The sequence below is a fragment of the Hemiscyllium ocellatum genome, chromosome 15 (assembly GCF_020745735.1).
Source record: "Hemiscyllium ocellatum isolate sHemOce1 chromosome 15, sHemOce1.pat.X.cur, whole genome shotgun sequence".
Lineage (NCBI taxonomy): Eukaryota > Metazoa > Chordata > Chondrichthyes > Orectolobiformes > Hemiscylliidae > Hemiscyllium > Hemiscyllium ocellatum.
Window position 1 is genome coordinate 1802914 of NC_083415.1, and position 141004 is coordinate 1943917.

General features: G+C 43.7%; 1 protein-coding gene across 2 annotated transcripts; it reads right to left on the minus strand.

Moving 5' to 3' along the window:
- Positions 1-59618: 59618 nt before the first annotated feature.
- On the minus strand, positions 59619-121280 carry tfap2c (transcription factor AP-2 gamma (activating enhancer binding protein 2 gamma)). 2 transcript variants are annotated; one of them, XM_060836233.1, is made up of 7 exons: positions 121216-121280; positions 110104-110550; positions 107471-107522; positions 80042-80267; positions 69932-70050; positions 68781-68922; positions 59619-63053 (listed from the first exon to the last, which is right to left on the minus strand). In XM_060836233.1, the coding sequence occupies exons 1-7, from the start codon at positions 121246-121248 to the stop codon at positions 62762-62764; spliced, it is 1311 nt and encodes a 436-aa protein (XP_060692216.1). In that variant the 5' UTR covers positions 121249-121280; the 3' UTR covers positions 59619-62761. The 2 variants fall into 2 exon arrangements, with proteins under 2 accessions (XP_060692216.1, XP_060692215.1); XM_060836232.1 differs by lacking the exon at positions 121216-121280 and adding an exon at positions 113665-113821.
- Between the last annotated feature and the right edge of the window lie 19724 nt (positions 121281-141004).

A 141004-nucleotide genomic window follows, 5' to 3' on the forward strand; every position in this document is an offset into this window, starting at 1 on the left:
TACACATACTTGACCAAGCTTACACACACACATGAACACACTCTTTCACATGCACTCCCACCCACAAGCACACACTCACAGACACACGCCCACTCTGTCTCTCCTACACACACACACACACACACACACACGTTTATGGAGTGAATTCGTATTTGCAGAATTGCATTTTATTTTGCTCAAAACTGCATAAAATCCATGTGAGATTCTGTAAGCCCCATTTTAGAAATAGAATTGACTCAACATTGGTACAGACTTTACCTTCACACATTTGATGCATTGTCTGAGCTGAGATGACACCTATTATTAGATAAGGTGACACCACCTTGAGAATGTAATTCTGGGATTTGCATATTAAAGAACCTAAACCACCACATCCCATTCTAAAAGATGAAAGACCTAATCTAAATTTGCTTAAGAGCTATAACCAGGTGTTGTGTCATTTTTAACTAAAATTGTTTAATACACCATTACAACTCCATGACACTGTAACTTTTTTGCTATAAATTCTGCGTCGTATGGTCATGTTCCACAATCACCTGATGAAGAGGCAGCGCCTCGAAAACTAGTGCTTCAAAATTAACCTGTTGTACTATAACCTGGTGTTATGTGATTTTTAATGCTGTCCAGTGAAGCACTTTCGAAGCCAAGCAGAACTCTTCCAACTGGACCGGAAGGCTGCAACTTTAAGTTAAGCTGAGAGGTGCTTCAATAAGTGGACAACTTTCAACAACCTTGAAACAATGTAATTTAAACATAGGGGAAGCAGGTAGAAGAGGCGTAGAGAGGGTGTGCAGAATTCTTCCATTGACTAGCCTTGATCCAGGTAGACAAAGAGGGTTTCTGCAATATACTGAAACCTCAGCGTACTGTGCTGCAGCTAACTACACTTTTAATCTGCAACACATCCAATCTCTGCTGTAAAACTTTAAGAGGATTCATTACACTGGCAATTGTTACACCTCTTGCATGCTATGCACTTTTCCGCTTCTCTTTCCAATGATGCAGTGGAGGGATGTGGACTGTGTGCTGCTGGCAGGAGTTCTGGGATTTCTGTTAATGTAAGTCACTTTTCATTAATATTCATTTGGAAATGACTTGGCTGCTGGTAACAGAAACATTTTCCGCACAGAAGTCGTGCAATTGCAAACTGTTATTTCACAACTGTTGAGCTATAAAGATAATGTTGACTGATTTGTTAATGTGTTAAAACACATAAAAATGTTGGGAAACAAGAGGCAAAAATTTTTTTGCCAAGCTACATAGTCACTGAAGAAACTGAAGAGGACTGAGACCTGAGAACTGAAGAAGGGTCACTGGACCCAGGTTGGAAACTTGAAGGCAATTATGGTGCAATTAAATAAGATTTAGGATGCATAGGATGGGGAAGGAAACTGCAGAGGATGGACACAATTGAGCTCATTCATGGAACAGCTGCCACGTGCTCTTGATAAGTATGTACCTATCAGGCAGGGAAAAAGTGGTCAAGCGAGTTGAATCTTTTGTCATGAGAAAGAAGGAGGCTTATGTAAAGCTGAGACATGAAGGCTCAGCTATGGTGCTTGAGAGTTACAGGTTAGCCAGGAAGGACCTAAAGAGAGAGCTAAGAAGAGTCAGGAGGGGACATTAGATTACTTACAGTGTGGAAACAGGCCCTTCAGCCCATCAAGTCCACACCGACCCACCGAAGCGCAACCCTCCCATACCCCTTACCTAACACTACGGGCAATTTAGCATAGCCAATTCACCTGACCCGCACATCTTTGGACTGTGGGAGGAAACCGGAGCACCCGGAGGAAACCCACGCAGAGAACATGCAAACTCCACACAGTCAGTCGCCTGAGTCGGGAATTGAACCCGGGTCTCAGGCGCTGTGAGACAGCAGTGCTAACCACTGTGCCACCGTGCCACCCACATGAGAAGTCTTTGGCAGTTAGGATTAAAGCAAACCCTAAAGCTTTCTATCGGTGTGTCAGGATTAAAAGGTGTTAAATGAATATATTTCATCAGTATTCACACAGGAAAAATACATTGTTGTTGAGGAGAACACTGAGATACAGGCTAATAGACTGGACAAGATTGAGGTATGGAAGAATGAGATATTAGCAATTGTGGAAAGTGTGAAAATAGACCAGTGCTCTGGGCTGGATGGGATTTATCCTTGGATTCTCTGGGAAGCTAGGAAGCAAATTGCAGAACCTTTGGCTTTGATATTGTCATTGTCTGCAGGAATAGTGCCAGAGGACTGGAGGATAGCAAATGTTGTCCACTTGTTCAGGAAGGGGAGAAGAAACGACCCTGGTAATTATAGACCAGTGAGCCTTACTTCAGTTGTGGGTAAAGTGTTGGAAAGGATTATAAGACTTAGGATTTATAATAATCTACAAAGGAACAATTTGATTAAGGATAATCAACATGGTTTTGTGAAGGGTAGGTTTTGCCTCACAAACCTTATTGAGTTCTTTGGGAAGGTGACCAAACAGATGAGTGAGGGTAAAGCGGTTGATGTGGTGTATATGGATTTCAGTAAAGCGCTTGATTAGGTTCCCCATGGTAGGCTATTGCATAAAGTACGGAGGCATGGGATTGAGGATGATGTAGCAGTTTGGATTAGAAATTGGCTAGCTGAAAGAAGACAGCAGGTGGTGGTTCATGGGGAATGTTCATCCTGGAGTTCAGTTACTAACGGTGGACCACAAGGATCTGTTTTGGGTCTACTGCCGTTTGTCATTTTTATAAACGACCTGAATGAGAGCGTAGAAGGATGGGTTAATAAATTTGTGGATGACACGAAGGTCGGTGGAGTTGTGGACAGTGCGGAAGGATGTTGAAGGTTACAGAGGAACATAGATTAGCTGCAGAGCTGGGCTGAGGGGTGGCAAATGATGTTTAATGTGAATAAGTGTGAGGTGATTCACTTTAGAAGGATTAACAGGAATACAGATTACTGGGTTAATGATAAGATTCTTGGTAGTGTAGATGAGCAGAGAGATCTCCGTGTCCATGTACATGGATCTACCCAGGTTGATAGGGTTGTTAAGAAGATGTATGATGTCTTTTCTTTTATTAGTAGAGGGATTGAGTTTCGGAGTTATGAAGCCATGTTGCAGCTGTACAAAAGTTTGGTGCGGCCACACTGAGAATATTGCATACAGTTCTGGCTGTATGTAGAGTGTGTGTGTGTTTATGTGTGTGTGTGTATATGTGTGTATATGTGTGTATATGTATGTGTGTGTGTGTGTGTGTGTGCATGTGTGCGTGTGTGTGTGTGTGTGTATGTGTGTGTGAGACACCTGTAGTGTGACATGAACCCAAGGTCCTGGTTGAGGCCATTCCCATGGGTATCCAACTTGGCTATCAGCCTCTGATTGGCCACTTTGCGTTGTTGCCTGTCCCGAGGTCCACCTTGGAGGACAGTCACCTGAAGGTCCGAGGTCAAATGTCCCACACCACTGAAGTGCTCCCTGACTGGGAGGGAACACTCCTCTCTGTTGATTGTTGTGCCATGTCCGTTCATCCGTTGTCATAGTGTCTATTCCGTCTTGCCAATGTACCAAGCCTGAGGGTATTCCTGCCTGCAGCATATGTTGACAACTCATTCGCTTCATCCTCAACCACAACGTTTTCACCTTTGACAACCACTTCTTCATCCAGACACACAGAATATCCATGGGGACCAAATTTGCACCCCAATATGCCAACATTTTTATGCACAGGTTTGAACAAGACTTCTTTTCTGCACGGGTTCTCCAACTAACAGTATACACCAGATATATTGATGACATTTTCTTCCTCTGGACCCATGGTGAGGAGTTACTGAAACAACTACACAGTGATATCAACCAGTTCCATCCCACCACTAAACTCACCATGTACTACTCTTTAGTATCTATCTCATTCTTGGACACATGCATTCCATCAAGAATGGGCACCTCAGCACCTCACTCCACCACAAACCCACGGATAACCTCATGATGTGCACTTCTCCAGCTTCCACCCGAAACGTATTAAAATAGCCATTCCCTACAGACAAGCACTACGCTGATCTGTTCAGATGAGGAGGAATGTGACGAACACCTGAAAGTACTGAAGGATGCCCTCATAAAAACAGGGTACAATGTTCAACTCATCGACTGCCAGTCCCGATGTGCTACAGCGAGAAACCGCAATGGCCTCCTCCAGAGACAGACATGACCTGCAACCGACAGGCACCCTCCGTTGTTCAGTACTTCCCAGGAGCTGAAAGACTACGCCATGTTCTTGGCAACCTGCAACACATCATTGATGAGGATGAGCATCACGTCAGCTCTTCCCCACGCCTCCACTTCTCACTTTTAAACAACCACAAAATCTCAAACAGATCATTGTTCGCAGCAAACTGCCCAACTTTCAGGACAGCGTTGACCACAACACTGTACAACCCGTCACGGGAACCACTGCAAGACATGTCAGTGCGATGACACAGACACCACCATTATACGTGGGGACACCACGTGCCAGGTACTCATGTGATTCAGCCAATGTTGTCTATCTCAAACGCTGCAGGCAGGGATGCCCTGAGGCATGGCACATTGGTGAGACTGAACAGACATTACAACAAAGGATGAATGGACACTGTGCAACAATCACCAGACAACAGTGTTCCCTCCCAATCGGTGAAGACTTCAACGGTCAGGGATATTCAGCCTCGGACCTCCAGGTGACCATCCTCCAAGGCGGCCTTTGGGTTGGCAACAAAGCTGAGCAGAAACTGATAGTCAAGTTCGGTAACAATGGGGATAGTCTCAACCAGGACGTTGTTTTCATGTCACACACACACACACACACACACACACACACACACACACACACACACACACACACACACACACACACACACACACACACACACACACACACACGTAGACCCTGTCTCATACACAAGCTGTCTCTCATACGCACGCACATACACTCCCCCACACTCGCCCCCATACACGCACCCTCTCACTGGCTAATACACCATCACACTCATACACATACTTGACCAAGCTTACACACACACATAAACACACTCTTTCACATGCACTCCCACCCACAAGTACACACTCACAGACACACACCCACTCTATCTCTCCTGCACACACACACACATATAGGTTTATGGAGTGAATTCGTATTTGCAGAATTGCATTTTATTTTGCTCAAAACTGCATAAAATCCATGTGAGATTCTGTAAGCCCCATTTTAGAAATAGAATTGACTCAACATTGGTACAGACTTTACCTTCACACACTTAGTGCATTGTCTGAGCTGAGATGACACCTATTATTAGATAAGGTGACACCACCTTGAGAATGTAATTCTGGGATTTGCATATTAAAGAACCTAAACCACCACATCCCATTCTAAAAGATGAAAGGCTTAATCTAAATTTGTTTAAGAATTGTAACCTGGTGTTGTGTGATTTTTAACTAAAGTTGTTTAATACACCATTTCAACTCCATGACACTGTAACTCTTTTGCTATAAATTCTGTGTCGTATGGTCATGTTCCAAAACCACCTGATGAAGAGGCAGCGCCTCGAAAGCTAGTGCTTCCAAATTAACCTGTTGTACTTAGATTAGATTAGACTTACTAACAGTGTGGAAACAGGCCCTTCGGCCCAACAAGTCCACACCGACCCGCCGAAGCGAAACCCACCCATACCCCTACATTACCCCTTACCTAACACTACGGGCAATTTAGCATGGCCAATTCACCTGACCCGCACATCTTTGGACTGTGGGAGGAAACCGGAGCACCCGGAGGAAACCCACACAGACACGGGGAGAACGTGCAAACTCCACACAGTCAGTCACCTGAGTCGGGAATTGAACCCAGGTCTCTGGCGCTGTGAGGCAGCAGTGCTAACTACTGTGCCACCGTGCCGTCCATACTATAACCTGGTATTGTGCAATTTTTAATGTTGTCCATCCCAGGCCAACACCGGCACCTCCAATCATCACTGGACAGCGATCTGTCGACATGACAATTTAGGAAGCTCCAGTCAAAACTTCCTGATTGGCTCCCATCCTCAAAGAAGGAAATATAGCTCCTTTTTTGGATACTTCTAGGAGAAAGTGAGGACTGCGGATGCTGGAGATCAGAGCTGAAAATATGTTGCCGGAAAGCGCAGCAGGTCAGGCAGCATCCAATGAGCAGGAGATTCGACGTTTCGGGCATGAGCCCTTCTTGAAGAAGGGCTCATGCCCGAAACGTCGATTCTCCTGTTCCTTGGATGCTGCCTGACCTGCTGCGCTTTTCCAGCAACACATTTTCAGCCCTTATTTGGATGCAGCAAGCTCCCACAAACAGTAATGTGGTGGATGAAAATGTGGCAGGATTTGAGATAGAAATGCAGAAGAATCAGAAGAAGGAGTTGAACATAGCTCCCAACCCTTCTTAAATGTATTGGAACAGAGTTAAAGTTCACACTGATCCCTGTATGCACTGGCTCCTTCATCAGGAAACCAATACAGGTCATTTTCTTCTTCCAGTTCATGATAGTGGTGGGAAGGTGGGCTGTGAAAGATTTAAGCAACTTAGCCCTGTTCTGTGCTATCTTTTCTGCAACATATTTTCAGATATGTGACACTGACTATCAGGTTAGTATTGGATGCACTTGTCCTCAGGATTAAGCATGCTGTAGGTTTAATTGCCATCCTGAAAGATGAGCACATGATCAATCTTGCTATGACAGGGCAGTATGTGGGGAGTTTGGACCTGTCTGTAGGTAATGTTGGAATTAAGGTGGGGTTAGGTGGAAATAACTAATAGACAGGTTATTTATCATATCACTATTTGCTTTGTACGACTGTGCTGTTTTTACCTATGTCTTGGTTTGAATTAATTAATTGACTTAGGAACCCATTGGGATAATTGCCTGAGAGTGTGGGGGAGGCTGGTTTATTCAATTGGTTAGGGTCTGGAATGTACTATCTGAGAGTGTGGGGGAGGCAGGTTCACTCGCGTGGTTGGGGCCTGAAATGAAATCTCTGAGAGTGTGGAGGAGGCTGGTTGGCCTCATTCTGCATGGTTCCCACTCTGGTCTGCATTCCACATGGAAGCTAAAAAGTTTGTATCAAAGGGAAACATAGATTCCAAATGGCATACGATGGAAGTGGCAAACAAAGTCAGAGAGAAGGATGTTATATAAAGATTTGTCTTTTTGTCATCAGCACTTGGGCTTGCAAATATAAAGGCTTTTAATGATGGAGAGCTCTGGAGAAATCGAGAATTTAGTGTCAAACATGCAAGGTACCAACAACTAATGTCCAATTTTTAAAATTTCATAATTTTAGCAAGCTAGTGTATTGTTGGCTGTATTATTTCAACTGCCTGGGATACAAAGGGGTGAACCTTTTACTGCAGTTGTATAGAACCCATCTGACATCTAGCATTCAGTGTTGGACATTACAATGAGTGATGCATATGTTGGTCTTGAGAGAGATCCAGCACAGATTCACCACACTGATACCAGGAGTGAAAGCATTACATTTTGAGAACAGGTTGCATAAACTTGTGTTTCTATCTCCTTGAGGTGAGCTGATTCAGTAGTGAGGTAAACCAAGGTGTGGAGAATAACTAAGGGATTAGATAGTGTTGATACAGATAAACTGTATCTGGCAAGTCAAGAGGAAGACATCATCCTACAATTGGAACTGGAACATTCCAGAATGCAATTAAGAAGCACTTTATTAGACAAACAGTAGTGAAATCTGGAATTCCCTCTCACAAAACATTGTGGGTGTTGGGAGTTAATTGAAGTTTATAAAGACTGAGTTTAATTTATTTTTTTCTTTGGTCAGGAAATGGAACAATAACAGGGAAATTAGATTACTGAAAAGATCAGCCATCACCTCATGTCATTGCGTAGCATGCTTCAGGAGCTGAAAAGCCTCTTCCTGTTCTTGTGCTTGTCTCTGTATATTTGTCTATCCCTATTATTACATTTCAGACTTGTTTATAATTTTTGTCACACAGCTCAGTGTAACCCCAACTCTGGATCTTCGTCATGTATCATATTGGAGAATGAAGTCTTTCACAAGCCTTTGTCACAGGCTAACCCTAACTGTACTCATCAACAATGGATTATCTGAGCCTCACCTCTCAGAACAGAAAACTGGAGTTGGGGAGAATCACAACCAGACGATAATGAACCATTGAAACCCCTACATGTGTCAGTCTCATCCCACTGTCCTTGGCTAAGAATCTCAAAATCCACAGTGCCTAAACTGTCCAAACAATTTAATGCAGCAGCAATTGGCTTGAAGGCTATTGGGTGAGCTGGTAAAACTGACAGAGAATATTGTCAGACAACATCTGAATCTAATGGCAGATACTCTGCTACAAAATGTTCTTGTATGCAAATTCAGCAGATGGTGCATGTTTGATCTGTCATTCCCTCAGTGATGAACATAGTTTCTTGATGTCATCCAAGTTCCATTGGTTCAATCTGTCTCCCATCCAAATAAGAACAAAATTATGTAAGAAACATGTTCAGTTTCTTACTGCATGTTATTGCTGTACATTACAGAGCTTTCCCAAAATGGGCAGTCACTGCTTTCTTTTGTGATTTGTGTGTGTGTGTGTGTGTGTGTTAGTGTGTGCATTTGCGTGAGTGTGCGTTTGTGTTTGTGTGCGCATTGAATTGGACATTGAGTTCATATTTTCCTGGCTGAAGGTAGTTACCCTTTAGGGTGGCACGGTGGCACAGTGGTTAGCACTGTTGCCTCACTGTGCTAGAGACCCCGCCTCAGGTGATTGTGTGGAGTTTGCACATTCTCTGTATGGGTTTGCTCCCACAGTCCAAAAATGTGCAGGTTAGGTGAATTGGCCATGTTAAGTTGCCCATAGTGTTAGGTGAAGGAGTTAAAATGTAGGGGAATGGGTCTGGGTGGGTTGCGCTTCAGCGGGTCGGTGTGGACATGTTGGGCCGAACGGCCTGTTTCCACACTGTAAGTAATCTAATCTATCCTGCCCAGTGACTATTAAAAGTCAGTCACAATCCCCCATTGGGGTTGTATGGTCTTAGGCAATCTGCTACTTTTTGCCAGGAATGTCCTGTAACTTTAAAGGTGGGGCCCACCCTCCACACCCCTAGAGCTGCTGGCCTATCACATTGCCTGGCAGCTTTTCTCCGTGAGCAGTGCCACTGGAAGTGGCAGTGGTCACTGCTGGGACTGCAGTTTACCCAGGACCAGGCACAATCAGTGTGGAGAATGCAATCAAACTAAAGGGGATGGGTTTGTGAGCACTCGTCCAGGCAGGTCATAGTGAGGGAAGGCAGGCTGAGTTGCTGGTGTAGAAGGAAGGGTCCATCTCTCCATGGAAGCAGGAGCACACGTCCTCCTTGGGTGGAAAACTCATAGCAGTGAGGTGCTGCCCTTACGTGAACTTTAACTGACTTAATTGTCGCAGATGAGGGAAAGCTTATTGTTCAAATCCCTGACTTAATGAGGGGTTGTTGGGAAATCAATGGTGTCTCCACTTCTTGTCTGACCACCCAAATAGACAGTATCCTGAGTCGTTCTGGGTGAAGGGGTGAAATTGAATTCTGCCCCCTAAATGTCATCCTTAGCACCTTCTCTGGTTCTCTCTAAAGGTTTGACCTCACTGTTTAAGGCGATGCTGAGAACATACCAGCAAGGAACAAAAGGTCATTCAGCCCTTCGAGCCTGATCCACCATGCAATAACATCATGGCTGATCTGATTTTAACTTCAACTCTACAGTCCAACACATTCCCCCAATAATCTTTCATCCCCTTGGTAGTTAAGAACCTCTTTAATTCTGCCTTAAAACTTTTTAAAGAGTCTACATCCGCTGTCTTTTCAGAAAAGGAATGCTAAAGACTCACAACTCTCTGAGAGAAAAAAAAGTTTCCTAAGCTCTGTTTTAAATGGATGACCCCTTCTTTATAAACTCTGACCCATCATTCTAGATTCTGCCCCAAAAGAGCATGCTTTGCTGTTTCCATTCTTTACTGAAGTCCCATGCTGCCAGATCATGATATTTTCTTTCTTCCGTGCACACTCTTGAAAAATACCACAATCCTGGCCACACTCTGTGTTTTACATCTTAGTTTTCAGTGTATTAAGACAGTATTCCTCATGCTCTCAGATTCCAGTTGTCCAAACTCTGCTCTTTTAAACTTAATCTTTTTTCCTAGTGACCACTTTCTCTATACTAGACAATGGAATCCATGCTATCTCTGGTGCTCAAAGTATAATTAGTCACTTCTTCCAGTACTTTGAGTAGTAGGACAAGGTCTGCACTGTTGTAAGTGAAATTTAACCGTATTTATTAAACATAATTATAAACACCGGATTGTAAGAGAGGACATTTTCTGAAATCCCACAGACCCATTCTCCAGTTCCATGTGATTTTATGTCACAATGACATGGCACCTTCACACATAATTCAGTAGCTATACAAGAAGGTATAGTGAATCCTTTATGGTAGACTTCCTCTTATTGTTTAGAAACCTCATTGAACCAAATAGAACGTATCATAGATTGCTAACAGATGTAAATCCAGAAATTGTGAAGGCTCTGGCCAGAAATTTCCAAGCTTTCTTGAAGAAGCAAGTGGAAATGTTTCAGACTTGTTCAAAGAATGGTGCAAGAATAAACTTGGCAACCACCACCAGCTCACCTAATTTTTGGCAGTGTGGAGTGGTAGAGATGGGTACAATTATAATATTTAAAAGACGTTTGAATGGGAACACAGATAGGAAAGGTTGAGATGGGTCGAATGCAGGCAACTGGGACTAATTCAGTTTTGGAAATCTGGTCAGCATGAACCAATTGGCCTGAAGGGCCTGTTTCTGTGCTGTATGCTTGATAACTCTAAGTACTTAAAGAAATTCATCAAGAAGAAAATGAATTGGCATTTGGAAAAAAATACTAAAGTTAAAGCTGGAGGTGTTCTGAAGAAGGGACACTGAACCCAAAATGTTAACTCTCTGTTTTCTTTGCAGAGCTGCCAGACCTGCTAAGTTTCTCCAGCAATTTCTGTCAATTCTAGTAGAAACACTGCTGAAATCGGCAGCCATGTAGCTAATGAAATTTAATTGTAGTGACATCCACAGTCCTGTTAGGATGGGATTTGCAGGATTTGAACCCAGTGACAGTGAAGGAATATATTAGCTTCAGGAAGATGTTGGACAAACTTGGATTGTTTTCTCTAGAGTGTCAGAGACTGAGAGGCAACCTGATAGAAGTATATAAAATTTAAGGGCGGCACGGTGGCACAGTGGTTAGCACTGCTGCCTCACAGCGCCAGGGACCTGGGTTCAATTCCCGCCTCAGGTGACTGACTGTGTGGAGTTTGCATGTTCTCCCCGTGTCTGCGTGGGTTTCCTCCGGGTGCTCCGGTTTCCTCCCACAGTCCAAAGATGTGCGGGTCAGGTGAATTGCCCGTAGTGTTAGGTAAGGGGTTTATGTAGGGGTATGGGTGGGTTGCGCTTCGGCGCTTCGGTGTGGACTTGTTGGGCCGAAGGGCCTGTTTCCACACTGTAAGTAATCTAAAAAAAAATTATGAGGGGCATGAATAGGGGGATAATCTGGGTGTCTTTCTAAAGGTGGAAAGGTCAAATGCTGGGGAGCATAGGTTTAAGGTGAGAAGGGGAAAGTTTAAAGGAGATGTGGGAGGAAAATTCTTTACACAAAGGGTAGTAGGTGCCTGGACCATGCTGCCAGAAGAGGTGGTCGAAGCAGATACAATAGCAATGTTTAAGAAACATTTAGACAGACACATAAACTGGCAGAAAACAGAAGGAAGAGGACCATGTGCAGACAGATGGGATTGATTTAGATTGGCATCATGGTCAGTACAGACAGGGTGGGTCGAATGGCCTGTTCCTGTGCTGTGTTCAATGTTCTATGTTCTAAGGTCCCAGAAAACCTTGTATGTCCTCACAATATTGGACTTCCCAGGAAACTGAAGCAATCTGGACGGGTGTTGTCTTTGTAGCCGTGAGTATAGGCTTCTTTATCATGTGTTCACACCTGCTCACTAGCACCTGACTCTCATCACCGCCTTGGAGATTGAGCAGCATGTGGGGGCCTTTGTATTCCACTCTCCCCCCTTGCAATGAATATCCAGACAAAACAAACAAAATATCCCATTTGGAGAAAGTGAGACCCCAACCAGATCCTTTTCCCTCTGACTAATGCACCTAGCACTATGGGCAATTTAGCATGGCCAATTCACCTGACCTGCACATCTTTGGACTGTGGGAGGAAACCAGAGCACCCAGAAGAAACCCACACAGACACGGGGAGAATGTGCAAACTCCACACAGACAGTTGCCCAAGGCTGGAAACGAACATGGGACCCTGGTGCTATGAGGCAGCAGTGCTAACCACTGAGCCATTTTGCCATGCACTCTCTCTCTTTAGAATTCACCTTTATTAAAATTCCCTTTTCTTTCTTCATTTTATCCTTTCTTTCTAGTTCTCTTCATGCTTTTTCCTCCTCATCTTTTGATTTGTTTCTTTGTTTAAATTTTCAGTTCTCTACTCTTTTCTTTTTCTTCCCTTTCAGTTGGAATGTAAGATAAGAGTAGGCCATTCAGCCCACCAAACCTGCCCCACCACTCAGTATGATCATGGTTGATTAAACACTTCAATGTTTTTTGCTCATGCCATCCCTATAACCCTGTTCGTCATTGGTGATCGAAATCTATACATCTCCACCTTAAGCATACTCAGAAACTGACCATCCACGGCCCTCTGAGCTAGAGAATTTCTCTGAATAAAATTTAGTCTCATCATCTTGGACATAAGTGGCATCCCTCGTATTTTTAAATAGTGCATTCTGGCTCCAGACCCCCCAACCAAAGGAAATGACTGCCTGCAGTAACCCTGTCTATCCCTTTAAATATTAAGTACGTTAGAATGAGATCATTCGGAGAGGTCGGTGTGGATTGGTTGGGCCAAAGGGCCTGTTTCCACACCGTGGGGAATCTAGTCTAGGAATCTAGTCTAGAAATCAGACCTGGCTGGAGAACAGAGTCAAAAATTGAGGCGCTGGAGAGAGCAGGACTGGCAGCATCCAAGGAGCAGGAGAGTTGATGTTTTGGATATTGTAAATTGGATAGTTGGCCTGATATCATCGGTTTCCCAGCAGAAGAATCAAATTACAATTGCCCCGTATAGGCTCAGCGTCATTAACCTCTGCTTACAATACCATTGTATAAGCTCTTACGGCAGTGACCCTGCCATAAGGTTCAAGTCCAACCTGCACTGGAGGTGTGTCGAGTGGTTAACAATATCTATAATATCATGATAGATTTAAGGATATTTTTGTACTAATTTGGTGTATTTGGTGAAATTTCTGTTGCTAGTTTTGTCAGTGAGATTATGCCTTGATTGGATTTTGTCAACTGCTGCTGTGACTTCAGAAAAACTTGAATTAAATAAACTGGAAATTCGCACTGTGGTTTCTCAAAAGGGAAATCCTCAAGATTTAAGCATTGCTAAACATTTCTCTTCTGCCTTGCAGCCAGACCAGCAATGTGAATCAAAACATTTCTTTGCAACTTCACAGTTCTCTGTTCTAACCTGGAACGTGGCCCAAACAATAAAACTTTTTTAATTCAGGCCAGTATCTGCATCTCAGCGACATCTGTTGCCTGTTGTATGAATGAATTGGGAACTGCAGGAAATGAGTGTGTCATATACAAACTACTATTCCTGAAACTCAGCATCATGTTTTCAGAATGTCTGACCAAAATGTTCACACAGGGATAAGTTAGCTGCTTTCAGCCCTGACTGAATCTGAGATGTAGCAACTCACCTTGAAAAGACAGTGTAGGCAATAGTTTTAAGGCCGAGGAGGATCAATAAGAAAAGGGGTTGAAAGGTTATCGGGAGAGGAGTAGAGGCAGGAATGTGGATTTGAGAATACAATCAGACAACCATGATGTTGTTAAATGACAGAGCTACAGATGCTGACTGGCCTGCTATACATCACCAACATTTTTTTCACTTACAGGTAAAACATAGAAAATATGAATAGGAATAATCCATTTGGCCCTTCAAGCGTGCTCTGTCATTAACAATATTAACAACAGTGTTACAAGGGGACATAAATTTAAGGTGAAGGGTGGAAGGTATGGGGGGATGTCAGGGGTAGGTTCTTTACCCAGAGAGTGGTGGGGGCATGGAATGCGCTGCCTGTGGGAGTGGCAGAGTCAGAATCATTGGTGACCTTTAAGCGGAAATTGGATAGGTACATGGATAGGTGCTTAATCTAGGATAAATGTTCGGCACAACTTCGTGGACCGAAGGGCCTGTTCTGTGCTGTATTGTCCTATGTTCTATGTTCTAATATCATGCTGTTCCTGCTTTTGCCCCATAGTCTTTGTTCCCTTTAGCCCTAACCCTTTTCAATGTTTGCCCTCAACCACTTGCTGTGTCAGAGAATTCCACAGGCCAACTACTCTCTGGGTGAAGATATTTCTCCTCTTCTCAATCCAAAGTGGTCTACTAAACATCTGTAAACCGTGAGCCCTGGCTCTGTACTCCCAGTCATCAATAACATCCTTCCTGCATCTACCCTGTCTGGTCCTGTTAGAATGTTAAAGTTTCAGTAAGATCCTTTTCATTCTTCCAAACTGCAGTGAATGTAGCCCTAACAGATCCAATATCCATTCACATGTCAGTCCGGTGGATCTAAACATGTTTTCAATGATGACTCAACCAAGGCCCCATTGACCTGTTCAAGTTAAAGATCACCTGCAGCTTGAGTTGTTTATCATTGTACACATTTCAGGCTGGGATAGTCAGGGGAACGAGGGTAATGGTGAGTGGGCTGAAGACTGGAGTTAAACCCTCAGCTCAGCCATGATGGTACTGAATGGCAGAGCTGGTCAACAATTTGTGTGGTCCGTACCCCTGCAGCTATTCCTTATGGCCTTATAATCCTGTTCCCAAATTAGATTACTTACAGCATAGAAACAGGCCTTTCGGCCCAACAATTCCATACTGTCCCGCCGAAGCGCACCCACCCAGAACCATTCCCCCACATTTACCCCTGCATCTAACACATGGCCAATTCACCTAACCTGCACATTTTTGGACTATGGGAGTCGCCTGAGGCGGGAATTGAACCCAGGTCTCTGGCACAGTGGTTAGCATTGCTGCCTCACAGTGCCACCACGCCACCCACTACTCAATTCTTACTCAATCCACATGAGGAAGACCACATTTGCTGGTCACTAACCCAGCTCAATCCTGCTGGAATCTTTCTGTGTGCAAATCCCCTCCAACAATAATATGGTACGTCAAAGTTATATACTTAGGATTAAATCAGATTAAAGTGAAATGGTGATATGTAATCATTGAATCATCAAATAGTGCAGCACAAAAGGAGGCAATTTGGCCCATTATGTCTGTGTTAGCTTTGTCCAAGTGCAATTCAGCTCTTGCCACTGCCCCCAGTCTTTCCAATGTCCATGCAATTCCTTTCTTTTCAGATCATTATCCAATTCCCTTCCAGAATCTACAATTGAATCTGCCCCCACCACACTCTCTGGCAGTGTGTTTTTTACAACTCACTGGGGCAATATGCTGGAAATCAAAAGCCACTATTCCATAGCCATCACCAATGTGAAACTTTCATTAAACTACTGATTGTACATTAACTTTTTTATTCAAATCCAATGAACATGCACCCCAGATTTTTAATTAACAAGAAAATAACTATTTATTGGAATAAAATAAACCATTTTTTTTACTTATTCACTCATGGGATGTGGGTGTCACCAGCTGGGTCAGCATTTATTGCCTGTCCCTACGTGCCCTTGATGTGGTGGTGGTGGTGAGCTGCCGTCTTGAGTCTCCACAGTCCATGTGCTGTTGGTAAACTCAATGTCATTAGGAAGGCAGTTCCAGGATATTGACCCAGCACCAGTGAAGGAACAGTGATATATTTCCAAGTCAGGATGGTGAGTGGCTTGAAAGAGAAATTGTAGGTGGTGGTGTTTCCTTGTATCTGCTGTCCTTGTCCTTCTAGATGGAAGTGTTTATGTATTTGGAAGGTGCACTCTAAAAAGAGAAAGAAATGTGAATTGCTAATTGATAACTCTATAACTTAAACTCTACTCTTTTATAAAATTCCTTTATATTTACAAACAGACACACAAATAGACAAAACAAGAAACAAATGTTATGGATGGAGAAAGGAATTTTTTTAAAAAAGGAGTCAGAAGCACAAATTTGGTACCAGTTCGGATTACAGATGTTAATTAACTGTTTTTTTTACCATTTCTGATTCTTTGCTAATGATATGAAGTTGCTGATACACTGGTTCTCATCTTTCAGTCATTGATTATGAGCTCACCATTTCAGTACCTCTGAAAGTGGTTTCCCTTCAACAGTGGATTGGCAGAGAGAACAGCTCATGGGGGAAAGATGAGGGAGATTTGCAATTTACTAGGGGCTTTCTTTTACCTTACCACATAAGAGAGAAAAAAAGAGATGGATGTTTTCCCTTTGCAGGCTGAATATTTCTACTGTATTGTTCAGACCCACAACTGTAGTCACCTGTCTGGGAACCAAATCAGGAAATTGTTATTATGCTGAGCCCTCATGAACCCGCAACAACTAACACAGATTGAAAAGAAAATTAAAAGACTTTCTCTGGGCAGCATTACCATGAATGAACACAGGCGATGTCAAGTTGTCTGGAATTCTCTTTCCCTGCATGAATAAGCCATAATTGTGTACACAATTCACAATGTGCTCCAGGAACTTGATTTTAAACCTGCAAGAATTGAACAGAATCCCTACAGTGTGAATATAAGCCATTTGGCCCAACAAGGAGAAAGTGAGGACTGCAGATGCAGGACTACCAGAGTAGAAAAATGTGGTGCTGGAAAAACACAACAGGCCAGGCAGCATCCAAGGAGCAGGAGAATTGACGTTTCGGGCATAAGCCCTTCTTCAGGAGCACCGCCCTCTTGACCTGAAATCTTCTTCAAGTCCACACCGACCCTCCGAAGAGTATCCCACCCAGACCTATTTCCCTACCTTATTACTTCACATTACCCTGACTAACGCACCTAACCTACACATCCCTGAACACTATCGGCAATTTAGTTTGGCCAATTCACTTAACCTACACATCTTTGGAAACGGGTGCACTCAGAGGAAACCCACTCAGTCATGGCGAGAATGTGCAAACTCCACACAGACAGTCACCCAAGTCTGGAATCAGCCATGATCTTATTGAACGGTGGAGCAGGCTCGAAGGGCTAGATGGCCTACTCCTGCTCATAGTTCTTATGTTCACCCTGTCACCTTTCCAGAAGCTGGGGACTCCTGGTTATCAGCAAGGTGGTGGGAGCTCCTGTTGTGGCAGGCCCAGAGCCAGGAACTCCTGGTTACTGGCAAAGTGACGGTGAGAGCCCCTGGTTGTGCTAGGCCCAGAGCTGGGGCTCCTGGTTATCAATAGGGTGGTGGTGGGGACTCTTGATTGTGGTAGGCCCGGAGCTGGGGCCTCCTGGTTTCAGGGCCAGTATAGGTACAGCATGGCAACTGGCATTAGTGGCCCATTGATGAGGTGGGCCCAGCAAGGAAGAGATGGTGCCTGAAAAGCGGGGACTCCGATGTTAGTAGGTCTGGCGCAGGCAACTGTGGGGTGGCGATGCAGGTGTCATTGGTCAGGTGGGTCAGTGTTTAAAGTGGAGGCGGAGAACGAAGATTGACTTTCTTTCAGCTTTATCTTTTTATTCTTAAAATGTTCAAAATGGCGCCAGATTGCGGCAGCAATTAAAGCTTTTCACTGTATTTTACTGTGTTGTTCATTGTAGAGTACATATGATAACAAATCATCACCCATTCATTTCATAATACACACATATACACACGCATGACTATACTTCTCTTAACCAGAATCTGACAGAAGTAAAACTTCCTCCCAGCCTTTGTTGGTATTTTGCCATAAACACAGTCAGAAGCAAATTTTTTTTTGTTCTTGTGAATCTTCAACTTAAGCTGTTTGGGGCCTTCTAATTGTGCAGCGGTTTAAATAACCTCACAGATGTGTCTCACTGAAGACTGAATTTCATTAGTGAGTCTCTTTGATCATCTTTTAAAGCAGTAAATTATGGGATTGGTCCCCGCCCTCTAATGGTGAACAATTTTGAACACCTGTTAATGAATAATGAAATAATTATCAATAATCCAACCTCTTTCTCCCATTATTCTTATTTTTTCAGGCTCGGGCTTGTCGTGAGTGTTACAAAAATAATATGCAAGAACAGTAAGGAACTTCTGGCTTTTCTAAGTGCTGCACTTTAATTGGACATGATAGGGAGGGTTTCTGGCATTCTGTCCTACTTCCTGTCCTCTGTCCTTCCAAATTCCATAATTGAGTGCAGAGTTCCCTACACTACCTCCCTCCCAGCTGTATCTGGATGATGAAACTAGGCATCCTGTATGACCAGGGGAACATCACAACTGAACCTGATTCTAATTGGGTCCTCCCCCTTTCAACTTGAGGAAAGGCCATTCAATAATGTTTGAGAACAGGGAGATACTTACACCTTCTCCAAGCTGAACTTCTCACCAAGCATCACTGGATAGTGATCAGAAAGAGGCTCCCATATACCTTATACCTTTCCTCAATCTGGAAGGTCTAACCCCAATTGAAACATTCTCGCATTACTTGAGGTCAGGATTCAATCCCAATCTCCACAACAGAGCACTCATTCAATAGCAGGACATCAGGAAGCTCAGAGGAACAAGGGGATCTTGAGGGGTGGGGGTTTGTCCACAAATCCCTGAAGGTGACAGGGCAAGATTAATAAGATAGTTAACAAGGCAGACAGGACAACCTGTCGTATCATGCCATAGTTTGTAATGATGCTATAATAATATGTAGTTTATATGTTGGAACTGTACAGGACATTGGTTAGGCCACAATTGGAGTACTGTGTGCAGCTCTAGTCCCCACATGATAGGAAGAATGTGACTGCACTGGAGAAAGTGCAGAGAATAGTCTGGGATGGAGCATTTCAGCTATAAAGAGAGGCTGAATAAGCTCAGGTTGATTTCATTAAAGCAGAAAAGGCTGAGGGAGACCTGATTGAGGTGTATAAGATTATGAGGGGCATGGACAGGGTGAGTAGAAAGTAGCTGTTCCCCTTAGTTTAAGGGCCAATAACAAGGGGCATCATTTTAACGTGAAAGGTGGGTGGTTTAGAGAGGGTTTGAAGAAAGTTGTTTCCACCCAGAGGTTGGATGTGTGGGTGGGGGACTCTGGAGTGCTCTGTGAGGGGAGTAGAGACAGGAAACCTCACAACCTATAAAACATGCTTGGAGGGGCACTTGAAATGTCAGAACTTTCAAAACAATGGACAAAGTGCTATTATTGTAGCACTGATGAGTTAGGGTTAGAGTTAGGGTTAGGATCAATGCAGACTCAATGGGCCGAAGGACCTCTTCTGTACTGTGGGAGTCTGTGATTGTGACAGCTGACCACCAGCAGAATTGAAGCAATCTGTTGACAAATGGAAATATTACCCTCAGATCAATATGGTAAAGCTACAGTGATAAGATCCCTAGAACTCTAAATGTTAAAAATATCATTCTTAAAATATGTTCCAGGCTCAATCTGCAATCATTGCTGATTTAGTTGATACCTTTGATTTGATTTGATTTAATTTATTGTTGTCATATGTACCTAAGTACAGTGAAAGTTTTGTTTTGTGCGCAGTACAGGCATATCATAATATACAAGGATATATATGTTATAGGCTGATTGAACACAGCGAGGAATACAAAGTCACGGCTACACAGGAGAAGTACAAAAGCAAGATCACCACTAGAATTGAAATTTGAGAGGTCAATTCAGAAGTCCAATAACAGCGGATAAGAAGCTGTTCTTGAACCTGTTGGTATTTGTACTTAAGCTTTTGTATCTTCAGCTCAATGCCAGAGGTTGGAAGATATTATAACTGGGGTGGGAGGGATCTTTGATGATGTTGGCTGCCTTCCTGAGGCAGCAAGAAGTGTAGGAGGAGTCACTGGATGGAAGGTTGGCTTGTGTTTACAACTCTGCAGTTTCTTACGGTCCTGGATAGAGCAGTTACTGTACCAAGCCATGATACATCCAGATAGAATGATTTCTGTGGTGCATCTGCAAAAGTTGCTGAGGATCCTTATGGACATATCAAATTTCCTTAACCTCCTTAGGAAGAAGAGGTTTTGTTAAGCCTTCTTCACCATTGCATCTATGTGGGTGGTCCAGAACAGTTTGTTGGTTATCATCACTCCAAGAAACTTGACATTCTCAATCCTCTCCACCTCAGCTATATTGAAATAGATAAGAACAAAGAACAATGAAAATTACAGCACAAGAATAGGCCCTTTGGCCCTCCAAGCCTGCACCAATCCAGATCCTCTACCTAAACCTGTCATCTATTCTCTAAGAGTTTGTATCCCCTGCTCCCTACACATTCATGTATCTGTCTAGATACATCTTAAATGACGCTATCATATCTGCCTCTAACACCTCCGATGGCAATGTGTTTCAGGCCCCCACCACACTCTGCATAAAGAACTTTCCACGCTTATCTCCCTATAACTTTGCCCCTCTCACCTTGAACTCGGGACCCCTAGTAAATGAGTCCCCTACTCTGGGAAAAAGCTTCTTGCTATCCACCCTGCCTTTACCTCTCATGATTTGTAGACTCAATCAGGTCACCCCTCAACCTCTGTCTTTTTAATAAAAATAATCCTAATCAACTCAACCTCTCTTCATGGCTAGCACCCTCCATACCAGGCAACACCCTGGTAAACCTCCTCTGCACCCCCTTCAAAGCATCCACAGCCTTTTGGTAATGTGGCAACCAGAACTGTCAGCAGTGTTCCAAATGTGGCCAAATCAAAGTTTCATACAAAAGGTCGTGTCCTCCTCCTTTCTTCCTGAAATCGATGATCAACTCTTTAGTTTTGCTGAGGGAGAGGTTGTTACCTTTGCACCATGATACCAAGCATTCTATCTCCTGCTTGTATTCTGTCTCACCATGGTTTGTTAACTTGTCTACAACAGTGGTGTCAACAACAAATTTGTAGATAGCGTTCAGACAAAATTTGGCTACACAATCAGGAGTGTACAGGGAGTTCAATAAGGGTCTGTGTATGCATCCTTTACCACTCAGATCAGTAGCATGGGTGCTGCAATAAAGTTAGAGTTGGGGTTAGCGTTAGGGGTAGGGTTAAGGTCAGGGTTAGGGTGACGTGTAGTACATCTAAGGGAAAGGCTAGTTGCTTGCCTCAGATCCTGCTCCTGATTACTAACCAGGAACCTGTTCTGGAAAGCTTGTGTGTTAGGTGAGTTCAGGAACAGCTGTACCAACCTATCACACAACCAGGTAGGGATCTACATGCCAGCTTTCAATCAATGGACACCACGCCAATGTGGAAAAGGCACTCTTGAACTTCATACCAGGATGTGTGTAGATATTAGAGGAGAAAGTGAGGTCTGCAGATGCTGGAGATCAGAGCTGAAAATGTGTTGCTGAAAAAGCGCAGCAGGTCAGGCAGCATCCAGGGAACAGGAGATTCGACGTTTCGGGCATAAGCTCTTCTTATGCAAATCACTGCAGCTGAAACTGACACCCGGAAGCGGCAAGAACAAACCAATATAAATACCGGAAGAAACATCAAAGCAGCGCTTCACACGAGGCTCCAACAGCACTGATGATGTTCCCTAGCCAGGGAACGAAACGTTTGCAGCAAAAACTTCCAGCTCGGCGAGCAGAACCACAACAACGGATACCCGAGCTACAAATCTTCAATCAGATTTTAAATAAGCCCTTCTTCAGGAATGGAGAAGGGCTTATGCCCGAAACGTCAAATCTCCTGTTCCCTGGATGCTGCCTGACTTGCTGCGCTTTTTCAACAACACATTTTCAGCTGTGTGTAGATATTAGTAAATGTATGCTCTCTATGAATGTTATGTAAAATTGTTTGACTATGTGTGTAGTTATATGTGAGGGTAGATGTTTGAGGGGGATGTGGGGGTGTATATTGTGTACATGGACTTCAATTGAGGTGATAATCTGATCAAAACACAATGGCCCCAGTAGTTGTAAACCAAAAAGAAACTGAGAGTGAGGGCAAGATTTAAGCTCATTTCATACCAATGCTGATTAATGGATGTGTGGCATTGTTTATGATTGCTCTGCCTGCACCCTGCCTGTACTCTGCCTGTGGGCGGCATGGTGGCACAGTGGTTAGCACTGCTGCCTCACAGCACCACAGACCCAGGTTCAATTCTCGCCTCAGCCGACTGACTGTGTGGAGTTTGCGCGTTCTCCCTGTGTCTGCATGGGTTTCCTCTGAGTGCTCTGGTTTCCCCCCACAGTCCAAAGATGTGTGGGTCAGGTGAATTGGCCATGCTAAATTGCCCATAGTGTTAGGTAAGGGGTATGGGTTGGTGTGGACTTGTTGGGCCGAAGGGCCTGTTTCCACACTGTAAGTAATCTATCCCACAATTTTTCTAAATTATTACAGTGCACTACTTTATAGGATTTCCAATACAATGCACTGTTCCCAAGGATTAAGCCCATGTATTTCAGGATTATATTTGACCCTTCTGATCTCATTTTCACCCCATTTTTTGATTTCTAATTCACTGGTATTGGCCATCTTGCCCCCTGTGTTAGCTGCTGCTGAAACCCTCAGCTATGCCGTTGTTGTGGCAACTTCAACTCTTCTGCGAGTTCCTGGCTGCTCTACATGTTCTATTCTTCATAAACTTCAGGCCATCAATAACTGTCAGCAAACATCACTCTGTTGTCAACCCCATGCTCACTGACCTTCATTGATTTCCCCCAGTCAAGCAACATCTTGATTTTAATATTCTCATCCTTGTTTTCAATTTTCTCCAGGGCCTCAACCTTTCTGTAATCTCAGTCCAATCCCATGGTTCTCCTTTAATTAAGGTCTCTTGCACATTCCTGATTTCAACCTCTGTTCTGTTGGTGGCTACACCATATATTTCCTATACGCTCGGCTCTACATCTCCCTCATTGGACCTATCCACCTTTTTTTCTGTCTTTCTCATCCTTTAAGGACATCATGTTATAGCTGTACAGGATATTGTTTTGGGCCACTTTTGGCGTACTGTGCTCAATTCTGGTCTCCCTCCTATAGGAAGGATGTTGTCAAACCTGAAAGGGTCCAGAGAAGATTTACAAGGATGTTGCCGGAGTTAGAGAGTTTGAGCCAAAACAAGAGGCCTAAATAGGCTGAGACTGTTTTATCTGGAGGCTTATAGAGGTTTATAAAATCATGAGAGGCATGGATAGGGTCTTTTTTTCCAGGGTAGGGGAATTTAAAAGTAAAGGACATTAGTTTAAGGTGAGAAAAGAAAGATTTAAAAGAGATCTAAGGAGCAGCATTTTCATGCAGAAGGTGATGCACATCTGAAATGAGCTGCCAGAGGAAGTGGCGGAGGCTGGTACAATTACAACATTTAAAAGGCATCTGGATGGGTACATGAATAGGAAGGGTTTCAAGGGATAAGGGCCAGGTGCTGACAAATGGGACTAGATTAAATTTAGGATATCTGGTCAGCATGGATCAAAGGGTCTGTTTACATGTTGTATGACTCTATGATTTTAAGACAGTACAAGGAGATTAATACTTACCTCTTTAGCTAAGGTTTTTGACCCTAAAATATTTTGCGTCTCAGAGACAGCCTTTGTTTCATAATGCTCCTGTGGAAAACCTTGAGATGTTTCATTGTGTTCAAGACACTATTCAAGATAATTTATTGCTTTTAGTTCTGGTACTACACAAGACGGTTTCTAATCCTGTTGAAGCTCCCCAATCCCAAATGTCCTGCACATTGTGACAGACAGTGGTGGAGCTGTGGGGTTGACATGGAACATGACTCCATTGAGGAGGTCAGCTTAGTTCACAGGCCAGCTACTTTGAATCATGTTTATGGTGCACTTGATGAATGGTATTGTAAGTGTACAGCTGCATGTTTACCGTACAGTAGAGTACTGTATTCCTCCCCAATTAGTTCTCCTCCCCCCGACTTTTAAACACAAAGGCATATAAGCAAAGTTTATACAACCAGGTCTTATAATTTAACCCTCTCAGTCCTGGAATCCACCATCTTAAGTTGTAAACACAAAGTTAGCTTATGTTAAACTGCAGGAATCTCAAGAAGAGGATTTGTGAAATGGGTTGAGGGGTTGGGGAGAATCTCCTGCCTGACTGTCCTGAGTTTGATTGTAATTTACTGGGTCCAAGGAGTGTATCAGAAAACACTTGCACAGATTGATCTGTCACTTGTCTCAATTGAGGATCATAATGATCACATTTTGCTTTGTGAATTCTGTCCAGCAACCAAGAGGAAACAATTCTGAGAACTCAGAGTTGGTCTGTCTGACCATATGGGCTGCTTTGTTTAGTCTCTCTGTTCTGTAAATGACAACAGAGTCAGAAATCAGCTTACATATGTTAATAAGATTTCATTTGAAGTTTCAGTCTTAGTTCAAAGGGCTGCACTAGTGCTTCTAAATTAGAAAATTGTAAAATTAAAACCCACTTCTGAAAAAAAGCACATAATTCAGGATGAAATTCAATGCAATAGTGAAGGACTATGCTGCACTTCTCTGTGTACTGTCTTATCAATAAAACATTAAATCAACTCCTGATTAATAATTTCTATCAATCAACATTATTGTATTATTTTGACATTTATCTCACTGCAATGTTTATGGTAATTAATTGTGGATGAATTGTCTACTGTATTTCTCCTAAATTACAACAATGTTTCCTTATCAAAAATATAACTAATTGGCTATGAAACACTGAAATAAATTTGTGATATCCACCTGTTTCTCAATCAAACCATGGGAAAAGCTCGATTATACAACCCTAAACCCTTCCTCTGTGGGATAGCTTTGTGTAAAGCATGTCTCAGTTGTCCCTCCTTCACTCCTGGTCTTCAGAATAAAATAAAGTCTAGATTCGATTGGTGCTGGAAAAGCACAGCAGTTCAGGCAGCATCCGAGCAGAAGGAAAATTGACGTTTCGGGTAAAAGCCCTTGATCAGGAATAGAGGAAGGGCTTTTGCCCGAAATGTCGATTTTCCTGCTCCTTGGATGCTGCTTGGCCTGCTGTGCTTTTCCAGCACCACGCTAATCTAGACTCTGGGGTCCAGCATCTGCAGTCCTCAGTTTTACCTTCAGAATAAAGCAGGCAGAATGAGAACTGTAAAACAAGTCTCATCTCGCCTGTCAATGTCTTTGCTCTTTGTCAATATCATTGCTCTTTGAGCCACTGCCAAATTACTTCACTACTTCCTGCAATCTGACTAGTGTCAACTAGGATGGTGTTGGTGAGATTTCCACCTTGAGCATTGAATATCTGAGTAATTCCCTATTTTAATTGTTTCATGACTCATTTTCCAATATTTCGTGTGACTGTACACAATACATTAGTGAACAGCAGAATGTGAGAGATTAGGGTGTGAGTAAATATGCATGTATGCTGGGGACAGACTCCTGGTCAACAGTTTCAAATTTTCTTTGCTATGCTTTCTGAAATCTTTTGGTCAAATCTAATTTTGGTGCCTTGGTTAGAGATTGTCTATGTGATATAGGTCTATCTTTTCATGCCATTCAAAAGATAAAGTGCTTTCCCTTCAACCTCCCCAAAACCAACACCACATGGAATCATAGAGTCATGGAGTTATACATCATGTAAACAGACCCGTCCATCCAACCAGTCCATGCCGAACAAAATCCCAAACTAAACTAGTCCCACTTGCCAGCTTCTGGCCTATATCCCACCCAACCTTTCCTATTCATGTATTTGTCTAAATGACTTTTAAATATTGTAATTGTAAACATATCCACCAGTTCCTCAGAAAGTTCATTCCATATGCAAACCACCCTCTGTGTAAAAAAATTGCCTTCATGTCTTTTAAAGATCTCTGTCATCTCACCTTGAAAATGTGCCGCATATTCTTGAAACCCCCCATCCTAGGGAAAAGACACCATTAACCCTATCTATACCCCTCATGAGGGTCTCTGGTGTATATCAAATGTTATGGATCACTTTACAACCTTGGACTGCCGAGGTTGCCCTCAGACTAAGTCTTAATTTGTGGCATGGTGTTATGTTGGATGGTTCTGGATTGTGCAGTGTCTCCACACCCCTCAGACTGGCCAGGCCCCCATCTCCAACGTGCCAACAGAATAGACATTGCAAGTTCTGAGAATCTAGACTCAGAAGTAATTGCACTCCAACATCTCAAGGTTATGTTGAGCCATCCAACAGATTGTTGAGGGATGCACATCAATGGAGCAAACATTTTGACTGTTGGAGAATTTGAATTCAGCTTAAAGGTTAATGCAAGCAAACACGGGTATAAATAAAAGTGACAACAACGCTGTTAAATTCTTGGAGAAACCCAGCTGGTGCATTACCATCCCATCAAAATGACATTCTTTATCCTTACCTGAGCTGACCCATACGTGATACTAGACCCACAGGAATGTAGTTGCCTTTTCATTGCCCTCTGAAGTTGCCTGGCAAACCACTCAGTTGTACCAAAGCTGCTGCACAGATGAATGAGCAGGCACTGTGTGTGCACCACATGGACTGCAACAGTTCAAGAAGGCAACCCATCATCATTTTCTTAAAATCCCTCGGAGAGAGTTGCTGAAGTCCACCCTCCCAGAGACACCCACAACCAGAGACTTATCTTTTATAGACATGGGCATCACAGTTCAGCATTTGTGACTGTTTTCCAGAATTTTCCATTTGGTAAGCAATGCCTCACAGGGCATTTATGCAACGTGCTCCCTCAAGATTTTCTGATTTGATTTTTTTTAATAGGGTGGAGCTAATAAATGAGAAAACCATACTCCCATCATGAAACGCGGGAGTATGCTATTATATTTAATAACATACTGTAAGCTTCACAGTTAATATGATGTCACAGGCACAATGATGTGGAAAGGATATTAAAACATCAGCACAGGTTGTCTAACTCACAGCTAAGGAAGGGAGTGGCAATTATTTCTGTAATCCCTTTCTTGACATTTTGGTCATCCCAAAGACAATGGTTCACATTTTCTGTGTAATCCTGGGACTTTGAATCACTGTCACGAGAACTCCCTCCCTGATAGTACAGTAGGTCTACTTACCCCCAAAAGCAGTTCAGTACCACCTTCTCCAGAGGCAATTAAGGATGAGTAATAAATACTGCTCGAGCCAACAGCGATGGCATTCCATAATAAAAAAAATCTACAAACAGTCAAAAGTAGGGAATGCAGCAACTTCTTTTTGTGGCACAGCAAGATCCCACACCCCTCAATGTATTGAACAACCAAATCTTGTATACGTAGAATTGTAGAATCCCTGTACTGTGGAAGCAGTCCACACCACCTCTCTGAAGACAATAGCATTCAGACCTACCTCCTCGACCCTAGCCCTGTAGCTCCTCTACCCATTTGCATGGCCATGTAGCCTGCACATCCCTGGATACCAGGTAATTTAGCATGGTCAAGTCACCTGACCTGCATAGCTTTGGATTGTAGGAGGAAACCGGAGCATCCGGAGGAAACCCACACAGACACAGGGAGAACATGCAAACTTCACACAAACAGTCATCTGAGGCTGGAATCCAAATCACTCCTGATGCTCTGAGGCTGCAGTGCTAACCACTGAGCCACTGTGATGCCCTCAAAGATATAAGGCTTCTGCCTAATGTCTTAAACAATATTAATACCTCACCAAATGTGAAACAGCCTCTCAGGTCATTATCATAATTACTATTTGCAGGAGTTTACCGTGTGTAAATTGGCTGCTGTGTTTCCTGCCAACTATAAGACATGGGAGTGGAAGTAGGCCATTCAGCCATTGAGTCTGCTCTGCTATTCAGTGAGATAATGGCTGATCTGATCATCCTTGACTCCATTTTCCTAGTTAAAAAAACCGTCCATCTCAGCCTTAAATATATTTAATGATGCAGCCTTGACAGCCCTTTGTGAGAGTGGATTGAACAGATTCACTACCCTCCAAGATAAGAATCTGCTTTAAAAAAATTAACATTAAAGGACATTGGATGTACTGGTGTCAACAATGACATACCCCTGACAAAGGAGCCGCGCGCCGAAAGCTAATGCTTCCAAATAAATCTGCTGGGCTGTAACTTGGTGTTGTGTAATTTTTAACTGCAGTTACCAATGTATAGCACTATATAAATGCTATTGTTTGTCCAGGAGAGGAGAGTGGAATAGAACATTTAGAAATGACACGGTAGTTCAGTGGTTAGCACTGCTGCCTTACCGTCCCAGGTTCGATTCCAGCCTTATGTGACTGTCTGTGTGGAGTTTACACATGCTCCCCGTGACTACGTGAGTTTTTTTCCAGGTGCTCCGGTTACCTCCCACATTCCAAAGATGTGCAGGTCAGCTGAATTGGCCATGCTAAATTACTCATAGTGTTAAGGGCATTAGTCAGAGGGAAAATGGGCCTGGGTGAGTTACTCTTAGGGTCGGTGTGAACTGGTTGGGCCAAAGGACCAGTTTCCACACTGTAAGAAATCTAATCTAATCTAAACCTTGGAGCTAAACACAATGGGAAGCAACAGTGCAAACCATTCCTGGGAATGTACGTCTTCTGAATTTGAAGTTGAAGCTTCATGTGGGCTGTTCACTGATGCTTAATGATTAGATTAGATTACTTACAGTGTGGTAACAGGCCCTTCGGCCCAACAAGTCCACATCGACCCGCCGAAGCGCAACCCACCCATACCCCTATATTTACCCCTTACCTAACACTATGAGCAATTTAGCATGGCCAATTCACCTGACCCGCACATCTTTGGACTGTGGGAGGAAACCGGAGCACCCGGAGGAAACCCACGCAGACACGGGGAGAACGTGCAAACTCCACACAGTCAGTCACCTGAGGCGGGAATTGAACGCGGGTCTCTGGTGCTGTGAGGCAGCAGTGCTAACCACTGTGCCACCATGCTGCCCAAATGCTGAGGGGAGGCAATGGTCTAGTGATATTACCACTGCACTGTTATTCCAGAAACCAAGGTTTGAATATTGCCAAGGTGGTTTGTGGAATTTGAATTCAAATTTTTTTAAAATCTGGAATTAAGACTCTACTGATGACCACAAATCCATTGTTGGGATAAACGTTCACTAATGCCCTTTTGGAAAGGAAACCGCCTTCCTTACCTGGTCATGTGACCCCACTTCCACAGCAATGCGGTTGGTTCTTAACTGTTCAATTAGGGATGGGCAATAAATGCTTACCTGGGGAGTATCATCAACATCCCATGAATGAATTTAAAAAAACATCCTGAGGTTGCAGATTCAGTTAACTGAAGCAGAACTACAGAAGGAGTGAGTAAGCCCCAAATAGAGCATTGCCAACATGTAATTTCACCTCTGTGCCGAGTGCTTTGTCAACAAAACAAATGTTTTCTTGGCTCAGGTTGTATTTGAAGTGCAAATTACATATAATTGTGGGTTATCCCAGCGTGGGTAATTACAGTTTCAAGTAGATTTATCAAATTGGATTCCATACTTGCGTTAACAGGTTTATGTCTCTGTTTCCACTTGCAAAACCATTCCATCCACAAACTTTAACCACAGCACAGGCTCAAAACTTTCCCTGTTTAAGTTGGAGAACACCATCCATGCAACTGTGGTACAGCATTGGAATGCTTATGATGGGTCACATCACCATTCAGGGAGACCATTCAAGGAGCCAAAGTTGGTTTCACAAGTTCTTGGAGACATGAGGATGCCACATTTGATCAGATTTCACTCATGTGGCATTATCAGCAAATGCTAACTCACATAGTGTGAGTTAGTCTGGGGAAAATATAGGGTAGGGGAATGGGTCTGGGTGGGTTACTCTTCGGAGGGTCGGTGTGGACTTGTTGGGCCGATTAACCTGTTTCCACACTGTAGGGAATCTAAATCTTTATGGTGGCTCAGTGGTTAGCATTGCTGCCTCATAGCAGCAGGGTCCCAGGTTCGATTCCATTCTTAGGTGACTGTCTGTGTGGAGTTTTCACATTCTCCCCCTGTCTGCGTGGGTTTCCTCCCACATTCCAAAGAAGTGTAGGTTAGATGAATTGGCCATGCTAAATTGCCCATTGTGTTAAGAGCATTAGTCAGAGGGAAGTGGGTCTGGGTGGATTACTTGTCAGAGGGTCAGTGTGGACTGGTTGGGTCAAAGGGCCAGTTTCCACACTGTAGGGAATCTAATCTAATCATAATGTTCCACTACATGATTGTGTCTCAGCATCAAGAATTCACAAGTAAAGTATTTGAGGGTTTACTTGACAATAAGATGGATAACAAAGCAAATTTCTATATCAATGAAAGGACACAGAGAATAGAAAGATTTTAAATATATTTCAACAGAAACTATCATTTGTTTTGTTTTGACAGATTCAGCTATGATGAGAAATACCAAATAAATATGTTTTTTTTCAAGAGAGACATTGATCATGCAAGTAAGTTCTAATGAAAATGTTTATACAGTTCTGTAAGTTGTACAGTACGCACTAGCTTACCGAAACAGTAAATATCCTCAAACTCTATCCTCAGGATTCAAGCCTCAAGGTTTCAGTCCTCAGAGACATTCAAACCTTAGGGATTCAATCTTCAAACAGACTCAATCCTCAAGGACTCAATCCTCAAAGACTCAATCTTCAGGGATTCAATCCTCAGGGACTCAATCCTGAAGGACCATATCCTGAGGCATTCAGAGAGACTCTATTCTGAGATAGACCAAGTCCTCAGAGGCACTTGAGCTATAAATCTGGATCAGAGTCTTTGAGAGATAATGAAGGTGATTCACGATTAGCCCTCATCTATACATTGGAGTATGATTAACACATGCTGCCAGTGCAGAGTGTATTGCTTTCTGCGTATTTAGCAGTTGATGCAGCCATGTATACAGTTCCCATATCTCATAGCTTTCTTATCCTTCTTAACGACACCTTTCATTCTCTCTCTGCCACTACAGCTATTATCAAATCAAAGATTTATAGAGATATACAGCAGGAATCAGACCCTTCAGTCCAACTTTCTCATGCAACCAGATATCCTAAATAAATCTAGTCACATTTGCCAGTTTTGGCCCATATCAGTCTAAATCCTTCCCATTCATGTAACCATCCAGATGCCTTTTAAATTGTACCAGTGTCCATCACTTCTGCTAGCAGCTCATTCCATACACACACCACCCTCTGCATGAAAAAGTTGCCCCTTAGGTCCCTTTTAAATCTTTCTCCTCTCACCTTCAACCTATGTTCTCTATTTTTGGATTCCCCCACTCTGGCGAAAAAAAGTCCTGTCTATTCACCCTATTCAGGCCACTCATGATTTTATAAACCTCTATAACGTCTCCCCTCAGCCTCAGACACTCCACGGAAACAGCCCTAGCGTATTCAACCTCTCCCTATAGCTCAAATCTTCCAATGCTGGCAACATGCTTGTAAGTCTTTTCCAAATCCTTTCAAGTTTCACAACATCATTCCTATAGGAGGGAGACCAAAATTGCACGCAATATTCCAAAAGTAACCTAACCAATGCTGCAGCATGACCTCCTAATTCCTATACCCAATGCATTGACCAATAAAGGCAAGCATACCAAAAGCCTTCTTCATTATCCTATCTAACTGCAACTCCACTTTCTAGGAACTATGAACCTGTAATCCAATGCTTCTTTGTTCCGAAATACTACCCAGGACCTTACTATTAACTGTATAAGTTCTGCCCTGATTTGTCTTCCCAAAATGCAGCACCTGTGCAACATTCTCAGAAAGGCTTTGCTGAAGAATGGACCTTAAATCGGGCCGGTAGATCATGTTCTCAGATCAGTCCGGGGGTAATGTTTCTGTAACAGACAGGACACTTTGCAATATCCAGGGTCTGAGTAGCTGGTCATGGACAGCTCATCCAGACTGAAAAGGTCATGATTAATCCCCACCAGTTCCTCCCATTCTTCTTTCTAAGGTTCCCTCCAAAGTCTTGGTGGCATCGGCTACACCATCATGGGATTGAAGCTATGAAGGGCAGGTTGAAAAATATCAAACTCAGGACTCACTCCAACTAATAATGAAGCTCTCTGCCTGACCAATCTTATTTCAGGACATCAGCAGTTTGTTCTATGATATCCCTGAATCATGGCTTCATTGTCCAAGTTAGGACACGGTGCAAAGGAGCCAAGTATAGAGCTGGCAGTTCTCATCACCAAACAGTCATCCACATGGAGGCTCCAAAATGGATGATTTGGCTGAGTGACACAGGATCGGATCTTCATGGCTATTCATAGGACATCAGCTATTCACTGTGTGAATGATCACACACCAACTGTACATTTATTGCATTTGAGCTGTGAAGTTGTGGTAAATCTGCTCAGGAGCAAATATAGCAGTCCTTGCTGAATTGTGAATCATTCTCAAAAGCTGCATCCTTGTTCCTCCTGCTTCCCTCTTCTTAAATAGAAGTGAATGAAGTCTTGTCTCCTGAAGTACAAGGAGTCTGGAAATTCCCTGATGGAGTGTTATATGGTGAAATGATAGCAAGGTCACCTGTTGCTGACTGGAAGGAGCTGCTAGCATCAAAACGAAGGGTCACAATCAGCTTCAGAACCATTAGCACACTGGCTGTAGGCCCAGTTATAAGAGGTAGCAAGGAGATCTTCCTTGTAAATTGTAACTTGTGCTTCTGACATGACATTGCAGACAATACAAAGATCAGTGGAGTTGTAGTTAGTGTAGAAGGTTGTCAAAATATAAAGTGGAAAATAGATCAGTTGTAGACACAGGCAGAGAAATGGCAAATGGAGTATAATCTGGGTAAGTGTGAAATGCTGCACTTCGGGAGATCGAATGTTAAGGAAAAATAAACAGTTAATGGCAGGACACTCAACAAAGTTAAAGATCACACAACACCAAGTTATAGTCCAATAGGTTTATTTGGAAGTACAAGCTTTCAGAGCACTGACCCTTCATCAGGTAGCTGTTGTTGTGTGATTTTTAACTTTGTCCATCCCAGTCCAACACCTCCATATCAGGACCTTGAACGGCATAGATGTAAAGAGGGATCTTGGGGTTCAAGTCCATAGCTCCCTGATGAAGAAGCAGCGCTTCGAAAGCTAGTGCCTCCAAATAAACCTGTTGGACTACAACCTGGTGTTGTGTGATTTTTAACTTTGTCCATTCCAGTCCAATACCGGCTCCTCCAAATCATCCCTGAAATTGGGTACTGAAGTAGATAGGATGGTAAAGAAGGCATTTGGCATGCTTGCCTTTATTGGTTAGGAGTTGAGTACAAGAGTCAGGATATCATGTTGCAGCTTTATAAGACTTTGGTTAGGCAATGCTGTGAATATTGCATTAAATTCTGGTCACCACATTACAGGAAGGATGTGGAGGTTTACAGAATAGGCTTGCCAAGATACTCCCTGGATTAGAGGGTATGGAGAGGGTAGAAAAACTCTACAGCAGCGGAAGCTGAGGGGAGACTTGATAGAAGTCTGTAAAAGTATGAGATGCATGGATAGGATTGATGGTCAGAATCATTTTCCCAGAGTTGAAATGTCTAATACTTGGAGAAAGCATTTAAGGAAAGAGAGGGGAAAGTTCAAAGAAGATGTAAAAGGGACAAGGCTTTTACACAGAGAGTAGTAGGAGACTAAAACTGGGGGCAGCACGGTGGCACAGTGGTTAGCACTGCTGCCTCACGGCACCAGGGACCTGGGTTCAATTCCCGCCTCAGGCAACTGACTGTGTGGAGTTTGCATGTTCTCCCCGTGCCTGATTGGTTTCCTCCAGGTGCTCCAGTTTCCTCCCACAGTCCAAAGATGTGCGGGTCGGGTGAATTGGCCATGCTAAATTGCCCGTAGTGTTAGGTAAGGGGTATATGTTGGGGTACGGGTGGGTTGCGCTTCGGCGGGTCGGTGTGGACTTGTTGGGCCGAAGGGCCTGTTTCCACACTGTAAGTAATCTAATCTAAAATACACTGCCAGGGATGGAGGTGGAAGCAGATATGTGAAGGGTATTTAAAAGGCTTTTAGGTAAGCGCATGAATATGCAAGGGATGGAGAAATATGGACCAAGGGCAGGCAGAAGGGATTAGTTTAATGTTTGGCACAACACTGTGGACCATAGGGCCCACTCCTGTGCTTACTGATCTATGTACTATGACTCCTGGTTGAGGTAATGCCAGGATGGTTTTCATGATAACCCTTTCTGACCCATTCTCATGAAATGACATTGGCTCCTGCCTCTGTCTAAAATTCTCATTCATGTGCTAAAATCTCTCCATGGCCTCCTCCTCCCACCTCAACAATGTTAACTTCCTCCATCCCTGCAATTGCCCATGATCTCTGTGTTCCTTCAACTCCATATTCAGATACACCTCGGCAAACATCAATTACAAGCTTTACTCAGCATTTGGAGAGGGAGAAGGACGTAAACTTCTCACAAGAGGTCATTATCACAACCCTGATGGGAAGAGTGTACTGGAAATCAAGTTCCATTATTTCATGAATAATCAGAAATGTAAAATATGACCTATTCAATCACTGGGATGTTCAATGTTTGATTGTCATCAGCATCTAAGATAAAAGAAACTCACATGAGGTTCCATCAATAAACAAGAAAACAAAAACATATTTATGAAAAGGAAAATATCCTTTAAAAAGGAAAAATGCATTATTAATTACAGATTTGCAAGTTTAACTATACCCTTTTAATTCCAAATATGCACGCATTCATTTGCAAGTAAAACAGATAAGAAAGACAGCTTTTGCAAACATATTGTGGGCAGAAAATATAGCAGAAAGGAACAATACCTGTGGGTCAATAGTCCAAGCCATAAGTGTCTCACATGAGTATCAGATGCAAAAGTTTCATGTTCTTGTGTAATCAATGGACGAAAGCTACACTTCCATTTTTATTTCGTGATGAGGAGGTGCTGCTGTTGAACAGAGGTGGACAAAGTTAAAAATCACACAACACCAGGTTATAGTCCAACAAGCTTATTTGGAAGCACTAGCTTTCGGAGCACTGCTCTTTCATCAGGTAGCTGGTGGGGCAGGATCATAAAATGCATAATTTATAACACAAGATCATGGTATCATGCAACCCATTCTAAAAGATGAAAGACTTTACAGCAATCCAGGTGTGTTCATTTTATCATATCAGTTGCATGACACCATGATCTTGTGCTATAAATTCTGTGTCGTATGATCCTGCCCCACGAGCTACCCGAAAGAAGAGTCAGCACTCCAAAAGCTAATGCTTCCAAATAAACCTGTTGGACTAAAACTTAGTGTTGTGTGATTTTTTAATTTTGTTTCAAGTTGTTAAAAAAAGGGTTCATTCCTTACAACATAGCAGTCCAAACTTCTATTGCCCCAGTTTATTTTTCAAATAAAGTAGATACTCCTTAAATTATGTACTGCTCACTGTCACACTTCTGCACTATTAGCACCATTCAGTGTCTAAGCCCTAATTCCCTCTTTTCAACTCTCCACATCTCTTTTTATCTTTAATGATGATTTCAGGGCTGTCCTAATTTTTTTTCCCTGTGAACCACCTTGGAAATTATTACAGCATTAAAGATGCTACCTAAAGCCAAGTTGTTGTTGAAAAGCAAGATGCCCTAGCCCCGGATCAATCATATCTTCATCCTGAATGGATTATTGGAATGATTGGCTATTAATGTACAAAATAACAGTATAAGGGAGGTATGGTTAATCACTGCCCATTCAGAGACTGAAGTCATGTTCTGGGGCCCATGGTGTTAGAGGCGAGGTACTATCACGGATTGGCTACCTGGAAGAAGGCAGAGAGTGGGGATAAAAGGGTCCGTCTCTGGATAGAAGCCAGTGACAAGTGGTGTTCCACAAGGGTCAGTGTTAGGACCACTTTATAGATTAATGATCTGGATGAAGGAACTGAGGGCATTCTGGCTAAGTTTGCAGATAACACAAAGATAGGTGGAGAGGCAGGTAGTATTGAGGAGGCAGGGAGGCTGCAGAAAGAGTTAGACAGGTTAGGAAAGTAGGCAAAGAATGGCAGGTGAAATACAATGTGGGAAAGTGTGAGGTCATACACTTTAGTGGGAAGAATAGAGGCCAGGATTATTTTTGAAATGGGGAGAAAATTCAGAAGTCTGAAGTGCAAAGGGACTTGGGAGTCCTAGTTCAGGTTTTATTTAATGTAAACTTGTAGGTTGTGTCGGTAGTTAAGAAGGCAAATGCATTGTTGTCATTCATCTCAAAAGGACTAGAATGTAAAAGTAGGGATGTATTTCTGAAGATTTATAAGGCTCTGATCAGACCACATTTAGAGTATTGTGAGCAGTTTTGGGCCCCATACCTCAGGAATGATGTACTGGCCCTGGACCGAGTCCATAGGAGGTTCACGAGAATGATCCCAGAAATGAAAGGCTTAATATATGAGGAATGTTTGAGGACTCTAGGACTATACCCGATGGAGTTTAGAAAGATGGAGGGAGGAGGGCTTTGATTGAAAGTTACAGAATACTGAACAGCCTGGACAGAGTGGACATTGGGAATGTGACAATGCTGCTCCTTTGACATGGTTATGTTGCCCTTGGTTTTTCTCAGAAGGGTTGTAAATGGAGAAGTCCCGGGTGGTCTGGTTTGGATGGGTTTTAGGGACAACTCGATTAAAGCTAACAGATACTGCCTCAGACAAAAGGCTTTCAAGTTTTTATTAAAAAAGACACTTGTGCAATGAAAGGGGAGTGGCCAGTTCTCCCAGCTCAGCTTTTCTCTGGTTTGGTTTTTAGCAGTCTAGCTGTTCAGGACTACTGGGCAGTTTTTTGAGGCTGCTGGTCAAAGAAACAATTACATGGAACAGGTGTCCCATGCTGAATCTCGCTGCCATCTCTTTTTCTCCTGTAAGACCCTTTGTTTGACTTTACTTTTTTTTGCCAAGGGGTGTTAATGGGGATTGTTGCAGGAATTTGAAACAGCATCATTAATTTGGGATAGTCTGTTGAGTTTTTAAATAGCTAAGTTATTCTATGTCTGGTCTCTAAAGTTTGTGTTTCATTCAGTAATCTTACAAATACATTTTGTTTTGTTTAAAACTGAGTGGTTGGGCCAACTGTATCTCTCCTGGAATATCTACTTTACACCTGCTTAAAACATCCAGGCTACTTTCTTGAAATGTTTTGAGGGTTCTGGCCTGATCTATAACAGGAAGGTGATTCCATTGGCAGGAAGACGAGGAACCAAGTTCACAGCCTTAGAGTAAAGGGGAGACCTTTTATACCATTGATAAGTAAAAACGTCTTTAGCCAGAGAGTTATGAGTCTGAGGAATTCATTGACACAAAAAGCTGTGGAGGTCAGGTCATTGAGTATACTTAAAGCAGAGATCAATAAGTTTGTGGTTGCCAAGGGGATCAAAATGTACAGGAAGAAAGCAGGAAAATGGGGTTGAAAAACCTATCAGCCATGTTTGAATGGCGGTGCAGACTCAATGGGCTGAATGGCCTAATTTCTGCTCCTATGGCTTATGTTCTTATAATCTTATATATCCGGTTCAAACCCATCACAGCATATAGTAGAATTTGAATACAATAAAAATCTGGAATTAAGTTGCAAAACCCATCTGATTCACAAATGTCCTTTAGGGAAGGAACCTGCTATCCTTACCTGGACTTCAGACCCACAGCAATATGGTTGGCTCTTAACGGCCCTCTGTGCAACTCGGGATGAGCAATAAATGATAGCCTATCCAGTGATACCCACATCCTGTGAATGAATAAATAAGAATAGTTATGTCCATATATGCTTCCCTGGATTCCAGGATGAATTTTAACATTTGGAGCTGCTCAAAGCAGGGTGGGGCTGAGAGTTGATGGGGGTGTGAGAGGGCAAGTAGCAGTGTGTCAGGAACCTGTGAGTGGGATTTTCACCAGCTGTTTAACTGACCCTGAGCATTAACATCCAATATCCAGATTTGCTGGCCATGTGGAGTGGGAGCGAATGGTCATAACCTATCCCTGACTGTTGGAAGCTTCAGGATTTAAAAATATTCTGGCAGGAGTCAAAATGGAACTAAGGTAAAACTGGCAATGAGAGAGCAACACGAGTGTTGGAGTCTCAATGAAGGAAGGCTGTACGCAGTATCCCCAGGTATCGTACTGAGGGACATAAGGGTCAGCAGAGAGAGCTTGCTCCCACATACCTGCTACCCTAACCGCTTACCCACACTTCAATAAGGTAGCATACATTAGATTACTTAATGAAATAAGAGCTCATGGTGCTGAGGGTACTTCATTAACACAGATAGAGAATTGGCTAATGAATAGAAAATTGTGTTGGGGGGGTGCATTTTCAGGGTGGCAACCTATAACTAGTGGAAAGCCACAGGGATCAGTGCTGACCACTATTCACAATATATATGGATGAGGACAGTGAATGTGCTATCACCAAGTTTACAAATGATATAAAACTAGGTAGGAAGGCACATAGTGAAGATGACACAAAATGCCTGCAGAGGGATATAGGCAGGTTAAGCAAGTGGGTAAAAACTTGCCAGGTGGAACATAATGTGAGGAAAATGTGAGGTTATGCACTTTGGCAGGGAGAATAGAGGAGCTGAAGGTTATTTAAATGGAGGAAGACATGTAGAAAACTGCAGCACACAGGGATTTGAGAATCATCTTTCAATTCTTTCAATTTGCTTTCCTACCTAGTTTTATGTTATTTGCAATTTGATGATATTTTTAACTTCCCTGATTAATCAGAGTTTGTTTATCCCATTTCTACCATCCTTCTTCCTTACTGGCATATGCCATTGCTGTAAGTCATGATTTATCTTCTTAAATATTGGTCCTCATCTATCTTTGCTGCTGAACTTCTTTCCCAGTCCACTCCACCTAGATTTGCTGTCATTCCATTGTTTCAAACCCAAAATTCTCTTTTTCAAACTGAATTTTAAACTCTACCATGTAACAATCGTTGTTTTCTAGGGTATCGTTTACTCTCAGATTATTTATTAAACCGGCCTCATCACATATCACCAGATCCAAAATGGCCTGATTCCTTATTGGATCTACAGCATATTGTTATAGGAAACTGTCCTGAATACACTGTGAATTCTTTCTCATGGTTACTTCTGCCAATCCAACACTTCCAATCTATATGAGGATTAAATTCACACATTATTAAAGTCTTAAAGTATTATTCTCGACTATTTTGTGTACTCTTCTCTGTCCTACACAACAGCTACTCTTATGGAGCTTATTTACTGTTCCCACCAATGTCTTTTTCCCAAATTTTATTTCTTATGTCCACTCATATGGGTTTTACATCTTCTGATCCGAGATCATTCTTTGCTATCATACTTATTGCATACTGTATTAACCAAGATACCCCACCCTCTTACCTTCCTATCTGTCCTATCAGAAAGTCACATACTCCTGAATAGTTAGTTCCTAGCTTTGATTTCCTTCTAATCATGTCTCTATAGTGGCTATAAGCTCATGCCCATTAACCTTTGATTTATGCTTAATTTATTTATTTTGTTCCAAATATTATGTATTTTCAATTAAAGAGCCATTGATTGTGCTTCACTATCCATTTACTTAACTGGAGTAGAAACCTCAAATTCTCCAATTTAAAAGGAAACTTGTGGAAAGTTCCAGACAGAGGAGGAATATCCAGCAGAATCTTCAATTTCCCCAGCAGTTCCTTAAGAGTTCAGTCAATTGAGAACTTCACAGTGTGCTTTTGCAATCAATGAATCCAGTCATGATAGACTCACAGAGTCATAGAGTTATAGAAATGTACAGAACTGAAACAGAACCTTCGGTCCAACTCCTCCATGCTGACCGGTTATCTTAAATTCATCTAGTCCCATTTTCCAGCATATGGCCTACATCCCTCTGAACTCTTCCTGTTCGTATGCCCATCCAGATGCCTTTTAAATGTTGTCATTGTACCAACCTCCACCACTTCCTCTGGCAGCTCGTTTCATACACTCACCACCCTCTGTGTGAAAAAGTTACCCCTTTGGTCCCTTTTAAACCTTTCCCCTCTCACCTTAGACCTATGCTCTCTAGTTTTAGACTCACCTGCCCTGGGGAAAAGACCCTGACAATTCACCCTATCTTGTCCTTCATGATTTTATAAACTTCTATAAAGTTACCCCTCAGCCTCCAACACTCCAGGGAAAACAAACCTAGCCTGTTCAAACTTTTCCCTATATCTCAAATCTTCCAACCCTTTTCAACATCCTTTTCAATCTTTTCTGAACCCTTTCAAGTTTAACAACATCTTTCCCCTTGCAGAATTGCAGAAGTATTCCAAAAGTGGCCTTACCAATGTCCTGTACAGCCACAACACGATCTTTCAACTCCTATACTCAATGCACTGTCCAATAAAGGCAAGCATACCAAATGTCTTCTTCATTATTCTGTTTACCTGCAACTCAACTTTCAAGGAACTATGAATATCCATTCCAAGGTCTCTTTGTTCTTTTGTTTTACTCATTATTGCAATACCATTCACCATGTATTTGTATCCAGGCACATTTTATATAATTCTACTATCGTGGGAATGAATCATAACCCTGAATTACTTACAGATACATTGAACTTTGAAATACAACATGTGTTATTTTTTGAAGTGCCATACAAGCCAAAAGCTGGCTGAGAATAGAAATGCAATAACTGCCTGTGCCCTAAGAGGAACTGTGAAATGTAGTAATGAAGAGTGCCAAGTGAACTTTGGTCAGCAATACTTCAAAGGTAAAGATACTGTTTGAAACACAAATTTGTAATCTACTGTTGGTTGTGTCCCAGAATGCAGACATCCTGAGCTGAAAGATATTCCAGTAGTTAGTCACTGAAAACAATATTTTCCAAATGGAGAAGAAATGGGTCCTGTGAATCTGAGATTCACCTCTTTAAGGAGTGTTTAGACATCTCACATATGGACCCTGTTGGTTTCATCCTTCTTTATTATCCATGTAATTGAACCACAAACACCTGAGTGGTAATCCACTTGGCAAATGATGCCGTTACGTTCCACATCATTCAGCTCATGCTTCAGTTTTTCTTGTCAACGAACCCTGCACTTGCTTTGGGGATGTTGCAGATGCATCTTATCTGAAATGCAATGCAGCACCATCTTTGAGATTTCCAATGTTACCAATCCTATCCATATACAATTGTCTGCTGCACTGATTCAATCTAAGTATTCTCGGACTCTCCTGCCAGCACAGATACGTCGGTAATCCCCTAGATAATCATAATACTGAGAGCTGTATAAGTTGGTGAAAGTCCTGCCATTGCTGGTCCGCTCCTATCTTCCAAGATACACCATTTTTGGTTTCCATGCTGAATTGTTAACAGTTGCATTGTATTGGTAGTGTAGCAATACAAGGGATTGGTGATCCGCTATGGATCAGCCATTTTTGATCAGCCTGTTCAAACACGCGATGACACGCCTCAGGAACAGACGGAACTTGAACCCAGGCCTTCTGGCCCAGAATTAGGGACACTACCATTGTGTCAAAAAAGCCCCAATAGCAATTCTTATCTGCTTTTAGCTTCATTGTTATTGTTATACCATTTGAATTCCAGTCATTCTAGAACATGTCCTTCAGAAATCACATTGGTAGCACTAGTCCCAGTGTCAATCTTTGTCAAGTGTGTGTTTGCCAATTTTCCTTGAACAAATGACACTTAGTGTGTATAAAGCTTTGAATTAATTGGCTTTGTACACAAATTCTAGTACACTCACAAAGTGGAAAGCCTGTTCAAGCTCAGACAGGAAATTGTTCCATTCCAAGTTTTGCATTAGATCTATCTTACCTCATGTATCAGTTTTCATCTGTGCAGGGGTCTGGCCCATTCCTTGCTACTGTGACCATGCTTCTCCGTATGTCTTCTGTGGGTTGAGCTCTCTTGCTGTTTCGGCTAAATAGTTGTAGCCAGATTTCTTGCATGCATGTGCTTTTTAGACTTATACCTGTTGGAATGCAGGGCAGTTTTATGCTGGTTGCACTTGCCACACAGCTTGCTTGCTTCTTGTGTCCTAGTGCAACGTGTGTCTTCATTGACTGCAATCTGGCACTGTATTTTCTATGACGAAGGGCTTATGCCCGAAACGTCGAATTTCCTGTTCCTTGGATGCTGCCTGACCTGCTGCGCTTTTCCAGCAACACATTTTCAGCTCTGATCTCCAGCATCTGCAGACCTCACTTTCTCCACTGTATTTTCTACCACCTGTGAATCAATGTTGCGAGCTTTTTATTTTCCAATAAGTCTTTTTGGAATACTTCGATAGGTGTTGATGCATTTATCATTATCCAAGCACACACACACACACACACACACACACACACACACACACACACACACACACACACACACACTACATGTAGACACTACATGTAGACACTTACAGACACAGATGCACTCACATATGCATTGACTCACAGATACTACCTTTGTGAAAAAGTAACCAAATTATTTCTTGGTTCCCTCCAACATTTTCTCGACTATCAAAAGCTTTGATTTAAAAGGCTATATCAAAGTCAAGATTAGAGTGGTGCTGGAAAAGCACAGCAGGTCAGGCAGCACCCAAAGAGTAGGAAGCCCTTCATCAGGAGCTACTATCTGAAATGTCAATTTTCCTGCTCTTCGGATGCTGCCTGACCTGCTGTGCTTTCCAGCACCACTCTAATCTTGACTCGAATCTCCAGCATTTGCAGTCCTCACTTTCACCTGAGCTAATTCAAAACCTATATTCCAGACATTCTGGGGTTGATGTGGCTGTGTGCACCAGTGTAAAATGAGTAACAAATACAATTTGATGGAGGGTGGTGGGATTTACAACTCTCCACAATTTTATTTAATTTAACTTCAGATATTCTTGGAACATGTTGCTGATTTGTTTTCACTCATTTTACCCCATCCATCCTGGCAGGTTTAATTTGTGTCTCTCTCTCTCTATATCTTCCAGGTGAATTCCTCTCTTAGTGAGCTCCTCCTGATTTAGCATGCATGCACACCATTCTAGCCAATAGACAGCTGCTGAGAGTTTTTTTAGATTACTTACAGTGTGGAAACAGGCCCTTCGGCCCAACAAGTCCACACTGACCCGCCGAAGCGCAACCCCTACATTTTTACACCTTCACCTAACACTACAGACAATTTAGCATGGCCAATTCACCTAACCTGCCCATCTTTAGACTGTGGGAGGAAACCGGAGCACCCAGAGGAAACCCACGCAGACACGGGGAGAATGTGCAAACTCCACACAGTCAGTCGCCTAAGGTGGGAATTGAACCGGGTGCTAACTACTGTGCCACCGTACCGCCCACACTGTTCTGGGGATATCGTTTATGGTGTGTCTGTGACAAGGGGAGCTGCTTCTTCCACACTGCCAACAGAGCAGGGCTGCTATTCAAGCACTTTGAAACAATAAGGAACATTAATACGTGGAACGTCATGCATTCTGCATTGTTGGAGAATCCGAGTTTTATCATGATCATCAAGATAAACTAATGGACCAGATCAAACCCCCTTCAAACAGAACAAGGAGATAGCCAAGACCCTAACTTTTATCTTATTTAAAGGAAATTGTGTTTCAGAAGTAATTCAATGGGTTACACTACTTTAAGTGAAACATACTTTATTCTTACTCTACAGTTAAAATACAAGCAAAAGAATGAAGAATCAGTTTAAATGATCTCGATTGGAAACCCTAACAGAGGAATAGATTATTTAACTACAAAACAGTAACTGTTCCAATATAGTAACATCTCACAAACACACCCTCAGCAAAGGCAAATTCAGTAAAATAAATCTCACATAAGATTCTAGCAGCAGGAAGATTACTCCAGCTTTAAACTGTGACAGAGAGAGGAAAACCAGCTTCAAAACCCCAGCAACTGCTGAAGGTTAAATTAAAACCCTGACTCCCTGTCTCTCTTGTACCAACTTTAAACATAAAACCAAAAACCTCACAAACTGGTTACTTTATTGGTTTCACACAGACCACTTGGCGCCTTTACTTCAACCTCTCTTCATAAAAAAAGAACAAAATACATCTCTTTAAGCCATAGTGTTGTCATTGTGGCAAAGAGTGAGTCTTGGAAACACACTGGGCAAGTGGTCTGCTCAGATAATTTTATCAGAGACTACCTATTTAATTGACAGTCAGCTGCCAGGTGAAGCACAGCCATTGGGTCCTGGTGCCCAGTCAGAGGGTTGGCACCTCTCAGATCTCAGTAACTGGCTTCAGTGACCAATGCGGCTGTTTCTGAGGTAGGTGGGAACTTCAGGGGCCTGGTGAAGTATACTTGCAGAAAGATAAAACAATCTTGGGTCTGAGGGACTGCTGGGGCTTGCTTTTCCCTTCCCTGATCGCAGACCTTAATCCCCCACCACAAAGCATGCCCCTCCAGACACCAGGGCTACCACACGGTTGTCACTTCCACCCAGTTGGCAGCATCTCCACTGGGTGGAGGAGGTTAGGGTCACCCACACCCTTAGCAAACTGAGATGGTTCCAGAACATGGGCTTGAGTCTTTAATCATGATAACTGGCTGCCTCTTCATTGATGTTGGCAACCACACTGTATTGAATCATACTCAGGTACCAGGGAAACAAATTTCCTCATACTCCATGCTCACTGAGGTTGTCGACATGAAATGTTGATGGTCAGCATCTCCGAGTTGTTGGGCTTCACTTACAAAGAGGAACTTGGATAGGAATATAATAATATGGCAGCAGAAGTGGGCCATTAGCTCCTCGAACCTGATCTACCACTCCACACTATCGCTGATCAACTCCCTGGAGGCTGTTGTCCCATACAATGCTTTTCCTTTAATGAAATAAAGACCCTCAAGTGGCTTTGCAACAAGATAATTGACACCACAGTCAAAAAAGGAGGACTTTAGAGGGGTAATTGATTTGGGTTTTAAAGAAGAGGGCCACAAAGAGATGGAAAAAATTAGGACAGAAATTCCAGAGTTGAAGATAGGATCACCCATTGTAGTCCAGTTAAAGAAGGGAATACAATTGGAGCCCTGCAGAGATCTCAATCGGTTGTGGTTCTGGTGGGCAGTACTGAGATAGGGAGAGTTAGACATTCCAACATGAAGATGAGAATTTTAAAAGTGAAGTATTTAAAACCTCCCTGTACTCTGCTCCAACAAGGTTCATCAGCCTAGCTTCATAAAACCCTTAATGCAAAAGAGGGAGATTTCTTTGTTTATCATACCAGACTTACTATAGCCTGTCTGAGTGAGATTGAGTGCTGAATTGGGATTTTTTCTTTAACCAGTGACAGCCAATTTATTTGATTATTTCATATTTTCATACAATTATACCTGTTTTCAGAACTGGCAGGCAACTGCTGGAAGGATGAGCAGGCCAATTACCAACCTGCCGAGGTGCATCAGGAACACCTTCCATGGACTTAGAGTGGGACTTGAGTCCAGAGCTTCCAGCTCAGAGGCAAAAGTGCTAACCACTGAAATACAAAACCTTTGCTATAATTGACAAGGTTTGGATTAAAGCCTGCCACAACCCTTGAACTGGAAGCAATACAGGAAGAAAAATTTGTGATTTCTTTAAAAAGTCTTGGAAATTTGTAATTGCTTTTAAGAATCATCAGAAAGGAATTTTAAGAGGTTGCATCACTTGTAAAAGAATCAATTGTAATTTTTTGCGAATAGAAATAAATACTTGTCAATATGATGTAGCAACCCTTGACCTGGAAGCAGTAACAGTTCAGTTCTCAAAGAAAAGTTTGACTTTCTATTTGGCGGTCAGAAGTACTGTTGGGGGAGTAATGTAATCCTGAGCAAATGGAACGAAATCCTAAAAAGTGTTTTGAATATTGCAGGCATGCGCAAGAGTTGAGAGTTTGTACCAGAGGACCAGTTGGCAAAACGGATGTTGTTGCATGATCAGACAAAAACGAATTCTGAGAAGTTTTGCCAATTTGACGTGACCCAGGTAAGAGAGAGTTCATGGACTTGTACCTTGTCAGTGGTAATTGTAACTGAGGACCATGGAAGGAATTCACCTCCTGGTAAATGAACCGCAAGGACTGAATCAAATGAGTTTGAGATTGTACGTGATGGGAAGTGCTATGGGTTCTTGTGATTGAGTAAGTGGTTGTGATTGATTTATACTGACCAAAGTGAAATTTACTCTTTCATTTGAAGTATCATTTGCTGATTAATTTAAATTTTGTTTATATTAATTGTGATTCAAGTTAATATAAAAAGTGGAATCTCATTAGTAATTTCTTCATTTGGGCCTCTTTGGTAATTTAGTTACTTTTTTTATGCCTGATCCTATTAGGATCAAAACTGACTGCTCCCTAATCCATGAGTATGTGGGTCGCACTTCCCCCTGAGTATATTCTTCCAATTCTTCAGGTATTGAGCTATAATATCAAATTTGAAGAAATAGCACTTCAGTATTGGACACTGGAGAGCAAAGGAGACACCGTTAACTCAGCTCAGCGATGCATATCCGACAAGATCAAAATCTAGTGTTAACAAATTGGGTGGGAAAAGTTACATCAAAATTTACATCAAAATTACAAAGAATAAACAGTGGAGCTACAGGCTGCTGCATCAATTGCATTATAACCACAAAAAAACTTTCAGTAGATCCTTTTATTCCTGCTATGTTTTTATTTAGTTTTTCCTAAATGTGTCCATTTCCTTCACATTTTCACATTCACCCCTTAACTTCCTCCTGAAGTCCTTATTGCATTTATTTGTCACCTTTACTTTTAAGCTCCCCAATTCTATCCAACTTTTAAAATAGTGACATCTGTCAGATTATATCCTAGTCCCTTCTGTGCGAGAGAAAGTAGCCTGGCCTGTACAATCCTTCACTGACTGATGTGGGAGGTCATTCCCAAACCACTAGCCCAGACTTCCTGTCGACTTGATTGTGGGTTCAATTCCCACAGAGTTTTGCAAATTAATTACATCTGAAGAGTTAAGCAGCTCCTATGCCATCTGGTCACCGTATGCGAGGGAAGAGAAGGAGAACTGGGTGGTGGGGTGGAGGACAGAGTACTCTGGTAAACAGGGCTATACGGTTCACAAAGACTCGAAAATTCTAAAGCCCATTTTTATAGTATGAATTTTAAACCTTTGGGACTCAGAAAGTCCTGCTTCCATCTTTGCTCAGCAAGCATTAGAAGACTGGCATTTACATCCTGGAAGCTGATGTAGTTACAGCATTTTGGAGCAGCTGGATGGGTGTGAGTTGGGGGGGGGGCGGGTTTAGAGGGATGTGGGCTGGGTGCTGGAGGGTGGGACTGGGTTAGGTTGGGATGTCTGGTCGGAGGGGACAGGTTGTACATCTCTATGATTCAGCATTCTTGTGATTTCTAGCCAGTGATTCCTATTGGAAAACACATGTGAATGTTAAATTTGGATCAGTCTGACCTTCCACAGCAAGTTGACATTCAAACTGCCTGCCGCCCATATTTGGATGCAATGGCATAGTTTTGGTTGCAAAATGGCAAGCGCACAAAATTTAGGTGGTAATCTTCAGTCATCTTGGATAAAGTATGGACAGAAGGATCACACAGCAGAAGAAGGCTGAGCAAATAAGTACCAATGTCATCGGCATCTAACACTAACCTGATGTCAACGTTGCCATTTTTTAACCGAGCATCCGAACTAATGTCTGCTCATACCCCACACCAGTACTAATTAATGGAATGATCAACAATTGATTGAGGTGAATTATAGAGTTGTACAGCATGGAAATACTCTTCGGTCCAACTCATTCATGTCAACCAGATATCCTAAATTAACCTAGTCCCATTTGCCAGCATTTGGCTCATAATCCCTCTAAAGCATTCCTATTCATTTACCCATCCAGATCCCTTTTAAATGTAATTGTACCACACTCCATCACTTTCCCTGGCAGCTCGTTTCATACACACACCACCCTCTGTGTGAAAAAGTTAACCCTCAGGTCCCTTTTATAGCTTTCCCCTCTCACCTTAAACCTGTAGTTCTGGACTCCCCTGAGAAAAAGACCTTGTCTATTCACTTCATCCATGCCCCTCATAATTTTATAAACCTCTACAATGTCACCCTTCAGCTTCCGATGCTCCAGGGAAACAGCCCCAGCCTATTCAGACTCTGTCTATAGCTGAAATACTCCAACCCTGGCAACATCCTTGTAAATCGTTTCTACACCCTTTCAAGTTTAACAACATTTTTACCACAGCAGGAAAACCAGAGCTGAACACAATATTCCAAACATGGCTTAACCAATGTCCTGTACAGCTGCAACATGACATCCCAGCTCATACACTCAATGCACTGACCAATTAAGCTAATCGCTGAAATATTTTTACTGGGACCTTCTGGTTGTGAAAGAGTTTGGTGGTTCATAACGTTACTAAATGAAGGGAGAGGTGTGTCAAATGATGAAACTGCTGACTTCGAAGATTCTGCTCAAACCACTCAGCACTATGTGGTGCTATATTTTCCTTCCCCATTGGTCTTCAACATGATAGGGAGAATGAGCAGAGGCATTACAAACTGCTGGAAGAGGGAACCAGCAGTGTTCTCTATAGATGCCCATATCCACCAAGAGATGCCACAAAAGGTTGACAAAAAGCAAAAAAAAAAGAATTATGAGAGTAAACTAGCCAGAAATACAAAATACAGATTGTAAGTGCTATCTAAAAAGGAAGGGAGTAGATAAAGTAAGTGCTCATCCCATAAGAGTAGAGATTAGAGGAATTATTATGAGGAATGAGCAGAGACATTGGAAAAATATTTTCATCGCAGAAGACACATGTTATAGACTAGAAATAATGGGGAGCATAGAAGTGAGGAAAAGTAATTAAAAGCAGCAGAGAAAAATTACTAGAGAATCTAAAGGAATGAAAATTCCACAACTTCCTGGACTGATAGCTTACATCCTAGATATCAAAACAACATAGCTGCATAGTTGGTCGATGCACTAGCCATGTTTTTCCAAATTCCCTTGATTCTAGCTTAGTTTAGCAAATTGTAAGTGAATAATGGAACTTCACTAATCATGTAAGAAAGGAGAGAGAAAACAGTGAAGGATGGGATTGCTAACTTAGCCTCAGCTATTGGAAAAATGCTGGGAACTATTAGTAAAAGAATCCTTGAGTTATTTTAAATATCGTCTTTTGCCTTTTCATTCCACAATTAAAGTTACATAAAAATAAAAAGATACGGTCTTTATAGAACTGATACTTTTCTCAGCAGCAAAGTCACAGAGACCTGAGGCTGTCTTATCTACCTGGTGCCAAGGTTCATGACGTACCTTCTTGGCTGAAGTGGAATTTGGAGTGGGAGAGAGTGAATCCATTTCTCATGGCCCATGTAGATGCCAAGGGCAGAGATAGGGCTAGAAAATAGGTCTGCTGAAGAATTCTGAGCAACCTGGGGCTTAATTAAAAAGCAGAACCACAAAGTCAATAACCTCCAGACAATTACACATACAAGTTTATGTAGGTTACAATGCTAAATACATGGCTCAGTGATTGGTATTGGAGAAACAGGGAGAAACAGGAAAGAGCTTATTCACTGAGACAGGCTTCAGTCAGACCAGTGTCGCAGTAAATTGTATAACTAGGGTCGTAGATAAGGCGTTTAACTCATGGGAGGGAGGGTTTCATTGAAGGGAAGTATCACAAATTTGAAGAGAAATGAGAGAACAGGGTAGTGAAGAGAAATGATAATCAAAGTGCAACAGGAAGGGATAGAAAATTAGACGTGGAAGTGTGCAGCAAAAATTAAAAGCAGAGAGAGTAATAATGTTTGAAAGTCAAAACTCTTTATCTAAATGCACAAGGCATTTGTAACAAGATAGAGTTGATGGTATAAATTGAAACAAATGAATATGATTGGATTGCGATCACATAGACTGGGAACTCAGTCTTTGCGGGTATTCTACATTCTAAAAGCAAAGTCAAAAGGGAAAAGGAGGCAGGTTACTTTGTTAATTTATGAAGGTACCAGTGCAATAGTGATTAACAGTTTAACCTAGAAACATAGAAAATAGGAGCAGGAGTAGGCCATTCGACCCCTCGAGCCTGCTCTGCCATTCATTATGATCATGGCTGATCATTGAGACCAAAACCCTTAACTCCATTGCACACACCCCCCCCAAATATCTCCCAATCCCTTTACTCACAAGAGTTACATCTACCGCCTTCTTGAAAACACAATATTTTGCCCTGAAACACTTTCTGGGGTAGTGAATTCCACCGGCTTGCCACACTTTGGCTGAAGAGATTTTTCCTCGTCTCAGTCCTGAAAGGTTTACTGCTTATCATTACCCTAGTTCCCCATTTCTGGACTGTCGCCATCAGGAACATCTTTCCTGTATCTAGCCTGTCTACTCCTGTTAGAATTTTATAGGTTTCTATGAGATGTTCCCCCTTCTCAATCTTCTAAACACCAGTAAATACAATCCTAACTAACTCAATCTCTCCACATACATCAGTCCTGTCTTTTTGCCAGAAATGTCGATTTTTCCTACCCCTTGGGTGCTGCCTGACCTATGTGTTTTTCCAGCACCAATCTAATCTTGACTGTTACCCCAGGAATCAATCAAGTAAACCTCCACGATGACCCCTTAATAGCAAGAACACTCTTCCTCAGATAAGGAGACCAAAACTGCTTGCAATATTCTACGTGGGCCTTACCAATTTTCTGTCTAGTCGCAGCAAGACATTCTTGTTCTTGTACACAAGTCATTTCAATATGAAGGCCAATGTACCTTATGTTACTGCCTGCTGCACCTGCAGACTTACTTTCAGTGACTGGTTAAAAAGGTCCCAGGTCTCGGTGATCATTCCCCTCTCTCATTATAACTATTCAAATAATAATCGGCCTTCCTTTTTTTTGCTACAAAAGTTGATACCCTCACATTTATCAACATTATACTGTATCTGCCTTGCATTTGCCCAATCACTTAGCCTGTCCAAATCACACTGCAGCATCCTCCTCACAGCTCACCAATCCCACCCAGCTGCAAGTTTTGAGAGATTATACTTAGTTGCCTCATCTAAATCATTAACATACATTGTGACTAGCTGGGGTCTTGGTACCAACCCCTGAGATATTCTACTAGTCACTGCCTTCTATTCAGAAAAAGGTCCATTCACTCATACTATGGTGTTGTGTGATTTTTAATTTTGTCCACTCAAGTCTAATACAGGCATGTGCAAATCTTTGTTTTCAGTCCATCGCAATGCATTACCCCCATTCCCATGGGCTTTAATTTTACCAATTCATTTCTTACAGGGGACCGAGTCAAAAGCATTCTGAAAGTCAATATAAACCACATCCACTGGTTCTCCCAATCAATTCTATTAGTTACACCCTTAAAGAATTCCATAGATCTGTGGAGCGTGATTTCCCTTTCGTAAATCCTGTCTGATTCTACCACTGTTTTCTAAGTGTTCTGCTATAAAATCCTTGATAATGGTCCTTAGCATCTTTCCCACTCCTGACATCAGACTCACTGATATATAGTTATTTCAATGTCTATTTTTTGTAAATGGTGGGGTTACGTCAGCTATCCTCCAACATGTAGGAACTGTTCCAGACTTTAAAGAATTTTAGGAAATTACCAACAACGCATCCACTATTTCTAGGGGATTTGGATGGAACACATCCTAACGTGGAATCAGTTTGGGTGGAAACAAGAAACAACAGTGTAGTCACGTGCATGTCCTGTCTCTGAACTGATAAAGGAGCAGCTCTCCAAAAACTAGTGCTTCCAATTAAACCTGTTGGACTATAACCTGATGTTGTGTGATTTTTAACTCTGTCTCTGAATGACTTTCTTAGCTATGAGCTATCTGCAACTCTGCTGGTGGCTGTAATGGGAGAGCAAGTCACCGTTTATTACCTATTCACCATGGCCTTCCTGTTGCTCCATCCCCACTGACTGGGGTCAGGTGAAAGAGAAAGGGACAAGCCTGGGACCAACATGTAGTGCAGGGTGAGAAAAGGAGAGTTACACATTTATCTGTCACTTGTAAATCGAGACTGAGTGGAAGATGAGAAGGGGGATATAAGAAAAATTAGGTATGAGGATCTCACCATCATCGATGGTTTCATCAATGACAGCCTGGGAGCATGCTGCCATATCAATCTGCTGTCACTGTAGGGGGTTACTGCGTTAGTCAGAGGGAAATAGGTCTGGGTGGATTACTCTTCAGAGGGTCGGTGTGGACTTGTTGGGCTGAAGGGCCTGTCTCCACACTGTAGGGAATCTAGTAAATAAACCCTTTCTATTCATATCAGAAAATGTGTTGCTGGAAAAGTGCAGCAGGTCAGGCAGCATCCAAGGAACAGGAAATTCGACGTTTCGGCCATAAGCCCTTCATCAGGAATGATGAAGGGCTTATGCCCAAAATGTCGAATTTCCTGTTCCTTGGATGCTGCCTGACCCGCTGCGCTTTTCCAGCAACACATTTTCAGCTCTGATCTCCAGCATCTGCAGACCTCACTTTCTCCCCTTTCTATTCATATACCCATCCAGATGCCTTTTGCATGTTGTAATTGTATCAGCCTCCACCACTTCTTCTGGCAGTTCATTCCAGACATGCACCATCTTCTGCATGAAAAAGTTGCCCCATATGTGTCTTTTAAATCTTGCCCCTCACCCTAAACCTATAACCTCTAGTTCTGGACTCCCCCATCCCAGGGAAATGACCTTGTTTATTTACCCTACCCATGCCTCTCAAGATTTTATAAACTTTTATGAGGTAATCCCTCAGCGTCTGATGCTCCAGGGAAAACAGCCCCAGCCTATTCAGCCTCTCCTTGTAGCTCAAATTCTCCATCTCTGCCAACCACTTTTGGAATACTGTGTGCAATTCTGGTCTCCCTCTTTTAGGAAGGATGTTGTGAAACTTGAAAAAGGTTCAGAAAAGATTACACATTCAAATCTACCATGATAACCCTTTTATTTCCCTACTGTCAAAAATCTATCTACTTCAGCCTTAATAACATGCAACAACCTACCTCTGCCGTGTTCTGAGGCAGAGGAAGCAGAGTTTCAACTTTAACCGAGCCTCTGAGAAACAATTGCTCTCCCTCCATCTCCTGTATTGAAGGGAACACAAGCCCAGTCTTCCTATGGCCTAGAACTTAGAACATAGAAAAGTAAAGCACAGAACAGGCCCTTTGGCTCATGTTGTTATGCTGAGGATTATTCCTAATCTAAAATAAAATAACCTAACCCACACACCCCTCAATTCACTGCTGACAATGTGCATGTCCAGCAGTCACTTAAATATCCACATAGACCCTGCTTCCACCACCACCACTGGCAACACATTTCATGCATAAAGAATCTTCCTCTGATGTCTCTTCTATACCTTCCTCTGAATATCTTAAAACTATGACCACTCATGCCAGTCAATCCTGCCCTAGGGAAAAGTCTCTGGCTATTGACTCTATCCATGCCTCTCATTACCTTGTATACCTTGATCAGGTCTCCTCTCTTCCTCCTTCTCTCCAGAGAAAAGTCTGATCTTAGTCAATCTTTCTTCGTAAGACAAGCCCTCCAGTTCAGGCAGCATCGTGGTAAACCTTCTTTGCACCCTCTCCAAAGCCTCTGTATTTTTCCAATAGTTGGGCGACCAGAACTGGACATAATATTCCAAGTGTGGTCTCACCAGGGACTTGTAGATCTGCAGCAAAACCTTGTGGCTCTTAAATTCGATCCCCCTGTTAATGAAAGCCAAAACACCATATGCTTTCTTAACAACCCTGTCCACTTGGGTGGCAACTTTAAGGGATCTATGTACTCGAACACCAAGATCCCTCTGTTCCTCCACACTGCCAGGAATCCTGTCTTTAATCCTATATTCAGCATTTGAGTTCAACCTTCCAAAATGCATTACTTCACATTTGTCCAGGTTGAACTCCATCTGCCATTTCTCAGCCCAGCTCTGCATCCTGTCTATGCCGTGCTGCAGCCTGCAGTAGCCCTCAATACTATCAACGACACCTCCAAACTTTCTGTCATTGGCAAATTTATTAACCCACCTCTCAACCTCCTCATCCAAGTCATTTATAAAAACTACAAAGAGCAGAGGTCCAAGAACAGAGCCCTGCATGACCTCACTCAACACTGACATCCAGGCAGAATACTTTCCATCTATAACCACTCTCTGCCTTCTGTCAGCCAGCCAATTCTAGATCTAGACAGCCAAATCTCCCTGTATCCCATACTTCCTGACTTTATGAATGAACCTACCATGGAGAACCCTCTAAAATGTCTTGCTGAAGTCCATATACACCACATCCACTGCTTGACTGTTGCTGGCCTGGATTGACACCTTCTCAAAGAACTCAATAAGATTTGTGAGGCATAACCTGCTCCTCACAAAGCCATGCTGACTGCCTTTAAGCACTCTATGCTTTTCCAAATAGTTATGGATCCTATCCCTCAGAATTCTTTCCAAAACCTTGCTGACCACAGACATAAGACTGACTGGTCTGGAATTGCCAGGGATTTCCTTATCACCCTTCTTGAAAAGAGGAACAACATTCACCTCCTTCCAATCCTCCGGTATGACTCCTGTGGAGAATAAGGAAGCAAAGATTTTGCAAGCAGCTCAGCAATCTCCTTTCTCGCTTCCCGGAGTAACCGAGGATAAATCTGGGGACCCTGATAAACCCTGGGGACTTATCAATCTTAATGTTTGCCAACCTTTCCAGCACATCAACTTCATCAATCTTGATCTGTTCAAGCCTGTTTACCAGCTCCTCAACGTTCTCATTCACAACAAGGTCCCTTTCCTGAGTGAAAACTGAAACAAAAAACTCATTTCGGGCTTCCCCTCTCTGCTCAGACTCCACACACAAGTTCCCTCTGCTATCCCTGATCAGCCCTACCTTCTCCCTGATCACTCTCTTATTCCTCACATATGAGTAAAAGTGCCTTTGTGTTCTCCCTAATTCTTCCTGCCAAGCCTTTCTCGTGCCCCCTCCTGGCTCTCCTCAGTCCATTTCTGAGCTCCTTTCTAGCAAGCCTGTAATCCTCTAAAGCTGTGCTAGATCCTTACTTCCTCCACCTTATGTAAGCTGCCTTCTTCCTTTTGACGAGAAGTTCCTCTGTTCTCGTCATCCAAGGCTCCTTAATCTTACCACTTGTTGCATGTCCCAGAGGGACAAATTTGTGTATCACTCACAACAACTGGTCCTTAAACAGTCTCCACATGTCTGTTGTGCCCTTTTTGTGGAACAATTGTTCCCAATCTGTACTCCCCATCTCCTGTCTGAATAGCAACATAATTTCTTTTTCCCCAGTTAAATGTCTTCCCTTGGGAGCTGCTCCTTTCCCTCTCCACGGCTATGCTAAATGTGGGGCAGTTGTGGTCACTGTCACCAAAGCATTCTCCAACCTCATTGCCGGGCACCAAATGCAAAATGGCCTCTCCCCTCGTCGGTCTATCTACATACTGAGTAAGGAAACCCTCCTGAACACACTTGACAAAAACGGCTCCATCCAAACCATCTACACTAAGGAGGTTCCAATCAGTATTGGGCAAGTTGAAGTCACCCATAACAACAAACCTGCTACATCTGCATTTTTTCAAAATCTGCCAGCCTGAGTTCTTCAATCTCTCTACTGCTATGAGGGGGTCTGTAGAAACCACCAATGAGGTGGCTGCTCCCTTGCTGTTCCTAACTTCCACCCATACTGACTCAGTAGACAAAACTTCCTCAATAACCTTTGTTTCTGTAGCTGTGATGCATTCTCTGATAGCGATGCTACACCGCCTCCCTCTTTTTCAATCATAGAACATAGAACATAGAACAGTACAGCACAGAACAGGCCCTTCAGCCCACGATGTTGTGCCGACCACTGATCCTCATGTATGCACCCTCAAATTTCTGTGACCATATGCATGTCCAGCAGTCTCTTAAATGTCCCCAATGACCTTGCTTCAACAACTGCTGTTGGCAACACATTCCATGCTCTCACAACTCTCTGTGTAAAGAACCCACCTCTGACATCCCCTCTATACTTTCCGCCAAACAGCTTAAAACTATGACCCCTCGTGTTAGCCATTTCTGCCCTGGGAAATAGTCTCTGGCTATCGACTCTATCTATGCCTCTCATTATCTTGCATACCTCAGTTAGGTCCCCTCTCGTCCTCCCTTTCTCCAATGAAAAAAGTCCAAGCTCAGTCAACCACTCTTCATAAGATAAGCCCTCCAGTCCAGGCAGCATCCTGGTAAGCCTCCTCTGAACCCTCTCCAAAGCATCCATATCTTTCCTATAATAAAGCAACCAGAACTGGACGCAGTATTCCAAGTGCAGTCTAACCAAAGTTTTATCGAGCTGCAACAAGATCTCACGACTCTTAAACTCAATCCCCCTGTTAATGAAAGCCAAAACACCATATGCTTTCTTAACAACCCTGTCCACTTGGGTGGCTATTTTAAGGGATCTATGTACCTGCACAAGATCTCTCTGTTCCTCCACACTGCCAAGAATCCTATCCTTACTCCTGTACTCAGCTTTCGAATTCGACCTTCCAAAATGCATCACCTCGCATTTATCCAGGTTGAACTCCATCTGCCACCTCTCAGCCCATCTCTGCATCCTGTCAATGTCACGCTGCAGCCTATAACAGCCCTCTATACTGTCAATGACATCTCCAACCTTTGTGTCGTCTGCAAACTGCTGACTCATCCTTCAATCCCCTCATCCAAGTCATTAATAAAAATTACGAACAATAGAGGCCCAAGTTCACAGCCCTGTGGAATACCACTCACCACTGCCTTCCAGGCAGAATATTTTCCTTCTACTACTACTCACTGTCTTCTGTTGGCCAGCCAATTCTGTATCCAGACAGCTATGTTCCCCTGAATCCCATTCCTCCTGACCTTCTGAATGAGCCTACCATGGGGAACCTTATCAAATGCCTTGCTGAAGTCCATATCACATCCACAACTCGACCTTCATCAACTTTTCTAGTCACATCCTCAAAGAACATCCTCCCTGTTCTTTATAAATGTTCTAAACCCTGGAACATCCAGCAACCATTCCTGCCCCTGTGAAACCCACGTCTCTGTTATGGCCACAACATCATAGTCCCACGTACCGATCCATGCTCTGAGTTCATCACTCTTATTTCTGACACTCCTTGCATTAAAGCAGACACATTTTAACCGATTCCTTTGTTTCACCACTTAAAAAACCTTCCCAATAGATTTATCACATCCTGTCAATGCCGCATCTACAACTACCCCCCTCTCAGTTATGTAGCTGTGGTTCCTGCCCCCTTGCCAAACTAGTTTAAATGCTCCCAAATCACATAAAAAATTTCCTGCCCAGGACATTTGTGCCCCTTCAGTTCGGGTGCAACCTGTCCTTCATGTACAGGTCCCACCTTCCCTAGAAGGCATCCCAATGGTCTCAGTATCTGAAGCCCTCCCTCCTGCATAAGCCTCACAGCCACGTGTTAAGCTGCACTCACTGACTGTTCCTCTCCTCACTGTCTCGTGGCACCAGTAGCAAGCCTGAGATCACTATTCTACTCGTCCTGCTCTTCAGCTTCCAACCTAGCTCTCTGTAGTCAATTTTCAGATCCTCAATCTCTTTCCTGGCTGTATCATTGGTGCCAATATGTACCACAATTTCTGGCTTCTGACCCGTCCTCATATAGTTCACATTTCCAGTATCCACAGTACTTTTCTTTTTGCTTGAGTGTTATCTTTTAAATCTTCTATCAGAGAGTACAAATGAACAAGGAATTATCACAAAATTCTTTACAAAAGACCGAGAAAGACTTCAAATGGACTTGCAGATTGAGAGTTGAGTGTTGTTCCCATGAAAGCATCCTAGGAACAATTGGCTGTTTTGGATTCCCTTTATGGCTCTTGCTGACTGGATCAACAGTATCCTTGGATCACCAACTATCACTGAGGATTAAAAAGTTCTGTCTTTAACTCTTTGAAAGGATGGGATCTCACTAACCAGGTCAGCATTCTTCTGAGTACCCTGTAGAAAGTGGTACTGAGCTGCCTTCTTGAATTGCTGTCCATGTGCTGTAGATAGACCTACAATGCCATTAAGGACTGAATTCCTAGTAGGGAAGGAATGAAGATATATTTCTTGGTCAGGATGGTGAGTGGCTTGGAGGGAAACTTGCAGGGGCTGGTGTTCCCATGTATCTTGCCCTTGTCCTTCGAGATGTAAGTGAGTTTGGAAAGTGATATCCAAGGTGTCTTGGTCAGCTGGTGTAGTGCCTTTCAGAGATGACACCACACTTCTGTCACTTTGTGCCAGTGATGGAGGGAGTAAATGCTGAAAGTATCAGATGGAATGCCATTCAAGCTGGCTGCTTGATCCAAGATCGTGTTGAGATCCTTAAGGATTGTTGCAGTCGCAGCCACCCAGGCAAATGGGAAGTATTCTATCACATTCTTAATTTGTCACTTGTAGATAGTGGGCAGGCTTTGGGAGTCATGAGGTGAGTTATTTGCTGCAATATTCCTCTGATCTGCTCTTGTAGCCACTGTGTTTATGTGGTCAGTCCATTTTAGTTTCTACTCAATAGCAAGTTCCCACGACATTGATAGGGGGAGATTCAATGATGGCAATGCCAGTGAACGTCAAAGTGTGATGGTTGAAGATGACAATTAACTGGCACATGTGTGGCCTGAGTGTCACTTGCCATCTTTTAGACCAAGCCTGGATATTGTCCAAGTCTCAATGCGTTTGGACATGGACTGCTTCACTATCTGAGGAGTCGTGAATGGTGCTGAACATTGTGCAATCATCAGCAATCATCCCCACTTCTGACCTTATGATGGAGAAAAGATCATTGGCGTAGGAACTGAAAATGGTTGGGCCTAGGACAAGACCTGAGGAACTCCTGCAGGGATGTCCTGGAGCTGAGATAACTGACCATCTTCCTATGTATCAGGTATGACTCCAACCTCAGGACAGTTTGACCCCAAAACCCATTGATCAGGGTTCCTGATGAAGGGCTTATGCTCGAAACGTCGAATTCTCTATTCCTGAGATGCTGCCTGACCTGCTGTGCTTTGACCAGCAACACATTTGCAGCTGTGATCTCCAGCATCTGCAGACCTCATTTTTTACCCAAAACCCATTGATTCCAGTTTTGCTTGGGTTTCTTGATGTCACCCTCAGTCAAATGCAGCCTTGATGCCAAGGGCTGTCACTCTCACCTCCCCTCTGGCATTTAACTCTGTTGTCCATGTTTGAATCAAAGCAGTAATGATGTCAGGAGCTGAGGGACCCTGGCAGAAGCCAAACTGGGCATCAGTGAGCCTCTGGTCAGGCTGCCTAGTTATTGAAAGAAAACTGGGATCAATTCTAGGGAGCAGCTGACTTTCCATTGTCACCTCAATAGCAACCTAAACATGGAACAGTGAATTCAACACTGGCCACAATCTGTATGACTGGAGCTCAATCCTCAAATCAAACCAATTGTAATATCACTTTACCACAAAAGAACAAGACAGGATGAACAAACAGTGCCTTCAATTCAAAATCTTTATTTTTTTTCTCAACTGACATTATGTTACAAGACACAACTGAATCCTATTCTTTGCAGGAGCTGAACCTAAACATTCATTCACAGACAAAAGAGATTTTAAAAAACTTTCTCTTGCTTCATTTACAGAAAGTACCATACAACTCACACCCAGAAGAATTATTGCTTTTCCCAGAGAGTTGGTTGAGTGTTGAGGAAGAACACAGCTTTCAACTCACTGCCAGGCACTCTGCACCTCCAACTTGAATACCCTGTTTTACACTTCTCATTATTGTAAGTGTGCAGGAATGACTAAGGAATTAAATCCTAGCTTACCCATTAAACTGGAAAATACTTCTCCAAAACAAAAGAAAACAGGAAGACTAAACCCTATTTACAAGAGGTAAACAACTTTTTTTTAAAAAAGGTTTTAAGGTTGCACCTTATTTACATTACCCATTAAATTACACATAAATAAATATGTACATTCAGAACACTGGTTCCCTTATTACTCTATTTACCCCGTGGAAGAAACTCTGCCACTGTTTGGAGAACACGTTGCTGGCTGTCTGGACACACACACACACACACACACACACACACACACACACACAAACACACCCTACTTGTCAAGCAGGGCTGTAACATTCTCTGGGCTCACTGGTAGGGTCAAGGTCAGATGGGAAAGGTCAAGTTGCTACATGGCAGTCTTTCCCTGTAAGTGTTGCAGGTCAGTCTGGTTTGACAACATCTGACCTATGACCTCCCCACAGGTCAAGCTCATGCGAGGGCTCCAGTCCAGAGTCAACCTGGACTCCAATTAACTGACCTTACACAGGATAATGAACACCTACATTGTCCCTTGAACCATGGAGAAGGGTACTTCCCTGTGTAGTTGCCCACCATTCCAGCCCAAGGGCATTAAAATCTTTTCAAAATCACATCCACATAATGGAGAAACCACCTCTTCTACAGTAACAGAGGGGAATTTCAGACATGCCTTTTAAAGCATGAATCCAGTCCCATCCCATTTCAAGGCTTCACCCTGCTTGACTTCTACCACCCTCTGAGAATCTCAGTCCAGAGGTGTAAAGGTGCAGCAGAAGAGGAAACAGGCCAGAGGACAGTGGACCTCAATGTCAAGCTGAAGTTGAGGAAAACCCGTGACCTACAGCTCATCTGCCTCTGTGCTGGCAATTCCTTTGAGGAGATTAATAAGTTTACTTTGTAATATTTCTAAACAGCTTAAAAATAACAATGAAAAATCACAGACACTTTTAAAAAAGAAGGCAGGTGAACTCCTGTTGCCAATGGCAGACAGATATACACTTACTAAATATGTTTGTGTAACATTCCTCAGTGGATTACTTCAACCAGATTTTGTTTTTTGAACCTTACAAGCATAGGCTACTGCTGCTAATGCTTTCGTAAGTCATTTCAGGGCTTTAATTTTCCTCTGATTTCCCAGCCTGCTCTTACTGGTGGAATAAAAGTTAGAAAGTTCAAACCCACTTTCTGATGCAAGCCACAGAGCCCAGAATTAAAAGATGCGGTCACTCCAATCCGCCAATACCTCGTCCCGTCCACTCATTGAGCAGTACGGAGTTTTCAAATGTAACAAGAGCTCCACTCAACTTTTCAAAAAGGTCAATTTTAAATGAGGCTTTCATCCACTAGCTATTGCTATATTACCTTTCAAATAGGATGGGACAGAAGGGAATTATGCTTGTTTGTACCGAATCTCAGTTTGCTAGTAACTCAGAAGTCCCCAGAATGTAATCCTGAACTGACTTGTTCAGATTTTGACTTCCCTAAGGTGGCCTACCATTGTGGTTAAAATGTATATAAAGAAGCTGTTTCAAGTCCCTGAATAATGCACAGTAGGTAGGTCAACCTCAGGGATTGTTCAAGTTCAATGGCTTTTACGCCACATAGTGAGCAGAAGATCTCAGGAAGCATTGAAGAGTAAAGCTCCCCTTTTGAACCTGCATCAATCAGAGATTTCACTGACACTTTTATCCTGGGTCATGTTCGAACAACAACCAGCTCAATCTGAAATAAAATCAGAAAATGCTGGAGAAGCACAGCAGGTCTGGCTGCATCTGTCGAGAGAGAAAGCAGACTTAAAATTTCAGGTCCAGTGACCTGAGCCTGCTCATTCTGCATCATCGACTTCAGAATTCAGATAATCATCCAGTTAATCAAGGTTAATCATTGGTAAACACAGAACATGAAACATATTGTGTCTTTCCCATTTTTTCGTCTGTCCAAATTTCAGCTCAATAATACCATGCTACGTCAGCATCAAAAGCCTGGTCCAGTTTGACATGGAGATAAAAAGGCAAAGTTTAGACGATGTTGCATCAATGTCTGAGCTCACTAAAGGCAAGAAGAGAAGTGAGTCATGGATGATTGGTACCCATTGTATGATCTAGGAACTCTGTGCATCCAACTGCAATCCCCATGGCAGACTGGTCTTTCCGCCTTTTTGTCTTGCGATCCCAGCCATGTTGCTCAGCTGTGGGGTATTTGGAAATTTGAAGAGTTCTCTGCTCCTGTTCACCTTGTGAGACACAGCACAGGCCTGTTACTGGAGATCAGTGATCCCAGAATGCCGTAGTAAAAGATGAAAACGCCCCCATCACCTCAAAGGTTCCTGTGGTTTCATTTCCTTCTTTTCCTTTGAGGAGCTTTCTAGCCCATCTCAGGATGGCAAATTGAACACCATAGCCCAAGCACTGTTGGCACAAACCCTGATGCCAACACTATAGAGTCTGAGGGTTTAAGCAGTGGCTGTGCCACCTTGTGTGTGAGCTGTTGGAAGATGATATTGCAGGTGCCATTGATATTGCCACAGAGGTCAGGATGTTTCACTGGCAAATGTGACCACCAGCCCAGGGTCACACAGAAAACCCAGTGACAAAGGGTCTCCACTTTCACGGGGTTTGCAATTTGGTATTTTAAGTGGAATGGGTCGTCACAGAGCAATAACGCAGTCTTGCATTTTGTGGTGCACAGGGAAGCATGAGCGATCACCTGACCATTGGGTGCCATCTTGTTCAGGGTGCTGACGGAGTTCCAAAGGGGGTCCCAGGCGTAAATTTTAAAGGGGAGGGGTAAAGTCTGTCAGCTGCTGTCGAACAGCTCACTTCCTGTGTTTCTCATCTTTGTCCGCGGCTTTGTTGCCGCTGTCCTGTGGACTCTGACCCCCGCCGGTGGTCATGTACATTTTGTCCAGGGCCTTCACTGCTTCGTTCAGGTAATTCTGTAGTGAGGTCATGGCGGCACAGATGGCAGGGCTCCCAAAGCCGTGGGTGATGAGGCTGAAGTGGGTCAGACATCCCTGAATGCCAGGCTCCAGGATCGGGCCTGGTCGTGTGTTGCCCAAGGGAGACCGGTCCTGGGTCAGCATGTCAGTAAATTCCTTGAAAATTTGCCTGAGAAAGAGAACAGAAATTTTAAAAAGGGGTTGACTTATAAATGCATCTGTGTTGTTATCTTCAACAATTCCTCATGATAATTACAGATAAGGAACATTATATTGACATTCTTGGTTGAGTGATTCAGCCTATAAGTAACACTCAACATTTTCCCCAACCTCCCACCCCCCCCCCCCACCCCAAACCATTACAGCCTTCATTCATTTCTTAAATAATTCCATGGTTTTCACCTCCACTATGAATCCACTCGATCAGTGATCTCCATGCGCCAAGAATTCTCAGTTATCAACCCTACATTTACCATTAGTTAGTTTAAACCACCTTCAGAGCCCAAATCTCCTCATGTAAAGGAGAATTCCAACTTAGCCATCTAGATATTTCAATAAGGTCATGAAGGGTGGTCGGGGTGTGGGGGGGGTTGGATGAACCAATTGATTTCAATATAGACAACCTAGAAACATGATGTCTACTCGTTGACATGTTACTAGCGACAGTGAACAACCAGTGTTGCTGAGTGCATGTGTGCCTCTGTAGAGGACATAAGACCATCAGAGGTTTACACCAGTTCATGCTAACCTGTAATGGTTAAGCCAACCCATACCCCTTAATGCAGAGCTGCCTTTTGGTTAGCACAGACGCAGGAATTGATTGCACAAGTGACTCTGACCCGGGGCGATGAGGGAATGCCACGGTATGGCAGAGAGCAGGAAACAAGGTTCTCTGATGCAGAATTTGGGGTTTGGCTTCAGGAAATGGACAGCGTGAGAAGACCCATTAACGAAAGAGAGCCAGGTGATTCTCCAAACAATTCTAAAGCAATGTGAGTTGACAGCAGTAATTTAGTAATGTCGCCTGACCAGTGATACTGAATTTCCTAGGTGGACAATTGCACTTGTTAGCACGCTGTTCCTGATGACGGGAAGAGTTAGCATAGTCCTATCAGACCATAAGGCTGCTCTCTCATTAAAGAGAGCTGACTGGCAATGAGTTAACCTGACGGTCACCACTGCTGAGGGGACAGGCTGAGTCTTTCATGGTAACCTCAGCCTCAGCAACAAAGAACATAGTTGTTACATTTGCAGATGGTACAACGATAGGTGGAGTGGCAAGTAGTGTTGAGGAAGTGGGGAGGCTGCAGGAGGACTTGGACAGGCTAGAAGAGAATGCAAAGAAGTGACAGTTGGAATGTGGGAAAAGTGAGTGAGGTTACTCTCTTCGGGAGAAAGAATAGAGACGTAAACTATTTTATAAACAGGGAAAGGCTTTGGAAATCTGACACTAAGAGTCTGGAATCAGGTTTGTTCCTTTGGTGGACTAACAGTGTGAAGCTATTCGAAGTTGAGTGCAACTTGATAACCAACTCAGGCCCTTTCTGAAAATTATGATTGTGAGAACATCATCACAGGCAATACAGGAGGAAAAGACACTTAAGTAAGGAAAACAGAAACCCCAGCCTAATCTTTTCTTCTCCTGCCTCAATATCTCTACAGAGATATATACAATCAGATTTGCTCCCTTGTTCACACAGGGTGCTCTGTACAATCTGCCAATTTCTGCAGACCCACAGAATCAGCAGTATAATTGTCACAGAGTCTGTGGAGAGACTGAATGACATAAGGAACCATTGAAAAGCTCTGTTTTTTATTTTTGAACAGATGTTTGAAAATTATGAACAAAGGGCTGATTAGAGACAGAAAGTCCAGAAAAATTCAATGTAGTCATTGCACAACCTATCATTCCCAAACCACAGTGATGTCAGCTGATGTTATGGTGTATCCCAAGGGATGTCCTGACTTGACCAGTGAAATCAACAGCAAAATTCAAAGGGAATGAAGATGGGTGGTCACCCTAAGCCAAGCCCTTCTTCACAAGGGTTAACCCAAACACTAACAGCACAGGAAACCTCCACCTTCACTGACTGGGCAGTAAGCTAGAAATGTCAATCACCTTCCTTCACAGAACCAATCCTATTTCTAAAACACACGTGATGCTCAACAAAAAGCCCCTGTCAGATAGAGAAGATGACAAGATGGCCCATTGTGTTTGAGAGTCAACTCGGCTCCATTGGCAACACGTTCAGTGTTGAAAGGTCAGAGTTCATTGCCAGGTTTGGGCATCAGAGCAGTGCTAGCACTGCAATAGTGGGGAGGGAGGGTGATCGCTATGTATGAGAAGGCCAGCAGAAGTTCTGCCAAAAACAAACCAAAGCAGAAATTTCTGTGGGGAAACTCATCCCTATAAAGAGAAAATAGAGTTACCACTTTATAGAGAGAAAATAGAGTTACCGCTTTGAGTCCAGTTACCCTTTTGTTCTCATTTGTTTCAGATTTCCAGTATCCAACAGTTCTGTGTTTTATTTCAGATGTTCTGGCTACCTGTTCAGGTACAGGCTCTCGGCTCCACTCCACTTTTGAGGATGTGTCATAGAGCCATACAGCATGGAAACAGACCCTCCAGTCCAACTCATCCACACTGACCAGATATCCTAAGTCAATCTAGTCCCATTTGCCACCATTTGGTCCGAATCCCTCTAAACGTATTCATGTACCCATCCAGATGCCTTTTAAATGTTTTAATTGTACCAGCCTCCACCACCTCCTCCAGCAACTCACTCCATACATACACCATCCTCTGCATGAAAATAGTTGCCCCTCAGGCTCCTTTTAAATCAGTCCCCTCTCACGTGAAATCTATACCCTTTTGGTTTGGGCTCCCTACCCTGGGGAAAAGACCTTGTCTATTCACCTTGTCCATGCCCCTCAGAATTTTATAAACCTCCAGTTACCCCTCAGCCTCCACGCTCCAAGGAAAATAGTCCAGCCTCTCCTGATAACTCAAACTATCCAATCTCAGTGACATTCTTGTAAATCCTTTTTGCACCCTTTCCAGTTCAATAACATCCTTCTGATAGCAGGATGACCAGAATTATATGGAGAACTCCAAATGTGACCTTACTAATGCCTCGTACAGCTGTAACACGACGTCCCAACATCTCTGACCGATAAAGGGAAGCATGTCAAACACCTTCTTCACCACCCTGTCTACTGTGATGCAACTTTCACGGAACTACGTATTTGTTCATCAACACCCCCCAAGGCCCAACCATTGACTGTGTAAGTCCTGCCCTGGTTTGTCTTACCAAAATGCAATACCTCACATGTATCGAAATCAAACTGCATCCACTACTCCTCAGCCCACTGACTGTTGTTACTGTAACTGTTTGGTGTATCAGACAGTGAGCATCATTTGGCTTGTGTGAACAGGGAGATAGTGAATCATCAGCAGCTGTATCTACATCTCTAATTGTCCACTCTAAACAACGGAAACTGAAATAGAAATGGAAACAATTTGGTGCACCATTCACTATCGCAGATGACCACACAAAGTCATGTTCCCCCCTCCCTCCCCAATTTGGACTGAGTCATAGTCTGAATGTAGAGAGTCTTCAATTGATTAGATCCTGTACTTAGCAGTGCAGCTGTCAGCATGCATATACTAGCGTGTACACCGGACACGTACATATGTAAGGGGCATGCCCACAGACAAGAATGCCCACATGAGATAATACATGCTCAGACTGCACACTGGCAACACAGACACACAAGCGAGTACATGCAGCCACGAGTAACACAGACAGACACATGACAACATGAAAGAACACAGCCAGGATCAAGGATGTATCCAGTTGGATCATGAAACAAAGTTCAGAGCCAGGAATCATTTTAACTTGTAAAAGATGTTGCTAGTATAGCTGCTGTAATCAGGCCTATACACGCACATCATCCAACAGCAGAACTTACACAAGCAGCTGAATTGAAGTAAAACAACGATTTCAAGCCACTTGGAATAAAACTCCAATCAAAAACGCTGATTAGGATGGAGCTCATGACCACTTTATTGATACATCCTTCCACAACTTGACTCGTCCAGTTTGGAATCTATTTGGTACATCAGTCGACGGGATGTATCCCAACAAGCAGCTGTCTATCTCGCGTCTGCACATTAACTGGTTCTCTTGATGTTTTCTTTGGTCCATTCACAGGGAGCAAGCTCAATGTGGAGTCAAGATCACTCACAGCGCATGTTCAAATGAGTTACGCCACTGGGGGATAACAACCCAATTCAGCCCAATACAGTCAGGTAAAGAATCAGAATCCCCAATCTGGGCACATTACAGTTTGTGTGGTCCTTCTCAAAGAACAGACACCATTGGAGATTCCATCAACAAATTTAATAACAAGCTCCCCACAAGCAGCAATAAGATAAATGACCAGATAATCTAAATGAGGTGTTTATTGAGGGGATAACTACCAATCAGACATGAGGAGAACTCCCTGTTTTCCATTATGTCACACGCCTCAGCATCTTACCAGCATCTGTACCCTCATCCCTGCCAGGTCTGGGGCACCTGCACAATCCCAAGGACCTGCTGGGATCTTGAGCACCTTCTACCCAGAAGAGGGCAGAGGCAGAGGCAGAGGCCAGAGGCCAGAGGGCAGAGGGCCTTAGACCAAGGAGCACTGCCTTAGAGCGTTAGGACACTGTAGGGTACCAGCAGGAGTGAGAGCAGGCCTGCCCTTGGCCTTTCCTCTGGGGAATGCAGTCTGGAGACTCCGATGCTCTGTTAAATTCAGCCCTATGTTCTAAAATCTAAGGGGAACTCAACCCATGACCGTCTAACTGAGGCCACAGGCTGGCAGGCAGTGTTTAATAGAGTGCGTCAATTGGATCTCTTCAGCTCTCAGAGTTCTGATGTGACAAGTTACAATTCCTTGCACACCACCACCCCCAGGTTTGTGACAATGTTTTTTCACATTTTATTATTTTGGAGAAATTGTGGTGACCCATGCTGAAATTGCAAATGATAGGGTAATCAGATGCGACTCAGTACAACACTCCAGCTCTGGTTCTGATCCACTAGTGTGAACTTAAGCACACATTGGAGAACTGCTTTCCACCAGGAAAGGGAACTGGCTTGCCAAAGGGAATAGCGGACTGTAGTAATGTTCCACTGTGGAGTATGAACATGTCAGGATGTAGTACATGAGTAATTTGCGCCTGAATACATAATTCTCCAGAAATGAGAGATATCCCACCCACCCTGTTGTTGATGAACTCATAGATGTTAATAGGGCAGCAACTGCGTTCTGATTGTATCATGTGGCTATCAGGGGGATTCCTGCGTCTCTCCTCATTCAACAGTCCCTATGTCGTAGAATCCTACAGCATTGCAAGCCCCCTCAGCCCATGGTGTCTGTGCTATAAAAAAACATTCTAATTGGCTCTATTACAACATGATGTTCAACCTTTCCCCTTACATGTATGTATCAAAACCAATCTCAGAGCGGACAGGTGCTTCAGTTTCTATCATCTTTCCAACCAGCGTAACTCCAATTCATACCAACTTACCCTTTTAAATAAAAAGACATTGTCTCTGTTTTGATTTTTTTTGCCACTCTGTTAAATCTGTGCCTTCTCTTTACCTGCTGTCCTGCTAGTGGTAACGCTTCCCTCTTATTCACCAACTTCAAAATTATTTGTATCTCGAATTTTATGAAGGTTTGGCATAATCTCCTGGCTTTTGCATTCCATTATTTGTTTAGGAGGCCTGAAGTTGATCATTTCTGTTCTTTCATTTCTCTCTCTGCCCCTACAATTCCAAACATGACATCTTCCAGCCACTCCCCACCATCAGTGACCATCTTAATGGGAGGGGAAACTTACTTGGCTGCAAGTAGCATGTTCTTCCGACTGCTGATCTCACTGCGGTCGATATGCTGCCGGGTCAGGTATTCCGCAACTGCTTTAGCAGGGAATTCGGTCTCACACACATAACCAAAGTCACGAGCGAGGTGAACAGCTTCACCTAAAGGCAAATAAGGCATCACACGGAATTAGTAAGTCAAAGCTGGCAGAATCTGGATAATGGAGAGTAGGACAGTGACAAACAGGGGGAGCATCTACATCTGACTCATATTCGCCTTGGGGACTGCAGAGAGCGTTTGACTTGAAAGTAACCCCACTTTCAGAGTCAAACCCTACTCTGGACAGAATGGGGAGCACAACTTGGACTCAAACTTCTGCTTTGAAATCCTGGAGTCTGAACAAACAAAACTAACTGCAGGCTCTATGACAGGGGACACGTGTGGGACAAAGGTATGTCTAGTTGGGGTAAAGTTCATGACATGCCATATTATGTACAAAAAGAGTCTCTCTCATGTTATATTGTCTTCAAATTAAATCACGTTACATTCAAACTAATGAGCACAGAATTATTTAATTTTGGGGTCATGACTCATAGCATTGGTTAGAATCTTCAAGTTGTTTTTAAACATTTTTGGATCAACTCCATGAGGATTTCATTAGTTGGGAATGTCTGGGGCCAGTAAATGTTACAGGCTTAACATCCCTCTGTCTACTCTGAAATAGTCAGAAGTCACACGCACTAGGTTATAGTCCAAGAGGTTTATTTGAAATCACAAGTTTTCGGAGTGCTTCTCCTTCAACAGGTGAAAAGCAACAAGCAAACGTTAATTCTTTAATACCCGAGTCTGGCTGGTGAATCTCTGAAAGTATCAATTTCAGACCATTTATTTTTTTAAGGGGTAAGGGACAGTTCCCCTCATCACACTACATGTAAGGCAGTTACTCGCCCCTCTGTGACAAATGCCTGGGAGTGTTCTTGCTGTTAACCAGTTACTGAAACTTCAATACAAAGCCTGACTAAATGGTCTAAACGTGGCTTCCACCAATTTGAGGAGATCCGATAGTGTGAAAGCCTAAAGAAATCACAAGCGAATGTCATTACTGCACAGCATGGCGAGATGACTCTGGACTCCTGAGTACGATGGGGATAAAATGGAACCTGGGCATACCTTCAACGAGGGAAGTCAGCAGTGTCACATTGGCAGCTTTCCTCCTCCCAGCAGGAAGGTTCAACCCGATTTTGTCCAGCCTCTCACGTAATGACCTGCCTCCGTTTTTTGACTTTGCCCTGGAGAAAAAACACAATTGGGAAGTTTACTTTCCAAGCGCAAAAATGTGTGGCACATCACAAGAGAAGAAGTTTGGACTCCTCTGCGTCAGCATTATTCCAATAATGCAGGATTTCCACTTGCCTAATCACTATTGCAAGGGATTGCAAACAAATGGCTACATTAACCAGCCAGACTGACACAGCAGCTCATGGTAATGTCAGATTCACTACAGAGAAAGAGACAAGTTCAGTATCACCTGTTCAAGGTATTGACCCTTACTCGATTGATGTTATTTGCATTTATCTCATTCCCCCATCGAACACTAAGTTGAGGTACTGAAAGGATTCCCAAGTTGATTAGTAATTTGCCTGAGAGTTCCTCCTATACTCAGAACTATGCTCACACCAGCTGATGGGCCAGGTCCAGTGAGATATCTTTATGTTCTCATGGTCCACATGACATCCACACTGAACAGACCGGTTTCCAGCAATTTGTTGTCTTAGAATTCAGGGATAGAGCAGTCAACAAAAGGTGAAGCAAGATGCTCACTCCCACAGAAGGTTCAATATTCTAATTACTTTGATAAAAAAATTATGTTACGCAAGTTCAGTCATGGATTTCAGGTTGGCCAAGGGGCCAGTAGAGGTTGACACATATTGCTGTACCTCACTATATAGGCTGAAAAAGATTCCATATGTCTTAGATCAGTTTATCTCCATTGGGAATGTTAGAATGAATACTAGGGCCTCCGCTAGAATTCTATTTCCATGATTTTACGGAACAGAGAGAGGCAGTCAGGCCCAAAAGAACACTACATCTCCCCGACCATAATCCATCAAACTACCAACTGTTCCTCAGCTGCTTATCCAGCTTCCCCAAGAGATATTTATGCAATTCATCTCAACCATTCCATTGGGTGCCAAGTTTCATATTCTCACCACTCTGAGTAAGTGGCTCCTCCTAGATTCCTTTCTGAGTTTATTACTACTCACAGTACATTTATAAACCTTAAATGTGAAGGTTTTTGAAAAGAGAAACGCTAACAATTCCTGAAGCACAAGTCGTTGATTAGACAGCTGTATTTTTGAGGTTTGCCTCCTGAGAAACGATGTAAGGCAGTGGTAGATAGCCTTCCACTCACTGGGGCTGGAACGCCGCTGACTGCAGGTTCTTAATGCTTGTTCCATTATGTGTTCTTCCAGCTGGAATTTCTGGTCTGGCTTCATCCATGATGCTTCAACATAGCCGTTCATGATTGTGTACTGGTGATGTCACTGGGCTTGTAATCTAGAAGCTCAGCCAATATTTTGGGGACATAAGCTCAAATCCCACATATGGCAGACAGTGAAATTCAAGTTTGACTTTCAAAAACATTCCAGAATAAATAGCAAGCCCATTGATGACCTTTAACCTGTCAATTGTCATTAAAACCGAGATAAGATTAGATTCCCTACAGTGTGGAAACAGGCCCTTCAGCCCAACAAGTCCACACTGACCCTCCAAAGAACAACCCACCCAGACCCATTCCCTAACATTCACCAATGCAGCTAACATACGGGCAATTTAGCATGGCAATCTTCCTGACCTGCATCATCTTTGGACTGTGGGAGGAAACCAGAGCAACAGAAGGCAACCCATACAGACACGGGGAGAACATACAAACTCCACACAGACAGTTGCCTGAGGTGGGAATCGAACCGGGGTCCCTGGCACTGTGAGATAGCAATGCTAACCACTGAGCCATCGGGCCCTCCATCTAAGTCCCTTTGGGCATGAGAACAGTCATCCTTACTTGCTCTGACCTACAAGTGACCCCAGACCGACAACAGCAGGTTCAGGTGCAACTGCCCGCCACGCAATAAATGTTAGTCCTAAACTGCAACACTCACATCTCATGAATGTATTTTTTTTAAATCATGGGAATGTGAACATTTTTCCATAACACCCACAGTTATTTTTAGGTAGGTTTTCATTAAAGATCTCACTGGATGAGTGAGCGATTAAGTAGCTTGATGGTGGGGATGGATCAGTATAGGTGGGTTTTAAAGTGGGTGAGTGGGCATTTGATATAGAAGTTTGGGTCAAGGAAATGGTCAGAAGTGCAGGCAGTTCAGTCGGGACTGTTGGACAGTTGGATTGGGGGGGTTCGGCAGTCATCGTAGAAGATCATAGAATCCCTAGAGTGTGGAAGCAGGCCATTCAGCCCATTGAATCTGCACCGACCCTCCAAAGAGCATCCCACCCAGAATCACCTCTATTCACATAGCCTTAATTCTTCAACCTCCCAGCCATTCTAGAAAATCCTTTCTGTAGCCACTCCAAAGCTTTTATATCATTATTAAGGTGTGTGTACCCATGATTAGGAACCATTCTGTTACAATTATCAAGAATAAAGCAGCCTGCTTGATTGCCACCACATCTACAAGCTTCCGCTCCCCCCACCACACTCAGCACTAGTGTATACTATATACAAGATGCACTGCAGAAATGCACTAAAGATTCTTAGACAGCACTTTCCAAATGCAGGACCACGCAGCAGATACCTGGGAACATCACTGTAGTGATTGCAACAAGCTTAGCCAGGTAGACCTCATAGAATGCGAGTTCCCTGATTGGGGCTGTTAACCTGGTCAAATCGGGGACCCCTGGCTGACAGATACAAACAGAATTGTCAAATATCTTGGTCACTGAGAGTTAGCTCTGATGGAACTGGATCAGTATCAAGAACTTTCCACATATAAATAACAGATGACTTGTTAATGGGGTACTGGCCTCTGTGAGTTATTTTAACCAGCCCAAGCAAGTTTCCCTCCAAACCACTCACCATTCTGATTTGGGTGTTCCTTTACCTTCACTGGATCAAAATCCATTCTCTCCTTATGGGAGTTGCAGGTCTAACCACAGCACATGGGCTGCAGCGGTTCAAGAAGGCAGCTCACCCCCACCCTCTCAAGGACAACTAGCGATGGAAAATATATATTGGCCACCAGTGATACCCGCACCCCATTAGTGAATTTTTAAAAATAGAAAAACAAATCTCAGACTACATTCAAGCTTGAGGTAACTTACTGAACTTTATACTATATGTCTCTATTTGCAGATATTTCTGAATCAACCTGTTGAGAGATGTTATTGTGCACCTCTGGAGGAGGTGAGATGTGAACTCAGTGCCTCATGCCCTAGGGACTTTATGCATCCATTTGTAAAGCCCAGAATCCTACATTCTCAGTAAACAGCTTAAGCAAGTTGTTCTGCTGTGTTCAGAAATGTGCAAATACACACTTCCAAGTCTTGAATTTCTTGAGCCTTGTCTTTCAAATTGTATATTTGATGGCATGTCTTGATTCTTTTCAGTCTTTCTGCCAAACTGCAGTATTTCCCATGTTTCTACATTGAGATCCATCTGCCAAGTGTGTGTCCTTGCCAACCTGTCTCTTTCTTCCTGAAGTTAATTATTCTCTGCACCACTGTTGACTATATCTTTCACTTGGAAATATGGAGCCATTCACCATGACTGTCTACTTTCTATTCATTCCCCATTTTTGTATTCATACCGTCAATGCCCATTCATTCCTTATAGCTTACAGCTTTGCTAACAGAATCAATATTGATACTTTACTGAATGCCTTTTCAAGTCACCTCATCAAAACTCACAAGTATATCAAACATGACTTTCCTTTCACAAATCTGTGCTGATACACCTTCATTATTCCAAATGGCAGCTAATGTTCTCCCAAAATACCTTTCCTCAAAACACCATCCTCACCGACATTAAGCAGGATAGCCTGCAATTGTCAGGTTATCCTTCATCCTTTTGAACAAGGGTGTAACACGCAATTGTCCATGCCCCCAGCACTGCTCTCACCATCCTCTACCCATACCCAAAGAAGATTAAAGATTTGTGAGCAGCAGTTACACAATTCCTCACCTTCTCTCAAATGCCTTGGAGGCATCTGGTCCAAATGACCTATCTACCTGAAGTGCTGCTAATGCTACAGTTACAGTACCACCTCTGAACCTGTTTCCATCTCATCAGATTCTTGAAAGCTTCCTCATTCTCTATAGCATTGGTAGTTTCCTTCTTTGGGAAGTAGTTGTGTAGTTAACTCCTTCATTTTCTGAAATCACTGAGCAAACCAGATAAGAAGAATCAAACATAACATCAAAAACCAGCCTAAGCTCAGTCTTGCCTGTCTCTGATTTCTCTATAATGCAGTGCGTTAACAATCCTATTGTCTCAATCTTCTTTCTCAATCAACCAACTACTGTTTCTGGCTCAAAATTCACAAAGTCCTAAAGCAGTAAACTCCCAGCAAATGTCCAGAGATTAGATGACAATTAACTTCATATTTTCTGCTTGTTCTATGAATTTTGTAAATTCTACTCAAATGTCAGGAGTATAATTCTCCTTTTAAACAGAATTCTCCCACTGCTAACGAACAAGAATACAGGAATTATAAAACAAGATAAGGCATGTCCCTTAATATAAATCAGCCCCACCTACTCTCCTTGTCATACAACTCAGCCTCACCTACAAGCAGTTAAGTGCCATTCAAAACCATTTATGCAGTGTGGCTTAACAACCTCTCCAATAACGTATCTCACAAATGTGAAAATAATTCTCCATTCTGATGTTTTCATTGTGATCTTGTGCCCTCCCCTCCCCCTGGGATTTGACTTGGTTCTGGAGAAGACTCGAGACATTAACCGTTCCTCTGTCTACAGGGGCCTGCTGAGTTTTCCCAGAATTCTCTGTGTTTGTTTCAGTTTTCCAGCATCCACCGTATTTTATGCAAATCTGTAATTACAATGAATCATTTGCCCACTTCTGTGTTTATTTTTGATTAATCGTTCATTCGGCACATTCCTTTATACAAGGTCCTGGACAAGTGATATCAGTTATCCAAGTGAAATTTCCCTCTAAATACTGAATAATTTGACGTGACACAATCACTGTCTGGAAACTTCGGAACTTTTGTCACAGTCAGTCTATTTAAGGAGCTCGACAAAGCTAGCACCATCAATAGGATTATAAGCAGAGTGTTTTTTTCACTTTGAATGTTGAGAATACCAAAGGCAACATCTGCATGTTTAGTTCATATTAGAGCTGTTCCTAAGATGGAGGACAGCCACATCATCAGGTTATTTGGATGGAGATTAAGTGCTCAAAACACAAGTGTGGGAGCAATTGTGTTCCGCGGCAACTCACCCTTCACCCACTACCTGCGATCTAGCTCAATCGGGCTCTAATCAGGTGAGTTAGAGCCGACCCCTGAGCAGGTTGGAAAACCATGGGCCTCAGTGCTGAAGTTCTGCCTTGCTGGAGGTTTTGGTTACTCAAAGGCTGGCAGCTTTGGGAAGGTGGAGGCCTATTCCTCAGAGAATCCAAAGGCAAAGCAGGCCAATCTCTTTAGGATCTCCTTGTTTGGGAGTTGGAGCCAAGGGCAAAAAATTGGCTTCCTGCAATCACCTTTTTGCCCCTCATCCCTGCCTTGGATTGGTTCCAGATGGGGCAGTTGGTGGCAGGTCAGCAGGCAGGTCATCCAGATTTCCTAGTCACTTTTGCTACCCACTGGGAAGACAACGTAATCAGGCTGGTGGTGAGTTTAGCACCTTTAGGTGACCATTAATTTATGGGAAGCTGGTGGTGGTATTGCCTTTCAACTTGTAATTGAGAAACCCAGGTAATGGTTGCAGACCAAGGTTCAAATACCACCATGGCAAGATAGCAGAATTTAAATTCAACAAACATCTGAAATAAAAGTCTAATGATGACTATGAAACAACTGAATTATCACAAAACGAAGGAAATCTGCCATTCTCAGTTGGGCTGACCTACATGTTGATTCTAAATTACCCTATAAAATGGCCTAGCAAGCTATTCTGTTGTATCAACTGCTAAAACCAGATAGATCACCAGGCATCAACCTTAGCACCAGAAACAACAATGCCAAATCTAGGCCCTGTCAATCCTGCAAAGCCCATCTTACTAACATCTGGCGGCTAGTGCCAAAAATGGGAGAGTTGTCCTGATGAATGGCTTATGCTCGGAACATCAATTCTCCTGCTCCTCGAATGCTGCCTGACCTGCTGTGCTTTTCAAGCACCACACTCTCGCCTCTGATCTCCAGCATCTGCAGTCCTCACTTTCTCTCTGTCTCACAAATTAGTCAAGCAACAGCCTAACACAGTCATACTCACAGAATCATGCCTTACAGACAATGTCCCAAATATCACCATCACCATCCCTGGATATATCCTTATCCCAGTGGCAGGACAGACCCTGCAGAAGTGGCAGGAGAGAGTCTTGGTTCCCATTTTGTAATAGAAAGAATGGAGTGTGGCACAGTGGCAGTATCTCTACCTCTGGACTGGAAAGTAAGGATTCAAAACCCATCTCCTACAGAGGTATGTCATAATCTGTCTGGACAACAGAACTGAGGAAAGAATAGAGAAATGCAATGTAAACGAAAGGCAGAATTTCATCCCCAAATATGCAATGTGATTTTCAGAGTTAATGTGAGAACTTAAAGACACAGAGAAAGATGGGTTTGATTTCACTAACATGAAATTTAGTGAGGCATTGTGGTACGGTGGGTAACATCCCTGCCCCTGAGCCAGGATTCTGTTCTTCCCAGGACGATGACGATAATCTGGATGATTATCAACTTGGAAACACATCAGTGGCAGGGTGTGTGTGTGTGTGTGTGTGTGTGTGTGTGTGTGTGTGTGTGTGTGTGTGTGTGTGTGTGTGTGTGTGTGTGTGTGTGTGTGTGTGTGTGTGTGTGTGTGTGTGATGTGTGTGTGTGTGTGTGTGATGTCCTGTGGCTGGCCACATGACAGAAAAAATATTGGAGACTCTACACACACAATCCGTCGCTCCAGAATACAACGTGCATTTCACAGCCCATGTTGGCACAGAGACTTGAGTGGGGTACAACACGCCATGGAAATTATACCAGTGTACTCAGTATTTATACTTCAAATCCAAGGTTAGTTGCTTCTAGCACTTTGACAGTGGTTACAAATCTGACGCTGATGAATGTTGTGTAATTTAAAGTGAATAAATCTATCCTACTTTTTGCAAGATGTCACCACCTTGCTCCAAGGAAAACAACCCCAGCCTGTTCAGCCTCTCCCTATAGCTCAAATCCTCCAACCTTGGCAACATCCTTGTAAATCTTTCCTGAACCCTTTCAAGTTTCACAACATCTTTCCAATAGGAAGGAGACCAGAATTACATGCAATATTCCAACAGTGGCCTAACCAATGTCCTGTACAGCCGCAACGTGACCTCCCAACTCCTGTACTCAATACTCTGACCAATAAAGGAAAGCATACCAAATGCCTTCTTCACTATCCTATCTACCTGTGACTCCACTTTCAAGGAGCTATGAACCTGCACTCCAAGGTCTCTTTGTTCAGCAACACTCCCTAGGACCTTACCATGAAGTGTATAAGGAGTGTCGGAGGCCGAGGGGTGACCTTATAGAGATTTACAAAATTATAAGGGGTATGGATATAGTAAATAGGCAAAGTCTTTTCACTGGGGTCAGGGAGTCCAGAACTAGAGGGCACAGGTTTAGTGTAAGAGGGGAAAGATATAAAAGAGACCTACGGGGCAACTTTTCCACGCAGAGGGTGGTACGTGTATGGAATGTGCTGCCAGAGGATGTGGTGGTGGCTGGTACAATTGTAACATTTAAGAGGCATCTGGATGGTATATGAATAGGAAGGGTTTGGAGGGAACTGGGCCGGGTGCTGGCAGGTAGGACTAGATTGGGTTGGGATATCTGGTCGGCATGGACAGGTTGGACTGAAGGGTCTGTTTCCATGCTGTACACCTCTATGACTCTATGACCTCCTACAAGTGACCCACAGCATTTTCTTTTCAAGAGAAAAGTGCCCCAGTATATTCTATCTTTCCTGATAGTTATAAGGTCTTCAATCTGAAATCATTCTTGGAACCTGTTTTCTTGCACTTTGTCTAACACCTCCATTTTCTTTATGAAAATATTTAAAGAGATCAAGACTATGCATAGTACTTAAACATGATCTAATCAGGGTCCATTAATTTCAACTTAAATTCAATGAAAGAAGATAGCCTGTAGCTGTAAAGAATCCAAAATGCCAAGAGGCTTTGGTAGACATTCCATATGATTCAGTCATCCTAGATCAGCACTGTGTACCCTGAAGGGTTTTCTCAAGCTGACAGTGTGAAATAAAGTACAATTGAGCAGATGTGTGGAGTTTGCAGCAATTCCAAAGGTTGCTCCCAGTCCAATTGGCTTGTGACCTTGATTCATGACTTCCCACCCAACATTCAAAGCAGTTACCCTCGTACCAGAAATGGTAACAACTTCTCTTAACTGATAGCAATCCTACATTAGCTCAGCACTGTCACTGACTAAAGTGATACAGAAGGAATTTTGCAAAGCCTTAGTCCTTTTAGACAAGATGCAAAATGGCTCCAATGGTGGAATGTCATTGAGGTTTTAGTCATGACCCACTGTTTGTATTATCAAAATATCTCTGCAGAGCCCAGGATCCAAACTGTCACTTTGGAACAGCACCAATTGAATGCTACACTGTCAAAGGTTCTTCTTTCAGATGGATGGGAAAGTTCTGTGTACGATTCAAAGAGGACCACAGGATCTCAGACCAATATTTATTCCCCAACCGGAAGTCACAGAAACAGATTACAAAAGATTGTCCAATTCCTCAGTTGCAAGTGTACTAACAGTGTCAATCTCCACACCACAACAGGGTTCTTAACCACATTGCTCTATTTCATGCATTTCTGCTTGCTACTTCCATACCCTCCATAGTATTTCCCCCTCACCCTTACCTTCCAACACACAGTCCACAGTCAGCAGATCATCCTTTGTAGATACACCCCACACTTCACATTATTCGAAAGGAATCATTCCTTGTCCCTGATATCCCAATCTATTCTGCTGGAAGTGTATGGGCTCATGCCTGAAACGTTGATTCTCCTGCTCTTTGGATGCTGCCTGACCTGCTGCACTTTTCCAGCAACACATTTTTCAGCTCTGATCTCCAGCATCTGCAGTCCTCACTTTCTCCTATCCCAATCCATTCGTCAATCACCCCCAATAATCAATCTTTCACATTGGCAAGACGTCCACTTCCAACCTTTTTTTAGTTTAATCCTTCCAAGACTCCAAACTTTCCTTGTCTCATTTTAGAATTTGCTGCTGATACTGCTCCCTGTGCTGTGGAGACCACCTCTAGACTGGCTAACTGAAGATATCCATTCAGTCTGCATGATCAATGTGGTGCTGAGTTTAGTTGTCAAGTCATTTTTATTTTTCACCATCGTCCGAATTTATCCTTGGGTTCCTATATTGTTCAAGTGAAATACAACCTTGAGGAAAAACACCTCATCTTTTGTCTAGTCATCTTCCAGTCTTGCAAACTCAATTTAACAATTTCAGATTAAACCCTTTCCTCAGTATTTCAGACAGCAGCTGTTAGAAATTGTTCTGATTTTCCCGTTTGACATATACTTTATTTTGTTGACGCCACCATCATTCCTTTTTCCCATTCAATCTCCCCCACCTTCCATCCTGTCGCTGGCATTCCCAATTCTCTACGTGTCTGAAATCTGGCAAGTCTCTTCATAATCCCACATCATCAGCCTGAAACATTGACTCAAGTTCCTCTCTTCACTAATGTTGCCTGACCTGCTGAGTATTTCCAGCATTTTCTGTTATTACAAGTTATCTGGTCATTTATCACACTACTGTTTGTGGGAGCTTGCAATGCCGACATTATCAATCATAGTTCCTTCATTGAAATAGCAACTACACATCAAAAATATTTCACTGGCTCTCAACTGGTTTGGAGCCTCCTAAAAGATGCATTACCCTTTACATAATAGTTTGTAAATTCCAACCGACATGAAGTTGTTGAACAAGTTCCAAAGTAATTTACTTGTGTGGTACCTCCCTCCCACCAGCTTCTTTCAGCAATTTTCTCACTCACCTTCGCAGGACTCCACCAAGAAGGGATGCATTCAGACACTCAGGAGGAGACAAGCGCCTCTGGACTTCAGCCACTGTCACCTTGTATTTGGATGTTGAACTCAGGAGTGAGAGGCGACCAGGAACTGAACAAAAGACTTCATTGGGATTGGTAACGCCCCCAGTCAAACTCTCCTTCTGGTAGGTTAGTGCAGACAATGCTGTGCTTTTGGACATTGATATTGGCCCTTGGAGAGGAAAGACAAATAAATCAGTTGTCACAAATAACCTAAAGGGCACAAGTAGCAACTTTGGCTGCTGTGTATCAAACAGGACAGCCCGATTTATGTCCTTGAGCTCCATATTGAATACATGTGGGAGCTGTACATATCCTCACAGTGGACTCTATATATACAGCGTAAGGTCAGTTATATTGGCTTGCAGGAAACTGAGAGTGTGCACCCTTTTAAGGGAGATAGGGAAGGAATTCAAATTAAAAAGTTGACAGATACCAATTCAAAAGCACAAGCTGAAAGCACTAATTGTCAAAAGAACTTAGAAAAACGTGAAGTATTGGATTCTACCAGTACAGGCTCAACCAAAGAAAGACTTCAACTGAGGCAGGCTAGTCAATGCAGGCTAAGTCAGAAACTAAGGCTAAGATGTACAAGTTCTTTTATTCAAATGAATGCATAAACTTCTTTCTAAAGCTGAAAGCTAACACTGACATCCAAACAAGTTGAACCAATTCCATATGGAGACATGTTAGCATCTACTGCTAGGTCGCTATGGTAACGGCAACTTTTTCCCATGTTTCCATCCTCAATATAAAGTGGAAGCTTGAATACAACAAGAAGTTTCATTTATACATCACCTTTAACATGGTAGAAGTTCCCAAGGTTCTATTTTGGAGCATTAGAGAATGAACGGGGTGGGGGAGTGCTGGATGAACAATACTAGGGAGTTATTGGTAGTAGTAGAGTGTGGTGCTAGAAAAGCACAGCTGGTCAGGTAGCACCTGAGGAGCAGGAGAATCGACATTTCGGGCATAAGCCCTTCATCAGGAGGACTGATGAAGGGCTTTTGCCTGAAACATCGATTCTCCTGCTCCTTGGATGCTGCGTGTCCCACTGTGCTTTTCTAGCACCACACTCTCGATTCTGATGTCCAGCTGTCCTCACTTTCTCCTAGTTATTGGTAGCAAAGTTTTGAATGAGCTGAAAGTTTATGAAAGATGGAAGATGGGAGGCCAGTTGGATATGCACGAGAAAGCCAGATCTAGATGTAACATAGACAGGAAGGAATTTTAGTAATCACTGATGTACAAGTGTTAACTGTAGTCTGGATTAGTGGTGCTGGAAGAGTACAGCAGTTCAGGTAGCATCCGAGGAGCAGTAAAATCGACGTTATGGTCCAGCACCACTAATCCAGAATCTGGCTCCCAGCATCTGCAGTCATTGTTTTTACCTCAGTGTTAACTGTAACCTAAGCCAGATTGATAATATTCCACATGTTCTTATCTGACAGGAGAAGTGACAAGAAATGAAGTGGGTCATACTGAGTGAAATAACAGATAGTTTGGGTCTATTGGATGTTCGAGAATGGTTTTTAGCCATTTTCCTACCCTGACAAAGAGGAACTAGTTGGAAAAGTACGTGATTGAAGCAGTCCTCTTAATAACCCATAAACTCTACCATTCCTTACACACCGTCTTTTAGTGTTCAGCTGATCAGGCAAATAGGAATAGAGTCTAACATTACACTTAGTGAAGGCCCCTCTAAAAATATAGCACTCCCTCAATAATGAACGGCAGTGCCACTCTGAAGAATTGGACTGATTATATCAGCTCTACCAGGAATTCATCACAGACACACTTTTGCCATTGCACACTGTCCATTTACACATGAAAAGGAAGGACCACCAACCACATCGCATAGACACAAAATACATCAGGATGGCATGCTAGTCCCACGAGCAGAAGTGAAGTAATTGTGTTGCATTGTGACTCACACTATCACATTGCTGAACTACCAGAATACTATCCAGTTCTTCTTGATGAAAACTGCATCTCTGTAGAAAGTATCTAAAGAAAATATCCATAATACCATAAAAAGGGTATAAGTAACTGTTTCTTTGATCTTCTGGACTATGCTTATAGAGTCATAGAGTCATCCAGCACAGAAATTGAAGTTTTGTTCTGCACTTTACTCTCAATACTATAAGCAAGTCATTGAAGAGACTGTAGAGAGTAGAGGAAAGGATTACAAGAATGTTACATGAATGGAGAGGGCACAACTCTCTGTGTAAGCTGAGCAGGTTTGATTTCTTTCTCAGAAAGAGAGCATGAAGGGGATTCATGGTTTGATTACTTATTATTCCAGAACATTAGAGCATCAAAAGCTAATGGCACTGTCATAATTATTGTGATACAATTATTAATATTCAGGTTTTTAATACTAGGAAGGAGTTGGAAAAGGGAATTGAGGAGAAATTATTCCCTAATTGTGGAGCCATACAGAACAAGTCAGCATGAATACAAGATTGTCACTAACAAGTCAAAAATGGAATTTAGGGTAAAGGTGATAAGAATGTGGAACCTGCCATATGGTGCTGGCCATTCATGTACGCATGGGGAATGCTGAATGTACAGAAAGGGAGAGAGGACTTGGGAAGATTAAGGAGTATCAGAGTGGGAGACGATTGGCCTACATTGTTAACACCAGTATAGACCACTTGGAACAAAAGGCCATTTCTCCATAATTCAATGTAGTTTAACATGTCATGTTAGGTGCAAGACACAGAAATAATAGCTTTAGTATCTAGTAAAGCTGACCATTCAGGCCCTCTTTATCCCCAACAGAATCAGGTACTGGATTTCTAATCAGAGGAGCAAGGACTGATTCCCAGCCTGGCTGACAGTTGGACTTGCCCATTGCTATTCAGTAATTTATGTCTATTAACAACTTTTCTTTTTTTCAGCTGAGACTCAGAGGGAAAATCTCAGAATTCAGCTTCAATCTGCTGACCAGGACTGAGCTCACTGTAATTCAGATGATGTAGATGTACTGTATACATCAATTAGCTTACGGGGCCCTTAACCTCTCACCATCCTCAAAACTCTGAGGAAGAGCTGATGCTATTAGCTCCCTTTCCCATAATTTCACAATGCCTTTGCAGCAAGTATCCTAATTTCTTTAGCCAATCCCCTCACTGCCTTCTTGTACACCTCATTCAATAGGAATCAAATGGTGTCTTATCACTGGAGCCTTTGCTGTATATTGGGCAATGGCATGGGTACATGCAATAAAATCAACCCTTTACAGAGATAACCGATGTAGAGCATCTACACACACTGAAGCATTAAAGTGCAATCTCACCCCGGTTAGCTCAAACACTGTGCTCTTCCTTTATCATGCCTTGCATCTTAGCATCAAACTAGTCTGCAACCGTGTCTAAATTTAAGTGTAAAAACAGCCTAGGAGCAGAAGTGTGAGATTGATATTTGAGCACCTCACGGGCACATTCCCACCTAGCCAATTCCAACAAGTATTTAATCACCAGGATCAGATTATTAGCCCGAAGAAAAAGCCATCAAACTGATCTGGTTGCCAACAAACACTGGATACAGCAGTGTATTCTTCAAGATGCCTTCAATTATGCATTGAGATTTTCATATACAGTACACTCTAAGCATTGGGGCTTATGATGCTGTGGTAGGGTCCTACTTTTGGTCCAGGGGGTTCAAGTCCCACCTGCCCTTGGGGGTGTGAAGTAACATGCCTGAACAGATTGATTAAAATAATTCCTTTCAGGGTTCTTGCGGTCCAGTGGTAGTATCTCTGCTTCTGGGTTGGGAGTTCGAGTCTAAACTGCTCCACATCTCTGAACACGTTACTGAGGTAATGCGTGTACAATAATCAGTTCAGGACTCACAAAAATAGTGCTCTGTTACCATGTGCACAAGCACGCAGTGAAGCACTGAGCACTTTCAACAGGATAAATCCCAGCTCCCAGTTCCTGATTACCACTCAGTGAGCCCCTTGCTTCCTACTCAAGAGAGTATCGAGGTTTAGGGAGGACGGAAACAGGCTTGGTTATGAGCAGCTTAATGACCAACCTGCCTTGTGGCATTCACAGACACTGAAACACATGCTGACACACACACAATCTCATACACTGTCACACACAATACATAGACATACACAAGAAAGAACAGAATGGACCTGAGCCCAGCTTCAGTCAGGAAATCAGAAACTGTTCTCACTGAACAACTTGCTGTATTTTAGCCAGATAAATATTTCCCTGAATGCAGGAAAAGCCTGTTATTGGAAGTCACGATGACAACCACAATTGGCATTTTACTGATGGATTAAAGAAATACTGGGCAGTTACATTCTATAGTGCCCCAAACGCTTCAATGTGGGCAAATATCTCAACATACATCTCTGATGTGCCCTGGGGCCCTGAGAAACTGCTGACGTGTGCAGTACTTATACGGGACATTAAACTTCCCAATCGCCCAGTTTATCTGCCAATCCAAATTGCTGCATGACTTCCAACATCAGATGGCCAGATCTAAGGAGACTTAAGCCATTTGCCATAAGTTAATGCTTTTTTTAAACAAATATACTTAGAACTTTCCCTAATGGGCATAAAGCATGCTAAGCAATATAACTTAAAATGCTGGTGTGTTGGAACAATGCTACCACTCATGGCTGGGACAGTGGTTCAGTGGTTAACATTGCTGCCTCACAATGCTAGGGACCCAGGTCCAATTCCATCTTTGGTAGTGACTGTCTGTGTGGGGTTTGCATGTACTCTGTATGGGTTTCCTCCTACTGTTGAAAAATGTGCAGATTAGATGGATTGACCATACTAAATTGTCCGTTGTGTCCAGGATGTACAAGCTAGGTGGATCAGTCATGGGAAGTGCAGGGTGTCTCGGTGGGATGCTCTTTTGAGGGTCTTGTGGACCACACTCTAGGAATTCAACGATTCTCACCTAACCCAATCCTGGATCACTGTCTCTCACTCACCCTCCCGAAAATGCAATCCCACCACCCACAGCAATATTTGCTTCCTCCTCCTTTCCAACGCCCCCACCCAAGCAATGTACACAACCTGTCCCATCAACACTCAGTGCCAACTTATCAATGTTAATCTTCTCCTGGCAATTCTCACTCTTGTCCAAGCTCAATGGCCCCATTCTCCAGATAGTACTCCCCATCTCACATTACAATCCTGAAGAAGGGTTATATCCAAAACATTGACTTCTCCACATCCTGATGCTGCCTGGCTTGTTGTGTTCTCCAAGCCTCCTGCTTATCTATACCACCATACTTAAAGCTTATACTAAGTGTGTTGCTGTCAGTTCATTTCTCGTGTCAGAAATAAGTGATATAACTGTTTGCGTTAAGATCTAGGAAAAGTACATGGCAGAGGCTAAATGACCCGCCTTGTTATTTTCAAGGAAATGGCACCATAATTTTAAGATCTCTGAGCTTAGGCTGTTCCTTTCAACACTGGTAAAGCTCTGGAAGGGGTTATGAAAATCCAAATCAGGCATTAAAGTTATGTACGCATGCAACAGTAAAAAACTGGTAATGATGAGATTTGTTAATCACAGAGGATTAAGATAATCACTTTAAAAAGGTGTGAAAATTTCTTAAATGCTCGTTCTGTCTTAGATAGTTGGAACGTTTAATACATTGTCAGTAGTACCTTTATGTTTTGACTCCAATAGTGATGAAAAGAGATTGCTTTTCACTGCCTGGTTTAATTCACTACCTGGTGTAATTTGGGAGGTATAAACAGTCGATACTGCCACTGCCAAATGTTACCTTCTGGAAGATTTCAAATTCATTTAGGTTTGAACACATTGCTTCCACCACTAATGCCACAGATTCACATTGAAATATTGCTCCGATAGAGAAGATTTCAATTTTGTATACATTAGGAGCAACTTGTGTTCTGTGTGGTTACATCAAACCACCTGATCTCATTGCTAAACAGAAATAAAACTCTGCATGCATTGCAAATCTGAAATAAATCCACAAAGGGCTAGAGAAATTTTCAAAGAGGATTCACATTAGATTGAAATTGTTAACTCCTTTTTCTCTCTCCACAGATGCTGTCAATATTAACCTGACTCCTACTGATCTCCTTAAAGGTTGACCCACCTTCAAAGGATGTGTTCCTGGCTATTAATAGGTCAGGAGTTCTCAACCAGCAATGAAGGGTCTTCCATTCATAATGACAGAACTTATAGACATGCTGGTGTATAGAAGTAAGATTCAGCTAAGCACACTGGTTGAGACTTAAGCTCAAAGGTCCATTTGCCCCCACGCAGATGTCTGTATGACAATGAGGGCAGTTACAACTCAGTGCGCCCTCATTCCCATATTCCTTCTCTACCCTCCTCTCACTGGGTCCCATTGTATGTTCCATCTGCCCTAGTACCATACTGTTCCCTCCTAACAAGGCAACTGGACAGAATGGCTCTACTCCTAATATCACAGCATTCCGAAAGTATGTGGGATGAGGCCTTTTAGCCTATCAAGTCCACACTGACCCTCCAAGATTCTCCCAATCTATCCCCATAAACCCGCACTTCCCATGGCTAACCCACCTAGCCTGCACACTCCTGGACACTATGGGATAATTCAGCATGATTAATCCACTTAACCTGCACATCTTTGGACTGTGGAAGGAAACCAAAGAATCCGGAAGAAACAAATGTACAAACTCCACACAGATAATCACGCAAGACTGGAATTGAACCAACGTCCCGGAAACTGTGACGTGGCAGTGCTAACCACTGAGCCACCATATTGCCCTTCCTAAGTCTTCTCAGTGTCAGACCTCACCACCAGTAACCAAAATTCATTCAGTCCAACTATCCCCGAGTATTGAAACCAGCCAATGGCTGTTCCATGCTCAAATACACATCAGCTCATTTTCTGATTTGAATCTTTTGTCCTATTTTTGTCAGGGGATGAGCACTGCAGATGCTGGAGATCAAAGTCGAAAGTGTGGTGATGGGAAAGTACAGCAAGTCAGGCAGTATCTGAGGAGCAGGAGAATCAACGTTTCAGGCATAAGCCCTTCATCAGGAAAGTCACGATTATCAGTCAAATGAATGCGTAATGGAGCAGGAGTCAACTGCAGGGATGAATGCTGGAGGCAGACAGTGAGTCTCTCCCCTTTGAGGGATGTGGGCATCTCCTTAGCCCTTTGTACAAGAGGGCAGTTCAGGGTCAATCACATTGCAGTGGTTCTGGAGTCACATGTAGGCCAGACTGGGTAAGGATGGCAGATTTACATCTTTAAAGGACATTAGTTAACCAGATGGATTTTTACAAAAATTGCAGTGATTACACTATTTCCATGACTAGTGCAGATTTTTATTGAATTCACATTTCACCATCTGCCATGACCAGAGGCTGGGTTTTGGATTACTAACCAAGTTATATTCCCACAGCACCACTGCGTCCTGCGACTACATCAGCTTTTAGTGATGAAACTTAAACAAAATAGGTCGAAATCCAATTTAAATATTCTGTTCTGTCTAATTTCCCACCTTTTTAAATCTCCAACTGTCTTCTAGGAGTTTTTTTTTAGATTAGATTAGACTTACAGTGTGGAAACAGGCCCTTCGGCCCAACAAGTCCACACCGACCCGCCGAAGCGCAACCCACCCATACCCCTACATTTACCCCTTACCTAGCACTATGGGCAATTTAGCTTGGCCAATTCACCTGACCCGCACATCTTTGTGACTGTGGGAGGAAACCGGAGCACCCGGAGGAAACCCACGCAGACACGGGGAGAACGTGCAAACTCCACACAGTCAGTCGCCTGAGTCGGGAATCGAACCCGGGTCTACAGGCGCTGTGAGGCAGCAGTGCTAACCACTGTGCCACCGTGCCGCCCATTGAGTTGAGTTGGACTGTAGTATAATTATAAAGGTGGTGAGCTGGTACAAAACTCCCTCTGTCCCCATGGGTGTGTCTATGATCTGAATGACAGCTGTCTTGTGATACCAAGAAGTCCACCCAATGTCTGCCCTCAGTTAGCTTTTCAAAATCCCAGCATTTTCCCAGAGTTGGTAGGAATGCACCATTTAATCTGGGCACTGCCAAAAGGGTTTATGAATAAAAGTCATACAGGGTTTAAAATAAATCGCATTCTTTTCACATTTAGTGTCTATTTGTTAATTTGTTGTAAAACTATTGCAGGTTGGGGAAGATTCAGTTTGACTGCCAGGATGAGGACATATGGATTAATATATGGAGAGCAGGTGATGTGGTAATCTGAGGGGATGAGGTGAGGAGGTGGGTCAGATAGTTGAGAGTAAGAGAGGGTGGGCTGGATGGATGGCCAGCTGTGATTTTCTGCTAACCTGTAACAGCAGCAGCAATAAGATGGTCGGTAAGGGACATCTTCTGATTAAGGGTCCTGTTATACACTTCCCAGACTGGCCTTGCTTAGTGGCTTTGTGGTCAGTAGTGGTTAAGTTGAAACTTAAGCATCTGCGCGACTCAGGAACTCGTCGACCCATTGGTGTCTGGACAGAAATGACTGAGGAATGGTGATATTCAGCCCCCGTCTGTCTGTCGAGCATTTTTCTCTCCCTATCGTCTCATCAACATGGTTGTGTCCTTGCTGGGGAATGACTTACACTATTGAACATAACCTGAAAAAGACCATGAGGTGAAAGGGTTAACTGAATGAGGCCGAGACTTAAAGGGTTTAATTACAAGAATAGGTTTTGTAAACTTAGCTTGTTTCACCGCCATTACAGAAGGTTGAAGGGTGATTTCATAGAAGAGTTAAAAATCAGAAAAGGTATCTACTAAGAGCAGATCAAAGAAATTACTCCATCTGAGTAGTGGAAATGTGAAACACTGTCTCCCGTGGATGCTATTGAATTGGACTTTACACTAACATAGATTTGTAGTGGGTAAGGTTATTAAAGAGTATGGAGGAAATCTAGGTGAGTGGATGAAATACCGCTCACACAAGATTTCACTAAGTTGCAGGGCTTGAGGGGTTGAATGGCCTCTTCCTTACCAGAGGTTCCCATGTATGACCTTTAACAGCTGTAATGAGGTCAGCTGAGTGGATCTCAAAGAATGTGAGTTCCCGGACTGGGGCTGTTAACCCGGTCATGAGGGGATATATCTGGTCCAATCAGGGAGCCCTGGCCGACAGATAAGAACAGGAGTGTCAGGAGATTCTGTTCACTCTGAGAGCTGCCTCTGAGGAAGCTGGATCAGTGTCAAGGATTTGCCAAGTGTAAATGAAGAGTGACTTGATGACAGGATACCAGCCAACAATGAATACTGACAAGCTTCAACACAGAGTGAAAGTCTTTCTTCATATGACAGACACATGCAGTCATTCTGAGGGACATTGGGGCAACAGTCTGAATTACAGAGTTTGCTCCATTTATTCCTTCCTTTAACTCAATGATACTGCAGCCAGAAACCCACCTCAAACCACCTGGATTATCACAACCATGGTCCCTTCTTATTGTAAGTGGCTTGGGTTATGCACTGGACAAAACTCATGAGCAGTGATGGAGAACTGCACAATATCGTAGATTCACAGAATCCATTTGGCCCAACAAATCTCTGAAGAGCACCTCACCCAGACCCATTCCATCCCTGTAACCCTGTATCTCCCATATCCAATCTACCCAACCTGCAGATTACAGGGCAACTTAGCATGGCCAATCCACCTGACCTGCACGTCTTTGGACTGTGGGAGGAAACTGGAGCACCCGGAGGAAACCCACGCAGACACTAAGAGAATGCGCAATCTCCATACAGCCACCAGAGGGTGGAATCAAACCCAGGTCCCTGGCACTGTGAGGCAGCAGTGATAATCACTGTCCACCTTTATGTAGAAAGTGTTACAGGCTAATGAAGACACTCCTACGATAAAGAATCACTCTACTTAGAATAACTAACAATGCCCCAATATAAATTACCACAGCACTGAAATAAATCTATACTGTATCAGTATAAACTCATCTCCGTACGTCAACATGTCCTACTTTTCCTTGGTTTTCATGAACAAAGTACAAAATCATGGAGAGGAAATGGCACAAAGGAGGGTCACCATGGGTAAACCCTTCAAACAGTCAGCTCACCCCTTCCTCCCACCCACCACTACCACTAGCAGATACTTAAAGCAGCACAACAGGAAATTCACTCAAAGGATGCCACATGTGTGGAGCTTTAATAAGGGCCTGGAATGTAGAGTTGAGAGGAATTTGAATCAAAAGTGTTAGTGTGACATCAGCTCGATTGAATTTAGATCTGACAGGCAGCTGAGCAATGTCTCCATATGGTGGTTATTGTATTTTTAATGTAACTTGTTGGTCTTTTTTATATTAACCCTTCTTTTACCAGGAGAACATACAATATAAGAAACAGAATTGAGAGTAAGTTATTCAGTCCTTCCAACCTACTCCACTATTCAAAGAAACTACTGCCCATCAGTGACAGCATTTCCACCTTCCCATTCTATCCCCTTACGTCCCTTGGGATCTTGAAATATTGGGACTATACGTAGTGCCTGGGATCTGCAAACCCTCTGGGTGAAGAAAGAGTTCCTCACCTCAGCTCTAAATGGTTGATTGTGCGGAGGCAATGGCCTGGCGGTATTATCAGTGGACTGTTAATCCAGAGATCCAAATAACGTTCTGGGGACTTGGGTTTTAATCTTACCATGGCTGATGATGGATTGTGAATTCCATAAAAATCTGATGACCATGAGTTAATTGTCGGAAAAACTAATGTCATTTACAGATGGAAACTGCCATCCTTACCTGGTCTGGACTACATGTGACTCCTGACCCAAGCAATGTGGTTGGCTCTTAACTGCTTTCTGAGCAATTAAGGATGGGCAATAAATGCTGGTTGAGCCAGGGATGTTCACAGCCTAATGATGAATAAAAAGTATCCTTTATTATGAGATTGTGATCCCACAGGATCTCCACCCTCAGTCAGGGGAAACATCCTTTCAGCAATTGACTCATCAAGCCTGTTACAAATTTCATATGTTTCAATTAGATTATCTCTCATTCTTCAAAATTTAAGCGAATATTGTCCGTTGTCTGCTCAACCATTGCTCTCATTCCAGGAATCAATCCAGTGCGTCTTCCTTTCAAGTCCCCTAAAAGCAAGTTTATTGTTCCTAAGATGAAGAAATAAACACTGTCCACTGTATGTCAAATATGGATTCACCAAGATCCTGAACGTCTATGGCATCACAGGTGGCTCAGCCACACACTGGACAGTACAAGAAAGGCTGGACAAGCAGGTTCAGTAGGGGGTCAGATAGGCATTTCTGCAATCTCAAATGTGAATCTGGGAGGACATGTGTTTCCTCCCTGATGTCAGAGTCAAGGATGACACTGAGTACCCTGGGGAGGGAGGTGAGTCAGTCAGCAGTCAACAACATGAGCTGAAAGAGAGATGAGCTGGTTCAGTCAGAATTCAGGGAGATAGGCAGAATATTTGTGAGAAGGATCTCTAACGTAATCACCTTCATATGACCTCAAGGGTCACACGCAACTGTGTACAGGATTGGAGTATCAGATCAATGAATGTGTGGGTGGAAAGGGCTTCTGACCCTTCAGGCATTGGGACCAGTTCTGGAGGAGATGAGATCCGGGGGCATGTTGGACAAGACAGAATTAGGGCCGAGATCCTGGTGGATTAGTCAGGTGGGCAGGGAAGTGACAAATGGAATTCAACCCAGAGAATGGTAAGCTGATACATTTGGCAAGGTCAAGCAAGGTGATGGAATACACAATTCATTGAGGGATATAAAGGAAGTGAAGGTCCTTGGAGTGAATTATCACAGAGGCCTGAAGATAAAAGGACCTGTTAGTAAGGTGATTAAGAAGGAACCGTTGCCTTTATTACCGAGATATAAAGCAGAACAGAAAGGAGATTGTGTTGAATCTGTATAAATCAACAGTTAGGTCACAACCTGAGTACAGGGAAACCCCCTACTCCCATATCCGTGGGTCCTGTTATTGCTGTTTCAATTACCTGTGGTTTACCATGGCTCGGACATATTATAGGGAACGTTCCAGAACCAAGGACCAGGGGTCTGCCATTTAAAGTAATGGGTTCACTCTTATCCATGGTTGGTCTTGGAATGCATCTGCATGGGTACGGGTGGAACTACTGTACAGAGCACAGCTGTAGCCATAGCATTATGGAAACGATATTATTGTCCTGGAGTGGGCACACAGATGATGTGCAGGGATGTGTCAGGACTGGAAAATTGCAGCTATGAGTTCTCAGGGTGTTCTCCTTGGAACAGAGGAGACGGAGGAATATTTGATTGAAATGTACAAATTGTGAGGGGCTTGGAGAGTGTCAATGCGAATGGGCCTATTTTCTTTTGCAGAGGGGTCAGGGAAAGGGGCCATAGATTTAAGATTTGAAGAAAGATGTATTCACCCAGGTGTAATCAGGGTCTGGAATATGCAATTTGAAAGAATGGCAGAGGTAGAGGCAGAAGCTGTCAATACTTTAAGATATCTTAATTACCAAACCTGATTGGCTACGGTCCAAATGCCAGAGAGAGAGTCTGGGCTAAGTAGTTCATTTCACACACACACGCACACGCACACACACATGCGTCCGACCATGTACACTAGCCTCACCTTTGGTCTACACTGCGTTAGGGACTTTTGCAGGAATATCATTCCTTACAGAAACAGGACAATGGATTGGATTGATTCAGATTGAAAATTACTACTGTAGTCTCACTTGTTAAGATAGCAACAAGTGTATAACTATTATATGATGAGGTGGTAACTTTGCTTCTTAATTTTTTTGTGGCTCAAAATGATCCAAATTCAGTCACAGACCAGCAGAAATTCTCTCTGTTTATTTGTTTAGAGAGAGAGAGAGAAGAGATAGAGAGAGAGAGAGAGCTTTAAAATAAGCAGGCTCCCGTCTCCAATTGATGAGATTAGACCTTAAAATGTTGCCTTGTTACACTGAAAAATCAGAATCCCTACAATGTAGTAGAAGGCCATTCAGCCCATCAAATCCACACTGACCCTCCATAAAGCACCACACCCAGACTCTCCCTCTCACTCTTGTAACTTTGCATTTCCTATGGTTAATCCACTTAGCCTGCAAATCCTAGTTATTATGAGTAATTTAGCATAGCCAATCCACCTAATTTACATGTCTTTGGTCTGTGGGAGGAAACTCAGACGGTGGATTTGAGCCAGGGTTCCTGGTGCTTTGAGGTAGCAGTACCTACCATTGAGCCACTGTGCTGCCCAGACAAGTTTCAAGTCATTTCTCTGAACTTTGAGAAACTCAACTGGTGCTGAATACAGCCAGACCACGGGATGCATTTCAATGGGCTGGGCACCTCCTTGATAAGATGTCTAAGAGACAGGCCTAATTGTCCAAAGTTATTCATAACTTTAAAATCTTGCTCAATGCTGCAACAATTTAGGATGAGAGGGTAGGAGGGGTATGGCCATGTGCAGTTGTAGGATTGAGAACTGCAGCTGAGAGAGAGCAATTATAACTGAGATGGAGTCTGGGAAACTCAGCAATCTCCCTAAAGTTCCCATTTCCAGGGAATCAGTGCCAACACATCCAATCTTTGTCCAAATTTAAGATGCAGAGAGATTTAAAACAACCATCAGAAATTGAATGTTTTGTGAGGAACAAAACAAATATTAATAGAATATGGGGACTTTTTTTGCATGTTTGCAGACTGTGATTTATAAAATGTTGCTGAAATCCTTTTGAATTATAACTAGCTGTCCCAGCCTGCTGTATCTTTTATGGTTGCTTGAGTTTATTTAAAGATTGAGAACGTTATAAAGGTTTCAAAGCATCCTTCCTACAAAGGTTAACTTGCTTTGTAATAGTCATGTTTTCACAGTAATTGTACAAAGATGATAAAGACAAGACTTGAATTTATTTTCTATACATTTCATGATCTCAGGATATCTGAAAACATTTTTCAGCCAGTGAAGTGGTTGGGGTTATAATTACTGAGACAGTGTAGGAAGAATGGAATGTTGAAGAAGAGGAAAACAAAAGGGAATTGCAATTTATTTAACATTTGTGAGCACGTACTGATTTATTTGGATGTGTTTTGTTCTGATATGATGAGCAGAGTCTCATGGAGGAAGGAGTTCCTGTCATTGGCTGGACAGAGCTCCACATTGCCTAATTTTCGGCAAGGTCTGTATGACTTGCTCAATTTAGCAAGACAGCAGCAGGCCTTCCCCTCAGGACCCCAGAGACTCTCACACCAGCCAGCCAATCAGAGTCTGACCTTGATGGCCAACATTGACACAACGGGCCAAAGGGCTTTTTTACCATGCTGTTAAAAACAGGCTCACATTCTGTTGAACAACAGCACTACCAGGAAGCCAGTGGCTGCTGCCAGTTTAGCACTTACCCAAGGCCGAGGTTCGTCAATGAATCCAGGCCAGAAGTGACCTATAGTGGGAAGGGTCTCCGGGGGTCTGCAGGGGTTGGTTCTGAGTGGGTCTGCCATCATCCATCCTAAAGGTTGCTAAGTCCCTTGATCACTGTCACCTCGCCTTAGTAATTCAGCTCTTTGGTTCATCTTTAGACCAAGGCTGTGTTGGGATCTTGAAATGAATAGACCTTGAAGACGTCGGCAGTGTGGTGCTGGAAAAGCACAGCATGTCAGGCAGCATCTAAGGAGCAGGAGAATCGACATTTCAGGCATAGGCCCTTCATCAGCCCTTCATTCCTGATGAAGGACTTATGCCCGAAACGTCAATTCTCCTGCTCCTCGGAGGCTGCCTGACCAGCTGTGTTTTTCTAGCACCACACTCTCAACTCTGATCTCCAACATCTGCAGTCCTCACTTTCTCCAGGACTTGGAAGAACCAAAACTGCGTGTGGGGGAGAGGGCTATTTGAGAGTGGAACTTGGTAGCAGTGTCCCTGACACTTTGCAGATGCCTGAGAGTAAACAGCTAGCGGTTAGTGATGGTCAGCTTGGTATATCCCTGTATTTTGCAATTGTTGACAAATGTGACTTCTGCAGAATGGATAATGATGATTGCATTGTTCTGTGATAAGGTAAAGTGAATTGGAAAGGAGGCAAAATTCTAGCAGAGTCTAAGACAATGTGTGTATAGATCAGATCAGAGTGTAAGCATAGAGTTCTTCTGAAAAGTTCCTTTGATTCAAGAAGCTGTACAGGGAAGGGGGTGTGGGCTTGCTAATTACAGTTATACCACAGACAGATGGCAGAACACTGGACAGGACTGCTCCTGGTGGCCAGTGCCTGTTGGTTGTTTGTTGGTTCTGAAGCACAAAGCTTCCTGCTGATTCATTCACAAGATGTGAACTTTACTGATGAAATTGATTTACTGCCCATCCCTAACTGCCCCTAAAGTGGGTAATGAGTGAGCCGCTCCTTTGATTGGCTTCCGTCTGTGGTCATGTAGGGATATTCACAGTACTGTTCCAGTGCTAGATCAATTTCAAATAGTCCATTGAGTTTGTTGTTATTTATTTAACTTTTCTGTACTGGTTTAATACAACTGAGGGTTTTGCTGGACCAACTGGGAGAATAATTCAGAGTCAATCACATTGCTGTGGATTTGGTGTTACCTGTAACCAGATCAGCCAAAAATGGCAGATTTCCTGGCCAAGGTTTTTTAAAATAGAAATGGGTGATTGCTGGCCACCAGTACTAAAGGTAACATTTATCAATTGAAGTTAAACTTGCACTAGCTGCCTTGATAGAGTTTCAAACTATTTTCTAATCAAACTGCTCAGAGATGTAATGACACACCAGAGGAGCAGGTGGGACTTGAACCCAGGCCTCCTGGTTCAATAGTAGGGACACAACCACAGCACCACAAAGGCACAAAACCCATGTCTCCAGTGAATTAGCCCTGGAGTACTAGTCCAGTGACATTGTCACTACACTACTATCTCCCTTTGACCATTCAGCATTTAAGGGTGGCACAGTGATTAGCACTGATGCCCTACAGTGCCAGGGATATGCGTTTGATTTTACCCTTGGGGGACTGTCTGTGTGGAGTTTGCACATACTCTGCGTCAGCACTGGTTTCCTCCCACAGTCCAAAGCTATGCAGGTTGTGTGGATTGACCATGCTAAATTGTCCATAGTGTCCAGGGATACACAGGTTAAGATAGGTTAGCCATGGGAAATGTGGTGTTATGGGTGGGACGCTCTTCAGAGGGATTAGATAACTTACAGTGTGGAAACAGGCACTTCAGCCCAACAAGTCCACACCGACCCGCTGAAGCGCAACCCACCCATACCCCTACATTTACCCCTTGCCTAACACTACGGGCAATTTAACATGGCCAATTCACCTGGCCCGCACATCTTTTGTGACTGTGGGAGGAAACCGGAGCACCCAAAGGAAACCCATACAGACACGGGGAGAACGTGCAAACTCCACACAGTCAGTCGCCTGAGGTGGGAATTGAACCCGGGTCTCTGGCACTTTGAGGCAGCAGTGCTAACCACTGTGCCACCATGCCGTGGACTTGATGGGCCAAATGGTCGGTGTCTACACAGTGAGGATTTGAAATCTGATCTGTAAACATCAGGCATGCATTAGAAACTGTCAAGAGTACAGTGACATGCCACATTACTGTCTGTCTTTTTGAGGTTTTTTTTAAATTCAACATCCTATCCCAGATTCCAAGACAGAGTGATTAGGGGAGTGATTGAAGGTAAGATGTAGAGCCTCGTTTTATCACCAAATCAACTGCTAAAATCTTCCAGTCTCTGCTATGAAGCCAACAGACCTTAAACTTCATTTGTTTAAAAAGAATCAGAACCTTTGGTAACGAGCTGTTGCTCAGTTATTTGACATTTAATGGAATGGTTTCCATTTGAGAATATTGCCAAGTAATGTTCTTTTTATCAAATTAATTGGCTCTTGTACAAATGCTCTGCAAAGTATGATTTCAAGAGAGGATAGTGTGTTTCCTTTCTATTTCAACCCACAAATTGATAGGAAAGATTTTGGTAATGAAATGCAAGAGGAACAAAATTTATTGTCTACAAATGCTGAGCACTTTCAATCCACTCAGTTTTCATAAATCAAAGAATGATCCTCAGGAATCCACATGCAGTTAGATTATTGAACATGGACAAGTCCAAACAGTCCAACCTGAACTCAATTTTGGATCTCCAATGGGCACTCAGGCACAATACCATGAGATAGTAGAAGATAAATTTTGAAAAGATTTAACTGAAGTTAACAAAATTTGCACGGTTGGTTAAGTTTCCACCAGGGCTTATGAATGAGGTGGCAAGCTTATATTATGGGATGTGTAAATTAAGATAAGGAGCAACTACAGATAAATGGTAAAAGCAGTGAAATGGCTGCACCAAACAGGATCTATGTCTGCAGTGTTGGTGGATGAATTTCAGAAAGCAGAGCTGAAGAGAAAGAAATATATAAACACACCTCTGGGGAATGTCACTATCACTGACAGATCTATTTGGAAGAAACTAAAATGGCTAAATTTTAAAATGGGTGCAGGAACCTAAAGGCCTGGGGATTTAAAGCTGGCAGGACAAGTTGAGACAGCTGTTAAGAAAACAGGACACAGGATGCTGAACTTTCGAAATAGAGAGTGCAAAAACAAGCAAGCAATGATGAACTTTTATAAACCCTGGTTAGGCCCTGGCTTGAATACTGACTACAATCTTGAGCCCCACACTTTAGGAAGGATATGGAGGTATTGAAGATGGATGTTCAGGAAGTAATAGGGAAGAGGGAAGCTGTTATGTGAACAAGAGAAAGAAGGCGGAATTGTTCATCTTCCACCAGAGGGGAGAGAGTAATAGAAATGACTGAAATTACAAGTGATTTTTGACAGAGTAATGTGAAATTCACAATGCTTAAGGGTAACTAACAAGAGGATTTGAGAAAATTTGCAAAAGAACAAGGGGCAAAATGAGAAATATTTTTCAGCGAGTTGTGATCTGGCATGATTTGCCTTAAGAGTACAACACAGCTACCACAGCCTCACAGCACCAGAAACCTGGGTTCAATTCCCACCTCAGGTGACTGACTGTGTGGAGTTTGCACATTCTCCCTGTGTCTGTGTGGGTTTCCTCTAGGTGCTCTGGTTTCCTTCCACAGTCCAAAAATGTGCAGGTTAGGTGAACTGGCCATGCTGAATCGCCCATAGTGTGAGGGGAATGGGTCTGGGTCGGTTGAGCTTTGGTGGGTCAGTTTCCACAGTAAGTAATCTAATCTTTTAGCAGGAAATTGAATAATCACTTGTTGAACAGTAACCAGCAAGACTGTAAGGGAACAAGTATATTTAGTTTGGGAGGAAACTAAGCTGCTTGACCTAAACCAACACCATTGGTTTCTAGAATGAGGGTTATTTCTGAATTACCTAGGTCAGAGTGGGACTTGAACTCATAGCTCATAGGTAAGGGCACCACAAGTTGGTTTATACTCCCTGTCATCTAAACAGCTCTAATAATCTACAAACAAATGCAGTTATAAAATGAACTTAAACATTTTACACTCAGTTCTGATGGTAAGATCATTTGAGCAAACACCCATCAGTGAGAGCTCAGGCTTATAGCTTCTGTTTGTACAAAGTGCACTGCTCAAAGCCATTCAGCTCAAGGGAGGCCTTGTGTGAGGACTGAATAAGATAATTGACAAATACATTGAAAACAGGAGTACACTCTTTGGCCTGCTTTACCATTCAATATGATTATGGCTAAAACAACTCAATACCCCTGATCCCTCTTTCTCCCCTACCCTTAGATCCCTTTAGCCCTGAAAATACATCGAACTCCTTGAAAACATTCAACATTTTGGCCTCAACCTTATTCTGTGGCAGAGACTTCCACAGGTTCATCACTCTCTGGGTAAAGATATTTCTCAGCTAAAAATGTGTTGCTGGTTAAAGCACAGCAGGTCAGGCAGCATCTCAGGAATAGGGAATTCGACGTTTCGAGCACTACACTACTGTCCCCCTTTGACCATTCAGCATTTAAGGGTGGCACAGTGATTAGCACTGATGCCCTACAGTGCCAGGGATATGCGTTTGATTTTACCCTTGGAGGACTGTCTGTGTGGAGTTTGCACATACTCTGCGTCAGCACTGGTTTCCTCCCACAGTCCAAAGCTATGCAGGTTGTGTGGATTGACCATGCTAAATTGTCCATAGTGTCCAGGGATACACAGGTTAAGGTAGGTTAGCCATGGGAAATGTGGTGTTATGGGTGGGACGCTCTTCAGAGGGATTAGATAACTTACAGTGTGGAAACAGGCACTTCAGCCCAACAAGTCCAAACAGGATGATCTGGGGTCAGAAAAGATGTTTCTGAGCTGTGATCTATGCTCAGTGAAGGAAAGTAAATGGAAGTGGCCCAAGAATCCACCAGGGGGTGTACCCAACACTGAACTCCTTCAAGAACACTCTGACCCTACTGGAACACACCAATGTTCCTCTGGGAAGTACAAAAGGACAACTCCATAGTGTGTGCAGATCGATGAAGTCATACGGCAAATGGGAACAAAAAAAAACAAACAACCGTACAGTAACTGAACATTGGATTACAAACAGGATACTTATGACCAGCAATGCATTTAAATTTGTATCAAGGACATTTTTTTCGAGCAATCTCTTTTAGATTGCTCCTACCATGTCCTGCTCACGTCTTACACAGACACTGTTGTTTGTCCTGGCTGACAATCTGTCTGCAATCAGCCCTGTCAAAGTGCACAATTATCTGGTCATTGAGTGGTTTTTAGGACCTTGCTATGCAAACATTGGTCACATTTGCCTACAAAAAAAATCAACTCACTCTATTTCGAAAGAAACTCTTTGCTAGCAAATTGTTCAAGGGCATGGCATGGATATAATAATCCAATAATAACTGTAACCTGTCCTCGAGATTTTAGTAGGATTGGACCTCACCGAAGCTCATTTATCATCAGGCTGTTTCACACAGGTAATGCAATACTCAGGTTAGCAGCTTTTATCAACATTTGTGAAGTTACTGTTCAAAATGGCTATGCAAAGATGTTACAGCATTACAACATTTGGTCCAACAAAGAAAAGCACAAACATGCAGTCAAAAGAGTGAAGCACCTGCATTGCAGTAGCCCCTTTCACGACTTAGTGCAATCCCAAACAATATTACAGCAAATGATATGCTTTCTGAGTTTAAACACTACTTGAATATAGGAAGATGCAGCAGCAATTTCAGCAATATTCCACAAGCAGCAATAGTGACTGACTGTGACCTATCTTAATGATGAAGTTAAAAATCACACAACACCAGGTTATAGTCGAACAAAAAGTTTATTTGGAAGTACTAGCTTTCGGAGCGAGGAGCAGTGCTCCAAAAGCTAATAGATTTATAGTGTGGAAACAGGCCCTTCGGCCCAACAAGTCCACCCACCCAGACCCATTCCCCTACACCTAACACTATGGACAATTTAGCATAGCCAATTCACCTAACCTGCACATTTTTGGACTGTGGGAGGAAACCGGAGCACCCGGAGGAAACCCACGCAGACATGGAGAGAATATGCAAACTCCACACAATCAGTTACCTGAGGTGGGAATTGAACCTGGGTCTCTAGCGCTGTGAGGCAGCAGTGCTAACCACTGTGCTACCATGCCACCTGCTCCCAACTAATACTTCCAAATAAACCTGTTGAACTATAACCTGGTGTTGTGTGATTTTTAACTTTATCCACCTCAGTCCAACACCGGCACCTCTACATTATATCTTAATGTTGATAGCCCTGAGCCTTGTTTTCACAGTACAACAACCTTCCATTAACTGTCAGTGGATGAGGAAAGCCCAAAACAGATCACTCCACCTATTTCAAGTTTGCAAACACCACCATGAACATTTTATTCTAGGGTGCTTTGTTATTCTATGAGAATTGGGGGGAGGGGGAGGGGGCTTTCTCTCCTTCCAATGTTCTTAAATAATTCCTACTTCTTGTTATCGAACAGAAAGTAGGAGGTATTGAGACCATTGTGTACATTTGGAATCACCTCCATTTGGCTTCCTTCACTGATCCCAGGATCAAAGCTTTGGATGACCATGGTATCCTCTCTGATCCTGGATCAACCTGCTTAGTTTGAGCAAGAGCTTAGACAAAGGGATAGGTTAAGACATTGAAAGTTGCTATCAATAACAGACTGGCCAGATTCAGACTAAGAATTCCAGAGAGAGAGAGAGAGAATGGTGACTGTGGAGGAGAGTGAGAGAGTAAATATGCCAGAAGTTAAACAGCAGACAGCACACAATTTGAAATGAGAATAAGGCATCAACAGACAGACTCAATGGAGCAAAAGATCTCCTCACAATGACATGAGAGCCGTAATTACTCCTCCATTTCCTAGCGCAGACTCACATTGTGTGAGAAAAGGGTGCAAAGTTCACCCACTAAACGCATACACGTACAAATACACACCAAAATAGAGATACATAACACACATAATACACGCAAAACACCAATACCACACACTCATACATAGAACTGTGATACCCCAAAACACTATTATTCCCTTTGAAACTAATGACGCTTTCCAGCTTTGTTGAAAAATGGACGTTGCTGTTTATGGGGCATGATGTTTTGCTCAAATGGTCACACTTCATGTTGAGGCTTGAACACATGTGGCAGACTATTCCACTGCAGTTGGTAGCACACAGGAACACCACATTAGCTAGCTGTCCACAGATGCTGAGCTTTCCCAGCAATTTTGTTTTTTGTCACCAAGATGTGATATATTCTGTTCATCTGACAGGACAAACTGGACCTTGGTTTCATGTCTCTGTTGAAAAACATCAGCTCTGGCCATGTGTTAATACATAAAACAAAAACACACGTAGGTCTTTCAGCCCACCATGTGCTCTAACTTTCAGTATGATCATGGCTGATCATCTATCTCCCATTTTCTCCCCATACCCTTTGACACTTTAATGTCTCAAAATCTATCTATGTTGCTGTGGCTTCCACAACCTGCTGTGGTCGATAATTCCACACTGTCACCACTCTGAGTGAAGACATTTCTCCTCACTTCATTTGAAATAATGTATTGTGCATCCCAAATCTGCAACCGCGTGTTCTGAATCCCCAGATAATGGGGAGCATCATCCTCCCTGCATCCAGTCTGTCCACTCCTGTCACAATGTTATAAGTTTCAATCAGATCCCATTCCCATTCTTCTAAACTCCATAGAATCCAGACCCGGTTGAACCATTTCCTCCTCATCGCAGAAGCAGTCTGATGAACCTTTGCTGCACTCCTTTTATGGCAAGGATGTCTTTTCTTTGATAAAGAAAATTGACCCAAATGGGTATTACAACAATCACCATTATTCCCTAGTCATCATTAATGAGTTGAACTTTAAAATTATCGATTTTTTAAAAAAATAATTGCATTTAAGCTTCAGCATCTGTGTTGGGATTTGAACACATACCGTAGATTATGAGTCCAGTGACTTTACCATTGCAACACCGTCTCCTCTTCTATTGCTCTGACATTTCAATCAAGATTATGTGGTCAAGTTTCCAGCATCGGGTAAAGATCATGGCATTAGGAACCCACCAAACATGGAATGTGTGGGCTCATCACAAATATCATCATTTACTGAACTCCTGCAGGAGCTCACCTGTCAGATCAAGGGCTTCCACAGGCAATAGTAAGGAACTGAACACAGAAACACACAACCTGTCAATACATTTTCCCATTCAACTAGACCAGAATTGATCTGCAACTCAGCTCTATGTATCCATCATTGGTCCATATCACTTGCCATTTTTATCTAACAAAATCTATCATTGGCAGTCTTGGAAAGATCCAATTGTCTTCACCCAAATCCTAGTAGCCAATCATGCAATTATTCATTTGCAATTATTGGCTTCCTCCATAAAGGTTTCAGGATGCTTCAAGATTAAAAGTGCTCTCTAAAATAGGAATTGAACTCAACTTATACCCTGTTACACACACAAACACAACCTTTGTGATTAATTCGTGAATCAACTGTTGTAAAAAAGCATGCTTAAACAGTGATCGTCATAGACACCATACATACAGTGCAGAAAGAGGCCATTCAGCCAATTGGCTCTGCACAGATCTTGCAAAGAGCAAGCCCCCATCCTAACTCCATTAGCCTGCATTTAGCATGGCCAATTCACCTAACCTGCACATCTTTGACTGTGGGAGGAAACCAGGGCACATGCAAGAAACCCTCACAGGGAGAATGTGCAAGATCCACACAGACAGTCACCTAAGGCTGGAATCAAACCCAGGTCCATTGTAGTGTGAGGCAGCAGTGCTAACCTCTATGCCACCCTTAAATGCACCAACTTGAGATGAGAACAAGCTAATCTGAGTGAAGTGTGATGCATTCTGACAGGTTCCAGGACTCCCCAGAAAACACCCTCACCACCCAGAAAGAGCAAGTCTGGTACAGAGCTGCTCTGGGGTGTGCTGAGCAGTAAACCACTCCAAGTTCCAACATTAGTTTTGTGACATTAATCTGATCCAGATGCTGCAATGCAATCTCCAACCAGATACAAAAACCGCTTAGAGCTGCTTCCATTGTCTACAGTGAAGGAAAACTTTACCCATATTACAAACCCATTAAATGCCCAATTGAAAAGCTGAGAGAGAAAGTTGCACAACATATATAGATGGAAATGAGAGCAGCCAGCCTCAGATTGCAGTGGTCAACTTTCAAGTCAACACCACAAGAAGCAAAAGGGAATTCACCAGGCAGGTCTAGTACAGCCAACAATAGATTATAAATCACAACAGATCACCATGCGTGGGACCAGTTAAAGAGGGAGGACCATTCGTTTCAGATTCCCAAATACCCACACAGTGGTAGCATCATGTTGCAGCTAGTGTTACAGTAATGGGTACATTCAGAGTCGATCACATTGAAACATTTGGATTCTTAAAGGGCTTGACAGGTTAAGTGCTGAGAGGATGTCTCCCCTCATCGGGGGGTCTAGGACCAGACGACATAGTCTCAGACTAAAAGGACACTAGTTTAAGACTGAGATAAGGAGGAAGTTCTTCTCTCAGAGGGTTGGGAGACTTTGGAGAGCTGTCGAGGCAGAGTCTATGTAAAATGTATATTTCAGGGTGACAGAGATAGGATTCTGCATCAGTAGAGGTATCACGTGGTTCAGTGATTAGCATTGCTGCCTCATAGCACCAGGGACTCGGGTTTGCTTCCACCCTCGGGTGATTGCAAGCTCTCACTGTGTCTGCATGGGTTTCCTCTGGGCCTCTGGTTTCCTCCCACAGTCCAAAGATGTGCAGTTCAGTGGTAACCCATGTGGCGTTACAGGGGTTACAGGGGATAGGGTAGGGGGTTGGGTCTGGGTCAGATGCTCTTTGGAGGATTGGTGTAAACTCAGTGAGCCAAATGGCCTGCTTCCACACTGTAGGGATTCTACAATTCGACTAGGAAGGGGTAGAAAAGTGAATGTGAGGAATGTCAGATCAACCATGAGCCTGCTGAATGGTAGAGCAGGCTTGAGGGGCTGAATGGCCTAATCTTGTTGCTATTTCTTAAAGTCTTATTCAGCTTATAACTATCTTAGTATCAATCAAAATGAGAAAGCATTCAAAAATTTCCCAGAACATGATATGATTCTTGGAAGAGTGGGAGGAGGATGGAACATATTGTTACTATATCGAGGTGTGGTGGGCTGAAGGACTCCACCTTGCTGTAAACTCAGGATCATTGTCATCCCTGACAGCTGAGTACAAACATTGTGTCTCTCAGACACAACTGGTTCGGACTATGGCTGACTGAACCACAAAGAAACGGTGGGTCCTGCTTTCCTCTGTCAAAACTGTTAATTTCTCCAGCAGCATCAAAATAACCTGCAACTTCACCCCAAAATCAACTCTTCCCCTTGCTGAAGTGATGTTTCAGCTGGACGGAGCTCTGTTTCAATCCCATCTGGAATGTTGGGTTCTGAGCACTGCACCACAGGAATTATATTAGCCACGAGAGAGTGCAGCATAGATTCACCAAGGGCTAAAAGAATAGACAACACTGACCCAAGCTTCAATTGCCTTTAATTTTTATTTTCAAAGCACTCTAACAGTTAATGAGACAAAGTTATAAATGGAAGAATGTGGAGAAACACTCAGAATTGTACACCCTGCTTCCAGCCAGCGAGTTTTTTTCACTCACACACCCCCACCATAGCCAAAGGCTGATTGCCATTTTTGCGTAAGTTGTTAACCCATTCTGCATATGTGAGTGGGCTGCTTTACTAAGGAAATCATCACACCCAAAATCTGCCATCTAATGAGAGTGGCTGAAAGGCAATGGATAGTAGGGCACTCACCCCCATGTGACCACTATCACCAATAAAACAATTTTGGAGTCCTGAGATCCCGATCTTACATGACTGTGCCTTATTTATTGAAATGCTAACATTTAAGTGCAATCATTTAAGTTTTACATCAGTGACAAAGTACACTAGAAGTGCTGGTTGTCTGATATATATGGTCTTTGACTCCACTGCAGTAGAGCGCAGTTGGTATTGGACTGCAATATGGGGTGACCAAGAGTATTCTGCTAAGGAGGCAATGGGAACTGGAAGGTAATCCACTAGAGGGTGGCTGGATCTCCAGCAGAGGATCTCCAATGGCAGTGGTAATGTTGGGAGATTTTGATTTCTGTTTTAGACACAGTCATGATACTGAGGGAGGTCCATGTCAGCAAACCAATCACCAACATTCACTTTCTCCAATGTAGCTGAAGTTCACCCCTTCAGTTAAATGCGATTATATTCACAGTTCCTTGCAGCAAAAATAAACTACTGTATAAATGGACATTGGTTACAATTGTAAACAGTCTCCTGTTGCAGGCGGGGAGAACCACGTCGTCAATTCTATCTAACAACCATTCTCTGGCCAGAGTTCAGCAAGTCAGGGAAATTACAGTAAATGCACAGAGAACAAATCATTCAACCCACAATCTATCTTGGTCATGCCAATGAGACAAGGAATTCTATGAGTGAGACCAATCCCTAACCCTCAACTCAAGCAAGTTCAGTTGCTAATTCCGGTTTGATCCCTTTCTGGAGGTTTTGCCACAAACCTGCCATTGGTCACTCCTTGCACTGAATAACCAATGAAAAAGTGAGGAGTCCCAATGACTGACACTGAAATATTGTCCAGTCTTTGTGCTATGTGACCAATATTTATATCACCAAAAAAAAGCACGTTATTCTTTAGAAACATTCTCACCGTGTTTGTCATTAGCTTTGCTCTTGCTGTTTCCTGGACAATGAATTTCAATTTCTGGAGGTTCCTGGACAATCCAAAAGGATTGGCAACATTTACAGCCCAGGTGTATATGTGTAGGAGGAGGTGACATGGGATTGGGATTCCCACCAGTTTCACATAGAACAAGATACATTTCACCAAGCAAAAACTCCATGTTGGACTCAAACAAACTCAAATGAGTTAACCATCACCTCCCAAAGCCAGAGTCCAACAGAGCAAACATCATCTCCCCAAAGCTAGAGTCCAACAGATTAAACATCACCAATAAAGTTAACCATCACCTCCCCAAACCCAGAGTCCAACAGAGTCAACCATCACCAATCCAAACCCAGACTCCAACAGAGTTAACCATCACCTCCTCAAACCCAGAGTCCAACAGAGTCAACCATCACCAATCCAAACCCAGAGTCCAACAGAGTTAACCATCACTTATTCAAACTCAGACTCCAAGTTAACCCCTCATCCGTCAGTTAGGGAGAAAGAAGAGAGCAGACCATTCTGATGAGGATCCATCCCTCCACAAACTCTCTTATCTCTGCAAAACTTCTGACAATGGTAGTGATTTCTAGTGATGACAACCAATTGGAGAAGATGGAGCGAGGGTCCTGAGAGTGGATTATTCCCCTTTCTGGGTGGCAACTCTTTCTCCCTCTTTCACAGAACAAGCTTTGAACACTAGGCAGGCAGCTCAACTCTCACCTTCTCCAAGGCAACTAGAGATGGGTAGTAAATGCTGGCCCAGCCAGGGATGCCCACATGCCAGGAGTGAATAAAAACAAAGGCCCTGATGGAGTGAGGGTCACACTAGGTGGAGGAGATTAGACTCCACCAGGCTGACCAGGATCCAGGCCAGAGTAGTTAGGGTGGCAAGTATATCATTTCCAGAGCAGGAATCTCAGAGCACAGATAAATCTTTCCCCCAGTGTCATGGTTCAGTGATGTCCTGGTTCATGGAAAGGCGAACATTTATCCATGCAACTCAGATATACAGCTTTTCCCTCTTTGAGTCTAACATCGCTCAGAATAGACATTTGACACTGAAGCTGAGTCGTGAGCATTGCTAGTGTCCCTGGAGCAAAGCTGGACAGACACTCACCTTTCTTAATAACACCATGGTCCTGTAGAAGCAAGCTGGGCTCCTCCTGAGGCTGCAAGGAAGAGAGAAAGCTACGTTGAAGTAACGTCAATAGACACAGAAGCATGGCCTTAAGCTGACTGACTGAAACAACAGAGTGCGCAGCCCTGGGAACTGACAACCTCGGCCATTGTCTGCCACATTAACACCAGCCCAGTGGAAAAACCAACTTCCAAATCTCCTAAATGGAGCAGTGAAAGCTTGTTCGAAATAGAAACAAAATGAAAGGCAGCTAATATATTAAAGTGATTTTTCTACTTCATAAAAAAATCAGTATAACTGAGTGACTTCGCACGATCTTTTTTATATAAAAATAGAAGACGTGGAAATTAAAGATAGCTTCGAAGCTACTTTTGACCCCAGGAGTGTGGTTCTGGGTTGACTCCCCCCTGTGAAGGAGGTGCAAACCTGCCCAGTACTTCACAATTTCAGGAACTGGTGGGCACCCACCTCTCTGTCACACACACACCATCCCTGTCTGAGGACCTCCCACATTAAAGGGCTGCTTTGTTGAGTGGTGGCCCTCTCTCATTGAATGGCTAGAGCTCCAGCTTTGCTTGTTAACAACTCCCTCTTGTACATCCTGTGTACAATTACCCCAGCATCTCTCCCCCACCACCCCTTACAACAGGGCCGCTACCAAAAGACCCAACCATGCAGTCCAAACACAGAGAATTGTAAAATCCGAAGCATATTTCCAGGGAAAGACCTATAATGGGGCACCAAGATTCTGTTCTGTGTAACGTAACATTTTTTAAGTCAGTCACCTATAGCCACTTAAATACACACTGTTAGTGGCAACCGTCCCAGCAAGAAACTGGCTCTCATCATTAATAAAGTTTCTGACCTGGCATTTACAGAAATCGCGCAAGAAGGGATTTTGATTTCAAGTTATATGAGTTAACAGCTTGGTGGGGTGGGGGGATTATTGAGAGGGTTCCGGTGCAGATCTCCCCTTGACACGGGATCATTGATCTCTGTGCATCCATGGGAAGCTGTATTAGGGAGCAGCCAGGCTCTGTCATTCTGAATCCCTACAGTGCGGAAATAGGCCCTTCGGCCCAACAAGACCACACTGACCCACCTGAAGAGAAACCCACCCAGACCCATTCCCCTACCCTAATACTCTACATTTCCCTGACTAATCCACCTAACCGACACATCCCTGAACTCTACGGGCAATTTAGCATGGCCAATTCACCTGAGCTGCACATCCTTGGACTGTGGGAGGAAATCGGAGCACCCGGAGGAAACCCACGTAGACATGGGGAGAATGTGCAAACCCTACACCGACTGTCGCCCTAGGGTGGAACCGACCCTGGGTCCCTGACACTGTGGGGCAGCAATGAGGCACCGCGCCACCCCAAAGTGCTGTAAGCGATTCACTCGTCTTTGTGAAGGAGCCCACACTGATATGACATGCAAGATTTATATTTAAGGCAGAGGTTGATAAAGTCTTGATCAGTCGGGGAGGAAAATCAAAGCAAGAGCAAGAAAGTGGAACTATAGCGATTGGATTTTGCTGTTCATCACCTTGAAGGGAGCGAACAAAGTGCGAACCTTCCCGGTCAAAATCAAATAAATCAGCTCGGCGTTATTTAAAAAAAAACCCAGCCATGATCCTACTGAAGGGAATAGGCGAGAGGGGCAGGCAGCGGAATCCTATCGGAAAACCAGAAGAACTGCGGACGCTCTAAATCAAAAGCAGGGATTGCTGGAAAAGCGCAGCAGGTCTGGACGGCAGCCTGGCTTCTGAGGAAGGGGGGTCACTGGACCCGAAACGTTAACTCTGCTTTCTCTCCACAGATGCTGCCTGTCCCGCTGAGCTTTTCCAGCAGTCTCTGTTTCTGTTGGGGCCTGTTGCTGTTATCATTTCTTGTGGTGTGTTACGCCGAGGATTTATTTCAATATTGAATATATTTCCGGCTGAGCCTGTCCTGTCTTGTCTTCACCACCCCCCCTCCCCACCCCCCTCATGGCCAATTAAAGAAAAACTGAGAGAATGTTGGAAATCAGAAACAAAAACTGAAAATTTGTTGCTGGAAAAGCGCAGCAGGTCAGGCAGCATCCAAGGAACAGGAGAGTCGACGTTTCAGGCATGAGCCCTTCTTCAGGAATCTTCAGGAAGGACTTATGCCCGAAACGTCGAATTTCCTGTTCCTTGGATGCTGCCTGACCTGCTGCGCTTTTCCAGCAACAAATTTTCAGCTCTGATCTCCAGCATCTGCAGTCCTCACTTTTTCCAATCAGAAACAAAAACTGAGATTGCTGGAAAAGTTCAGCCGGTCTGGCAGCATCTGTGGGGGGAGGGGGGTGGGGGGGATCTAGTGACCCTTCCTTGGAACTCCTGCTGACCTTGTCCCGCAATTTCTGTTTTTGTCTCTAATTTACAGCATCCCCTAGTTCTTTCTGTATGTATACGTGTTATCCTACAATACAGAAACTATTTCAGGCTAAGCCGGAACTGTCTTCAATCCCACTAGCCAATATTAAACAATTAAAGGTTAGTCTGCACTGAATGAGTTGGGCATAATTGGAAATGCATTATTGAGTTGCTTTTGTTGGGAGATTGATAACTCTCATTAAGGCCGTACCTGCACTTCCTCCATACTGTGTACCACCTCGTGGATATTCAGGTTCTCCGCCAGGCTTGCGTCCATGTGATGTGAGCCGGGGATAAGGATGTCCGGGCGCCGGATCTCCCTCCTGGGTTCCAACGCTGAGAGGTGTGCAGCAAGGCCGGCCCGCTGGTGCTGGGAGAGGCCACTCTCTGAGTGCTGTCGGCCCTGCCAGCCTGAGGCGGGTTGCTGCTGGTGCTGCTGGTGCTGGTGCAGGAGGTTGAGAGAGTAAGGGTCGCTCAGGTGGGAGTAGTGGTCCGAGGATTGACTGTAAGCCACCGGCTGGTAGGGAGGGGGGAAGTAAGGCGGCTGGAACTCGGAACTCGGCGTATGAGACAGAGGGGGTGCCGAGTATAGGTGCTGGGTAACTGCCCCAAGCTGGGGGAGTCTGGGAGTGCCATTGCTGGTCCCATCGTGTCGGTCCTGCAACAGACACACAGAGACAGTTCAGCCATTGCTCAAAATCAACAATTAAAAAAATACACACACACACACAAAACTGTCGGAAATCAAAAACAGAACTTGCCGGAGAAACTCTCAGGAACTCTCAGAGACAGAACACAGAATTAACGTTTCGGGTCCAGTGACCCATCCTGGAACATGAACACTGCATTGTCTCTGCAGACCTGCTGAGTTTCTCCAGCTATTTCTATTTTTGTATCAATTTTTTTAAAAACACATTTTAATCCAAAACTCCAGCACTGAGTGCAAAAGCCTCTCAGTGATTATAACCCCATCTGTGCGAGAAAATATTTGTCATTCTCCCCGCCATCCGCTACACTTGTTAAACATTTAAAAAGTTAACACTCCAGTTTTAACTCATTGAACTCTCTGACCACTCTGATATTGTGTGAATGGTACACTTTAGTCATAAGCTGGTCATAGTAAACACAAGGAGAAAGTGAGGACTGCAGATGCTGGAGATCAGAGCTGAAAATGTGTTGCTGGAAAAGCGCAGCAGGTCAGGCAGCATCCAAGGAGCAGGAAATTCGACGTTTCGGGCATAAGCCTTACTAAACACAAAACAAGATTTACAAGAATGTTGCCAGGGTAGAAGGGTTTGAGCTATAGAGAGGGGATGAATAGGCTAGGGCTGTTTTCCCTGGAACGTTGGAGGTTGAGGGGAGTTTAATAAAATCATGAGCGGCAAGGCTAGGGTGAATAGTCAGGATCTTTTTTCCCCCAGGATTCGGAGTCCAAAACTAGGGGCATACATTTAAGGCGTGAGGGAAAAAATTAAAAGGAAGTAATTTCTTCAGGCGAGTTGGCTTCCTGTATTGATTATTTCCAAAAATAAAAGACCAAAGAACTGCAGGTGTTGGAAATCTGGATAGGGTGAACAGACATGGTCTTCTCCCTGGGTGGGAGAGTCCAGAACTAGAGGGCATAGGTTTAGGGTGAGAGGGGAGCGATATAAAAGTGACCTATGGGGCAACTTTTTCCACACAGAGAGTGGTATGTGTATGGAATGAGCTGCCAGAGGATGTGGTGGAGGCTGGTACAATTATAGCATTTAAAAGGCGTCTAGATGGGTATATGAATAGAAAGAGTTTAGAAGGATATGGGCCAAGTGCTGGCTTTTGGGTCTAGATTAAGTGAGGATGCCTGGTCGGCATGGGCGGGTTGGCCCGAAGGGTCTGTTTCCGTGCTGTACATCTCTCTGACTAAGATTTCTTTGACAACGTGCGATTAATTATGCATCCGTAAACCTGCAGCTCTTTCTGACAGCATCACAGACATCCCACTGGACAAGTCCCAACCACACTCCTATCCGCACCAATCCCAACATTAGTATCGATGTTTCACGGTTATCCACGGTTATCCACGGTTCAGAAATGTACTTTAACTGGGAGAATGAGACTCCCAACACAATACCCTCTGAAAATCTCAGCAGTTCCCTTTCAATCGCCGATCCAGTTAAAAGAAAATTCGAAATGATGCGGGGGGGGATCTTGTTGGTCGCTTTTTACTTTCACTAAAGGGACGTCTGATCTTACTAAAGCAGTCAGATGTTGGATCGAAATGAAACGGAACAATCATGATTGACCCGGTGTTTACAACTGGGTTCGAAACCGTTCTCAATCTCCTGGAAATATTGGTTTACAACATATAATATGTGTGTATACATTGTATATGTGTAGATATAGTATATATGCTTGATGTATATTTGCCATATGTGTGTATGTGGTTAAACGTGCTTATATATAGTGTGTGCTATGTGCTTATATGCATTTTATATTTGTTTATATACAGTATATATGTTTTAAATCAACATTTCAAGGAAATGGAGAACAATTTCGAACAGAATTTTGATCGTGAAAGATCTCAATTTCTCTCTCGGAAACGAACAGCGGTGAATGAAACCGCTCCGCGGGAGGAGAGTGGGCATCGGCAGACAGTCTCCCTATTCCCGGGCTATGGGAGACCTGAACACAGGTAACCCAGCTCATGAGAACTTGGCGCTGCCGAATATGAGTCAATGGATGGGATTGCTGAGGGAATGTGGGCAGGACAGGACACGCCGAGAGAGGGGACGGGGTGGGGTGGGGGGACTTAGAGAAACTCTCCGTCCGGTTATGGTGCTCTGGAAGTGAATGGGGAGAGGCAGGAAGACTGACAAACCAAACCGCTGACCACCCGCTCCCTATCTACAGAAAATAAACCCAGCGGAAGACTCGGGGTGGAGGGGGGGGAATAATGTGGACACGCAGAATATTCCACCCTCCGCCCACTCAGAAATACCCCTGGGTTAGTCCTGACCAGAGGACAAAAGCTGCACAGAGGGCGGAGGCGAGTAGGTTTGGGGAAGAGGTTTGTGAGTGTGGGGGGAGGGGGTGGGGGGGGGGGGAGTCCTGCCCTGAGTCTGAAAGGGGCATTTAACTCACGTGAACACTGCTCCCCCCGCCCCCACCCCCTTGTTTCGCTCTGTCAGACACTCGCTACTGTACACCGATCCACCACAAACCAGTCAAACTGGATGCTCTAGTCGGGAGTGTCTCCCTGTCCCTTTCACTGGGGCCGGAGTGTGGGGAGGTGGGGGACTTGAAGAAGGAACGGGAGGGGTGGGAGTAACAGGCAGTCTGGAAGCTTACCCCCTCCCCCTCCAACACCCTGTCATGCCCAGCTCCAAGCTTGTTACCCGAAAAGTTCTCCACCAAGAACAGGAGTCCTCCCCCACACCTGAAATTGCATTGAGATCGCACACACACACACAATTGTAATTGACAAAGAGTTGCTAAAGTAAAGGCACAGCCTGAGGACCGGGGGAGGGAGGCGGGAATAAAGTCCCGGGATATTGGGCCTGAAGATTCCCACTTTGAATGTCTTCAAATCACCGACACTGGGGAGCAACGCGAGTGAAGTTTGGAGCAAGCGATTGGAAATTATTAATCAAGAGCCCAACTCTGACACAGTGACAAACACTGCTCGCCAGAAACAACTTCAGTACAGTCTGCTGGAGAAAAATAGGACAGGTCGAGTCTCCACCAACACCTCCCTCCCCGGCCCATTGCCCCAGTGTACAGAGCTCCCTCTCACCTCACAATCTTCCTCGTATTTGACATTGTCAGCTAATTTCCACAACATGTTCCCCTTGCCCGGAGTGAAGTACGCTGCAGCGGAAGGTCTAGTGCTGACTGAAGCCTCCCGCTCTCTCTCTCGGAGATCCCTCTCTGAGCTGCTGCCAATGAGGATGTTCCCTCTCCAGGCGGAACCTGAGCCCAGGTTCCGCCCAAGGGGTGGGGATTCACTCCTCACGTCATGGACACGCAATCTACCTCGAATCATAGAATCCCAACAGGGTGGAATCAGGCTATTCGGCCCATCGCGTCCACACTGACCCTCCCAGGAGCATTCTACTCGCACCCACGCACCCCCACCCTATCCCTGTAACCCTGTGTTCCCATGGCCAATCCGCCTAGCCTGCACATCCCTAGACACTACGGGCAATTTAGCATGGCCTGTACACTTAACCTGTCTACCTCAAGGGCTAGTCACACCCACACCCTTCCACACATGCTGGAGAGAGGTTTGGGGAGCTGCTGCGTCTGTCACAGAAAAGGTAGCACACGGCCACGCTGTCCTTCCAAAGCCTGCACCCCCAGTGCAGCACCAGTCTGTAAACTCAGGAGGATCCGGGCTCCCCGGGCCGGTGTTCAGGCACGTTTCCCGGCGTGAGCAGCTTCAGGATCGGGGTTGGACAAGTTACAGAAGATCCCTCCTGGATATAATCCAGCTCTAAATCTCACTGTTTTCATTCGCATGTGGCTGTTTTTTTGTTTTGGGAATAAAACACTCCCTTTGCTCCCAGAATCTCTCACCCACTACTAGCTCAGGAGCAGGGTGTAGGGTTTGGGAATTTAATGCAAACCCTTTTTTCCATCTCCGTTGGTGAGTAAACTCTTGTGGAAATGTCGGAGTCTCCGCCGAGCCTGCTTTGATTCACCCCTCAGGTGCTGCCGAAGGCTCCCAAGCGCTTTACACACATTACCCCGAGGAATTGATTTTGGAATGTATTGGGGCGGGGAGGGGGGGCGGTGGGAGGGAGAGTTAGATGGTCTCTGCACCCACCCACTCCCCCCAATTTAGCCTGGACACCAGGCTCCGAATAGGAATGGCCCAGTCCAATCTAGCCAATGAGCTCGACCAATTGGGTCCAGCCGTGTGTGCTGTCCAGGAGGACGGAGGGGGGTCTGAGCTATTCTCAGGTCGCCCCTTCCCCTACTCTCTGTCACATTCCGGGAGACGGGGGAGGGGAGTGGGGGCGTCATTGTGACTTCCTCGGTATCCCTGTTCTCTCTCTCTCTCTCTCCGCGCCAGTTTCCTATTCTCTGTACTCTCTGACTGGTGAACTTCAGCGGCAGTTCTCGGCCGGAACCGCTGATGGCCCGGATTTCGCGTTACCGAGACAGGCTGTCTGAATTTACTAAAATATCTCAATCATTTATAAACCCGCCCTCTTTATAGAATCCGCCGTCGGTGAAACACAAAAGGGTCACCTTATACTGTCAGTTATGTTTCCGTTCAGCAAATAAAAAGTTCTGAATTGAATGGCTGAAAAAATTCAGCACCCGCAGTTGATTTAAATTCAGAATTCACTTTGTTTCATTTTGAATGATCGGACTAAATTGATTTGGGGTAAAGGAGATAAAGGAGTCCTGTCCCGGAATGGCCATTGCCTCTGTGTCTCAGCGAGCCACTGCGTTGTCACCGCAGCCTCACACACCTTCTCCCTCTCCCTCTCCAAATCCTCCCGTCCTGAGGAAGGGTCCCTCGACTGCAACGTCAATTGTGATTTCTCTTGCTGCCAGACTTGCTGAGCTTTTCCAGCAATTTCTGGGGTTTTTTTCTGGAAAACTCCCAACCTGTTTCCCATTCTCCTTCCCAACTGTTTCTATCTTGATTTCCAAATTTTCGTTTATTCGTTCATAGGATGAGGGGCATCACTGGTTAGATCTGCATTTCTTGCCCATCCTCCATATCACCTTACCTTGGTGCAGTCTAGATACATTGTGGTTCTCTCTTAATTGCCTTCTGGGCAATGTCCTAAAGGACTTTATTGAACCAAGTAGGAGTTTCCTCACAATCGGTTTCCTGGTCATCATAAGACTCTTATGATTGAATGGCGGAGTGGACTCAATGGGCCAAATGGCCTTACTTCCACTCCTATGTCTTATGGTCTTATTTCCAGGTTATTATCGAATTCAACTTCCACTACAGCGAGATTTGGACCCAGGAGATTTGGACCAGGGTGCCTTGCTTACAGTCCTCTATAATACAGGATATACATGCCAGTACATTTAATACCGTACAATATTTGGATTATTTACAGTGCTGTGTCCAGCGATAATACTACTAGCCCAACGCCTGCTCAGGAATGAGCTGCCAAAGGAAGTGGTGGAGGCCGGTACAATTACAACACTTAAAAGGCATCTGGATGGGTATATGAATAGGACGGGTTTAGAGGGATATGGGCCGGGTGCTGGCAAATGGGACTAGATTAGGTTAGGATATCTGGTCGGCATGGATGTGTTGGACCGAAGGGTCTGTTTCCGTGCTGTGCATCTCTATGACCCCATGCTTACTCGGAAAGCACTCTCTATGTGAACACGGATTTTTAAAAATATTCTCCAGTCAGCCCTGTGGACTTTGGTATCAATTCATCAAGCAGTGGAAAAAGTTGCTGTCTCCCCTGGTCCTGTAGAGACTCCGCCCCACCCCCATTCCCAGGGTTTTCGACCCTGTGCCCGAATGGATAATTAAGCTCAAATAAAAACCGAAAGAATTGTGGACGCTGTAAATCAGAAATAAAAACAGAAATCGTTGTAAAGCTCCGCAAGTCTGGCAGCATCTGTGAACAGAAATCTGAGTTAATGTATCGGGTGGACTGACCCTACCTCAGAATTAAGCCCAAATGACTGATTCACCTGGTATAAACCTGGCAAATCTCGGCATTAGTTTTGAGCTTCATGAAGCTGTCAGTAATGTAGACCTTTGTAAATTATGCAAGGATTGTCCTGTATTAAATGGACTGACGTGTGTAATGCACATACTGTGCTGCACTGGAGTAAAGAGGGCCAACCCGGAGGACGGCGGGCAGGTCGGGGACACGGGCGTGTTCGGCAACTGGAGGACATTTCCTGATGTAAAGAGCAGTGAAACCTGCTGCTAAATGTTTAAATGAGCTGACCCTGGCTCTTCTCTTCCTTTGTACTTACTAATCGCCAGAAACTCGCAGTTTATTAGCATTTTTGGTGGGGCAGACTGCAAAGTGAGGTGTGAACAGGCTGCATTGTTCCTCTGGGGGAGGGGAGGGGAGGGGGTCAGCACAGGAACTGACGTTCTCAGTGAACGCTGGAACCTCCTGGGTAACCCCATGGGTTGTGTGTAATGACAGTGTATGAAAGCGCGGTCTCCACTACTTCACTGGCAATGTTACAAATCACGCAGTCCTCCAGGTTTATTTGGAAGCACTTTCGCTGCCCCTTCATCAGGTGGTTGTGGATCCACAATGCGCTCGAAAACGAGAGCTTCCAAATAAACCTGAAGGACTATAACGTAGTGCTTGTGTGATTTTTAACTTTGTACACCCCAGTCCAACACCAGCACCTCCAATTCATTGGCAATATCACCATAGCATGAGCATCCGCCCAGGATCTCGGGCCTCCCAACTAAGTGGGGAAATGATGCGAGCCGGGACATTTAGAGGTCCCCTCGAGAGCTTCAACGACATCTGACAGTGGCTCCAGCCCCATTCCCCTCCCACGCACACACACATATAAACACATATACAGATATATATATATATATATACGCACACATATACACGCACATATACACAGACATATGCACACATCTACACCCATAGACACATACACACAGACACACACACACACCTCAGCCTCTGCCTTTGTACCGATTCCAGTGAACTGCAGTCACCGACACCAGTCCTCTGTCCGGAATGTTTGTTTCCAGGACTCAATGGGATAGTTAAACCTGGGCTGTGTTTCCCATTCCAGATGGAATAAGTGGCATTCCCTTTAACAAACTCAAAACAGCTCGATGGTTGGGATTACAGTATGCGGGTTGACTGTGCAGGGTTTACTAAATGGCGCTGGCGAGGGCTTTATTGTGAGTCATTAATCATCCTCATTATGTGGACGGGAATGGGGGGTTGGTGTTCCTTCTTGTTACTGCTCTTCAATAGTGTTTATATCACATGGAGGGGGATATTTTGCATATGGCTGTGTATGTGTATTCTATATTACCGCCTATACAGTAGCTGTGTGTGTTCTATATGATCGCATGTATATCCATTCCACATGGCTGTGTGTTCCATATGACCTTGTTTATGTGTTCTTTGTGACCACGTGTATATGGCCTTGTTTGTTCTATGTGTGTTCACTTCTACAGGACCGAAACCTCTGACAGTTAGCCGAGAGGTTCCGCGAATCAGTCAGAGGAGAAATTCCTTCAGGTGGGATCGGAATACGATCCGAAGTGAAGCTATGTGGGGACTGTACCCCGGGGAGACCGCTCAGCCTGAGAAAGGAAAGCAGGACCACCCGCTGATGGCTGCGGGGACAGGTTGCACCGATTGCCTCCAGGATAGTGAGTGAGCTGAGGGGTTGGTGAAGCGAGAATAACTGGGAATGACCTTAAACCGAGTACGAGACAGCTCAGTAGGTGAAGATAGGGGCCAATTGTTTCCTTGAGGAAACCTGGAGCGCGCACACCTCAGGGTGGGGATAGTCAATAAATTCAGAATATTGAAAGTGACAGAATCAAAAGGGACAGGCAGAGTGCCCTTAGATAAAGCAGCCACAGATGATAGAAGGGATTGGAAGGACTGAACGGCCTGGTCCTATACTCCGACATTGTTGAGCCCGTTTATCTGTGACTAGTCCATAACAACATACAGCGACGCGGGGATGGGGGGGAAAGACCAAGTCAATCGGTTACGCCGTCCTTCACTTTCTCCATAGTCAGTATATTTGTTTTAACCTCCACGTTGACAGTCTCTTTCTAACATTTCGTAGAATAAGCTCCACACCTTAACTAAACGCCATATAAAAACACAAAATTTAACAAATTAACCTACAATTCACCTCCAAAAAATCTTATCAGCTGGACCGCGGGTAAGTGTGAAATATATTTACCCGAAATTATACACAAACGATAATTATCCTCAGGTGCTCTCCTGACAGTCCAGGTAGGAAAAAAATGACGCGTTTTTTTTTGTCATATCTCGTTTTGTTTTAAAACTGCCACAATTCTCGGATTCTTTGTGTGGAGTTGGTAAATTTTTTTACGAGATTGTATCGTTCCTTGAAGGGGGTTAGATACACTTCACAGCAACCAGCGAGCTGGGAATAGCAGTTGGTCTTATCACACCGTCAGTGTCTGTATAGAAGGAACAGGTACGTCGGGGACTGTTCTATTTTGACCACTGTGTGCTATTAAAAAGATGCCTCTTGGGCACGGTGGGGGGAGGTAGTGGGGGGTGTTGGTGTGGAAATATTCTGCCGTTGTCACCTCGTTCCAAACCTATTCAGAAATTGTGATTCTTAGAAATCTCCAACTCGAGGTAAGTGCTTTTAGAACCTCTGAACTTCTCTGATATTGACAGCACTCTGATCATCTCAGCCCCACACAAACTTGCTGGCTACCCCCTCATTACTTTCGAACGAACAAGCAGTTCGAAACAAAAATCGCTTATCACCCAGTTCAGAAAGATCAGGTACAATTTTTTAAAAATCGCTTTTCACTTGGAGCCCAGTTTAAAGGGTTCAGGCACAGTTTTAAAAATCGCCTCTCGCTGGAGTCCAGTTTAGAGGAGTCAGCCACGGTACTGCCTCCCGTTCGGAGTCTGTAATCAAAACAAAACCTGGTCTGTCTTCATCCCGGACAGACCTTGTGAACGAATAATCCCGGCATCACGGTCACCTCCTACAATGTCCAATAAATTAAAAAAAACAGCAGCGTCTCTACCTGCTCACCGGCTCATGGTAGCGAAAACACCGCCGATAGGAAATGTAAAAACAGCGGGCATTGCAAATATTGCTATTTAACCAAGATGCCCGTGTCTCTACATAAATATCAAATAAAAAGAAGCAAAATACTGCGAATGCTGGAGATCTGAAAGAAAAGCAGAAAATGCTGGCGAAACTCGGTAGTTGTAGCTTGAAGCTCTGTACAGCTACTGAGTGTATCCAACACGTTCTGCGTTTTCCTGATCAAGTTGGTGTCTGATCACGTTTTTTAAAAAAAAATAGGCCCTGGGTTTTCTGTGTCTCCTGTATACCGTGTGAGTGTGGACGGCAGAAAGTTTATTGTCAATTGTTTTGTCTTTCAGCCGCCCACTTTCTATCAGCGTGAACATACTTGTACTTTACACCAGAACTCGAACTTTAAAATGAAACTGTGAGATCACGAGCCTCATCAATTAAAAAGCAATTGTAAGTGAGAAGATTTAATGGCGACCTGATCACATCCTGCTATAAGGGCAATTTATTTCAAAAAAAATCAACAAATCGCTCACTGATTCCTAACCTTGCTGGTGTACGATTCTGAAATCTGTGGCGATTAATCAATGCCCCCGTCCCATAGGATAAGCAGTGGTCACTGCTCATCCCCTTCCATTATTAATCGGGAGTGTCATCTGTACAATTTCAGAAATCATCGCATTTTCAGACACCAGTCAGTGTCAGTTTGGTGTTCGCATCCAGAGCGGTATGCAGCGTGGATCATTGGAAAGCTGGAGTTTATGTGGTGTAGGAATCTCTGTTGCTTTATAACTTGTCCCCGGGGTTACCGCGTTAATAAATACACCTCGGAAAATAAACGGCGGCTCTCACTGTGAGGAACAGGGTGCACCCTCTAGATTGCTGCCTTTTTGAGATTTCCCCCGTTTACGCTGGGCCCCCTTTCTAGGATGGGATGAGCGAGTCCCTTTAGTGTCTCAGTCCCTACCTTTATTCCACACGGGAGCTGGGCTGCTGAAGTTTGAGGGTAAGGGAGGGACGGGGGTGGGGGAGGGGGCTAGCGAGGCCAATTATGGAATTTCCCAACTACGTTTGGGCTTGAGCTGTGGAGGGAAGGGGCTGGCAGGAGGCGCTACACAAATGCAGGTCCCTCTTGAGTTACAGCACACTGTCTTGCCGGTGTCCCGTGGAAGGATTCGCTCTAACAACACTTGTTACTGGGTGTGGGATGTAGAGCGGGCCAGATTAGGGGTTGGGGAGGATGGAGGGATGGGGTGAGCGGGGGGCAGCCCTCTGGGACATGTTGTCCAATCCGCCCCCCCACCCCCACCCGATGAAGGGAACTACAACTCTCTCCTGGGCACCAGCTCAGCTCGGCGCCCCCTTCCCAGTCCCAAAACCACCAGGGGCCACATCCAGTGGGCGAGTGTCCCAGGACAATGTGGGCCTCCTTGGGAACGTGGAACGGGACGGGGGTGGGTGGGGGGATTTGGTGTAAGTCCCATGGGCTCTGGGTGTCCATCCAGTCCCGCCCCCTCCCCTCCCCTCCCCCCACCCCCCACGGGGCCACCCCTCACCCCCAGACCATAGCTGCCAAACCACCTACCTGCCAATCGCCTGCTTTGCCCAGTAACGCCATCCCGGAGCCGGTGCTCGGCCGAGGCTGCAACGTGAAGGAGTGAATGGCAGAGAGAGAGAGAGAGAGAGATTCCCCCACCCCCTCTCGCAGCCCGTACCTGGGCCAGAGCTGCGCCTGCGCACTCCCTCACAACATTCACCTGAGCCAGAGGCACTCGGGCTGGCACAGACTCGGCTCCACTCCCCTGCTGAGCGCCCTTTGTCACTCAGCCCGGCCACTACACTGGGCAATGCGGCTACCATTGTTAGGCAGAGTCTGCCCCCTTCCCTCGCTCCCCTGCCATTCACACTCCCACCCACTGTTCAATAATCTCTGACTGTAAACAGTAACATTTCATATTCTCAACCAGCCTGCAACTAATGACAGAAAGAAAAACTGGGGGAGTATCAAGAATATGAGATCAAGCATTTCCTCAAGGTAGGGAACTGACTTGTGTTGGGAGTCTTCAGCCACTGGCTGCATACTAAAGCGTCTTTTACAATTGGTCACCACCTCGGTTCCCCTCCTTGCACTCACCATCCTCTGTTGCTGTGTCCCCCTCCTGTTTTCTATCCCTGGCGATCACTGCTGGCAGTTTGAGGGGTTCAAAGTCACGAGTGGTCTGGGCGGAGGACATGGGGAAGGCACTGTCCCTCTGGATGAAAGGGTAGAGAATTCCTGGGCAAGTCAATGAAGCAAGCGTGTTATACAGTAGCTGAGAGTCACACAGGGTAGAAACAGGCCCTTCGGCCCCCATGGCTATGCTGACCAACACCAGACTACACCCGCAGTTGGTCCATATTCTATCAGGTTCCGGTATTTTAAACACTCTTCCAGACACTTCCTACACGTTGCAAGAGTTAACCGACCTCCACCACGCTCAGGCAGCGCATTCCATAACTCTACTACCCTGTGGGTGAAAGCATTTTTTTCTCCGATTTCTTCGAAACTACTTACTGTTCACCTACATTTTCTCTCCTCTGGTTTTAGACACGTCTACCATGGGGGAAAGATTCTCACACTCTGCTCTGTCTATGCCACTCATAATCCTGTACACTTCAGTCAGATCCCCCCATAACTCCAAGGAAAACAAACGCGGCCTATCCAGTTCCTCCTCATAACTGGGACTTTCCATCCCAGACAATTTCCTCTGCACCCCCCATCCAGCGCAATCACACTGTCTGATAATGGCCACATCTGTATGTAGTATTCCAGCTGTGGCTTGCTCCGATTTTCTACGCCCAGGCTAATCATAGAATTAGGCCCAACAAGTCCACACTGACCCTCCACAGAGTAACCCACGCAGATCCGATACTCCTAGCCTATTGCTCTACATTTCCCCTGATCAATTCGTTTAACCTGCGGAGGAAAACACACACGGCAGACCCGAGAATGTGTCAAACCTACACAGACAGTCGCGGTAGGCTGGAACGTGGGTCCCTGGCGCTGTGAGACAGCAGTGCTAACCACTGAACCAACATGCTGCCCTAATGAAGGCAAGCATAATGTGCTGACACCTTCAAGGATCTGTAAACCCTTTATAGACCCATCTAGGTCCCTTTATTCCTCAAGACGCCCTCGGGACCTTCCTCACTGCCATGTCCTTCCCAATACTAGACTTCCCAAAATGCATCACCTCACACTTATCCGGATTAAATTCCATCTGCCATCTCTCTGCCCAACTTACCAGCTGATCAATATCAGACTGTAACCTGAGACCAGCCTCCTCACTACTAACACTACCCCACATTTCGTGTCACCTGCAAACTTATTAATTATACCGTCTACAATCAAACCAAGATGTTACTGTTCAGAAGGGATTTGAGAGAAAGAAATCCTCATCAGCAGCAAGTTCTCAGGATCTAGAATGTCGGGTCTGGGAGTGTGAGAGAGGCAGGTTCACTCCAGCGGTTCCAGTCTGGACTGTACCGTCTCGGAGTGTGACCGGGCTTGATTCCGGGATAAGTTTTAACGGTACGTTCTCCCCCTTCCTTCCCTCCTTCCCCCAGCAAAGCAGTTGGAAACCAGGCATTGGACAAGCCTGTGTGATTCCTAAACTTCACATCCTGGTGAAGTCTAGGGAAACGTGGTGCCATACTCTCTTAAAGTGTCAGTCAGCAGTCTGCTCTCTCTCTCTCACACACACACACCTCAGTGTGCAGGGCAGCCCTGAGTGAACCTGAGGGCAGCTTGGTCAGTGTGGAGGCCAAGGCCCCTGGGAGAGGATGGTCACCTGAGTAATGTTTGTCACCACCATCTCCCCTGTCCCAGGCTCAGTAAAAAAAAGATCCCGAGCACTGTTCACACGCCTTGCATTAGCTTGTAGTGTAATTCACACCACACATCAAACCAGACCTTCAACAAAATCCATTTATGTAGCGCCTTAAGCACAAGGAAATTTCACTGGAGCATTGAGAGTGACAGGCACCCTCATCTGAAACAAGCACTGTACAAGAGAGGCTCAGCGGGTCTGGCAGCATCTGTGGGAACAGAAACAGTTCACACTTCCATCTGATCTCCTTCTTTACAACAGTCTGCCAAGTCTCATACTGGACATGAAATTTACCTGTTTCCTCTCTCTCCCTTTACAGATGCTACCAGACTCGCTGAGGTTTTTCTCTGAATGCTTAATTCTCAAGAGGAATTCGTGCCTACAATCTGACCCAGGTCAAAGCGGTGGATTTTAAAAGATATCTTACTAAGAGATGTCTTCAGGAAGGAAAGAGATTAAAGAGGCTGAGAGGGGCATGCGTGTGTGTGTATGTGTTTGCGTCTGAGAGAGTGTGTGGTGTCTGTGTGTGTGAGAGAGAGAGACTGTGTGTGTGCGTGTGTATGTCTGTGTGTGTGTGTCAGTGGAAGGGGGTTATTCCGTAGTTCTGGATTAGTGGTGCTGGAGGAGCACAGCAGTCCAGACAGCATCCGAGGAGCAGGAAAATCGACCTTTCGGGCAAAAGCCCTTCTTCAGGACTAAAGGCAGAGAGCCTGAAGGGTGGAGAGATAAGCTAGAGGAGGGTGGGGGGTGGGGAGAAAGTAGCATCGGCCAGGGTCTAGACAGTCAAAGACACCAAATAGTAAATTGTGAGAGGATTGCAATTGAGAATGCCCAAGAGGGAAGCAGAGATTTCTGAGGTTGTGTGGCTGGAGGCGAGGGGAACGGACGAATATTTTGCGGAAAGACCCCAGACCGGGCAGAGAGAGTTGAACGTGTTAGCAGCACACCTCCCCACCAGCCCCTAGTGCCCAGACTCCAGCCATGGTCCTGTCTGAAAGCCATCGGAGCTACGAATAAGCAGCAGCGACAATGTAGCCAGGAGCTCACCGTTTCTAACCCGTGAGGAAGGTGATTGTCCCGGCGGCAGGGTGGACACATGGTTCTCAGCGTTCGGAATGCTCACCTTTAGGTGATGCCGGACCTGACGGGGTGGTCAGCTATGACCCAGGGCGCTGGGAGAAGAACCAGCCAGTGTGTCTTCATCGTGAAACGCTATTGATAGCTCATGGCTGCGGGGATTCTAAACAAAAAAGCCAGCCCCAATTTAACGAAAAGGTTTATCGTCACGAAGCCTAGGCTCAATGAAAGAAAGAGCGAGAGAACAGGACTCCAGGCTTGGGGGTGAGAACAGCCCAGAGACATGTATGTTATCATGTGTAATGTATGTGTCCATTCCAATACTCCTGTATGGCCCAGACACACACAACCTGAACACAAACCGATATTTCAACGAATGAGCAGAGCCAAATAACACACCTTAGGAGTACCAATAAAATCACCATACTGCGGATGCTGGAAATCCGACATCACAACAGAAAGTGCTGGAGAAACTCAGCAGTTCTGGCAGCATCTGTGAAGAGAGAAATAGAATGTGACTCTTCGTTAAACAGGAGGACAGTCGAATTGGATTTGAAACATGAAAACATGTCTCTCCGCGGAGAACTGCTCAGCTTCTCCAGTGCTTTCTAGCTTCATGCTAAATAGTCAATGTATCGGTTTTGCAGACCGTTCTATAGAAATCCGGATTAAAACCGGATTAAAAACAAAACGCACTTTACCCGTTCCCTGTAACATCGCGCGGTTTGGAAATTAGCGTTGGTAACGGTAACGATATCCAACAACAGGATAACTGTTTAATGTGATCTAACATCTGGTTCATATCACATGGATGATTTGAAAATAGCTGATCCTAGATCAATTTCAGTCAGCTCTCCGGTCTGTCTCACACGTAAACTGTGCAGGTGCCACTTTACACTGCTGCCTGGCGCTGCAGTTAGAGACAGTAAGCTGCTCTGAGCTCCCCAACATCCAATGGCATCATTTGGAAGAAGGGCAAGGCAGTTCTTCCTGCTTTCACAGCCAACATCTATCCTTCAACCAATGTCACAAATTGGTGCTCATCTTCACAATGCTTTTTGTTTAGTGTGAGTTTGCCGTGCATGAATTAGCAGCCACTTTGGAACAGCGATTCGATTTCATAAAATACTCATTTAGCCGCAGAAGCACCGTGGACCTCCAGAGTTAAAAGCTCTTTCATTAAGGCAAGGTTTTGGTTTCGTAAATTTACATTCACCATGTCCGCTTCACATTGACAATGTAGGTGGGAATCATACCATGTTAAATGTCTGTAACCAATCGATTTAAGGAATTAAAATTACACCTAATTTCTGTAATAAAGCATATCCCTAAATGTGAACGGCGTATCATGTGTTCTGTTAATTACATCAACATTGCAAAATATCTTTATAACACTCGAATCATATAGTTACAGACCCTAATTAAATTCACACGTTATATTACATTGAAACGTAGTGTAAATTCAATGGATCTGATAATATGTTTATTCTAACAGCTCACATCTATAACATAGCTACATTTATGGTGGAATGCATGTAATATCAAATATTTACAAGTGATTTATAATGTATAATATATTCATAATGAAATGTATGTAACATTTACATTTATGACACAGATATTGAATTCCAGATATTCACATTAATTAAATCCATTTCACATTATAATCCCACAACTGTAATAATTTAATAAAGTTTATATGAATCTGAATTATTTGTACTTACATTTGTTGGCGAGTTTATTAAAAATTCTCTAATTCTGGTTGATTTCTGGCCGATATAAAGTAGCGAACTGGATTGTTAATTGTTCAGTTGAACCCCTTACAGGCTGCACACGTAGAGAACCCGAGATTCCCTCCCTCCCACCCCCTCCCCGGCTGTAAAGGTTATAAATTCGTTCTCTGCCTTTCAGGTTGTCAATTCACAAGGTTCTCACAGTGCCAGTCAGCTCAGCTCCGAGAGAGCCGAACCCCTGTTCCACAGCCCAGATTTAACCTCGCCTGAGACTGGGGAACGTCTATGTGTCTTTGGGACAACGTGAATTGGAACGTCAGGCACATATCTATTGTAAAAGATCGAGGATTTTCTGGCGTAAATCTGTTCTGTCAGTATGCAACACGGAACCCGCTCCACACCTCGCTGTGTGGGGAGCCAGATAACACAGTGAAGAAGTCGCGCAAAATCTAGGAGATTCTTAGTGGAATAAAACAACGAATTTCTGAAGGTGTGAACCAAAATCAGAAAAATGCTGGAGTAACTCTGGCTGTGGAGAAAGAAACAGTGACCCATTACAGGGGACTCCAAATGTTCACTCTGTCTTCTCGCCACACATGCTGCCAGACCTGCTAAGATTTTGAAGAATAAGGCCAGCATCGAAGGCAGAGATACACAGGACTTTCTTCTCTTAGAAGGGAAGTGTTCACCACAGAGGGCTATCACTGTTTGATGGTTAGGGATACTCAAGGCTGAGATTTTTTTTTTGATCAGTAAGGAAATGAAGGATAACGAGGGAAAAGGCAGGAAAGTGAAGTTGAGGATTATGAGATCAGGCATGATCTCACTGAGTGGCAAAGCAGACTTGATGGGCTGAATGGCCAATTTGTGCTCCTGTTACTTTGTAGGTGTATCATTTTCAATGAATTTCACAGTGTCACAACCCTCTTCACCAGGCTGCACAGTGGGAAGTCAGAGGTACCTGAAATTTGACAGATTTATTTTACTGCTTGATCATAGAGTCATAGAGATGTACAGCATGGAAACAGACCCTTCGGTCCAACTCGTTCATGCTGACCAGATATCCACCAGCCAGAACCTGGTCCATATCCCTCCAAACCCTTCCTATTCATATACCCATCCAGATGCCTTTTAAAAGTTACAACTGTACCAGTCTCCATCACATCCTCTGGCAGCTCATTCCACACACTCACCAACCTCTCTGTGAACAAGTTGCCCTCTAGATATCTTTTATATCTTTCCCCTCTCACCCTAAACCTATGCCCTGTAGTTCTGGACTCTCCCACCCTAGGGAAAAGACTTTGTCTATTTATCCTATCCATGCCCCTCATGATTTTGTAAACCTCGATAAGGTCACCCCTCAGCCTCTGACGCTCCAGGGAAAAAGCCTTAGCCTATTCAACCTCTCCCTGTAGCTCAAATCCTCCTACCCTGGAACATCCTTGTAAATCTTTTCTGAACTCTTTCAAGTTTCACAACATCCTTCCAATAGGAAGGAGACCAGAATTGCACGCAATATTCCAAAAGTGGCCTAACCAATGTCCTGTACAGCCACAACATGACCTTCCAACTCCTGTACTCAATATTCTGACCAATAAAGGAAAGCATACCAAATATCATCTTCACTATCCTATCTACCTGTAATGCTACTTGCAATGATTTATGAACCTGAACTCCTATAATAGCTTCTGACAAGAAACAGTGCTGTGCCAGGAAGTGTGACGTTCCCATGGACACTGAGCTCTCAGGTTGTGTTGGTACCCATTGCAATGGTAGGAGCACACAGTAACCCCCCTCCCTGTTCCCCAACCCTGCACAAATGGTGTGCCCCCCACTGTGTTCCCACCACTTGGTTTGGTGGCATTGTGATGGCTAGTCTGGCAATGGACCATATTGTGACCAGATGTGGCGCTGTGCCCAGCCTGATGGCCTGAGATTCACCACTGCCTGTGCACAGACTCTTGCAGTTGGATATGACTTTTATTTAATTTCAAAAGTATATTTTATTCATAAATACTTTGATGATCTATACAACTGGACATGCCATACATATGTAAACATTCCATTTGTTTGCATGCCGAAACAGAGTAACCATTCCTATTTACAGGTCTATGATAACATTTTTAGTTGAGGCGTCAGCAGAGCCCAAATGACTGCATGGGCCCCCTGTTGGATATGACATTCAGAGCCAATGTAAAGCACAGGAAGAATGGGCAATGTTTGTCAGGAGCCAGGCTGAACAAGCTTTGGTTCCCTTCACTGTCAGGTCCAACAACCTAAATGTGCTGGAGTTATGATTCAGAGAGGCTAGGGCATGAACTAAAGACTAGAAGGAGCATGTAGTAATCATTGAACCAGTTATACAGAGACCCAAGCAAATCCCACCATGACAGATTTAAATTTACATGACATTTAAATTTATCCCAGGAAGCAGCCAAGTGAACCTTGTCTAAGCTACCTCCAATGTAAGTCTATCCCTCCTTAAGCAAGGCAGCCAGGTATTATTCCAGGTATGGTCTCACCAACATCCTGTACAGCTGTTGTAAGGCTTCCATATTTTTATCATTGATTCCCCTCACAATAAAGACCAACATTCTATTTGTGATCCTAAATACTTACTGTACCTGCATGCTCACCTTTTATGATTCAGGTACAATTTTCCAAAGATGCTGCTGTTTCCTTAATAATGAACTCTATCATTCTCCCAAAGAAATATGCTAGGCTAATCGAACTATAGTTTTCTGCTTTGCCTCCTTTTCACTGAACACATTGTATTTCAATCACATTCTATTTTCTTTTCTGCCTACCAAGTTGGACAAATTCACATTTTTGTCCACTCTTCGAACCTGTCCATATTCTTTTGAAACGCTTTGCACTTCCCTCACTACTTGCTTTCCTAACTGCCTTTGTTTCATCAAATAAGTTTAGGTACAGTGCAATCAATCTCTATTGCTGTGCCTGCCACGGAGTGTGTTTAACACTCATATTCAGCAAAGAAATTGCAAGTCGACTCTTAATAGTAATAAGCAATAATATTTATTTGTTTAACATAATTAATATTATAATAACAAAATACACTACAAACTAACAATTTGTACTATAAATCTAATTAACCATCTTGTGCTTCAACCTAACTCTAAATGACCATGTACCACCACATTAGATCTTGGCCTTGATCCACATGGTGATGATTGTCTGGTCTTCTCTCAATGGTCCCAAGGATGTCTTCTCTCCACAATGGTTAGTTTCAAGTTACCCCTCTCAGGATGGCACTGTGGCAATTCTTATAATTTAAAGTCTTCGAGCCCTTTTGGCCCTTTGATGTCCAGGTTATAGTCTAACAGGTTTATTTGGAAGTACAAGCTTTCGGAGAGCTGCTCCTTTGTCAGGTAGCTAATAGGGCAGAAGGAGCAGCACTCCGAAAGCTTGTACTTCCAAATAAATTCAGAGCTCCAAATAAACTGGTCGGACTGTAACATATTGCTGTGCAATTTTTAACTTTGTCCACCCCAGTCCAACACCAGCACCTCTACATCATCAATGCATCGATCAGAATTGGCATTGATGTATCAATGGCAGGGTGGTCCTGCTTAAGCATCCATTCCTGGAGATGTTAGGTGTACATAGGTCAGGTATCCTTTCCAAATAAGGACTTGAGGTGCCACTTCGTCTGGTAAACAACTCAATGTTTTTGATTGTCTTGGCCGTGACATTCAGGTCAATTCCATTCAATTCAAATTCAAGTGCAAATTGCATTGTCTGCAGCTACTGGGTCAGTTGCATGTTGTCGGCCTGTAGCTGCAGCCTGTTTGGATTCTGCAGCATGTTTATTCCAGAGTCGTAGAACACAGTCACTTTTGGCCAAGGCTTGTCTCAATTTCCAAGCATGCCTCATTTATTGTCCATTTTTCATACATCCATCATTTTGAGTAGCCCATTCGACAACATTATGTTATTAATACTGAACAACACTAGTAATAGCTTGCCAACCTGAAAATAATTAATTTATCCAAGTCTCTGAATCCTACTATTTATCCATACTAATACAGAACTTAAAATACGATGAATCTGTGGTACTGTTTTGCGTGGTTTCCTGTTGTGTACCTTTTAAAAAACCAATGCTCTTCATCTATTGGTTCTTCTTTATTCAGTCTGCTAGTTACATGTTCAAAGAATTCTAATACGTTCACTAAACATGTTGAACACAAAACTATGTTGACTGCCTGATTTTCTAATGTACTTCTACTGCATCCTTGCTGGCTTCACAATTACAGATGTAAGGCTAACTAATCTAATTTCCTCTTTATCTTTTTTCCTTCTGGGAGAGAGGTGTTGCATTTATGGTTTTCCAAAAGGCAGAGACCTTCCCAGAATCTAGGGAAGTTTTGAAGATTACAACTAATGCATCCGATAACTCTACAGGCACTTCCTGTAAGACTGTAAGATGTAAGCTGTCAGCTCAAAGGAATTTGACAGTTGTTGGTCCCATTAGTTTCTCTGTAGTTTTACTCCAGTGACCTCATTCCTTTCAAGTTTCCCTCTCCCTTGTGCCTCTTGGTTTTCAATTAATCTCAGGATGGTTTGATGTCTTCTTCTGTGAAGATAGATATAAAATGTTAAAAACTTCTGTTGTTTTCTTGCTTCCCAGTGCTAATTTTTGTCTCACCCTCTAAGGGATAATGCTGTGCTCTTTGCCTTTCACATGCTTCAAGGAACTTTTACTGACTGTTGTCTCTTTCGGTCATCCTTTGCTGATTTCTGAATGTTTCCCAATCCCAATAAACTTTGCAGCATTGCTCATCTTTTCTTTCAGTTTAATATAATCTTTAACTTCTGAAGCACAGTTAATTCATCCTTCTCATTGAATCTTTCTTTTTCAATAGAATTTTTTTTGTTGAGGATGGAGAAGGATCACCTAAATGTCTGCTACTGCTTCTCTACCCTCTTAAACTTTAAGCAAATTTCCCCATTCCCCTTTAGTCAACATTATCTTCATACATCGATCAATGTGAAGCTGGAAGAGCACAACCCATCAGACAGCATCCGAGAAGCAGAGAAGTCAACATTTCATCAGGACTGGGAGGGAGAGGGAATGGAGCAGTATATAGAGGGAGGGGGGTGGGGCTGGGGGAAGGGTAAGTGGGATGGTGATAGGTGGTTGTAGGTCAGGCGTTATTGTGGTTGGTCAGTGAGAAGGGTGGAGCAGATAGGGAGTAGGAAGATGGACAGGTTAGGTCCGGAAAAGGAGATGAGGAGGTGGGTTGGGTCATGGATAGATGGGATAAGGATGGGAGAGGAGGGACATTGAAGCTGGCAAAGTCGATGCTGAGGCCATTGGGTTGTAAGCTTCCCAGGTAAAAATAAGGTGTTGTTCCTCCAGTTTCCATTTGGTCTCACTCTGACAGTGGAGGAGGCCAAGGATGGACTTGTCACTGGCAGAGGGTCGTTGGGGGGGGAGGCGGATGGTCGTAGGACGGGGTATTAAAGTGGAGGGCAAACCGGAAGGTGGCTAATATCTGCAAAGTGCAGATGTTCCATGATCCAGTCCCCAAGTTCTTCATAGTCTTGTAACTGCCTTTATTTTAGGTTAAGACTCTATTTCAGAGCCATATCCCTCACCTTCAAAATTAAATGTGAAATCTGTCATCTCTCACCAAGACGATGCTTTACTATGAGGTCAGGCTGCTATGTTACATATTGCCAAGTCGAGATTAGCCAGTTCCTTGGATCATTCAAGAATATATTGTTCTAAGAAATATATTGTTCTAAGAAATGACTGCTGAAAATGTGTCGCAGCAGGTCAGGCAGCATCCAAGGAACAGGAGATTCGACGTTTCGGGCATAAGCCCTTCTTCAGGAAGTGACGATCCTTTACAAACTCATTCTTTCTATCTTAGCCAAGGAGTCATCCAATCTCAATAAAAACTAAAATCTCCCATGTTATTGCAGTACCTTTCTTACTAATCCCCGTTGTAGTTGATTTATAGTCTGTCCTACAATGTTGTACTGTTATGGAACCTATTCACATCAATGGCACCTTTCTACATACGTACAAACTGATCTTCCACCTCGATCTTCAGTCATTCTTCATGACTGTACTGATATCACATTTTCTTAACAAAGCTGTTTATCTCTGTCTCCTTTCTCCTTAGAACATATAGAACACAGAACAATACAGCACAGAACAGGCCCTTCGGCCCACGATGTTGTGCCGAACATTTCTCTTAGCTTAAGCACCTATCCATGTACCTACCCAATTGCCACTTAAAGGTCACCAATGATTCTGACTCTGCCACTCCCACAGGCAGTGCATTCCATACCCCCACCACTCTCTGGGTAAAGAACCTACCTCTGACATCCCCCCATACCTTCCACCTTTCACCTTACATTTATGCCCCCTTGTAACACTCTGTTGTACCTGGGAAAAAGTCTCTGACTGTCTACTCTATCTATTCCCCTTGATCATCTTATAAGCCTCTATCAAGTCACCCCTCATCCTTCACCATTCCAATGAGAAAAGGCCTAGTACTCTCAACCTTTCCTCATACAACCTATTCTCCATTCCAGGCAACATCCTGGTAAATCTCCTCTGCACCCTCTCCAAAGCTTCCACATCTTTCCTAAAGTGAGGCGACCAGAACTGCACACAGTACTCCAAATGTGGCTTTACCAAGGTCCTGTAAAGCTGCAACATCATCTCACGAATCTTGAATTCAATCCCTCTGCTAATGAACGCTAATACACCATAGACCTTCTTACAAGCTCTATCCACCTGAGTGGCAACTTTCAAAGAACTATGAACATAGACCCCAAAATCCCTCTGCTCCTCCACCTTACTAAGAACCCTACCGTTAACCCTGTATTCCGCATTCTTATTTGTCCTTCCAAAATGGACAACCTCACACTTGACAGGGTTGAACTCCATCTGCCACTCCTCAGCCCAGCTCTGCATCATATCTAAGTCCCTTTGCAGCCGACAACAGCCCTCCTCACTATTCACAACTCCACCAATCTTCGTATCATCTGCAAATTTACTGACCCACCCTTCAACTCCCCCATCCAAGTCATTAATAAAAATTACAAACAGCAGAGGACCCAGAACTGATACCTGCGGAACTCCACTTGTAACTGGCTCCAGGCTGAATATTTACCATCTACCACCACTCTCTGACTTCGACCAATTAGCCGGTTCTCTATCCAATTGGCCAAATTTCCCACTATCCCATGCCTCCTGACTTTCCGCATAAGCCTACCATGGGGAACCTTATCAAATGCCTTACTAAAATCCATGTACACTGCATCCACTGCTCTACCCTCATCCACATGCTTGGTCACCTCCTCAAAGAATTCAATAAGACTTGTAAGGCAAGACCTACCCCTCACAAATCCGTGCTGGCTGTCCCTAATCAAGCAGTGTCTTTCCACATACTCATAAATCCTATCCCTCAGTACCCTTTCCATTACTTTGCCTACCACCGAATTAAGACTAACTGGCCTATAATTCCCGGGGTTATCCCTATTCCCTTTTTTGAACAGGGGCACAACATTCACCACTCTCCAGTCCCTTGGTACTACCCCCATTGACAGTGAAGACAAAAAGATCATTGCCAACGGCTCTGCAATTTCCTCTCTTGCTTCCCACAAAATCCTAAGATAAATCCCATCAGGCCCGGGGGACTTGTCTATCCTCAAGTTTTTCAAAATGCCCAACACACCTTCCTTCCTAACAAGTATCTCTTCTAGCTTACCAGTCCATATCATACTCTCCTCTTCAACAATACAGTCCCTCTCATTTGTAAATACTGAAGAAAAGTACTCATTCAAGACCTTTCCTATCTATTCTGACTCAATACACAGTCTCCCACTACTGTCCTTGATCGGACCTACCCTCGTTCTCGTCATTCTCATGTTTCTCACATACACATAAAAGGCCTTGGGGTTATCCTTGATCCTACCCGCCAAAGATTTTACCCTCTCTTAGCTCTCCTAATCCTTTTCTTCAGCTCCCTCCTGGCTATCCTGTATCCCTCCAATGCTCTGTCTGAACCTTGTTTCCTCAACCTTATGTAAGCCTCCTTCTTCCTCTTTACTAGACATTCAACCTCCCTCGTCAACCAAGGTTCTCTCACACGACCATATCTTTCTTGCCTGACAGATACATACATATCAAGGACACGTCGTATCTGTTCCTCGAAAAAGTTCCACATTTCAATGACATCCTTCCCTGACAGCCTATGTTCCCAACTTATGCTCCTCAGATCCTGTCTTGCAGCATCGTATTTACCCTTCCCCCAACTGTAAAACCTGCCCTGTTGCACGCACCTATCTCTCTCCATAACCAAGGTGAAAGTCACAGAATTGTGGTCACCATCACCAAAATGCTCACCCACTAACAAGCCCATCACTTGTTCCGGTTTGTTACCGAGTACCAAATCCAATATGGCCTCCCCTCTGGTCGGACAATCTACATACTGAGTTAGGAAAGCTTCCTGGACACACTGCACAAACACCGCCCCGTCCGATCTACTTGATCTAAAGAACTTCCAATCAATATTTGGGAAGTTGAAATCGCCCATGACCCTGTGGCTTCTGCACCTTTCCAAAATCTGTTTCCCAATCTGTTTCTCCACATCTCTGCTGCTATTGGGGGGCCTATAGTAAACACCCAACAAGATGACTGCTCCTTTCCTATTTCTGACTTCAGTTCATACTATCTCCAAAGGCAGATCCCCCTCGAACTGCCTTTCTGCAGCCATTATACCATTTCTAATTAGCAACGCCACACCCCCTCCTTTTTACCACTCTCCCCAATTTTACTGAAACATCTGTAACCAGGAACCTCCAACAACCATTCCTGTCCCTCTTCTATCCACGTTTCCGTGATGACCACAACATCGTAGTCCCAAGTACCAATCCACGACTTAAGTTTACCCACCTTATTTCTGATACTTCTTGCGTTGAAGTATACACACTTGAACCCATCTCTGTGTCCGCAAGTATTCCCTGTCAGTGCTACCTTCTCCACAGCCTCCCTACATTCTTGGACATCCTGAAAAACAGTTAACCTACTTGCTGGACTACAAGTCCGGATCCCATCTCCCATCCAAATTAGTTTAAACCCCTCCCCGAAGAGTGCTAGCAAACCTACCTCCCAGGATATTGGTGCACTTCTGGTTCAGGTGCAACTGCTTGTACAGATCCCACCTTCCCCAGAATGCAGTTCAATTGTCCAAATACCTGAAGCCCTCACTCCTACACCATCCTTGCAGCCACGTGTTCAGCTGCATTCTTTCCCTATTCCTTGCCTCACTGTCACATGGCACTGGCAACAACCCAGAGATGACGACTCTGTCCGTCCCAGCTTTTAGCTTCCAGCCTAACTCCCTGAGCTCCTGAATGACCTCCCCACCCCCCTTCCCACCTATGTCGTTGGTGCCAATGCGCACCACGACTTCTGGTTGCACACCCTCGCCCTTAAGGATTCTGAAGACAAAGGTCCTAAACGTCTCGGACCCTGGCACCCGGGAGGCAACAAACTATCCAAGAGTCTCGCCCATGTCCCCAGAACCGCTTGTCTGTCTCTCTAACTATAGAGTCTCCTATAACTAGCGCTCTCCTCCTCTCCCCCTTTCCCTTCTAAGCCTCAGAGCCGGACCTCGTGCCAGAGACCTGGTCACTGCAGCTTACCCCTGCTAGGCCGACCCCCCCAACAGTATCCAAATGTCAAGTACTCCTGAGGAAACTGAGTTGTGAACACAGCCCAGTCCATCCTGCAAGCTAACCTTCCATCCACTGAATCCTTCTATACTTCTCACTGCCCTGGGAAAGGTAAGCATCATAATCAATGACCCACCAATTATAACCTCTGCCAACTTCTGTCAGGCAAAATATACAAAAGCTGAAACAGATGAACCAACTGCCTCAAGATCAGCTTCTTCCCCACTGTTATTAGATTTCTGAATGGACCTCTCACATTTTAAATTTAATGTTGATCTTACTCTTTGGGCACCTGCTGTGCGGCCATAACATTATTCTATTCCTTGTTCTGTTCTACTGGGGCTCCTCGGTTCCACCTGACTGTTTTTCTCTCTTTCTCTCTCCTTAGCCCCCAGAGGCGAATCCTGGGACAACAGCAAGTTCCAGAACAGCTCAGATACTGCACGCTCTGGATTAATGAGCAGGCAGTGAGTCCTGGAGTCACATGCAGGCAGTGAGTCCTGGAGTAAAATGCAGGCAGTGAGTCCTGGAGTCACATGCAGGAGATGAGTCCTGGAGTAAAATGCAGGAGGTGAATCCTGGAGTCACATGCAGCCAGTGAGTCCTGGAGTCACATGCAGGCAGTGAGTCCTGGAGTAACATGCAGGCAGTGAGTCCTGGAGTCACATGCAGGCAGTTAGTGCTGCAGTAACATGCAGACAGTGAGTCCTGGAGTCACATGCAGACAGTGAGTCCTGGATTAACATGCAGGCAGTGAGTCCTGGAGTCACATGCAGACAGTGAGTCCTGGAGTCACATGCAGACAGTGAGTCCTGGATTAACATGCAGGCAGTGAGTCCTGGAGTCACATGCAGGCAGTGAGTCCTGGAGTAATGTGTGGGCAGTGAGTTCCTGAGTAATCTGCAGACAGTGAGTCCTGGAACAGCACAGGCAGTGAGTCCGGTGGGGGGGTCAGAGAGGGGGAAGGCAGTCCTGGAACTTACCTTGGAGCAGCTGAGTGCTGGTACAGAGCAGACGGGAGGCTTGGATCAGAGAGGGGACGGCTGTTGGACTGGGATCTGGTGCAGGCGGTCAGACCACAGGCAGAGACTCTGCCCTGAGCTGCTGTACTGTCATGTTTATTTGAAATTTTTTACCTGACTGTAATGTCAAATCCTTATCAATGTCTTATTTCTAACTTACCTTTTAAACTCTGTAAAGTAATGCAACTGCTTTTCACCCTTCTTTTGTATCCATCCTAGGTACTTGGACCCAACATGGTGCCATAAGTGGTAGACATTGTAAAAGCTTTTCACTGTACTTCTACAATGGAGTACATGTGATAAAATAAAGGGTATTCTATCCTATTCTACCCTTATGCACTTTGTATAGTATGATCTGCCTGTATTACTCGCAAAACAAAATTTTCACTGTACCTAGATACATGTGACAACAATGAATCAAATCAAATACTCACCTTTTTTTTGTGCTGTCAGTTAATCCACCTTGTTATGAATGTTGCTTCCTTTCAGGTAAAGAAGCTTTAATCCTATCTTTTTATAAATCTTCCCTACTCTGTTCTTATTTGCTGAGGCACTCTTATGTTTATATATTCTATCCCTTTTCGTCACCCCCTGGTCACCATGACCTGCTTTGCTTCTTTGCACAATCACCTTGTTCTTTCATTGAAAATTTCTAAATATCACTTCATGTGAACACTACCCTGCCCACTACTATTTAGTTTAAATTCTTCTCTACAATCTTAGTTTATGCCAGGAATATATTAATCCCAGCATGGTTAGATAAAGAACATCTCATTTGTATAGCTCCCTCTTTATTCAGTATGCATGCTAGACCCCATGATCAAAACACCTTTTACTAATCTTTGAGCCATGCATTAAACTGTCTCACCTTATTTACCCTCTGTCAGTTTGGCTCAGGTAGTAATCCAGAGATTATTGTCTTTGTGGTTCTGTTTTTCAATTTTGGAGATAATTTCTCAGATTCCCTCAGTCAGGCCTATTTTTAGTCTCATAATGATGGACCACAATAATTGGATCCTTCACTTCCCACTCCAAATCCACTCCTGCCCTGACCAGATGTCCCAAAGCCAGGTGTTAGGTGCTCTTGGTGTTTAACACATGCCTGGCCCTTTATGACCCCCTACGTGATGACTCAAGCCATCTTCCACTTTATCAGGACCACATTCTGGACTGTGGATGTCAACTTTTAATTTGTTATGTTGTCACTCATTTACAAACAACCACACAGTCACACTCTGCTTCACTATCCAATGTGCGCATACTGTGAATGTGAGTGGGCTTCACCATGATGCTGTCTGCAGTCAAACAGGTGACTGAGGCACATGTTTGAGGAATGCTGGGAAAGGTATTGAAAGCCTTTGGATCCTTAACCAGCAGTACATGCATCTTCAAAAGAACAAGGAGGTGGAGAACAGTTGATGTTTAATGGAACTGTGGTTTTATATGTGCCTATGACAGGGAGTGGAGGAAATGTACAAATTGCCACTTCATATTTGGGTATTATTATTATTGATTCTGTTCCAGCCCAGATACATATCCAAACCTTAATTCCATTACCTGCTTGATTATTCTGATGGTGCTTTCAAAATATGAAACGTGCAGGAAGCAATGAAATGAAAGGAAGTGATTAGGGCTTTCCCTTGATAATTAGATATCATAGGGTAATTGGACTATTTGTGTATAATTATTTTGGATGTAATCTGCTACTAATCATATAATTAAATCATGATCACCATTTGTAAAAACATTGGACTATTTTACAGCCACAGTCCAAGTTGTTTGAAATTGATGAGCCAAGGTGTGTGTTGAAAAATAATGTCTGCAGGAAGATTGAAAGCACTTACAGCAGCGCTGCATTTTAACAGAATCTGTTAAATCTTTCCAAACTCTATAGAGTCAGGGATAGAGAGTAGAGATGTGAAATTATATAAGCTTTACATCCTTATTCAAACACAAAGGAAAAAACAAACTAAATTTAATGACAGTAGTGAAAATATTCAGAGATTCTCTGAATCAGGGATTCTTTGAATTCAGGAATTAGGTGCTTGACCAGCATGGATCCAATGGGCTGAGAGGCATTTGTCCGTGCTGTAGACCATTATGATACTATGATTCCATTATCAAGGAGGAGTAAGCCAACACTTGGAAGATCAATGAGCCATAATGTTGAGGGTGAAAGCTTCATTTCATTGTAGTGAGCTCTAACGCTAGGCTGAACCTCCAGTGCAGTATCGTTCTACACTGTCAGAAGTGCTATCTTATGATAAGACCTTGAGCTAAGGCCCTGTCTGGGCTATCTGGTGGATGTAAATTAGACTGTGGTACCTTAAGATGGGAGTTCACCTGCTGTCATGGTCAAAATTTAAACTTCAACTGAAGTAAAATAATTTTATTGATCATTTACATCATTGTGCAGTGTGCATATTGACTGTCTGTTCATGAGAATAAGTGAGTGCAAAATATAAGTTTGTATCATCCACTGAGTACTGCACGTTAATATTACATTCACACTTCACTTGTCCTTTTAGGTGGTGGAGGTCACAGGTTTCGAATGTGCTGCCAGAGGAGCCTTGCTGAGTTTCTGCAGTGCAGCTTGTCAATGTTACAAATTGCTGTTATTCTGTCCCCAGTGTGAAGAGAATAAATGTTTGGGGCATGGAAGGGATGCTAAGAGATTTGCTTTGAGTGTCCATCTCCTTGAGTGTTGGAGCTGCAATCATCCAGTCAAGTGGAGAAACTTCCATCAGACCTCTGACCTGTGAATTATGGATAACATGATGTGGAGGTGCCGGTGTTGGACTGGGATGGATAAAGTTAAAAATCACACAACACCAGGTTGTAGTCCAACAGGTTTATTTGGAAGTACTAGCATTTGGAGCGCTGTTCCGTCAACAGGTAGCTAGTGGAGCAGGATTATAAGCTTGGATGATGGATAGGCTTTTGACTCCAGTGTTTTTTCTCACCATAACACATGGCTCTCATCTGCTGAAACTGTCAACGTTCACCAAGACATTAGTAGCATCACTAAGTTCTTATCAAGATGTCAAAATTTCAGCTGAAATTGAAACATATTACATCAGACCATACCAACTAGTACCTGGAGCTGACCATTCAACTTCTTGAACCTGCTCTGCCATTTAATACAATCATAGCTAATCTCAGCTCAGCCACAATTCCTGATAAAGGGCTTTTGCATGAAACGTCGTTTTTCCTGCTTCTCGGATGCTGCCTGACCTGCCATGCTTTTCCAGCAACACACTCTCAACTCAGCCACTTTCATACCTGCTCTCCATAACCCACTGAACCCATTACACAATAGGAATCTGTCTATTTATAAAGTGTCCCAGTATCCATTACACTCCAGGGTAGTTGAGTTCCACAGATTTGGGGTGTGAGGAGGGAGGTGATGAAATAGCATCAGGAATGTCAATGCCGGACATAAGTCTCCGCGAAGCAAGAGAGTCAGTTTACTTCAGGAGAAGACGTTTGGCCCTGTTTGGGAAAGAGGCTTGGTTGACATCAGGTCAGGTCCAGTGATGTATAAACATCAGGTAGCTGCAATGAACAAGCACATGGACCATATGAAAGCTGCAAATTTACAAATGGTTCTGGAGCTAAATGTGCCCAGCTCCTTGAATGCCTTTCAGATTGTTCTGGAACCTGTGGGCTCTCCTTCTCCATCAAATGTCAAAGATCCCTTGGAATCTATTGGGACACAGCAGATGTCACTGCCTTGATGTTTTTGCTGCCTGAAGGAAAGAATGAATTTCTTCCAAGATGCTCTGGGCGCTAGGGACAAGCCTGTGTGTGTTACACACTGCCCGTATCAGAGGCAGAGTTGGAGGAACCTGGCCTGGTGCGAAAATACCCCAGGGGGAGGAGCAACAAAAAGAAAAGAACTGGCCTATGTCCTTGGACTCAGAGGGGCAGTGATGTAGTGATTGTAAACAAGGTCA

Coding starts and splice junctions, on each gene's coding strand:
- tfap2c (XM_060836232.1), bottom strand. CDS start 113,712: ATGTTGTGGAAATTAGCTGACAATGTCAAATACGAGGAAGATTGTGAG. Junction 107,523..110,103: donor ACAGTATGGAGGAAGTGCAG/GTACGGCCTTAA, acceptor TCTTCCTTGCAG/CCTCAGGAGGAGCCCAGCTT. Junction 63,054..68,780: donor AACATGCTACTTGCAGCCAA/GTAAGTTTCCCC, acceptor TCTCTTTCTCAG/GCAAATTTTCAAGGAATTTA.